This window comes from Dermacentor albipictus, chromosome 1, assembly GCF_038994185.2.
Source record: "Dermacentor albipictus isolate Rhodes 1998 colony chromosome 1, USDA_Dalb.pri_finalv2, whole genome shotgun sequence".
NCBI classification, from domain to species: domain Eukaryota; kingdom Metazoa; phylum Arthropoda; class Arachnida; order Ixodida; family Ixodidae; genus Dermacentor; species Dermacentor albipictus.
In genome coordinates, this window is record NC_091821.1 from 500,338,960 (window position 1) to 500,458,340 (window position 119,381).

At 48.1% G+C, this 119,381-nt stretch overlaps 2 protein-coding genes and 1 long non-coding RNA gene across 3 annotated transcripts; 1 reads left to right on the forward strand and 2 right to left on the reverse strand.

The window, feature by feature from the left end:
* Positions 1-54,202: 54,202 nt before the first annotated feature.
* Positions 54,203-63,678, reverse strand: LOC135909366 (10 kDa heat shock protein, mitochondrial). Its single transcript, XM_065441318.1, has 4 exons — positions 63,528-63,678; positions 63,109-63,270; positions 60,554-60,643; positions 54,203-54,418 (listed from the first exon to the last, which is right to left on the reverse strand). The coding sequence occupies exons 1-4, from the start codon at positions 63,528-63,530 to the stop codon at positions 54,368-54,370; spliced, it is 306 nt and encodes a 101-aa protein (XP_065297390.1). The 5' UTR covers positions 63,531-63,678; the 3' UTR covers positions 54,203-54,367.
* A 312-nt stretch (positions 63,679-63,990) lies between these two features.
* Positions 63,991-103,475, forward strand: LOC135909365 (heat shock protein 60A-like). Its single transcript, XM_065441317.2, has 7 exons — positions 63,991-64,149; positions 73,594-73,771; positions 73,996-74,427; positions 86,096-86,358; positions 89,516-89,879; positions 93,892-94,227; positions 103,171-103,475. The coding sequence occupies exons 2-7, from the start codon at positions 73,607-73,609 to the stop codon at positions 103,330-103,332; spliced, it is 1,722 nt and encodes a 573-aa protein (XP_065297389.1). The 5' UTR covers positions 63,991-64,149; positions 73,594-73,606; the 3' UTR covers positions 103,333-103,475.
* Positions 103,476-109,466: 5,991 nt separating this feature from the next.
* LOC135909386 (uncharacterized) lies at positions 109,467-110,956 on the reverse strand. Its single transcript, XR_010566709.2, has 2 exons — positions 110,841-110,956; positions 109,467-110,776 (listed from the first exon to the last, which is right to left on the reverse strand). It is a non-coding gene; the product is annotated as an uncharacterized lncRNA (long non-coding RNA).
* Positions 110,957-119,381: the final 8,425 nt, after the last annotated feature.

Consider the following 119,381-nt stretch of genomic DNA (forward strand, 5'->3'; position numbering starts at 1 on the left):
TCTCTTTCGGGAATTTTTAAAAGACCAGAAATTCATCAAACACACATGTTTCTTTGCCACAACATTACCATGGTGTCCCCCCTCCCTGCCCAACCCCCTCTAGGTCAGCTAGTTTTCCTATCGGTTGCGTTCGCTGTTCTCCCAAGGCAACGGAATAATTTTTTTTTGTCAAAACACATTCATAAAGCTCAGGATCGCTTGCATGCGTAATTTATTGCAAATGTTATAATTAGTCCCCATTATTTGAACTTTACTAAATATTGCCCATAAGGCGCGTTTTATTTTCGGCAAATATAAAGGAAATGTCTTGTTGAGTACACCGAGGACATCGCTAAAACCAATGGGAACGTGTTATAACGTTTGGAAATAGGGATAGAAAGAGGGCGGCTCAGTAATTAATTGCAACACTTCTAACTGGACATGGAACGTAAAAATGCTGGACATTGCAGTTACCATGTCCCTACTCCCAAAAACAGGTGTATTGTTTAGCTCATCGAGGACATCGGAGAAACAAACCACGAATTTCGTATGATACACGAAAACATATGGGAAAATGGGGGCTTAGTAGTTATCTGCAACGCTTGCATTTAAAGCAGGAAAGTGAAAGTTTCGCAACGCATTGCATTTAAAATTCCCTCTATTTTAACTGAATTTCAATCGTCGATTTCTCGTGCTGTTGTTTTAGGAGTCTGGGAAACATTTCTATACCGGCAGTAGGAAACCCTGAAGCGCTTCAATGAGTAACTTTCTACAATGGCTGTAATGAACCTACACAGAATAAACATATATCGCTCGTAACTCAGCACATTGCTTCGTATTTCAAATAAATATAAACACCATGCACCACATATCTTACCGAGGACATAGGGGGAAAACAACTAAATGCCGTGTATAACGCATAAAAATTGGGAGAAAGTGACCATTCAGTAACTGTTTTCAGAACATAAATAACCTACACAGTGCAAGTTTTCGGAACACGTCGCCAAAAAGTGGTCTTTATTGTTTCAATATACGAAATATCTGCTGTTTTTTTTCTCCTCCCGGCAAAAAAGTAATAGTGCGGCTCTTATTTATAAACATCCTGAAAATGAAATCGTCAGTAAACAGTAACGCAAGCCTTTAGAAAAAAAAATGGCCAGGCTTAGCTTGGTTAAGCCAAGAATGCGTTGCATATTGCGCGAGTTGGGGCCCAGCTTTTCCTCCGGCTGTCGTGACGTCACGTCACGTGGTTGCGCTAAAGGTCAATGGTAGCTGTCCGGCCGCGCCCAAGGGGTGAACTGAGTGATTGCAATATGCAACGCATAAAAAATTCAATGCAATGTGCTATTGGTATTGAAGTAACTCTGCACGTTCTGCCAAGGTCATTCTCACGAGCATACCTACGATATGTCATGATTACACAATGAAATTGAACAGTTATACCTGTAAAAAGTTTGGTTATATTTTAATAGTGATAAGATACTCAGACTCTAACGCTAGGCAGGCTACCTCTGGACAGAAATGAGATACAGCGTTTGATAATTTAACGAATTTAACGATTTCATGCCTTAAGGCACGCCAGTCGCTGGGCTCGGCTGATTATAGTACTTTATCGGAACTTCCACCTCGCCCAAAGATTAAAGGTAGCAAGTTGATACTGTTTTTGAACACGGATATGGCGGTCAAAAAAAAATGGAGGACGCTTAAGCTTCGCCTTCAAGAGTGGAACGCGACAGCGTTCCCGTCGACCCGCCAAGGTGTGTAAGACAATGGGCTACGGCGCAGCGATCACTTACGAGGCGCCCCGCATCGGACGCGGTGAGCGTCGAGCAACGCAGCGTTCGGCGCGGCAACGATACGTGCGCCTGAGCAAACGGAGCGAACCTAAGAACTCGGTGTTTTAGAGGGGGAAACGATGCACGCCAGCCAAACGTCGTGATCGGCACGGGCAGAAAGATAGACAGATAGTGGTGTGGTGTAAAGAAAGGAGGACGCTTGATTCTGCAACCCGTGAGGGAGCAAGGCGAAGCGTCGTCGGAGGAGAGGGCGTCCGGGCCGCGACGCGCCTCGCACCGGTTCCCGCACAGCCCCAATGCGCGCGTGGCGAGCCACCTGTCGGGGCAGCGCCGTACATTGAGAGGAGGGGGTCTTCTGTGTTTGCCGCAAGATGGCTCTGCGTGTGCGGAAAGCGCAGATGAAATGTAGTGGAAACGCACTTCGCTACTCGTGTAACTGCGACTTCTGTAAGTTACGTGTTCATAATTACCGATATACACCGCAGTATAACTTTCCACGGCTCGTTTCTAACGCAACACCGCATTCACTAGAAGCGCTTTTGTACCGCTTTGAAGCATCGAACTCGTGGCTGAGTGCTAACGTCTCCGTCTCACACTCCGGAGACCCTGTGCGATTCCCACCCAGCCCATCTTGCAAGTTGTTTTTTATTCATGAAGTGCCTGCCGGGATTTAGCGCTCACGGCCAACGCCGCCGACGCCGACGACACCGGCTTTTCTGCGACACGAGCTCCTTAACGCTGTCGCGTTAAAAACTGGGCATGATGCAAGTTGCGCAAGCTGATATTTGTCAGGGTGGGAACTGCCCTGCGCCAAAGGTCCTCCGTAACGCTAGCGTGTATGGCGTATATGACACGTCCTGTGCTACAGGGCGTGACGAGAAGGCACAAAAGACAATCCTTGCTGTCAAGGCAGGGGAAGCGTAGTAAAGAAAAGCATTACCTATGTGGTCACTCTATTAAGAAAGCAAATTTAGCTTCAGATGTAGTTTTGTTGGACTTTCCAGCGTGCAGCCGAAAGTGCCCGCTTTCAAAAGTGAGGGGGGGCTTTGCCTCCCCCCCAATTCTGACAGCGTGGGGGGGGGGGTGCTAGTAGATACGCCTATGTACGGTGACATGGAGGTATTCCAAACGGTAATCTGTCTTGCATGCCATTTATGCACGCTTGCTCATACTAACTTTCGGGCCACTCCCACTTCGCCTCTCTATCACGCGACGTCACGAAAACTCCCCAGTTAAAGATGACATGTAAATAGTGAATATGCATGATCCGGCCGAACAGTAGAAGAAAATCTATTTTCTATTCTACCTTTGTCGTCATTAGACCTCAGCTCTTGGTACAAATTTCTCTTGGAGGTGGGGGGGAGGGGAGTGGCGGCACCTACTCCATCTGTCTCTCACACGGTCTCACAAAGCTGCTAAACTCACTACGTCAAAGTGACATGTACGCACTAAACACGCATTTTACAGCGAAGCTGGGGCGCGATCGGAGATATTTTCTTCGATACGCGTTCTGTTCGGTTGCTGCAACGTCACATAGTGGCAGTATGCAAAATTTGGGACAACGGGGCGGAGAGAGCAGCCAATCAGGAAGCGGTGACCTCTCCGGAAGTTTACTTCCATCGTTTGTCGTCTGCTTGCAGACAGTATACTACAAAACGAAATGTTTCTCCTCTTCCAAATGAATGAAATCTTTATCTAAAAAAAATGTATTTTTTCTTCCCAAGCCCAAACACATTTTCAAATAGTACGCGTGACTACTGCAATTTATAACTATTAGTTTCTTTGCGTCATCCCTATTTGGTGTCGCGCACAGCGAGAAAAAAGAAAAAGAAACGACGGGAAGAGTGGCGCACTTTTCAAGAGGCAGCTACAACATTCCAGTGGCCCGCTGGCACCGATGATGGCGTCGATTTCGCTGTACAACCAACGAATTATATTTTTTCGAGAAACAAAAACGACGCCGGAATTCACTGTCTTCCATTTCTTCAAACGCGTTTCGCACCGCCACCCACTCTCCTTCCTCTACAAACGCCAGCGCAACAACCTAAGTTCCCAACGGAAGCGCCATTTTCTCGAATTAAACTATGGATTGGATCCGAACGTGCCATGTCGCAGCTGCCGGTTTGATCCAATCCAATCCACCAGAAGCGCCATGCGAAGCCGTATGATCACTTCGAACTTCCCAGCTCCCACGGAGGAAGGAAACTAAGGAGAGGTCCTACCCCCTCCGCGCGCTAGGAGAAAAGTGCGGCGGAAATGAATGAATGAATGAATGAATGAATGAATGAATGAATGAATGAATGAATGAATGAATGAATGAATGAATGAATGAATTTCCATTAATATGCAAGTTTATGGAGGATATAAGGAAAAAAGTTACAAAAGAGCAACTTGACTAGTCCTTAATCCTTCTCGTGACAGCAGCAGCAGTAAACAAACACATGGCAAAAAAAAAAAGAGAGGGTAAGAAAAAAAAACAGTAAACGTTCTCATACAAGTGTACATACAGCAGATAGCAATAGAAAAAATACATAACTCAATAAAAAGAAGCCTACTTATACAGACATTAAAGGCTAATAGGCACCAAAGTAATTTATTAACTTGTTTTTACTGCAAGAAAAGACATCAATACCATCGTTCATTAACTTATTTAATAAATGCGGTAAAGTATATGAGAGCTTTTGTTTCGCATAGTTGGTACGCGGGTATGGCACAAACCAATATTCCGGAAATCTTGTAGCATAATAGCTTCTATTTCGTGTCAAGTTGGCTATAGACCTGACGTGGTTAATGTTTTTCTGGCATTCCTTACCATATGTTAACGCTAAGCGAAAATTCAAGAGATCAGGAGCTTTAAGTATCTTTAAGTCTTTAAATAATGAATTAGTTGGAAAGTCAAATGGCACTTTGCACACAACACGAATGGCTCTTTTTTGTAGACGAAAGATACGATTAATGTTAGTGGCAGATGTTGTGCCCCAAACCAGGCAGCCATAATTTAGGTGGCAAACAAATAAAGAGTTATAGAGCAGAAGTTTTACCTTCTGTGGAATCTGTTTAATAGTAAAAAGAAGACCTGAAACTTGAGAAAGCTTGTTTGTTAAAAAATTAGTATGACAGTTCCAAGACATGTCATGATCAAAGAAAACACCTAAGGTTTTAATGGAATTCACGAGCATGATTTTTGAAGAGCCAAGTTTAATGTCATCCTTCAGGAGACCATTCTTATTCTTGGCTTGAAACAAAATTGCTTTAGTTTTTTCTGTGTTGATTTTCAACCCATTTTCGAGAGACCAAGTATATAATTTCTTAAGCACACAATTCGCAACTGTAAGCAGTGTTATAGCATTATTTGAAGAAAACTACGCGGTTGCATCATCAGCATATAAAATAAACTTGGTGGCGAAATCTACATTAACAATATCATTAATAAAGATATTAAAAAGAAGAGGGCCTAAAATGCTACCCTGCGGAACGCCAATATGAACTGGTTTAACTTGGGATGAAATGTTATTAATTTGCACAAATTGGCATCTATGACGCAGATATGACCTAATCAGGTCTAAAGCGATGCCACGAATACCATAGCGATTCATTTTATGTAACAGAAGGTCGTGGTTAATACAGTCAAAGGCCTTGCTAAAGTCTATAAAAATGCCTAGAGTAAGAAGGCCTTTATCAAAATTATCCAAAATGAATTCTTTTTGCTGAAGCAGGGCAAGTTGAGTAGACCTATTTTTACCAAAGGCAAACTGACAATCGGTTAAAAACTTTTTGCTTTCGAGGAAATCAGAAATGCGTTGAAAAATAATTTTTTCTAAACCTTTTGAAAATACGGGGAGGATAGAAATCGGTCTATAATTTGTCAACAATTTCTTATCTCCTTTCTTGAACAAAGCCAAAACTTTTGCAGTTTGCATCTGACGTGGAAATACACCGGAAGAAAGGCAGACATTGTAGACGTGCATTAATACAGGCGCAATCAAATCTAAAACGTATTTCACAGGCTTAATCTGAATATCATTGACATCACCAACGCTGCTGTTATTGAGTTCACAGAACTTGCATATTATTTCTGAAACGTTTGTTGGGTGCAAAAAAATTGAATCGGAGCAATCAACGGATAAGTAACGACTAGCATTCATGTTGATAGGTGCACTTGCAACGCTGGTAAAGTAATTGTTAAACGTGTCAGGCAAAAACACGTCTGGAACTACATTACCATTTTCCAAAATACCTGTTGGAGGCTGATAATCAGGCACACGATTCAACAAAACGTTGGCCCGCTTCCACAATTTCCGGCTGTCATTCCAGCAGGATTGAAAGTATTCGAAATGATAGCGGTCTTTAGCGCGCCGCAGCTGGTTTGTTAATTGGTTCCGAAAAGATTTAAAAACCTGCAGGTCATGTGGATTCCGGGTTTTAATGAACTTATTATATAATTTTATTTTAACCTTAATTTTACGCAGCAATTCTGTCGTGATCCATGGTTTGCGGATTTTCGAAGAACGCGAAGGTTTGGTACGAAGTGGGAAATGTTTTTTGTAGCAAGTTTGAAAAGTGTGCAAGAATATTTCATAGACAGCATCTGGGTTATCTGCAGCAAAAACATCCCCCCAGTTAATCAGCCGTATTTCATTTCGGAACTGTGCAAGGTGGTGCATTGTAATTGGTTGATAAGTGAAGTTACATTTGTTTTCTCTTTTATTATTACGGATGATACTTAGGAAGATGGGCATGTGGTCGCTTAAACCATACATGAAAACACCGGCTTTTATGTCAGCTTGGGGAAAGTTTGTCAGAAAAAGGTCAATACAGGTAGATGTGTTAGCTGTGACCCTAGTTGGAATTGAGATAGTATTATGACAGCCATATGCTTGCAACAAAAGCAAAAAGTCTCGACTCGCTGCGGTATCAGTCAACACGTCAATGTTGAAATCGCCACCGAAAACAACTGTACATTGTAGATCATGTGCATATGAAAATAATTTCTCCAGAAACGCCAAGAATCGCTCGACATTCCCATTGGGTGGACGGTAGAATACAGAAAAAATAGTTCGTGCATGCATCACAGATAAGACTTCACAGTCTTCCGTCAAGAGGCAAAATTCATCAATGCAATTTACTGAAAGATTACCTTGCACAAGCATGCTAACACCACCTCCCCGCGAAATGGTTCTGGACCTAGTAAAACATTGATAGCTCGGAAGGCACCATGGGGTAGAGTGTTGGTCATACCACGTCTCAGAGAGCATTATGAAATCAAACTGAAATTTGAGGTTTTCAAAGAAAAAATCAAGTTCATCTTTTTTATTTCTAGCAGACTGGCAGTTTAGGTGAAAACATGTAGTCGCCCGATTATGACAATTTCCAATATAATTAACAAAATCTGATGGAGGTAACAAGCCTGCGAAAGACATGGCAGTAGAAAGACAATTATCTATCAAACACGTTTTATGATTTCAGTTCATCAAGGTCGGCAGCACAGGTGATCGTGTGGGCATGACTGCCTTCTTTTTTCCTTACAAACACTTTTCCGCGACGGTGCCAAGCGAAACTGAAACCATTGGCACTTGCCCAGTCTTTAGCGGTCTTCAAAAGTGCCCTGTTATGGGCAGTAAGGTTCTCCAACATGAAAACACCTTTTTCTACTGTTGACAGTACTTTACGTTTGTTCAGCCATTGATCCCTTACTGATTGTTGTGCAAAGCGTATGATAACACCGGGAATCTTATCAGGGTGAGAAGGAAGCCTGTGCACGGCAAGAGCAGATTGACTGGTCAGGGGATCGAGTTCTAACTTTGACGCAAGCACGTTTATTTTGTTGATTAGGGACTCATCTTCATGCATTTTGAGGCCATGAATTTCAATGTTCAGTTTCCTGCTTTGGTATTCCAGATCATTCAACGCAACAGACAACTTTCGCACCTCGTCGTTGGCACCGGAGTTTTCAAGGTTGGAAAGCCTGGAATTCATGCTCTTAATATCAGCATCATGCTTGGAGACTTGAGCAAGTATTTCGTCATATTTGTTCGACATTAACTGCAATGATGCGTCAATGCCGTCCACCGTTTTCTTTAGGGTTAATAATTCATCAAGCTTGCGGTTGATGTCAAGAAGCAGAGAAGCTACAGAGGGTTCCATATTACTATTCATGCAAGGCGCACTTGTTTTGCTCTTGCGGCAATGTTGACACCTCCAGGCTTTCTTATACTCTTCCCCCTTTGATTTGAAAGTCGTTTCGGCGATTCCCGAGCATTCACCAAGATGGTAAATATTACTGCAGACGCAACATGTCATGAAGTGAGCATCAGCTTCAATGTCAACATCACAGTTTGCGCAAGTTTCTTCTTCTAAGGTACTCATAACTGAGACAGTTAACAGGCAGGCATGGTGACATGGACGAAAAGCAACGCAACCAAGATTTTCAATGTGGTGCAAAGAACTAGGCAGCAGCAGCAGCAGCAGCGAGAATACGAAAATATATCGGATAATACAGCTAGAAAAGGAAAAACTACACAAACCTGTAAAAAATTGCAGGACAGTTTAAGACAGCGTGTTGGCTGCGCTGCCGCTGCTGCCACAAGACGAGGAAGCGCTTGGCGACCACTTCTTAAGTAGCGGATGGTGGCGCTTCAGCTGCTTGGTGAAGACAACTGTCACAAGTAGCTTGATCTTGACGATTAAATTCCAGACAGGCACTGACGTTGATCCGAGCAAAGCCACGTTCCCAGCACAAGAGCAGCAGCAACTGTAAAAAATTGCAGGACAGTTTAAGACAGCGTGTTGGCTGCGCTGCCGCTGCTGCCACAAGACGAGGAAGCGCTTGGCGACCACTTCTTATGTAGCGGATGGTGGCGCTTCAGCTGCTTGGGCCGTGACGCAGGACTTGGTGAAGACAACTGTCACAAGTAGCTTGATCTTGACGATTAGATTCCAGACAGGCGCTGACGTTGATCCGAGCAAAGCCACGTTCCCAGCACAAGAACAGTAGCAACTGTAAAAAATTGCAGGACAGTTTAAGACAGCGTGTTGGCTGCGCTGCCGCTGCTGCCACAAGACGTGGTAGGCTCTCATTTTTTGCTGCTTTTTTATTTTTTTATTTTTTTGCTGTATGGCCACGCCTTTTGGGCCACAATGGCGGCGTTGTTTGAGCGCTCACACGTGTTGCTCTGGTAGGTTTCGTGCCGTGGCAAAGGCGCTGTGTGGGCGGGTTTGCGTTAGTCACCGTGTCTTGTTGCGCTGTGTTACCTGCACCGTGCTCTGCCGGATGTTGCGCGAGCGCGAGCGCTCCGCGCGCGAAACCACGCGCAGCGCGGCGTGGTTTCGCGAAAGATGTAAACAAGAGAGGAGGGTGGCACAAAAGGCGGAGCATCGCCATGAGCAACGCCAACTTCCGGCTTCACTTTTGCTTCACAAAGAGTTACGTCAGGGCCTCTCCTTAATTTCCTTCCTCCGTGTCCACTGCAGACGCCTTGTCACAGCCTTGAGCTCGTGCGGACGGGCAGTCTGCGCGTGTTTCACCCTCGCTGGCGTTCTCCCTTGTCCAAAATAATGATACCACGAGAAAGCGGTATCCACCTACAGCAATAAGATTTATCGCGCCAGTTCCTTAATACTGAAAGAAGGGTAAACTGCACGAAAGGAAGAAACGCATACAGCGAAGCACAGAAGCTGCGTTTCTATATGTCGGGTGTTTCTTCCTGTCGTCTTAACGTATCGCGCAGTTTAGGCTCACGAGCCTGAAGATCTGGCCAAAGTATGTGATCGTAGCATGATCTTCATCCCCACCGAAGCTTCTCACCACGCCAAAGAAGCGCTACAAAAAGAAAGGTGAGGTCAGTCTTTGTACACACAAGCCACAAAAAAAGAAAAAAGAAGTCGGATTCTTCCTTCTGTGAAGATGCTTAATCAGCGAAGCTGAAACGTGCGGCCCCTGTGTTTATCACTTGGTTAATCCCGAGGGTTCATTAAAGTATTTCTCCGTTATGAGGGTACACACACAATGGGCTGCGACGGAGAGAACGACGTCACTGACTGTGTGTCCGCAGTTGTCGCTGGCGTTCGATGTCTCGAGTTTGCTCGGCGGCGTGGTTAGCAGCCTTCGCCCGCGATTTGCCGCTTGTGATTCTTCGAAATTAAATTTCTTCAAAGTTAAATCTTTCCGTTACGTAAGACCATGAGTGGCTCAAAGCCCCGTAAACGCGGCCTCCCCATTACGACGACAGAAGTGAAATTCTACGCTGGAAAAATTCTACGGCCACGCAGCCAGCTGTGGAAGACTACGACGAACGCGGGAGCAGTGGCACGAGTGCATGCCGTTGATTTGGCAGAGAGTTCCCGGTTGGCACGAGGAATCGCTCTGTTTCACGTCGAGCGAGGCGTCGCATTGCTGGAAGCACAGAAAAAGTGGTGCGCCGAACTGTCGACATCGTTCCGATAGCGGCCTATGCAGCCAGGTACGCAGCACGTCGGCATCGTCTGCGCCTTGGGTGCCTGCTTGCCAACATTTGAAAGTACTACTATAGATAGTGGCTGCCTTTGGAGGCGTGCAGCGTGGTAGGCTACTGCTCGGTGCCGCAGTGACGGACGTACGCAACGGAGCCCGGTGTGAGCCTTATTCACACGTAGCCGCAGGGCAAGGAGATGCGTGAAGCCTGGCTGGCGAAAGTAAGAACCTGCAGACAGCCATCGGCTACAACTCGGGTATGTAACAAGCACAGATGCGAGGAATGATGATGAAAACGTTTTATTTAAAGAAAAAAAAAGGAGAGGGGAGTTAGGAGAAGGGTGGTCGGATTCCTATTCCGGAATTCCGTTTGCTAAGGCCGCCGCCCTAGCTCTTTCCACGAGGGCTCGCTGGTCCTTGAGGGTTGAGCTGGACAGGGCTGCCTCCCATCCTTCCCACGTTGGCTGTTTTATAGTTTCTAAGGCACTATTAGCCTGGCAGGCCCATACCATATGGTACAAATCTGCTTTCTGCCCGCAGAATTTACACTCGGCCGAAAAAGATTGTGGCTCAATAGCATGTAGCTTCACTGGGTTATTAAATGACAGGGTTTGTAACCTTCGTAAATGGCATTCTTCTGATTTGTCTAATCCCTTAGCTGGGCCCGGGTATTTTCGTCGCGATAAGCGCAAGTGTTGTAATACGTCTGCATAAGTTATTGATGGCACTGGGAAGTCCGAGTCTTCGGGGAGGGAGGAGGAGGGACCCCGGGGGAGAAAAGCTCGGACGGCAGCGTGTGCACGCTCGTTTCCCTCTACACACCCTCGTGACCTGGCACCCAAATCAGCTCTTTGCGCGAAGCGAAGACCCCAGATTGTTTGAGGATCCTGCAAGCTAGCGGTGCAATTCGGCCCCGCGTGTAATTTCTATATGCAGTTTGCGAGTCTGTAATGATGTATTCTGAACTAGGATGCGAAGCTGCCATGGCGATCGCCGCCTCTTCCAATTCTGCAATTTCCCCGTGCCGAACAGAAAGTCCATTGACCGTCTGCCCTTGATGCACCACCGATATTGTGGAGACTCCTCCCACCGGACCCAGATGCGGGGAACATATCTGCTACGGCGCCGGGACTGCGCGATGTTCGGTGAGTAGCAGAAAACGCGCACTGAGACGCTCGCCCGCGCCCGCTGCCCGGCTAATGTCATGAAGGTTTGGTCTATGAACTTGTTGATGCTAGGATAGGATAGGAATAACTTTAATGAAGTGCCGGCAAACGACGATTTAACGTGTCGTGACGCTGGCCAAGCGTCGACCCGGGGTTATGCCCTACTCTGCACTAGCCCAGTTGGGCCCGTTTGTAGTGGGTCATGAGGCTTGTGCTTCTCGAGCGCACCCCGGGCCTGCTGGACGGCCCATAGTTGTGATTCCTTGTCTGCAGACTGCAGTGCACCTTGTAGTTCTGGCGGGTAAGTCCTGGAGGTAGCTGCCGTCGGGAACCTGGCACAGTCCCACATGATATGCCATTGGTCCGCCGGACCCGCTGCACAAACACCGCACAGCCCACTCGGATAGAGCTCTGGGTGAAGCACGTGCAGCATTGCGGGGGCGAGGAGTCACGCGGTCTGTGTTTGTCTTAGGATTACGGCCTCCTCCCGACTGAGTGCCGGGTGGGGAGGCGGCATTGTCCGTCGAGCTATGCGGTAACACTTAGTTACTTCAGCATAACTAGTCACTCTGTCCTTGGTTTCGAACCACCACACGGAACGGTCACTCTCGGGGGCACGGAAAGTAAGCGCTCGTGCCTCCGAATGAGCCGTCTCGTTGTGGTTCGGTGAGGATGCGCACTCGCCGGCGTGCGCCGGGAACCACTTGATACGGACGGTGCTGCCGCGGTCTTGAAGTTGGAGCTTGTCGATGATGGCGGCCGCCGGCGCGCATATTCGCCCCTTGGAAAAGTTGCGCACGGCATTCCTCGAGTCGCTGAGCACGGTGCGACACTCGGCCTCGGTGATCGCCAGAGCGATGGCAACCTCCTCAGCGTCTGTGGCGTTCGTGCACCGCACGCTCGCCGCCGTTGTCTTGGTGCCGGTAGCCGCCGCAACGACCACCGCCGCGAAGCCTTCCCGCTTGTATTCCGCGGCGTCCACATACCGGGCGTGCGGGTCTTGGGCGTGTTGTTCAGTGAGGGCCTTGGCCCGCGCCTGCCGCCGTTCTTGGTTGTATTCTGGGTGCATGTTCTTTGGGATGGGGTCCACGTAAATGCTGGCCCGCGCCTCATCTGTGATCTCGCACGGTTGCCGGCTGGGAGATTGGGGGCTGTAACCCAGGGACGTCAGTATACTGCGGCCCGTCTTGGTGGTAGAGAGGCGCTCGAATTGCGCGCTGAGCTGCGCCTCGGCTATTTCTTCTAGGGTATTATGCACGCCGAGCTGCAAGAGCCGAGCCGTACTCGTGTTCTCCATTAAACCCAGCGCCGCCTTGTAAGCCCGTCTGATCAGCGTGTTGATCTTGGTCCTGTCAGTGACGTGCCAGTTAAGGTAGGCCGCAACGTAGGCGATGTGACTAATCACGAACGACTGGACAAGGCGCACGAGACTGTCCTCACGCATGCCCGCCCGTCGTGCAGAGACTCGAAGTATGAGCCGGATGGCGTCCATTGCCTTGGTGGTAAGCTTGTTGATGGTCTCGTCGTTGCGGCCGCTCTTGTTGAGCAGCAGGCCCAGGACCCTGATCTTGGGAACTTCGGGGATGCGTTGCCCCGATGCAGTCACAATTTTGATGTGATCACACTCGCGAAGAGGAGCGCGCTTCCGTCCCGGTCGAAGCGGTGTGAGGACGAACAGCTCGGATTTGGCGGGCGAGCACATGAGGCCTGTGCCATCAAGGTGCTGCTCGATGGCGGTAACCGCCGCTTGCAGCTGTTGCTCGATGCTGGCGTCGGTGCCGCCGGCCGCCCACAGGGTAATGTCGTCGGCGTAGATCGTATGCCGGACGCCGGTCCCCGCTACTGCCCTCGCTACCCCGATCATGACGAGGTTAAAGAGCAACGGCGATATAACCGAACCCTGTGGAGTACCCGTACTGCCGAGCTTGTGTTCGGGGAGCTTGAGGTCTCCGGCGTGCAGTTCCACCGTGCGGTTGGTCAAGAAGTCTTGAATGTAGTTGTAGCTCGTTACCCCCATGTTGAGCCTTGATACTTGTCCTAATATGGCTGAGTGTTTGACTTTGTCGAATGCACTTTGTAAATCGAGACCCAGAATTACTTTGCTGTCTTGTGTCTTGTTGTCGACGATTTCTTGCTTGAGCTGTAACATGGCATCTTGTGTGCTGAGTCTGCGCCGGAAGCCGATCATCGTGTCAGGATAGAGGCCTTCCTTCTCTAGGTATTCCTGCCAACGGTTGGCGACCACGTGCTCCAGCACCTTGCCCACGCAGGACGTCAGCGAGATGGGACGCAGGTTGCCGATGTCCAGTGGTTTGCCCGGTTTCGGAAATCAGGATCGTTCTAGCCGTTTTCCACTGTCGGGGGAGCTTGCCCGAATGCCAGCATTCATTGAAGTAGTCCGTTAGGGCCTCTATCGAAGCGTCGTCCAGGTTGCGTAGCATCTTGTTTGTAACGAGATCTGGGCCGGCTGCTGAGCGGGTGTTGAGCTCGTGCAGCGCAACCCGTACCTCTGATATGGTAATGTCTCGGTCTAGCCACGAGTTGGGCAGCCCCCCGTACGGCGGGTGGGTTTCTGTTGGCGTGTCTGGCAGATACTTGGCTTCCAGGCTCCTGATAACAGCGTCTTTTCCTTGTTGTTGTGTGATGGTGTGCATGAGGCGGGCCAGGCGGTCTCGCTGGGTTGATTTGGTCTTTGTTTCGTCTAGGAGGTGCCGAAATAGATTCCATGTACAACTGCGGTGCAATTCCCTGTCAGCTCGGTTGCAGATCTCGTTCCACTGTTGACGGCACAGGAGCATGCAATGTTGTTCAATGGCCCTGTTTAAGTCAGCCACCTTCTTCCTCAATTTGCGATTCAGCCGGTGCTGCTTCCAACGCGCCTGTATCGAACGTTTGGCCTCTATCAGATGGGCCAGGCGGCTGTCCATGATGACGTCTTCGTCTGTTTCTATGGTCTTTGTGGCTGAGCGCACTGCATCGCGGAGTTCCGCAGTCCAGATTTCGATCTCTGTGATGTCTTGTGCTGTGGTGAGGCGCCCTTTACGGAATTCCTCCCAGTCCGTCCACTTATGTATAATGGTATTGCTCCGTAATTGGTTCGGTATCGTAATTTCGAGGATGTAGTGGTCACTGCCCAGGTCGACGCCCGTGTTGTGCCATGTTACTTTGCCCGTGTGGTCATTTTTTATGAACGTAAGGTCTGGTGTGGTGTCTCGTGCTACGGAGTTGCCGATGCGCGTAGGATGCGCGGGGTCCGTGATTAGGACACATTTGTGGTCCAGGGTATCCTGTAATAAGTCCCGTCCCTTGGCCGTGTCCTTCACATAACCCCACGCTCGATTGGCGGCGTTGAAGTCCCCTCCGATCAGCAACGTGTTGTCTCTGGCTTGGGTGCTGGCTGTGTGTAGTAGGGTCTTGAATTTCTGTGTTTGGTGCTTGGGGTTACTGTAGATGTTGGCGATGAACAGGCTACATTTCCGTTGTTTGCTTGGGATGATTTCGGTGAAGGCGTATTCCACCCTGCTGCGGCCTTGTTTGAGTTGGTGCTCGATGAACGTGAGCCCTTTGCGGACGAACGTGCAGACGCCCCGTCCCTCCGCTTGGCTGACGTGAGCGCGATACCCAGGGAGGGTGGGGGTCACCGTCGCCGTTTCTTGCAGCAGGATAATGTCGGGTTTCTTGTTTACTGTGGTAATATGTTGTTGCAGCACGGCTTTCTTGTTGTTGTAACTGTGGCAGTTCCACTGCCAGACCGTAAGGCCCGGTAGTGATGCTATTGTGGATTTGAGTTGGGACATAGTTGTGGCGAGGGTGGGGCTTGCGTCTGTTCTTGGAGGTATGGGTGTTTGGCGAATTCCGCTGAAAAGATGGGGCTGCGGACTATGGGCTTGAGGGTGTGTTCAATGAATTCGAAACGCTCTTGTATGGTGCGGAAGGACGTGGTGATCAGTTCCTCCAGCCGTGCCAGTCGTTGGTCGGTCACGGCAGCGGTGCTGGCGTAGGTGTTGGCGAGCGCTTCAATTTTGGCTTCGAGCTGAGTTTCCAATAGGGTCAGGTCCTTGTAATGTCGTGATGAAGTGCGTGTTCGTTTCTTGGTGGTTGGGTCAGTGGTGTTCTCCTCCTGAGGCGCGTCTTGGGTTTTGTCCTTTGATTCTGTGACTTGGTGCGATAGCGTGTCGGAGTTCTGCTCGGGGACAACGGTGGGTGTTGGTTCAGTGCGTGCTCGTTTCTTGGGGGTTGGATCAGTGGTATTCTCCTCCTGGGGCTCGTCTTGAGTTGTGTCCATTGATTGTATGCCTTGGTGTGATGGCATGTCGGTGGCGGGTGTAGGTGTCTCGGGTGACTGAGCTGGTTCTGTCCTTTGATGGGCTTGCTGTGCTTGAAGCTCTTTCTTGACATCGGCTAGCTCTTCGGCAAGCCGGCGCGTGGTTTCTACCAGGGTCGCATTGGTTGCGCGGAGTTGTTCGAGTTCCTTGTAGTAGGGGCTGGTAGTCCACGCCTGCCAGGTGCTCGGAGTGCTTCGGCCACTAGTGGCGCTGTTGGAGCTGGCGCTGCTGCCTTTAACTTCGCCCTTGGCTACGTCGGCCCAGCTGACTTTGTCACGGGAGCGCGATCGCGTTGCGCCGCAACTGTTCCTGTCCGATGAGTCACGACCGCGGGATGCGCTGCGCCAGGCATGACGGGAAGCGTAACGTGATGCGTGGCGCGACGCGCTGCGGGACCCGCCACGGGAAGCGCTGCGCGAGCGGGAGCGTCCTAGGCGTGGAAAGGCGCTTGATTCGAGTGCTTGCTTTCGCTGTTCTTCGGCGTTACGGCGTTCCCATCGCCGTCGCCGCACGACGTACGGAACTTTGTATTTGGCTCTGCAGAGTCGGTCTCCAGTGGAGTGTTCTTCGCCACAGAGCTTGCACTTGGGGACACACTTGTGGCCCTCTCTGGGATTAGAAACACCACATGAAAAACAAACACGTACGTTTGGTGTGGGGCACACGTCGCGCCTGTGGCCGACCTTGCCGCATACTTTGCACACTTCTATTTGCTTCCTGTAGAGACTGCACGGATAGAGCGTGGATCCATAACGCACATACTTGGGAACCTTGATACCGTTGAACACAACGATTATTGTCGTCGTGTGCCCGATACGCTTCGCTCCCACGGCGAGGGGGTTGTACTTGGTAACAATCTGCTGCATTATTTCGGCTTCGCTGTCCTCGAGCGCTATGACCCTGATCACGCCCTTGACTGTGTCATGGGCGGTCGTTCCGTAAGCGCTCACTTCGTATATTTTGCCTTGCACGTTGATAGCTTGTATTCGAGCATACTTGTTCGCTCGCTCCTCACAAGGAGTGCTGAGCACCATAATGTTCTGATGGATATTGGGACACGCCATATCCTCAGCTCGATCTGCCTTCTCAATTCCCGCTGCCGCCATGATGGCAGTAGCCACGCATGCAGCTCCCGCCTTGGAAATATCGAGTCCTCCGCGGGGCCGCACGACGATCTTAATTTCTTCCGCAGGTATTGCGGGCATGCGAGCCGCCCGAATAACTGCGGTCCTGACGTTCTTGTTGAATTTAGTCTTCTGCTGAGAGCTCGGAGTATCGGTACGAGAATTCGACTCACCCTGCGTTGCATGCAGGCGTGTTCGGCTCGTGTGCCCACCGTTGTGTAGCCATACGGGCGTGCGATGAAATTCCTCGGGCATAATTTCTTCTCCCGCTACTTGCACGCACATTTGGGAAACCTGGGAACCGTGCGTCAAAGCGGTGGGGGAAACCTCCATGTTGTCTTGGCAGTAGCACGGCTGGCTAGACCCAGCAAGCCTTGGCTTCGCTTAGGCCTAGCAATGCCTGTTGGCGGTGAACCAGGTAAAGTCCGATAAATCGATGAAAAACGCACATTTGATGGAAAGTCCGGTATCGGAGGATAGCGGATACCTTTACGATCACACTGGTAATAAAATCTTCGGGATCCAAACTAATTAGCACTGAGAAAGCGGGCATTAACGACGGAGCCGATATGAGCACTTCTTTGTCAGCAATGGCTCATACCCTCTTCCTTGTTGATGCTAGATACTGGCAAGTTCACTGGAACGGAAAGGAAGCGGTAAGACGCACATTGAAGAAAGGCACGGCTTATGGTCATGTTTGTGTTATGAATTAATGCACTGAATGTTATGAATAATGCACGGAATGCACGGAAGGATTTTAAATCCTTTTCTTGTTTTTGTCCAAACCGCTTCCTTAAAATATACATGCCATGATTGGCATTCGTGTGTAACATTTTCTCACAAGATATATATCAGCACATCCGTGACATTGATGAAATGGCATGAAATGCATCACATGAGTGACATTGCATGCATATCATGACGGAATTGTCATGAATGACGTAAATGACATGAGGTGATAGCGTCGTCATTTAACTGGATATGTGTCAGGATGTGTGGCTAGACATGCGTGCATGAAATGACAAGAATGATAGGGAAAGACATGCACATGCATGTGTTGTCATTAACGTCAAGTCGTGCAATTCATGGCATTCATAACATTTATGTCATGACATTTGTATCACGTCACCCATGTCAGGTCATATCCTGACATGGGTGACGAAAGCCTGCACATCATATCCTGATATATATAACAATCATGATATTATTGTGGCCCATATGATAACAATCATATCCTGATATATATATATATATATATATATATATATATATATATATATATATAATGAAGAAAAAGAGTACGGTGTACCAGCACTTTGACAAAGGCTGGTCCACCAGCCGCAACGTCAGTCAAATATACTGTGCGTATTCAACGTACGTCGTACTATTTCTCATTTTTTATTTACATACATATATATATATGTATATATATATATATATATATATATATATAATGAAGAAAAAGAGTACGGTGTACCAGCACTTTGACAAAGGCTGGTCCACCAGCCGCAACGTCAGTCAAATATACTGTGCGTATTCAACGTACGTCGTACTATTTCTCATTTTTTATTTACATACATATATATATATATATATATATATATATATATATATATATATATATATATATATACAGACGGACGGACGGACCGACCGACCGACCGACCGACCGACCGACAGACAGACAGACAGACAGACAGACAGACAGACAGACTGACAGACAGACAGACAGACAGACGGACGGACGGACGGACGGACGGACGGACGGATTCAAAACGCCTTCAGTTCGGAGAGAATGATTTCCAATAATACTTCATTTGACGTAACATTGCGTTCGTATGTTGTTTTAATGCACGAAGTAGTTATTCCGTGGAAAGCGTCACACGTTTAAAACGACTGCGCTGCGAGGCGCGCGGATCGATCAATCTACGCTGGATTCAATCCGCGTTGCGTAGTTGGGCGAAGAGCGCGGCCCGCATTTCGGATGCGTGCAAGCACGCGTGCCCTCTGCGTCGGCGCCGTTGTATGTCCACGGCGGAACTCCGACCACCACCGAACACCGCGAGCCAGAGAGAGAGTTATCCCCTGCACGGCAGTTCCCTTGCGACAAATACGGAAGGACTTGCTGTACCCCGTAAGTCTAACGGGGCCCTTTCTGTAACTATAGAAAGATAATTTACTAACACAGATCAACTCATTTTCGCCTTTCGTGTCCGTTGCGGAAGTTGTATTCGCATTCTGTGCACTTAATGCACCTTCTTTTGCTGGATATCGATCACTTTAGTACAGCGGCTCACAGAAGTTTTCGGAACACGTAGAGGGAACCTCAGCGCGGCATCGGCGGCGCCTGGCGAGGAGCGAGCGATCCCCTGAATTGTAGGGTGCGCGCACAGGCAGCGGGGGGGTTCACTTTTAATGTTTAACGTTCTTTTTTATTTGCATTCTTGGTATGCAAAAAGTGGAAGCACGTAGTGTAAAGGTGGTCTGTATGCCAACTGCATACAAGGAAAGTACAGAGACAATTTGTGGAGTAAGCGTGACAGAACCAATGGCGTGCATGAGATTCAAATCCCGCTCCGTGGAGTCTCACAGCCAGCGGATATATCAAAGGTAAACATTCGGCATACATTTGCCTGGTTGGACCCAAATGAATTAAAGAGCAAAATCCAGCGATGTATCTTTCTTTGCTCTCTTAAAATTCAGTGCTAAGGTCACTCGGCCAATGCACCAACTTGGCTTCTTCCGGTAAAAATTGTGTGGTTCCTTGCATGCCACTCAGAACTTGCAAAAGTGCAACTTACATTTTGAAGTGTGCTATAATTGGTCTCATTCGTATTATTGCGATCGCAATCGTACTGACACCTCGGGAGGCATTCTGTAAGAGTCCACCTGGTGGGCACGTCCATTTCGTCTGCTGCTGAAGTGCAGATTGGCTGTGGCGCCTCGCTGCCGCGAATGCTCAGCCCAGCACAGCCAATCAGAACTTCAACAGCAGTCTAATTGTACCTGTCAACTAGGTGGTGGGCTCTTACAGAATACCTCCCCTGCAGTCCGCTTCAGGCGGTAGTAGAGAACGAAGAACTCGCGTTCCGCGGGCTTCACAGCACGGCCGCGCTTGAAAGCACACAGCGCTCGCGTTCCAGCGTGGACGTGACGTATGTTTTCTGACGCGCATAACAATATATTGCTGCGAGGCGCTGCAGGAGCGAACGATTTTTCTACGTATTTTAGATTGAGAAATTCAATTAGTTCAGTCGTTAATTACATGGAAGGCCTGGGCATACGTGGTACGAAAATCTTGTCGAGACGACGTCCGAGAGACGGCTCCTTGTCGAGACGGCTCCTTAACGCTGTCGCGTCCTTACGCTCGAGGCGTCTTCGCTCGGGCTCACACGGCACGCCACGCCATATTACCGGCTCACTGAGTCTCACGCCGCGCAGTAGATCCGGTCCGACAGCCGACATCGGGACGTTCTATTTTCTCCTGGCTCCGTTGTCCTCCTATGGACACCATGTCGCCGCGTCGGCTTGTCTGAAAAGCTGCTGCCGCGCTACACAGGGTCCTAGACGATATTGCGTCAGCTTGGAGATGTGAACTTTGAGATCGCCCCGCTAGACTCGCGTGTCCCCACGGATGTTCTCCATGTGTCCCGGCTGAAGCCTTACTTTCCGGCGAGTTCAAGCCGAGACGTGGCCTTTACAAACTAGGGTTATGTTACGGTTCAACCAATAGTGGCGCAAGTCAGAAGACGACGCTTTGACGTCTGGAGGTGGAATCTGTCTCGACAGCCATCTTGTTTATGCATCGTTGTCTATCTTCCAAATATTGTAAATACATATTTATATGCGACTTCCGCAACGTAACAACATTCAATCGAAGCTTCCCGTCGTCGTCACGCCGCCGTAATCCTGCTATCGTCATTCAATTGTGATCACTCCACCGTTGCCATTGTTAAGAATGGCGAGCTGCAAGGCAAAATTGCCACCCGATTACGACAAGGGGGGGGCAAGACGCGCATTCGCACCCTCTCCGTCACTGCAGCTAGGAGGCGTTTGAAGAAGCGGCCTTTGTGCTGAAATCCGCCGCCTTCCACCAGCCCCATCGTCATTGTGACGGAACGAGTTCGGTGTGTGAACAATGGTTCCAGAGTTCCCCAACGCGGAGCTGATTTGACACGCATGGACAAGCTGCCGTGTTAACGACGTATTTTGGTGCTTCTCACGCTTCGGCGTGACGCAAAACAACGAGCTACCCTCGATCGGCACCGATACTTCCCGGAACGGCACCCCTCCAACGCCGTCGTTTGGACATCGGAATGTGTGTGCCTTTGTGTCTGTAAACTGATCTGGAGAGCAGCGGCGAGTTGGTGATGAGTAAACGAACGGTCGCCGCCTCGTATGGCCGGCGGATCGAGTGTATAAAAACTGTGGTTGTGCGAATGCTGAACACACTTCTCTTGAGCAGTCATGTTAGACTGAGTCACTTCTCTCATGCAGTCATGTTGGACTGATACTCTTTTTCTCAAGCAGTCATGTTAGACTGATTTAATTTCTGTAAATAAACCCTTTTCCTCGTTCTCGATGAGAAACAGTTCTTCACTTCATCAACGATCTCAGCGTAAATAAGTTGGACGACGGCATGGGCCAGCTACCTTCGAATTCATGCCGTACTCCAATCTTGGCAAAGGACCACGGACGATGGCCATGATTGAGCCCCCAATCCTGACACCATGCCATCGTCGTCATTGCGTCATCGTCAGCACGTCGCAGTCACGCATTCGTTGCTATATCGTCACACAGACGTCCTCAGGCCATCGTCGTCATACACTCGTCGTCATGCCACTGCATGTCTTCATGCCGTCGCAGTAGTGCTGCCTCCGTTATTCCAACAGCGTCATTTCATCGTCGCCAGTGAGTTATCTCCATACAGTCGTCGACATGCCGTCATGGTCAAGGCCGATCCCGACGAGCAAGTGTCATAAAAAAGTGGGCGGATTTCGGAGTCTGTGTATATACCATATAGCCGAATCAATGGAAATCTTAGAATAACCACTACATTTACAGTAAAGGTCAGGGATACCGTGTGTTGCTACATTGCTTGAATGCTAATCGCATTGACGTGGACAGTCATGACAAGATGGCTTCTGGCAGAATTTCACCAGTTATTATTCTACCAGTGAAATAAAAAAATAAACTTATCCAATTGCTCTCCTGCGATGACAACGACGAATAATCACGCATCGGCAAAACGAGGAATAAGAATACAATGAAGGCAGGCAGGCAATGAACTTTATTTAGGTCCTGAGGAGCGACTTACGAGGGAGGAGCCGCTGCTGGCCGCTCCCACGACGAGATGGGCAAGCCGTGCCTGACCGCCACGCCGCGGGCCCTCTGGACGGCCCGTAGCTGAGCGGCGAGGTCGGAGCTCTTGAGCGCCTCCTCCCACTCTCCTTCCGTGGTGAGATGATCGTGGTCCCGTAACGAGGGACACCGCCAGAGCATGTGTCCTAAGGCGCAGAAGGGATCTCCGCAATCCGGACAATCTGGCTCGAACGAGTCCGCGTACCTGCTGACCCTGACTAGGCTGGGATAGGAACGGGTCTGCAGCATGCAAAGGGTGAAAGACTGATGCCTGGAGAGCTTGGCGTGAGGCGGTGGTAGACCCTCCTGCCGAGCTGACAGTGCTTCGTAATCTCGTTGGACGTGTGGAGAAAGTCCTTGTGGAGCCCTGCGCCCTCGAGCGGCGTTTCCCCGGCGCGGTGGGTGAGTTCGCGCGCACGGGCGTGGCCAGCTCGTTGGCGTTGGGAACGACAGGGGAGACCCGAGGGCCCATGTGGGCCGGGAACCAAGTGATGACATGGGGGGTGAGGCGCCTGCCTCAAAGCAGGGCGGCCACCTCCCTCGAGACCGAACCCGTGGCCAACGTTACTAGACTAGCTTCAGTTGTAAAACTCTCCGCCCGCGCGCTTACAGCCGGTGTCCCCACTTCTGTGACAGCCGCCAGATGGCAGCGCCGTTCCATCGGGCTCCACTGCAGACGCCTCGCCGCAGCCTTCAGCCCGTGCGGACGGGCCGTTTGCGCGTGTTTCACGCTCGCTGGCGTTCTCCCTTGTCCGAATTAATGATACCATGAGAAAGCGGTATCCACCTACAGCAATAAGATTTATCGGGCCAGTTGGTTCATACTGTAATAAGGGTAAACTGCACGAAAGAAAGAAACGCATAGAGCGAAGCGCGGAGGCTGTGTTTTTTCCTGCCGTCTTAACGTTTCGCGCAGTTTAGCCTCAGAAGCCTGAACATTTGGCCAAAGTATGTGATTAGGATGATCTTCATCCCCACCGAGGCTTCTCGCCACGCCAAAGAAGCGCAACAAAAAGAAAGATGAGGTCAGTCTTTGAACACACAAGCGACACACACACACACAAAAATATCATCTGCTCTTCCACTCCGTGAAGATGGTTAACCAGCGAAGCTGAAACGTGCGGCCCGTGTTTATCACTGGGTTAATCTAGAGGATTCATTAAAGTATTTCTGAATTATGCGGTAACACACACAATCGGCTGCGACGGAGAGAACGACGTCACTGACGATATGCCCGTAGTCCGCCGTTGTCGCTTGCGTTCGATGTCTCGAGTTTGCTCGGAGGCGTGATTAGCTGCTTTCGCCCGATTTGCGATTATTCAAAATTAAGTTTCTTCAGAAATTAAATCTATCCGTTACGTAAGACAATGAGTGGCTCATACTGCCTTAAGCAATGGCCCCTCCCACCGTAAACACGGCCTCCCCATTACGATGACAGAAGTGAAATTCTACGCTGGAATGATGAACGGCAACGCAGCCAGCTGTGGAAGACGACGATGAACGTATGAGCAGTGGCACGAGCGCGTGTGCCGGTCGGCACAAGGAATAGCCGAATTCATGGCCGTGGTGCTAGCATTACGCAAATTAGGACCATCAATTACGTCAGCCGTGATAGTTACTGATTCTTTATCGTTGTGCTGATCCCTTACTGGTTCTAGTGATTCTCGCGTGATGAGGACATTTCAATCATTGGTACCTGGTTACTTGAGAAGCGTGCGTTTGATTTGGGTGCCCGGCCATAAAGGACTAATCATTAATGAAATTGCAGACTCTCTAGCCAAGGCATCGATAAGTGGCCTGATTCTTCCTTGCTGCCCTTTGACTGCTTATGTAACTGCAGCTAGATTTCGCAGGAGTATCATTATACAGTCAGTATCAGGCTCCGAAATTACTAACTCTGTGGAGTACGGACATCTCCTGCACCCTTGGAACAGAGATTTTTGCCGAACACGGAAAATTGAAGTGTCCATCACGAAGCTGCGCTGCCGTATACCTGCATTGAACTTCTACATCCACAGGTCTGGTCTGGTCCCCTCACCACTATGCTCATTCTGTGGCGAAGCGGAGACAATCGACCATTTCTTGTTGTCTTGCAGACGTTTTTCTATTATAAGAAAACGACTACTCGAAATCCCGCTTCGCTCTATTGGTCTGGCTTTATCAGTGCCTGTGATCCTATCTTTTGGAGCCTCCATTGTTGGGTTCAGCAACAGAAATGTTTGCTTGGCGATCCAAAATTACCTCATTGAAACTAATCGATTTCCATGTTAGATTGATCGTTCTCCCTCCCAACCATAGCTTTCTTTTATTTCTTATCTTTTATTAATTATTATTATTATTATTATCTTATACCCGGTTTTCATCTGATTATTTCTTTTTTTCTCCAAACACAAAACGTTTACTTTTAAACTCACACGCCCAAATTGTTAACTCCCTTGTGATCATTATTATTTTAGGCACCTAATTAAACCGCCCGATTCTTGGCCAATCCCCCACTGTGGGTATGTGCCACGGCCACTCAGAACAACAACAACAACAACAGAATCGCTCTGTTCCACGCCGAGCGAAGCGTCGCATTGCTGGCGGCACAGAAAAAGCAGCGCGCCGAACTGTCGACATCGTTCCGATAGCCGCCTATGCAGCCAGGTGCGCAGCACCTCGGCATCGTCTGCTTATATTCTCAACAAACTCGGCGAAAGCTACAGTTTCGCGGATTACATGCTTAGTCCGGCCCGCCCGCGTAGCCGGCTAGTGAGGAAGTGAAGCCGGGCGCGACTGCAGCGCCACGAAGGCGCGGGCGGGTGGCGGTTCCGCGCAACGGCGCCGAGTTTTAAAACTGAAGCTAGTCTAGTAACGTTGCCCGTGGCCAAGGCACTGACCGCCGACCGAGAATCCGTGTAGACCTGCGGTCTGCTCCCGTCCCGGATGGCGAGGGCCACCGCAACCTGTTCTGAAGGATTATCGCTTTTTTTCCAGTGAAGTTGTTAAGAGCTAGTTCCCCCAGCATCATGTGCCTGTGTGGACACAAAATTCCACGTACGTGGGCCGATCCCGAAGATAGTGCAATGCGGGCCTACCCGCGACGGAGCTGAAGCAGGCGCTAAGCACTCCCCATAGGTGGGCCGATCCCGAAAATAGTGCAATGCCGGGCGGACCTGCGGCGGACGTGCAGTTCGCCAGTAATGGGCCCACATACACAGCTTCGCTGACCATCATTTTTCGCAGAGTGAAGGGGCACTGAGTTTTTTTCTTAATAGGTTGTCGAAAAAACAATAAAAAGCTTTTATGTGGGTAATAAGTGTAAATGGAAGAACAAGAATGCTTCCGCATCAAATGGCTCTGCGATACCAACAAGCTTGTCATTTTTTTGCTATGGCTTTCCATGTTGCGAAAACTTTATTGAGCCCCTGTGCAATGTGTCCTACACGAGTGTCTTATCGGTTGAGCCCCAGACGTACGACATGTGCGTTCGATAACTTTCCTTACACATCCGCTCGGGCAAGTACTAGGCCGGCTTCACCTTCCACTATTACGGTTGGGACCTTATCATGTTCAAAGTGCACAGATAGCAGCACCCGCAACTTGAAGCCCTCCGAAGATAAGCGACCTCTTAATGGGCAAGGCCGGATATTATACCGCCGAAGGCGCACGCCATCTCTTTGCGGACGCCGGTTCGCTCTGTGCCTTGAGAAGAATGCCTTAGTCGGACCTGAATATTACTCTACCGATATTACTGACCTTGCAATAAACAATCCATACCTTAAATACCGAGATAGTCTACGTCTAAAGATTATGGATAGGCTCGAAAAAACAGGTGTACGTTAGTCGAAGCGCAGTTGGAATATTTGATAGTGCACTAGATCAGCTGATGCTCGGGGGTCGATCAGCTGGCGGAGTTCCGCCTGGTTTCTTTGCACGAACTGAAGTTACAGCGTTTTATTCTAAATGCGACTGCACCTCGGTGGCCAACACTGTATCTCGCAATTCAAATAATAACATTCAAACAATCAGCAATTTATTTACTGTGCCCAGGAACGGAGATCTCTAATTACTCCTGTCTTGCGCTAACTGATCCCACTTCTGCCTGCAAATTTCCCAATTTTCTAACACAGCGATCACTTTGTCTGGCCAATAAGGTATTCAACTGAAACCATCGATTCTGTGTTGAATGCCTTATTGGTCAAGTAAGGTCAGGTGCACGGAGCAGGGGAGCTGAGAAAGAACGGCCAAGTAAGCCTGTGGTGGTTTGCTATTTGCACAACCTCTCCCACCGCTTGAAGAAAGTGCATCGTTCCCATAGTCTTCTCCGCCCCTGAGAAACTGGCGCGTATGTGCCGTGCAGTGAACTGTGTACGTACTTCGCAAAAGTGCGCAAAAAAGCATGTTGCGCCCCTTGTAAGCTGCCAGAAGGAGGTGGTATACCGCATTCCGCCATCTTGTGGCAAATGTTACGTCGGCCAGACTGGTCGCTGTCTTAATGACCGTTTGCGGGAGCATCGAGCAAATGTGCAGGCTTTCGTAGCGGGGCGTTACTCGGCTGACCATTGGAAAAGGTGCTCGTGTACTCCAGTGTACAGAGATACTTGTATACTAGGAAGTTTAAAGGCTCCAAAAGAGAGGGGGTTGTTTGAGGCCTTTCATATAAAAAAAGAAAGTTGCATTAGCACCGCGCCACTTATCAAGAAAAGAAGATATGTATATATATTTGCAGAGCATCGAAGTCCGCGGATGTGAAAAGCGTAGACTGTGTTAGAGCGTGGTTAAAAATGTGTCTTCAATCTTGCGCAGATGGGGACTTTCAGTAGTGAAGTGAGACATGATGATCTGCTTTTGTGCTGACAAAGTGTGCTGTGCCAATGTTGTTTCTAATGTTTCTGCGCAGCAACTGCTGCTCCTGTAATTTTTCCGCGCTAAAGCTCTGTTGAAGTTCGGCGACGGTCCTGTGTGCATTCTTTCTGTGTCCCGTCCTCAAAACGCGCCGTTATAACCATCTTCCATGAAGGTCCAATGGTTATTTTCTCTACGCACTAGAGGGCCTGCCCAGCTTTTTTTTTTTGTGCGTAGCATTCTTCGGCTAGATGCCCAGGGTCATTTTCTGGGCAGTTCCGTTTGTTCATCCGTTTCGTGTCCAAGTAAACCCGTAGCGCCATTTATAGCTTTCAATGTCTGTGAACGCACAAACTTCTGTAGGATTACTAGCACCTACTCGAGGGCTCACGAGCCTTCGACACGATATTTCGTCAGCCAGCTTAGGAGTGATAGCTAGTACATATTGCTCCGACTTTTGCGACAAGTGCACACCTCAAACGCCTATCGACGACCCTATTTCTTTTCCATCAGGCGGGGCTACAACAAAATTCGTCTAAGTGCCACTTCGGTCGTCGTGAAATTTCTGTGCTCGGACGTCTCGTCAATTATTCTGGTGTACGCCCTGATCACGATAAAATACGGACAGTGAAAGGCTTTCCCGTGCCAACATGTGCCAAGGATGTTCGCAGCTTCTCGGGCCTTTGCTCCTAACTTCCGTCGGTTTGTCCGAAATTTTGCGAACGTTGCCCGCCCTCTCAATCAGCTCCTCAAGAAAGACGCTGCATTCATTTGGGGCCCTTAGCAAACTGGTGCTTTCACCGAGCTGAATGGGCTGCTTACGTCCCCGCCCATTCTCGCTCACTTTGATGCGTCAGCTCCAACAGAAGTCCGTACCGTTGCCAGTGGCCACGGTATTTGAGCTATCTTGGCACAGAAACAAGGACGAGAACGTGTTATTGCCTACGCCAGCCGCCTTCTTTCCTCTGCTGAGCGCAATTATTCTATCACCGAACGCGAGTGTCTGGCTCTCGATTGGACAGCGGGTAAATTCCGCCCAATTTGTACGGCCGCCAATTCAGTCATCACTGATCACCACGTTCTGTGTTGGCTTTCGTCCCTCAAAGATCCTTCAGGACGCCTTGGCCGCTGGGCTCTGCGCCTTCAAGAATACGACTATCCCGTTGTAAACAAGACCGGCCGGTTACATCAAGATGCGGACTGCTTGTGGCGCCATCCTCTCGGCCCTCCTGGCGTTTCTGCGGCCGGCATACCTGTCACCGTTCTCTCTCGGGCTGCTTTTCGCGACATTGGAGCCGAACAACGTCGGGACCCCTCCTGGCAACGCCTTATTCAACGGCTCACTATGACGACGCCCGATCCTTCCCTTCGCATGTTTGAACTTAAAGATGGTGTATTGTACCGCTCTAGCATGCGGACGGCCCTGACCGACTCTTCGTTGTGCCTGAGCATCTGCGTCAGACTGTTCTCGCCCAGCTTCATGATGTACCGACTGCAGGTCACCTTGGCGTGTCACGGACTTATGACCGCGTTCGTCGGCGCTTTTTTTGGCCTGGTCTTTCGAACGTACAATTCAATTCTGCACTGTGCGCCACGTGTATGGTATCGCTATATTTATGTTGTTTTTCGTGTTGTCATTATTGCGCACAACTTTATCTGCTGTATCGCGGGGTTATAAGGAAGCCCGAAGGCATCTGCATGTTACTTTGACAAAGGCTGGTCTACCAGCCTAAACGTTAGTGCAATATACTGTGCTTATTCAACGTACGTCGTACTCTTTTTTTTCTTAATTTTACTACCGGGGGCAGCGTGATTTCCTCAAGCCATATATATATATATATATATATATATATATATATATATATATATATATATATATATATATATATATATATATATATATATATATATATATATATATATACGCCGCCGCGGTAGCTCAATTGGTAGAGCATCGCACGCGACATGCGAAGGTTGTGGGTTCGGTTCCCACCTGCGGCAAGTTGTTTTTTCATCCACTTTAATTTCCATTAATTTATCATTACTTTATTTCATTTATTGAGCACATGCAATTTCCCCTATGTTGTACTTGGTGTCAGTGTTTGTTGGCTTCTCATTATATGACTATATATATATATATATATATATATATATATATATATATATATATATATATATATATATATATATATATATATATATATTTGTGTGTGTGTTTGTGTGTGATACGAAGAGAACGCACAATGCTTTGTCCGCATCGGCTCCCGTTTTTTGGGAAGTTTCTGACTGGATTTGTTGCTTGTGGGTGCCCAATTTCATCGCCAAAGGATTCGTGAAGTTGTGAGCTCCAACTGGATACCAGACTGTTGCCAGTGAGTGGACTTTTTCAAATTTTACGGTTCTTTTCGCTTCGACCGCGTCGCCGGTGGACCACAAGAGTTCGTGGCAGGAAACCGCTCCCGGCCATTTGGCCGCTCGGCGAGACCTCTTCTTATGGAATATACAGTGCAAGGGGAGGAGCTACCCCCCGACGATTTTCTCGAGGATTTCGGTTGGCAATTAGGCAATTAGCTGGCCGAAGACACCATTTGACGAAATCGTCGAAAGACAGGCCCGGCAATGGAGCCAGGCCTAACGCGGTGGCCGGGCACAACGATCGTGGCAGGACTGGAGCTGGTGTCAAGAGCCGCATTATTCGTCGTGGAAGAATGCCACCGCTTCCCGGGTAGGACATCAACATTATGATCAGAGTGAGGGGTGGTCTGAATATATCCAAGATAGGCCCGACTGTAGTGGCCGATGCAATCAACACCGCTGCTTGTATCGAGGATTTGAAGCGTGAAGCGGACGCGATCTGTCCTATCAACAGAATATTGTTTGTTCCCCGAGGAGGAGAACGCAACCAAATATGTTAGAATCAAGAATATTTTGGTGGCGGATCGTCTGCACGAGGTAGCGGCATACCACACGACACCACATGCTACGTGCAAAGGTGTAATACGAGACGTTGCCCGTCGTGACGGGCCAGAGGTGTTGCAGCGCAAGATTGCTAATGCAAGAAATCCCCTGTCGCTGGCAGCCAAGAGGATCAAGGACAGCGACGCCGTCATAATTGCCTTTGACGGATACCGGGTACCCAACTACGTCAGGTATGACAATGCACTGGTCATATGTGCTTTATATCGTAAGCAGATCGACATCTGCTACGTTTCCGGAAGGCTTGGCCATCGTGCCGACGTATGTCCGACGCCCAGCCAAGCCTTATGTGGAAGATGTGGAGCCTCGAATCCAGACGAGCAGCATCAGTGCATCCCTAAATGCAGGTTGTGCGGCGAGAGCCATCTCACGACAGGAAAGGAATGCAGACAACGCTTTAAAATCCCACACGTCGTTCGACGTCGTCGAAGAGAACAAGCCAGAGCCGAAAGGAGCCGGATGAGAAGTCCTACCCCGGATTACCGCGGAGCCGAGCTCCAGTTCCCGGAGCTCGACCAGCATCGGTCCCAGCAAACATGCCCCGAGGGAGGACGCCATCGCTCCCGATCGCGGTCTAGGAGTCGCCACCGTTCCAAGAGTTTATCTCGGAGCCGTTCCCGTGGTCGCTCCAGGGGACGATCTGCTTCTATGGTTCGCTTCGAGCCCAGAAGCCGGTTCAGGTCAAGATCCAGAGCCCGGGGACATCATCATTAGCAGCAGGTGGCCCACAAAGAGGGCCGCCCCACTTGGGCAGATCGGGTCCGTGGAAGACCATCGGAGGTGATGTCGAGGTCGCTGCCAGAGCATGATGATAGTTTGGAAAAAATCACGAGATTAGAGCAAGAGAACGCGGCCATGAGAGAGAACATTAATAGGCTAATGGCTAAGATAGCAGGGATTGAGGGCGCTAGGAACTCGCAAAGCACCGTTACCGTCAACGCGGAAATTCTGGAAGTCCCGATGGCTGAGGGTAGCGACAGGTCACGGCCGCCGAAGAAGAGGGCAATAGCTTTTGATCAGGAGAACGCGTCACGTAAAGCTAAATCAGAGGTGCGCGAGATGTTAACTGCTCCCAGCGAAAGTGCGAAACAGTTAGGTGATAGGATAACTGAGATGCAAATAAGATGACGACCTTAGAAGCAAACGTCAACCAGCGGTTGGCCAAAATGGAATCCTTTCTCGAGTTTGTTGTGGGCCCGGTAGCGCCACCGAACCCATCGATACGTCTTTCTGACCCAACAGCTAGCAACGTAGCCCCGATTCTAGCCCTACCTAGGGTCGGTGTCCAGCTCGTAAGAGATGGCTCCGCCCCTTGAGACATTCCGAATTTGGCAATGGAACTGTAGGGGCTTCTCCAGGAAGAAAGCTCCCCTACAGCAATATCTACAAAATCGTGAAAAGATGCCCCAGGTTATCTTATTACTGGAAAGCTTCTCGCCTGACATCTCGATGACTGGGTTTTGCTCGGTCGCCGTGCAGTCGGGGAGGAGGGGGGTATGTACTCTCGTTAGTAAGAAACTCACTCATGTGACACATGATCTCAAATTGGCTGGTAGTAATATTGAGTATGTTACGGTAGAGATCATACCTGGTCGGATCAACCGAGGCAGCATATATGTTCTTAACATATATAGTAGTCCCAACGAGAAAAGGCAACGATTTAAGACTCTGCTCCGAAAGGCCGTAGACATGGCAGGCTCAAGCCCGCTTATTGAAGCAGGGGACTTTAATGCCCCGCTTCATGTCTGGGTTTATAAATATGATACCAGTAAGGGTAAGCATCTCTGGGAGAATGCCATGGATCTGGACCTGACACTGATCACTGACACTAACTTTCCAACCCGAATCGGGATATCCACGTGCAAAGACTCTACCCCCGATCTCATCTTCGTCAAGAACGTGACTGAGGCCAAATGGAATAACTTGGCTGAGAACCTTGGTAGTGACCACTATATCTGTGAGGCCCAGCTTCCTATCGTGGGTAAAAAACGGCGCGAATTCTCGTACACGGACTGGGATAAATTCCGCAAGCTTTGGGAGGAGAGGCCTCCTTCAGTTTCCCGACCTACCATAGAGCAATGGATGGTTCAGGTCCAAGAGGGCGTTCGGCGTGCAACCTCTAAGGTCTGCACCAACCTTCCTGTTGAGAAAATGGATAGCAGATTAGCCCATCTGTTAGAGGCCAAACAGTCCATTCTCAACAGATGGAAGTGTCAGCGACGTAATCGTAGGCTACGCAAAAAGATATCTGAGACTAACAAACACATCGAGGAGCATTGTGTAACCCTCTCTAAACAGCAGTGGGACGAGGTTTGCAGTTCGATAGACGGCCAAATGCGCAATGGTAGCTCCATCAACCTGGAGCTTGCTTAAGCATCTGCTTAACGAGACCAATATACTAAGTCTAGTCAGAGGCATGTCATTGGTAGAACCATACATGAGGCTGCACGAATGACCTCTGAGCCCGAATTAATCCGCATGCTTGCTAACGAATATCTCCCAGTCGGCTCAGGGCGGTCTTCTGTACATCTAGATTATCAGGACCAGGCCAATTCCTATCTGGATGCAGAGTTTGGCGTTGAGGAGATTCGTAGGGTTCTACATGAACTGAATGGTAGATCCGCACCAGGGCCGGATGGCATCTCCAACAAGGCGTTGCGAAATCTGGATGACAAATGAATCGCATACTTCACAGAGGACATTAACGAAATTTGGAGGAATGGAACCGTCCCACTACCTTGGAAGACTGCTCTCGCAGTACTCATCCCCAAACCTGGCAAAACACCTAGTGATGACAACTTGAGTCCCATCTCGCTTACATCATGTGTGGGTAAGGTAGCGAAGCACGCAATCCTAAATCGACTCTCCCGGTTCCTGGAGAATAACGACATTTACCCCCTTAGTATTATAGGATTCAGACCAGACCTATCCACGCAGGATACCATGAAACTGATTAAGCATCAAATCATAGGCAACGACTCTAGTGACACTCGGGCCGTTTTGGGACTTGATCTTGAGAAGGCATTCTACATTCTTATGTAGACAGCGTTCTACATTCACATATCCTAGCCTCAATATCTCGGCTCAATCTGGGTGAGAGATTTTACAATGTTAGATCGTTCCTCTCGTATAGGAAGGGTACCCTCCGGGTGGCCGATCTCGAATTACAACTGCTGGAACTTGGCGAGATGGGCACCCCACAGGGGTCAGTCATTTCGCCCTGGTTATTCAATATAGCCATGGTCGACCTAAGCAAAAAGCTTCTCGAGAATGAAGGCATTAAACACACTATGTATGCTGACAACATAACTATACGGTGCACAGGAGGCAATGACGGTCAGGTTGAGGGAGCCTTATAGGAGGCCATAGACACTATCGAAACCTATCTCGAACCCACCGGCCTCAGATGCTCCCCCTTGAAGTCGGAACTCTTGCTGTATGGTCCCAAAAAACGCGGTCCAATGCCCAAGGGGTGGACATCGTTGGAAGACAGAGACATTAACCTATATACGAGAAACGGTTGCCGTATACCCAGAGTCGATTCAGTCAAGGTCTTGGGCATGAGCGTTGAGTCAGGGGTACAAATGGCAAGAATATACGCAAGCTAATTGCTAAAACTGTTCGTTTAGTTCGGAGGGTATCAAAACGGCATCATGGACTCAAGGAGGATAACCTCATTCGACTAATGCATGCCTTCGTTCAGTGCCACTTTACATAAGTGACAGCCGTGCATCGATGGAAACGGGCAGAGAACGATAAATTAATTGCACAGCTTAGGAAGATTACTAAGCGGGTTCTCAGGTTACCTATATACACTTGTACAGAGCGCTTAATGCAGCTTGGCATTCATAACACTCTTGAAGAGATTGCAGAGGCTAAGGAGCGCGCACAGCTAACTCGCCTCACTACAACGAAGGCATGGAGATCCATATTGCATGAACTAGGATATCACCCAGATAGAGTGGCGGAGGAGTTCTCTGACGTTCCTCCGTCGATTCGTGAGAACATTACGGTCGCGCCAGCACCTAGGAACATGCACCCCGATCATAATTGCGGTAGAAGGAGGGCAAGGGCGGCCAACCTCCTTAGGCAAATACACAGTGATCAGCGACATGTCAGCTTTGTGGATGTCGCTTCTTGTAAGGGACGCCGGGTGTTCACCACCGTCACTGTCGATGCATGGTCAGCAAGGAATCACCAATGCTGCCTCGGTTCGGACGAGGGGCTCCGGAATAGCTGAACAAATGGCTATTGCCCTAGCCCTGCTGGATAGCTCACGGAATGTCATCTATAGTGATTCAAGATCTGCAGTCAGAGCATGTGAAAAAAGGAACCGTTTCCAAACAGGCCCCAGACTTCTTGTGAGCAAGACAATCACGCACCACTTCATTTATTGGTTTCCCGCACATCAGGGTCAGATAAAGGGTGCTCCTCCGAACCTCAACGAGACGGCTCACGGGGCTGCGCGTGAACTTGCCACCGCGCTACCTTCGACCAATCGCAAGCCGACTCCCCAGGGAACAGGGACACGTCCTCCACCTACAACGAGATTACTAAACACTACTATCTCACCCGTAGAACCTACTTTGTTCCTCATCCGCGGCTCAACAGAGCTCAAGCATTAACACTCCATCTACTACAAACGAGTACGTACCTATCCCATCCGTCGCTCTTACATAAAATCTCTCCGGATACTTACACCAATGCTACGTGCCACGATTGTGGAGAAATAGCCACGTTAGACCACATGCTTCGTGAAGGGCGTTGGCCAACGTAGGCCGAAGCATGTGGTCTAACGTGGCTCACCAGGTCTCACACGGTCGATGAACTCGTCGCAAACCTCATAGAGAACTACCTGCCTGTCCTTCGCAACGGAGATCCGTCGACCCAACTCCCGGACCACCGAGGCCCTCCACTCCCCGAGCTGGACGAAGACTTCTCCATTGCCGAGGTCAGACAGGCCATCTTCGCGCTCAACCGCAAGTCTGCGCCTGGTCCGGACGGAGTCACCAACAGAATGTTGGGAAACCTCGACGACACGTCGATTGTCTTTCTGACCGACAAGATAAATGCATCCTGGAAGAGCGGCATCGTACCTGCAGAATGGAAGACGGCCTGCACGGTACTCATTCCCAAGCCTGCCAAGGCCCCGAACATCGAGAACTTGAGGCCGATTTCTCTGACCTCCTGCGTCGGCAAGGTCATGGAGCACGTCTTCCTCAACAGGCTTAACGGGTACCTCGAAGACAACGAGGTTTACACATACAACATGATCGGCTTCAGCGCCGGACTCTCAACGCAGGATGCCATGAAACTAATCAAGCATCAGATTGTGGATGGCCGTTCCAGAGACGTCCAGGCTCTGCTCGGTCTGGACGTCGAGAAGGCTTTCGACAACGTGCTCCACACCTTCGTCGTCAAGACCATTTCAGACCTGAGTCTCGGTTCCAGATTCCACAGCTACGTCAGCTCTTTTCAAACTGACAGGAAGGCCAAGCTTCGCATTGGAGACTTCCGCTGAGGAGTGCCCGTCGGAGGGCGGGGCACTCCTCAGGGCGCCGTCATCTCCCCAACACTGTTTAACATTTATATGATTGGTCTTTCCGAGAGGTTGGCGCACGTCGAGGACGTCAAGCACACTATCTACGCCGATGACATCACCATATGGTGCTCCAGCGGCTGCGAGGGCAGAATCGAAGAATCCATGGAGGAGGCGATCGACGTGATCGAGGAGTATCTCCGCCCCACTGGACTTCGATGCTCCCCCGCCAAGTCAGAGCTCCTTCTTTACAGAAAAGAGAAGGATGGCAGACCCAAAGATTGGAAGCCAGTCTCCGAAAGCAGCATCACGCTTCGCACTTGTGACGAGGGGGATTACGTCGACCGGGTCGACGAGGGGGATAACGTCGACCCAGGGTCGACGTTATTCGGGTCCTGGGCATATTTGTTGAATTCAACGGCGGGAACGGAACTGCTCTGCGCAAGATCATCGCAACGACGGACAACGCTTTCCGCCTCGTACGCAGAATCGCAAATCGATATCGAGGCATGAAAGAAAACGATCTTCTCAGGCTGATCAATGCCTTCGTACTCTGCCACCTCATGTACACGATTTCTATGCACAACTGGCTCAGAGCGGAGCGAGACAAGCTCAACGTTCTCATCCGTAAAATAGTCAAGGGCACTCGGGCTACCCATCAGGGCCCATACCGAGGATCTCTTGAGGCTGGGGGTACATAACACTGCCGAGGAGATTGCCGAAGCCCAAGAACGCACGCAACTCAGTCGCCTGACCACCACAGCGGCAGGTAAACGCATCCTCGAAGAGCTGGGTTACCACCCTGCGGAATTCCCGAGGGTCAGTACCCCGATCTCTAGGTGCATTCGAGACAAGTTCGTAGTGGCCCCTGTGCCCCGAAACGTCCATACCGTCCTCAACGAGGGCAGACGCAAGGCCAGAGCAGCGGCCAACCTCAAACAGATCAAGCGACACGACATTAGCGCAAGCTTCGTCGACGCTGCGGAGTACAGTGACAGGAAGACCTTTGCCGTCGTTGTGGTCGGCTCGAGCGGCATGATTTCCAATAGCGCCTCGGTTCGCACTTCAGACCCCGGAGTCGCCGAGCAAGTCGTCATCGCCCTCGCCCTGCTAGATGGTCGTGGGTCCGAAATGTATAGTGATTCCAAAACGGCAGTTAGGGCTTTTCAGAAGGGTTGCATCGCCAAGGAAGCTGTTCATCTTCTTAGCGCCTCGAGTCCATTTGCTCTCCCAAACCATTCAATTCACTGGTTTCCCGATCACGTAGGGTCGGTCGAGGATGCTCCCCAGAACCTAAATGAGTCTGCTCACGAGGTTGCGCGTGACCTCACCGACCGCGCTTCCTCTATAAGAAGCACTGACTCCCCTCCTCTCCAGGGTCACAGGGACGCTCCCGCTACTCACAACGAGATTATTAAATATTTCTATATGTCCAGAAGGGTCTTTCCACCCCCTCACCCCAAGTTGAATAGGGCGCAAGCCGTTTCGCTTAGGCTTCTACAGACCAGCACATATCCGTGTCTGTCCGCTCTCCACGAGGCTTACCCCGACGTGTATCGCGACGACGCCTGCCTGTCCTGCGGGCAGACCTCCACTCTAGCTCACATGCACTGGGAGTGCGGGTCGACATACCCCAAGTCCATCAAAGAGGAGTGGAACTCGCTTCTGCGTAGCCCCGCTCTAGAAAAGCAAATCCTAGCCGTCCGGCGTTCCCGCTACCGGGCCGGTGGGCTAGACCGACGTGGGACTAGCCGGGTGCGCGACGAGTTCGCCTACTCGCCGCACCTGCAATAAAGTTTATTCACTCACTCACTCACTCACTCACTCACTCACTCACTCACTCACTCACTCACTCACTCACTCACTCACCACATGCTCTGGCAGTGTGCCCGGTCACGCTCTATCATCGATAACAGCTCGGCCAGATGGGAGGCGGTTCTCCGCAGCCCTCTTCTGGCTGACCAACTCTGGGCTGTCCAGCAGGCCCACGATGCGGCCGAGAGTCTCGGCCTTCCGTTTCCCCCGTGAGAGCGGCCGACTTCGTGAAGGCTCACGATCTGCAGGACTTCATTACCATATATATATATATATATATATATATATATATATATATATATATATATATATATATGTGTGTGTGTGTGTGTGTGTGTGTGTGTGATGACCCATGCATGGGGACAACGGTTCGTGTACTCAAAATGTTTTACCGGTTCTCTTAGGCGAAGCCTCCGAGAACCCAATTCAGGACAAAGCCGTTCGTTTCTACCACACACACAAACATTTAATGCAACAAAAAAAGCTTAAAAGAAATAGAAGAAAATAGAAAACATAAAAGAAACGCTCAAATAGACATCATCGCAGAAAGAAATACGCTTGGGGCAAGTATGGAGCTAACTAGTGCGCGAGTCCGGGCTTGCCACGGCAGCAGGGACACACAACAGTCTCGACGCGGCGACAAGCTGACGAAAGGAGTGGCGCCGGTCTCACCCAAGGTCGTGGTGTAAGTTGGTTGACCGGGCGACCGGAGCTGGCCAGCTCTGTCTCGGAGAAGTAAAGCAGGCGGCTTGGTGGCGCGAGCAGACGGCGGCGGTGTTCTGGCCGGGCAGCTGGGTGTAGAGCTCGGGCCCGTAGCCCGACTGCTCTTGTCCTGCCCATGGGCGCAGAAGCTTGAACGCCGGCCTCGGGCAGCAGGCGGCACGACAGACGGGGCGGCGTTCTGGCCGGGCAGCTGGCGTAGAACTCGGGCCCGTAGCCCGACTGTTCTCGTCGTACCCACGAGCACAGAAGCTCACCGGCCTTGACGAGCTGGCGGCACGCTCGGGTGACGCACAGGAACAGGTTGGCAGGAGGCCCCGGTCGGGTGAAGTTCTGGTGGCTCGGGTCCGGAACCCGACGGCCCGTCTTCAACGCCCGCTCCGGTGGTTGACCTCCTCCTGGCGTTTAGAAAAAGTTTATTTCGACAAGAGACGATACGAACACTGAGTCATAATCACGGCACAATTCCACGCGGACGATAACATGTAAGAAACGAAACACAGCGCGTTGTCAACGCGTGTAGTGTCCGAGTCCTCACGCACCAACATATAAGCACGTATTGGCCTCGAGCTCCACCACTGGAAAAGCTGGCGCCACCGTCGGCGTGACGTGCTAGGAGGGATCACGTGGACATAGCGGCCGCGTCGGCTGCTTCGGGCGCGCCGAAGCGAGCTGAAAACGAGTTTAAATTCCCTCGTACGCTGCGGTTTTCATTTAGTGGCGAAATTTTCCCGCTTCGAGTGTCTCCTTTACAACGCTTGAAAGCACTACAATATGTAGTGGCTGCCTTTGAAGGCACGCGACATGGTAGGCTACTGCTCGGTGCCGCAGGGCCGGACGCACGTAACGGAGGCCGGTGTCAGCCTTATTCACACATAACCGCAGGACAAGAAGCTGTGTGAAGCTTGGCTCGCGAAACATAAAACCGGCAAACAGTCATCGGCTACAACTCGGGTATGCAGCAAGCACAGAGGCGAGGAAGATTTCTGCTACGGCGCCCGGTCTGCGATGTTCTGAAAACGCGCACTGAGACGCACGCCCGAGTCCGTTGCCCGACTAATGTCATGACGGTTTGGTCTATGAACTTGTCGATACTATAGATACTGGCAAGTTCAGTGGAGTGGAAAGGCAGCGGTAAGAAGCACATTTAAAGAAAGCATGGCATATGGTCATGTTTGTGTTATGAATTAATGCACTGGATTACAAAAAAGGAGCAGCGGGAAATTGCGCGCTGAGAATTAACGCCGATAAACATACAGTGCGACGCAACTCGAGAAATAGTATGGAAAGGTCAAAGAATTTTGAAGAAAAAAAAGATTGAATCGTCGCGACGGCACATCACAGTCCCCGTAGGTGTCGAAGTCCCTACAATGAAATTATTTTTGAACAGCTCTGATAGCGCCCACGCAACAATGGTTGCTTGTATGCTGTCAAATGCTCATTTTCTGCGGCCTAAAGCTCATGGCACGGTGCGAAAACACGCGCGCGGGGAAAGCGAAACAGTGCGCGGACAAGCATGCAGACGCGCAGTCGATCGCTGCGAATCTACGCGATCGCTGCATTGAGGCTTCGTTCTATTACGCTCCATTTAGTTATACAAACACTATAAGAACATATTTCACATAGTTTGCTCTCAGCGTTTGCCTACCTTTCAAGCAATTAAGTAGCCGGTTCGGCAGACTCCATCGCGGCGACCGCGCGCAGTGGCGTTCACTGTACGTATTCGGTAAAGAGATAGCGACTGTAAACGATTGTGTGCTTTCAGTTGGCCCAAGATTATTATTTAGACTAGTAAGAAACTTCTCTCGTTTCGAAAGTACTTACAGAAATGTCCGGGAAAGCTCGCGCGTGGTGTTTTCAGTGAGCGCTGACAGCAAAACCTATGAGGAGCGCGCCACGTGATCCCTCATACTACGCCAGCGAGGCGCTTCCGATAGAGGGCGACTCCGTAACTCCTCGCCGCCAATACCCACGGAAAGGCACACGCTTCCTGGAACTTTCCTGGCGTCTCCCCTGCGTCTCCCGCTTCTGCCAGCGCGCCACGCCTTTTCTTCTCTCTGGCCGATTAGGCATTCTCCGATTGGCTCCCTGATGCCCCGTGGTCTTTCTTGATCGGTGGGCTTTTCTTCTTTTAGCTGCTTTTCATGCGCCGCGCGTTCACGTGCCGGACGCTCTTCGGCGTCTTTGTTTTCCTTCTTCCAGCACGGAATCCGCCTCGGCGCGCGTGCACTCCTTGTCGTCTGCTCCCGACCGTCCCGATCACCGTAGTGTTCCTGTATATGCTCCCGCAGGGAGCATATACAGGAACACTAGATCACCGCACCATGTCGCGCACCACACATCACAATATATATATATATATATATATATATATATATATATATATATATATATATATATCTGTGTGTGTGTGTGTGTGTTTTAAGACGTGGCATTATACACTGAAAAGCATCTGACCGCATAGTCAATATCGTCACTGATATAAGGCACGGATACCTGCTATTCCGTGGATTATCCTATTATGGTGGTGGTGGTGGTGGTGGTAAACTTCATTGAAAGGGGGAAGGGTAAAGGGGGACGTGGCTGAGGGATCGGGCTCAAGTAAGGTCCTGGGCCTGCTTGGCCTTCTCCGCCCAGTCCAACAGTTCAAGTTGTCGGTCGACGTTCCCGGAACTGAGCCAGGCTGTCCAGTCAGTCTCGTTGTTGACGGGGGGATGAGAAAACGGGAGCGAGGTGCATTCCCACATTATGTGTGTGTGCTCCTGTTTGTGAACAGAGCCTACATTTGTCGCTTTCCTTGCCCCCTGTGATTTTTTAAATGTATTTTGGGTGTGGGTGTATGTTTGTCTGGAGTCCCCTAAACGCGACCGCTTGCGTTTTATCGAGTTGCTTGGCTGGTGGTGGGACCGCGCGACGTCTCAAGCGATACCTATGGGCTATTTCGTGATAAGCCCCGCAGGGTTCCTCGTGTCTCTCCTCCTCGTTCACGCCGTCCGCATCCGCGGACGAGGCTCGGCGCGCGAGATCTCGAGCCAAACTTCTCGAGTGAGATCTCGAGGCTTGCCGCGTGCTCTTTAGCCAGCCAAGTCGCCGGCGAAAACATGCACGCGCAACTGGCATGCATCATGTCGAGTTACTGCGACTGAGCTTCGTCGCCGGCAGAGTTTCCGGACACGGAGGGCAGCGCACGTGCATCCGTGCTCCGCTGTTACGGCAGTGCCAGCCGCTGCGATCTGAGGTCGCGCTCTATCGCCGATAAGGTCTTCGAGATCGCGAACATATTGACCGCTTGTCCCCAAGCAATGCCCACCGCACTGCTTCTAGGCATAGCCAGCGCCGTTCTGTCGGCAACCACTGATGAGGTTTCGTGCACGTCATTGAAGAAACCTGCCAGTCTGCATGATACACACGGTAACTTTATTCATGGCGGGTGTTTGCGGCATCGAACGCGCGCGGTTCATGCTCGAAACGTCGTGCGGCGCCCGAAATGTCGATTACTACCTGCAGGGAAGTGCGAACAATCGCGCAAGTCAGCAAAGTCGGTCGGCGACTGTGACATTTTATGGCGATAGCAATTACAGGCACACCACAGTTTGTGGGCACACTCCAGACGAATTTCCGCCGTTACTTGTGCTGGCAACACTGGCCCAATAAACAAAGATGGCTGCGACATCAACGTTCACGGCGGCTCCTTCGCTAAGTGCCGCGCTCACGCGTGTCCTGTTCGTGGCGCCGAATCGAGACGTTTCGTCGAAGCCGATTAGCTTATTTTGATCGGTCGCAAGGATTTCGGTGACGAAGCCGCGGAACTCGTTGCGTTGTGCGTGCCAAGGTCCGGCCTGCCCAGCGAGTCGCATCAGTTTAAAGACGAGTCTTTCAAGCGAGCCGGAGGTCTAAAAGAAAAGGAGGTGTTACTGCATATATCGGGCCTCCGAAAAGTGTAAGCACTTGTTCGCGCGATCGCTCCAGCGGTACAGCTATGGGTACGATACTCGACTGCTTTCGATCTTCAAATGCAACTCCGCGCTGAGACTTGTGTGGTAATATATCACATGTAGCATCTCACAATATATAGGCAGTAACGTCTATCCTGCTTTCAGAATATAAATACGGTACTCTGCAATGAGACTAAAAACTGTAACGTTACCTGGTCGGTGTCTTGGGATAAAAACAAATGAGTGTACATTCTGTTAGTGAGTCAGGGCCATACCTTTCTTTTTATAGTTAGCCGATATGTGCAATAAGGTGTTCCGCGTTCGATGACTGGTGCTTGTTCGTGCTTGCACTGCGCAGTGTTTGAGGCAGGGCTTGCGAACGCAGCTGACTCCCGCCGCACGTAGAAATTCCCAGAGTGAGTAACAACCAATAGGACCAAGTCGAGTTTCTTCCAACAGGTTTCCAAAATTTAGCGAAGATTTTCTTTTGGACAAAATCACTTGTATTAGCGTAAATTAATTATTTGGAAACGAACTGAAATAGTTGTAATGGAAGTTATGTGTGTACACGGTGTCGGAAAGCAAACCAGCAGCGCTGCGCACAAGTCGAACGCTCCTCCAACGGTGGAACGAGCGCTGTTTGCTGTTGTTGCTTCTGAATTTCTAGCGAGAAAATAAACTGACAACTCAACTTGTTGAATGAGAAAACAGCATCTTCTGCTCGCACCGCTAAACTAAAGCATGCTACGAAAACGATATGTTGCCACACGGCATAACATGCATCATGATTAACTTCAGACCATCCGGGGCAGTTATCATTCCTGCTACCGTGCCTGCAGACAAAAGTACATTATCGAGAATATTCCTGCTGCCTGAAGCATTAGTAACACTAATGCTGGGGCAGAAAGCTATAAACGAACAAAACCAAATGAAGCTTAAGCGTGCATCACTATAATTTATTAAAATGCTTGCATGCAACGCACACTCTGCAATTGCCAGCAAGATATTGAAAGCAATGTTTTGCTCGCCGGGAAGAAAAAGGTCCCGAGTGAAGTACCGTATATACTAGAATCTAGGCCGTTCCCGATTCTATAAGCCGACCCCGAATGTCCGAAGCCAGAAGAAACAAGAACTTCCCTCGAATGTACACCGAACAACAACAAAAAAAAATTGAGGACAGCGTTCACAAAATGAAAACAGCATTTATTCAACGTGAACATGCCGAGCTCACCCTATAGGTCATCATCGCTGCTAGCCTAGACCACACGCGCGCAAGCTCGCGTCCGCAAGCGCAAACAGTGCGGCACGGCTCGCATGCGCCGAAATGCGGCGCCATCTCGATGAACAGCTCTCTCTATTATCGCGCGCTTACTTTCCTCGAAGAGAGAATAGCCTAGAGGAATTCGAAATCCCAAAGGTAACGCCGGAAGAAGTAAAGAAAGCCTTGGGAGATATGCAAAGGGGGAAGGCTGCTGCGGAGGATCAGGTAACAGCAGATTTGTTGAAGGATGGTGGGCAGATTGTTCTAGAGAAACTGGCCACCCTGTGTACGCAATGCCTCATGACTTCGAGCGTACCGGAATCTTGGAAGAACGCTCACATAATCCTAATTCATAAGAAAGGGGACCCCAAAGACTTGAAAAATTATAGACCGATCACCTTATTGTCAGTTGCCTACAAACTATTTACTATGGTAATCGCAAATAGAATCAGGAACACCTTAGACTTCTGTCAAGCAAAGGACCAGGCAGGATTCCGTAAACGCTACTCAACAATAGATCATATTCACACTATCAATCAGGTGATAGAGAAATGTGCGGAATATAACCAACCCTTATATATAGCTTTCATTGATTACGAGAAAACGTTTGATTCTGTAGAAACCTCAGCAGTCATGGAGGCATTACGGAATCAGGGTGTAGACGAGCCGTATGTAAAAATACTGAAAGATATCTATAGCGGCTCCACAGCCACCGTAGTCCTCCATAAAGAAAGCAACAAAATCTCAATAAAGAAAGGCGTCAGGCAGGGAGATAGGATCTCTCCAATGCTATTCACCGCGTGTTTGCAGGAGCTATTCACAAACCTAGATTGGGAAGAATTGGGGGTAAGAGTAAATGGAGAATACCTTAGTAACTTGCGATTCGCTGATGATATTGCCTTGCTTAGTAACTCAGGGGACCAATTGCAATGCATGCTCACTGACCTGGAGAGGCAAAGCAGAAGAGTGGGTCTAAACATTAATCTGCAGAAAACTAAAGTAATGCTTAACAGTCTCGGAAGAGAACAGCAATTTACAATAAGCAGCGAGGCACTGGAAGTCGTAAGGGAATACATCTACTTAGGGCAGGTAGTGACGGCGGATCCGGATCATGAGACGGAAATAATCAGAAGAATAAACATGGGCTGGGGTGCGTTTGGCAGGCATTCTCAGATCATGAACAGCAGGTTGCCATTATCCCTCAAGAGAAAAGTGTATAATAGCTGTGTCTTACCAGTACTCACGTACGGGGCAGAAACTTGGAGGCTTACGAAAAGGGTTCTACTCAAATTGAGGACGACGCAACGAGCTATGGAAAGAAGAATGATCGGTGTAACGTTAAGGGATAAGAAAAGAGCAGATTCGGTCATGGAACAAACGCGAGTTAATGACATCTTAGTTGAAATCAAGAAAAAGAAATAAGCATGGGCAGGACATGCAATTAGGAGGGAAGATAACCGATGGTCATTAAGAGTTACGGACTGGATTCCAAGGGAAGGGAAGCGTAGCAGGGGGCGGCAGAAAGTTAGGTGGGCGGATGAGATTAAGAAGTTTGCAGGGACGACATGGCCACAATTAGTGTATGACCGGGGTAGTTGGAGAAGTATGGGAGAGGCCTTTGCCCTGCAGTGGGCGTAGCCAGGCTGATGATGATAAATCCAGAAGGCTGCGCCCTTTCGCCCCTCCTCTCCCCTTGCCCTCCCACGTAACTGCCTCACTTCCGACTATCCTCGCACGCGCCCAACGGCCCGGCGCCAGCTTAGCCCGCTGCATGAAGTTCCACATTTCGTTGGCACTTCCGAATGTCTAAAGACAACAGGTCAGCGCGCAGACCCAAGGACATCAGAAGGCGCATGTACACGAACGCGGCACTCTGTATGTGTGTGCTCCACGAGTCTCCGGACGTCGTTGCGCCTTGATTGTGCTACACTTGCCTCTTCGCGGTAGAGAAAGCTGACAAATGGATGTTCTTCCTCATTGTCGTTGCAGTCTCATTCTGCAACTTCACTAACTAGCCCAGCTTTCCATCCCACTTTCAGTGCTTTTTCTTTGTGTCACCGTTGTACAAACGTACTAACGGCAGAAAAATTACTGTTCGTGTTTATGTATTGTCTCAGTAATCGCCGATGGGAAAACCGCGCGAACATTCTTCATGTCTAGGCATGATACGCTTTTTTTCTGGAAAGCATGAGCATTGCAGTTCGTGATTATTGCACATTTGGGAGTGCCCAGTAGGTATGACTTAGTGCCTCAAGTGACGTAATTTTACTGCTAAGCATTGCATTCGTGGTCAAATAAAAGTCGTGTTGCGGGCTTATTTCACCTGGTTTTTGATTGAAGAATAGGCCTTTCTGCGAATGTTTTGTATGTGCTGCTGCAAAAGTTGACACCTTCTTCTCCCTCTTCCGTTGCTCAATTTGTGACTAAGTGCAAAATAATGTGTATTTCCGTTTTTAGTGCAATGTTATTTTTGTTCTACCACGGATTTTTAATTTTGTTCAGTATAGTAATGAACATGTCAGACATTTCATGTGCTTTTGTGCAGGTTTATGACTGCTTTTTCTTGCTATGGCTGTCAGTAAAACAATCTTAGCATATTATTCTATTTTTTAGGTATTTTGCAAGGCATTGTTTTTGCCATTACAAGTGAATTTTCCCTTTCTTTAGTTGCCATGACTATGTCATACACGTCGTCCAGTTTTGTGCACCATCTCCGCGACTATATCAGAAGCTCTCAGTGCGCATATCAGACGCTCTTCTACACTTTGGTCTTTAGGGCATTATATAAAAATCTGTTGTGTACATGAAACGGCCTTTGCGTTTTCGTTTTTTTTTTTAGTTAACTGTCAGTGAACTTTTGTGTTCTTTGGTAGTCATGTACAGGCTCGTAGGGCGAACACGGCTCACCGTGGCCGCGCTCCGCGGGGCGCCAGTGCGTCCGGCGCATCGAAGCGGCGCACCTCGGGGGAGGCGCTTGGCGTCGTCTGCTACGGCGCTGGAGCGCGCCGCTCTGGCTTTGGTGCGAGCACATGTCACCAAGCGCAGGCGATCCAAGCGCCTCACACACTGAAGCATTCTCCGGCTGGTTTTCTCTACAGCTTGCGAACAGCCTGCTTAGGCAATGTGCACGAGCAGAAACGAGCTTCGCACCACATAAATCACTTAGCACTTTTTAAATAAGTGATGAGGGTAAAAATACAGTCATTTCTCGCGCTCTTTATTGGACTGGGGCAATTTTATTTTACTCTCAGACCACTTGGTGCAGTGCATACCGAGAAACCTATTAGGCGCGCTCTTCTCCGTTGCAGTCATCTCGTGATGAGCCTAGCGCGCCGCGTCGCGCATGTCTTCATCCTAGAACGAATTCGCTTGACTTAAGAAAACGACCGAAACCCTCAATAAATTTCACAGAAAGTTAGAGAACGATTGTTCAATCATGCATCATCATGTCTGCCATCGATTTTACCATTAAGGAGGGCAATAATATTACTTCGTCAGCAACTAACTGACATCCGCTGCTTCGCGACTCTCTTATTGACGCGTTAATGTCGCTGGTAGGGGTGAATGGATCGCTTTACGTGATGTAGGAAAGTGCTCTCTACGGCATAGCAACTGATTTGGCGGCAATATTACTCCCCCTTTTCATCTCTCTACATCCTATAAAAAAATTATATTCATTTTTGTTGTCATTGTTTGGGTAAAATCACCGAAGCGGTGCCGGTTCTTTGAAGGTTACCTGACGCGAGATGCCGCATTTTCATTTAGAGGAATCGTCGGTCAATTATTTGATTACATTTATTAGGTGGAGTAAAACATGTGGCGCCGACGTTTTTTTGTGCGTATCCTTTGAGAAACAGCATGCAACATGCGAATGCTGTTTCTGTCAAATTTTAATAGATGGTATGAGTAAAAAATATACAATCGACGCGTCAGTTTTCTAGCATACATTAAGTTGTCTTCTTTGAGAAACATGCAAGACAAGGAAGCTAAAGAGGAAAGAAACGAGTGACATTGTTACGTAGCAGAAGTCGCATACAAATATCTATTCACATTTACGAGAGAGACAACGATGCATAAACAAGATGGCTGTCGAGAGCGAACCCTGTACATGTCATGCATTTCTCACTTTTGTTGATTTTCTGAGCGTGTACCTACCAAGTTATGTCAAAATATTTATTTCTGGAAACGGAAGCCAATAAAACGAGGCCAAAGATCTGTTGTGTTTGAAGTGCAATGTATATATGTTCCGGCATACGCTGGCATACTCAAAGTATGGACAAGACTGCGTGTGTGTTAACGCGTACAGAACCCACGGCGCACCACGCGCCAGTTCACAAACAATGCCTGGAGTAGCATGCGCGTGCGATAAGAAAAAATATATATATATTGGCCTCGAGCTCCACCACTGGAAAAGCTGGCGCCACCGTCGGCGTGACCTTAAAGCCCCTCAATTTTCCAAAAGTAGCGCCATTCTTAGATCTTTCCGCCACCCCGCTCACCCAGGCGCTTCCTCCTCCACTCCTCCTGTCGCCCCAGCCTCCTCCGCTCCCCCATTGGCCAATCTGTGTCACGTGAAAGCGGGCCCCGCGCTTTTGTATATTTTTTTCTTTCCGGCGCAGAGCAGGCGCCGCGCTTTTGTATATCTTTTCTTTCCAGCGCGTTGCGACCCCCAATCTTGGGCCTGCGACCCCCATTTTTGGGCCTGCGCGACGAAGTACGGCAGGCGGTTTGAAGGAGCGCGGTAGTTTTATACAATGTGTTAGGGCCGAGTGCTTAATTGCGATGCCGTGCTGCTGCGCCTACGGTTGCCACAACAGACCCAGTGACGGCAAAAAGCTTTTTGTTTTACCATCCGCCGGGCGCAACGCAAAACGAAGAAAAGTGTGGATTCACAAAATCGGGCGGGCTGACTTCGAGCAAGTGGCAAAGAACGCGCGGCTTTGTGAAGTGACACGGCTCCTCCAACCTCCTCTTTTGACGCCCGTGTCAAAACGGGCCCGTGTCCAGTGCATTGGGGGTGCGTTAAAGAACCCCAACTGCAAAAAAAATTAATCCAGAGCCCCCATTATGGCGTGCCTTATGAGATCGTGGTGTTGGGATGTAAAACCCAAGAATCAACTTTTCTTCTGTCTTGTGTGCCTTGACTGTTCCAGTTAACGCAACACTGCTTCCTTGTGAAAACTTACAACGCAAAAGAATACAGACGCACGTAGTATACAGAGATAAAATTAGCACTTCAACAAAAGTGTTGTTGGTGCCAATGAGGGAGGGGGATAATTATTTTCTGAACCTCTTTCCAGTTGTCCCATCAAGTTCCTTCTTTCTTTTCTATCAAATTCTAACCATTTGCACTGTAATAAATAAATAACGATTTCATATGCTGGTACGTTGTGAAAATTATCTATACCGCCTATGTGTGAAAACGTTGCTCATGGCCACCACAACCTGTGCATGAGCTACGTACATCTGTAAAAGGCGCGGAACAGAAACGGCCCTGCTGCCAGGCATTGCTGACCGCAGACAGTCGGAATCTCTCACGCGCCGGCCGAACAAAAGCATCCTGCAGGTACGTAAATTAACCTACGAAACCACGTGCACATACTTTCGTGCTGTCAAAACCTGAAACTCTGGTAATTACTCGCGTGTCTGAGCACACCGCGTGCTTGTGTCGTGTTTCAGCAACACGAACTTTCAACGTGCGCGCGCTTTACGCCTTAAATACGCCTTGAATAATGGTGCTTTTCTCTATTTCTTCCGCAAATCCGACACGACATTCTTAAGGCCAGTTACCGACTGACAAAGCAAGATCTAGATTGAAAAAACTGCTCCGCAGGACTCGAACGAACTTTTCCGCGGATTTCCTCCCGTAGCGTGTTAGCCGTCGTCTGCTACGGCAGGCCCACCACCAGCGGCGCCACCGTCGAGGCCGCGCCGAGCGGAGGAGGAGGGAAGTGAATGGCGCTACTTTGGGAGATTGAGGGGCTTTACGTGACCTACTAGGAGGGATCACGTGGACATAGCGGCCGCGTCGGCTGCTTCGGGCGCGCCGAAGCAAGCTGAAAACGAGAGTTTCAATTCCCTCGTACGCTGCGGTCCTCATTTAGTGTCGAAATTTTCCCGCTTTGAGTGTCTCCTTTATACAACGCTTAAAAGCACTACAATAGGTAGTGGCTAACTTTGAAGGCGCGCAATATGGTAGGCTGCTGCTCGGTGCCACAATGCCGGATGTACGCAACGGAGCCCGCAGTCAGCCTTATTCACACGTAGCCGCAGGACAAGCTGCGTGAAGTTTGGCTCGCGAAACATAAAACCGGCAAACATCGGCTACAACTCGGGTATGCAGCAAGCACAGACGCGAGGAAGATTTCTGCTACGGCGCGCGGTCTGCGCTCGCCCGAGTCCGCTGCCCGACTAATGTCATGACGGTTTGGTCTATGAACTTGTCGATGCTATAGATACTGGCAAGTTGAGTGGAGTGGAAAGGCAGCGGTAAGAAGCACATTTTAACAAAGCATGGCATATGGTCATGTTTGTGTTATGAATTAATGCATGCACTGGATTACAAAAAAGGAGCAGTAGGAAATTGGACGCAGAGAACACCGATAAACATACAGTGCGACGCAACTCGAGAAATAATATTGAAAGCTCAAAGAATTTCGAAGAAAAAAATAAGATTGAATCGTCGCGACGGCACATCACAGTCCCCGTAGGCGTCGAAGTCTCTACAATGAAGTTATTTTTTAACAGCTCTGATAACACCCACGCAACAATGGTTGATTGTATATTGGCGGCGAGGAGTTACGGAGTCGCCATCTAGCGGAAGCGCCTCGCTGGCGTAGTATGAGGGATCATGCGGCGCGCTCCTCATAGGTTTTGCTGTCAGCGCTCACTGAAAACACCACGCGCGAGCTCTCCCGGACATTTCTGTAAGTACTTTCGAAACGAGAGAAGTTTCTTACTGTCTAAATAATAATCTTGGGCAAACTGAAAGCACACAATCGTTTACAGACGCTATCTCTTTACCGAATACGTACAGTGAACGCCACTACGCGCGGTCGCCGCGATGGTGTCTCCCAAACCGGCTTCTTGCGTGAAAGGTAGGTAAACGCTGAGAGCAAGCTATGTGAAATATGTTCTTATAGTGTTTGTATAACTAAATAGAGCGTAATAGAACGAAGGCTCAATGCAGCGATCGCGCAGATTCCCAGCGACCGGCGCGTCTGGATACTTGTCCGCGCACTGTTTCGCTTTCTCCGCGCGCGCGTTTTCGCATCGTGCCATGAGCTTTAGGCCGCAGAATATGAGCATTTGACAGTATACAAGCAACCATTCTTGCGTGTGTGCTATCAGAGCTGTTCAAAAATAACTTCATTGTAGAGACTTCGACGCCTACGGGGACTGTGATGTGCCGTCGCGACGATTCAATCTTTTTTTTCTTCTAAATTCTTTGATCTTTCAATATTATTTCTCGAGTTGCGTCGCACTGTATGTTTATCGGTGTTCTCAGCGTGCAATTTCCCGCTGCTCCTTTTTTGTAATCCAGTGCATGCAATTATTCATAACACAAACATGACCATATGCCATGCTTTTTTAAAATGTGCTTCTTACCGCTGCCTTTCCACTCCACTCAACTTGCCAGTATCTATAGCATCGACAAGTTCATAGACCAAACCGTCATGACATTAGTCGGGCAGCGGACTCGGGCGAGCGTCTCAGTACGCGTTTTCAGAGCATCGCAGACCGGGCGCTGTAGCAGAAATCTTCCTCGCGTACGTGCTTGCTGCGTATACCCGAGTTGTAGCCGATGTTTGCCGATTTTATGTTTCGCAAGTCAAACTTCACGCAGCTTGTCCTGCGGCTACGTGTGAATAAGGCTGACTGCGGGCTCCGTTGCGTACATCCGGCATTGTGGCACCGAGCAGTAGCCTACCATGTTGCGCGCCTTCAAAGGCAGCCACTACCTATTGTAGTGCTTTTAAGCGTTGTAAAGGAGACACTCGAAGCGGGAAAATTTCGCTACTAAATGAGGACCGCAGCGTACGAGGGAATTTAAACTCTCGTTTTCAGCTCGCTTCGGCGCTCCCGAAGCAGCCGACGCGGCCGCTATGTCCACGTGATCCCTCCTAGCACGTCACGCCAGTGGCGCTAGCTTTTCCAGTGGTGGAGCTCGAGGCCAATTGTCAAATGCTCATATTCTGCGGCCTAAAGCTCATGGCACGGTGCGAAAACGCGCGCGCGGAGAAAGCGAAACAGTGCGCGGACAAGCACCCATGGACGCGCCGGTCGCTGGGAATCTGCGATCGCTGCATTGAGACTTCATTCTATTACGCTCTATTTAGTTATACAAACACTATAAGAACATATTTCACATAGCTTGCTCTCACCGTGTACCTACCTTTCACGCAAGAAGCCGGTTCGGGAGACTCCATCGCGGCGACCGCGCGCAGTGGCGTTCACTGTACGTATTCGGTGAAGAGGTAGCGTCTGTAAACGATTGTGTGCTTTCAGTTTGCCCAAGATTATTATTTAGACAATAAAAAACTTCTCTCGTTTCGAAAGTACTTACAGAAACGTCCGGGAGGGCTCGCGCGTGGTGTTTTCAGTGAGCGCTGACAGCAAAACCTATGAGGAGCGCGCCGCCTGATCCCTCATACTACGCCAGCGAGGCGCTTCCGCTAGATGGCGACTCCGTAACTCCTCGCCGCCAATATGCGCCGCTGACAGGCAAAAAGAAAGCAAAAGTGAAGGTGCGCGTGGCATGGGGGGGAGAGGGAGCGGAGCGTGTCGTCATAATGAAAACAAAAAGAAAAAAAACGAAGTGCTAGGGTGAGCAGGCGCCGCACAGCTGCTGTTCCTGTTGCCACGACAACGTAAACAATCGTGTGCACCGTCACTTTGCCAAAGTTTGGTATCCAGATAATCTGGATACCAAGCCACGCAGGGATCAGGGGCAACGAAGGGGCAGACAGCCTAGCTCGAGGGATGACCAGCCGAGCAGGAACGTCAACCGCCCCAGAGGAGCCACAGATGAACCGCGCGAACAGCTATTCAGAGCTGTTAAACCTCTATAAGGGGTTAAGATATCAATATCCCCCACCACATAAAGCATTAACAAAGGAGGAGGCGCGCAGTATGGCGGAGACTGCAAACGGCTCCTTCCCAAACTTACACATACTAAGTAGGATGTTCCCCTAAGCAAGCACATGCAGTTTTTGGTAGACGCGGATGCAGTTTTCTGCAAAACCACACGATATGCATGCAAATGGTGCTTTTGGCAGAACGCGCGTGTGGATTTCTACCAAACGACGCAACCTGTCCGTGGCGTGGAGCTAAACCAACATTATACCACATTACATGGGAGTGTACAAGAAACCAGGCATTCCACAAACACAAAACACCAAGTGCGGAGCAATGGGAGAGCTGGCTCACCAGCCGCGAGCTAGAGACTCAAAGAGCTCTTAATAGCGCACGCGTGCGAGGCGGCCCGGCTCAGTGGAGCCGTGGACTAGGGGCCCATCCATGGCTGAAGAGGACTCAAGCTTCAAGAATGAAGACTTCGGCCTCGACCCGCTAAGACCTTAAAAGGGTCAATAAAGTTTTCCATTCCATTCCATTGCCAAAGTTTTGCCTCCAGCTGGGGCCGCAACTGGAAGGGGACCGTATCGCTAGCGTCGAAAGAGCCTCCGCTTGAAAACAGCCAAGCGGAGATTCACCCCTGCGCTACCGTCGCCTAAACTCTGTGGAAGGAGCGGGGAGGCAGGCGAGTCCGCTAGCGTGGCCGCGCGTGCCTTATCTTTGAGGCAATCTGCAGTGTATAAAAAGGCCTGTGCCCTCGTGTGCGCTGTGTTGGGGGTCGCATAAACGCAAGTTTCGAAGAGGTGTTGCAGCCCGAGGCCGCAGGAAGCACGCGCTCGCCGCGGCAGCCACTCCATCGCGCTAGCGTTCCAGCATTGCGAGGGCATTGGCCAATGTCTGTTTGCCTGTGGATGCGACGCACCATGCTTGTAAATTCACATGGTTAGCGAATATTTACTGCAATTTCCACAGCATATAAAACTACAAACCTTACTTCGTACAGCTGTCTAATGAATTGCTATCATAACTAATGTTTCACCTTTAGGGCAAGAAAATGAATTTTTTTACAATGTATATTTTGAAGCACCTGCTAACAAGAATTTGCACTACACAACCGATACCAGTTCGATACTGCATTTTAGATTTCATTATACCAGTAGAATACTCCTTTGAAATAAAACATGGCCAGTTGAATATTATATCAACTTCGTTAATAGAGGATAGGCTGCACTTTTGCTAGCTCACATTCGCTAATAAAAATAGCAATAAGTGCCCCTTTCGTACATTCGCACTGTCAGTTAAATTCGGCAGAGACAACTGCTTATGTGTAGGAATGTGGTAGAATTAGTCCCTTTGGTGAAATGTTTCTTTCCGCGCTCGCTCTCGCCTGCTTTCCAACTGCGCCCCAGTAAGGCCAAATCAAAAGGCGCCAAGCTTCTCAACGTACTTGTGTGATGTGTGAAACGACTCTCGCTCCAGGCACACCTTCAGTCGACCAGAACTGTGGAGCCACAGTAGTGTGAGGAAGGAGCGCTCGTCTGGCAGTCTGGATTCGATTACCACCCAGACAGAAGTTTAACAAATTTTCTTTTCAAAGGCATTCATTTACTTTGTTCACAGAAACCTCTCTGAGAAATGCGTCAATCCAAGTATTTTGCGATGTGTTTTTACTCTTTGTGGTGTTGGTCATTTTTGGTACCATCTCTCGGTCAGGCCGATGGATATTCAAGTAACGGGGCATATAATGCTTTCGCATTAAAACACTTCAAAACCCCAAGTAATGTAGAGGAATCGGCCATTACATCTGTATTGTGACTCAATGTTAACCAAAAAAGATGCTCAACTCTTTACTACTACTGTACATGGTGGTGGCGATTTATTATGTATATAAAAAAAATAATAATAAAGAGGCAGTCTGGTCCGAGCTGCACACCGGGTGTGCTCACTGCCACATGAACAGCAACATGCTATGTGAAAACACTATGGACAGGGGCGGATGAAGAGAGCTGGCGTCCATGTTCAGTCACTCCACTTGCCCAAGACATCGCTGTCCCGAAAGATGTAGAACTCCTAGAAGAAAGAAAACGAAGCTTGTCAGAGCTCTGGTCACACCAGTCAAGAACCCGAGCCAGCAATCCTCAATGGCATGCAATTTATGGATTATACAGTTTGTCAGAAAGCTCTTTTCATTGCCTGTAATTAAAATCCAATGTTTTTTTTTAATTTCTGGAAAATTTTGCACACTGTTTCAAGAACAATATTTCTGCATTTCTTTTCCCTAGGGAAACATGTTCCTTGCGTGGCTTATTTTTTCTACAGTTTTTTTTTTAAATATTGGTGTGCAAGCTCTCTCCCGGTTTGGTGACATGAATGTCTGATTTGGAAACTTCTGGAGTAATTCCGGTAAGGAAGATGTGATGTTCTTTTGATCAGTGTAAAATAAGTGGATCAGTGGAAATAAGTGGATCAGTGTAAATAAGTGGAAATACACAGCTGTTACAAGTACCAGCCACGCAACTCAGTGAACATTCCTAAATGAGGTAACAACTGTCACATAATGACCCCAGCAAAAGGTATGCTCAGAAATTAAATATAAGAAAAGCCATCCCAGATAATCAGTGTGTATCACCTACATGTGAATGTCAGAAAGCGAACCAAACCAACCTATTGTACAGCTGTAATTTGACCTCAGTTAATCTAACTTCTTCCTTAATTCAAATGCACTAAAGAGTACTGGGATAGAAACCATATTTTAATACAGAAAGAAATTTAATTCATTTAAAATGCAAGCCACTTAATTCAATCCCCACTGACCTCCCCCAAGCGCCTCCTCAATCATGCAGTGGGTACTACAGTGAAGTCCACTTATAACGATACCACATCTAACCACATCGGTTACGATGAGTTGACTTCATAGGATCAATTGATGCATAGAGCTATGAAAAAAAAAAAAGATACGTTATTCATTGCATATCGGATACAATGATCAAAATTCTGCCTTCTGGGCGGCGTTTTCCATGCAAAATTATCGTAAAATTTGCGTTGCCAAGTTCCCCTGAACTGAGACAAAGTGAAAAGTTTGGGTACGCGAGTTTGTATCTGCCGCCATTACCGTGCTGTGCGTCTCACCAGGGCGCTGATTACGAAAGTCGCGGAGAGCATCGCAAGTTGGTGCAGTGTGCCAAAAGATGGCACCAGCTGCTTTGTGTTCGCGTCGCCGGTGAGCATAAGGAAAGAGAGAAGTGAACCATGCCTGCACTCCCTTTCTACAATCTCGCTCTCTTCCTTGGCAAGCGCGGAAGCAGCTGTGGGTGTATGGCAAGGTGCAAAGCTGTATCGCTTCAGACGAAGCTGCAAATTGCAATACTCGAAGCACGAGCTCGCGCAGTCGTTGACATTGTCGATTCTGAAAACCGCGAGCGTGACGATCATGAAGGCTAGAACCAGTGACCATGCCAATCAACGGAAGCGGCGGGCTTTGCACGCCAGGGCGAAACTCCCATGTCTGAAACCAACACTGTGGCAGCTGCTGACATTAGTTTTCAGGGTGTCCACCAAGTTGACATTTCCAATTTCACCGAGTTTTCCAGGTTTTCCCCGAGTGCCTTTGCAAAATTTCCTGAGTAATACAGAACTATGTTTTATGTCAAGATGGGCTGAAGCCATATCGCCTGATGCCGCCACTCTCTTGTAAGCATATGAAAAAAAAAAAACTTAATTAATCCAATTTGAATACAAAGCAGTAATGTTTATGTTATTCAAAAAGAGAATAGAAGGGAGGTGTTAGTAAAATGCACAGCAAGTTAGGTGTCTTCGAAAAAAATTTCAAATTGAGCCGGCCATTCTCAAATACGAATAAAAAGGAGATGCATACAGAAGCAAATATTTTCGAATATGAGCTATTTCTATCAAATTATAGCTAGCTCAGTGGTATGAGGCCCAAACTTTGCCACAATTGACATTCTCTCTCAAGAGGTCCTAAATCAACCTCAACTGTCCCGACTTACTCTCAGCCCGTTACAATGCCTCACTGTGTTTCACTGCATTAAAGAGCTTATTTTGGTTTGGATGAAGGACACCTGCATCTCGGCATCAGCCAACACTGTTTTTTGAGTTCAAGCTTCTTCAAAACGGTGGCAGCGCACTTCCTTTCCCGTTCATTCCTCAACATATACATCCGTTCTGTTCTCGTCCTCATTCCACCGCTTGTTCGGCCCATGGACCATTTGAAGCATCTTCTTGGTCAGTTGTACAGTCGATGTCCGATTTTTCGAACTGCCTAGGGGCAGCGAAAGCGCCTGAAAAATCGGCCAGTTGGGAAAAATTAATGCATGTCTTTTACTGCCCTTAAGGGCTCAAACGGCCACAAGCATATTAAAAAAAGCTCTGAAGGCCTGTCGGTACACGTATTAGGCATATCGGTGCTCGTACTGGGACAGGAAATACCGGGTGCACCCGTGCATAAAGAAGGAATACATGCTGTGCCCCGTGGCAATAGCACCTTCCCAAGCCTGTTATGCTTCACTGCAATACTTTTGCGGATGGTTCATCGAGTATAATTTCTGTACAGACGCAAAGCTGACTTTCGGAAACCGGCTTTATGCAGCGTACCATGCTTTCCAAGCTAAGCCAATCTCGCGAGGACCACAAAGGCGGAGTCGGTGCCATTGCTGACAGCTGCGAATTCTTTCAATGAAAACACTGCACCCAACGGCAAGAAGCTTAATAGCGAACCTCGAAGCAGCTAGGTCTAGCGTTGCTGCTGTGGTGGCTACCAGCGGATCTGCATGCGAAAGCTCCGGTTCGAGGAGGCGAGGTAATCAAGATGGCAGCGGTAGTGGATTTGATTAATGCTGTTTCAGACCTGCAGTCACGGCAAAAAGTCTGGAAAATTTGACAGCGAAGGGTTCTTGCGTCCAACATTTCAGACGTTCCGATACATTGACTCTATGGGGTATGTGGTGGTGCCGCGAAGCCATCCAATTTATCGGGCGTCCGGAAAGTCGGTCGCAGACTGTACACTGGCAACACCTCCAACCCAAGACGCTTCATTATGATTCCTGTCTGTTACTCAAGCCAGCATTACCGCGACTTACATTCCCTTTCAACGAAACTGCTGCTTATTTCCTGGATAGAAGCATCAATTCCCTGAGTTTTCCCCGAGTATTTCTAGGCTATTCAAAATCCCTGAGAATCCCGGTTTGTAGACACCTTGAAAACCCTAACGCTTTTTGCGTCTTACACATGCACAGTGGCGTCGATATTTCTTTGGGGCTCCTATTTTAAAACTATTACTGTACTCTAGGAGCACATCGCTACTAGCGATAAAATATGTGGCGCATGGATGGAGGAGTTTGTGAGTGCAGACAGATAGCACTGCCTCGTTCTGCAAAGAATCTCTGGCAGGGTAATCATTGTCACGACAGACGGCAGCATTGTGCGACGGAGGCGATGACAGCAGAAGCAGTGACGACGAGATTGACAGTAGCCTTTTTTTGACACAGACCCCAATGTTCATGTCAAGCGCACTGTCGTCGATAGATCCGCCCATTGATTGCATGCACGCTAAATTATAGCTGCCAGTGTTCACGCAGCCGGTGGACGCGATGCACACCACGGTTGTGAACCTGAAACTTCTGCGAAAGCAAGTGCAGATATCTGGCTATTTCAGTGTGCCTAACGCTTGACACGCTGTTTAGAGGTTAACTAAATGCTTCATTTTCCACACCCACTTTTCTCGAACGTCTATTTTTTATTGTAAGTGCCAAATTTGGTTTCGGAGCTACGGGGGCATATTCGGTAGCTTTCTTTTCTTTTTTTACAACAGTCTAGATATTGCAATAATCGGTTATAACAATAAGATTTTTTAGTTCTTGAGATTATAAGTTGACTGCACTGTATAAAGTTTGAAAACAAAAAATTCAGCAGACGATGATACTGCTTCCTTAGATGTGGCGCTGTTTTATCTAAATTTATTTTTATCATTTAGCAGGCAACCCTCCTTCAGCGAGTGAAGCAATCTATTGCCGCTTGTATTGTGTCATGTAATGCTGAGCCAGTGCTTGCTCTTCGCCTCTTTCTCGATAAGTCCGAGCAAGAAACAACACTGTAGACTACTTCAAGCAATAAAACAAGATTTGAATCCGTTCACTTTGCTTCTGTGTTTTAATTCGAATTTTTTGATAATTTCACCAAATCTTGCCATGCTGCCAGGGTCTAATTAAAGGGAGTTCACTGTAATGAGTGGAAATCTGAATTCTACACATTGCTCACATAAAATGTCACTTGAATGCCAAGTGTGTGCTGCTGCCATGACACTGCAATAGGACCTCGTTGGTACATTCCCGGTACGTACGATTTCCCAGCGCCAATGTTCGCAATCAAGAAAGCGAAAAATGACCCAACATAGCTGCGCTCATTTTTAACAGTTCATATGTTCCGGAAAACACGATTTTTCGGCACCAACATTGAAATCCACCAAACTGAAATCGTACAATATGTTTTCCGGCTGCTAGATCTCATGTAAACAACAAAATGGGCGAGGCGCATGATCCGAGAACAGTATATAGCTGCCCGCCGCAGCAGCTTCCCCACAATACTCACTTGCCCGTCTTGCGTGAAAATGACGGCACGCATTTCTTATTCTGGTAGCAGCAAGTCTCCACCCGGGTGGTCGCATGCTGCATTCACAGCTACCGCCACTGAACTTATTGCGATAAGCATCTTCACATATCTGTTTTACAGTGCACGGTGCGTAGCGCCATTGGTATTGCACGGCACGCTATCAGTAGGCAATAATCCAAATGTGCCACCGTTCCCCTCTGCAGCCCCTTCCGCAGGCGGTGTGATGTGGGTGTCGGGTTTCACTCAGGTGGGATCCGGCATCGCCCAGCAGCTCGATTTCGTTTTGGTTTCCCTTCGCCCACTTAAAACACCACGCAATAGGAAAACAACAAAATGCGTCTCGGGCTGCCGGAGCACTACCAGCACGATCCCAAGGCACTTCGCATTCTCTAGATGTCAACAATAGTTGAGTCTCACATTTTTTTAGATGCTTCGGATCGCATGTTTCCCGGCTAGCGTGTTCTTTCTCGCAATATTTTCCAAAATGTGTGAACGAAGTTCTACTTTATGTGCAGAGATGCTTGACACCCATGCTGCCTGACATATGACTTTCCCCCAGTTTTGTTGTAGTCATGCAGCTATAATGAAAGATGGCAAGGACGTAACAATGCCAAACCATGAGATGGCTTAGGCCTGAAAACATGCACGACAAACACTCCTGGTACCCAAAGCTGAACACCAATTTGACAAGGCATTAGTACACCTTGTACTTCAGCTAACTGGCACTACTATATTAATTAAACAAGCCATAAATCCCTTCTACAAGTTTGTCATTTCATCTGCTTTCGTAAGCACAGCTTGCATGGTTGGCCTCTTCTTTCAGTGCACTTATGGTTACAAAGTTGGGTCGGCAGAGCAAGGACAGAGTTTGCTAACCGCACAACCGTTTTGGGTCAACACACAGTACCTCTTGCTTTGACAAACAGTACTGACTTGCCTTGTATGAACTTCGATGACATGGAACAGAAAAACTGCAGTTTTCGGGCTACGCAGAACCCCCATGACATATATGCCTTGGTCCTGAACACTGTTTTGTTCTATGACAGCACTTGTACAGATGTTCAATAAACGTGCTGGCTACAGAGCTCCGTGTGTGTAAATGTGTAGGTGGGGAGAGAGTAATCTCTGGGACAAGCGAGAAGCACATAGCTGTTGGAGAACAGATGCAGCCATTAGCGTAAGCAATGCATGCATACAGCCATTGCAAGTCGTTATCCTGCATGCACTGAACAATATGAGGCCCTCTGGACGGTTCCTGTTTTGGAAGCTCCCAAAGTACCACAGAGAATGTTCATATACAATTTGTTTTTCCTTGTGCTATATGAATAAACTTCAATGTTTTACACTAGAAGCCATGCTTCTGGAGCAACACAGCTGAAGCTGTCAGCATAGCTCTGTGGTAGTGTATTCAACTGGAATGCAGCAGAACTAGGATTGGATCCTGTCAGAGTGCATTTTCTTTTCTTCTTATCTCTTCAACATGTGGCACATGTTAGTCTCATTCATATTGCTGTACATAATTTTGAGACAGTGAAAAGCCCATCACACGTATCGCTCTGAAACAGGCAGAAGACTGCTTACCTTGTTTTCAATTTCCACCTTAGTGCCACCATACTCAGGCAAAAGGACCTTGTCGCCTTCCTTAACAGCCATTGGGACGGTCTGGCCAGACTGCAACATGCACAATAAAGGATGACCCAGTTACCAATGGTGTAGAGTTCATTGCTGTTGATTATGTCAGGGTGCTAGGTACAAGTTGACACTTTCACAGCGTTGCTCCAAAGTACACAAAAATCAACCCTTACTACGAACAAGCATAAGGCACTTCTCCGAATGCAAGGAATTCGAATGCCTACAAGGAACCCAAGATACCACTGCTTATAGTACCACAAATTGAAAGTAAGCTCTGCCACTCAAAAGGCAAGACAGGATCAGTGCTTGCAAAATTGGCAGTTCACAATGTACATAACAATGGATCCCTCCACAACAATCTAACTCAGCAGCCCTATGACCTAACCAAACACGTTTTCACCAGCCTTTCTTGGTTTTCCGCTGCTTCCACAGCAGTGAGGCACTACTGCAACAATATGTTCTCACATTTCCTCTTGCACAACAGCATCGCTGAAATTTTGCTCTGTTTATCCTCAGCAGTTTCTGCACAGCAAAACATCACATTACAATTACTTTTTCATCTAGTTACTTCATCACATGCTGACACCTGTTGCTGTTAGTCCTATTTAAAGACAGAAACAATGCACTGAAGTATTCACTATTTTCCCGTTAAACACGCCACATTTAGTGCGTTGTGGTGATGAAGGACACCATGTAAAATTTCAAAGTTTTGCCAGGGCTGCAAAATCGTGAACATATTTCTTTAAATTATACTGGTTTCCCGTACAGTACAACCTCTGCAATTGATGCACTCCAGCTCGAAGCACACACTGTCACACTGGGAATGTGACCACAATTAGATTGAGTCTCGATCATGTGTCTGCGACATCTTCCATTGTATGGCGTGTTGTCTGTGGTGCCATTTTAGGTGGAATATTTAAAGGTGCGATGCATGCGTGTCCACACGCCTAGAACAGAAGCAGCGCTGATATCTTTCTCTTCTGGCTTTGATCTTGAACAGCCTCTACATGTTTCAATGAACTGTTAACGTTATGCTTAACATTCTTCGTTCCATCGCTCTTTGTGCGGTCCTTAACTTGTTTTCGAGCTACATCCGTCTCCAACTTTCTGCTCCATATGTCAGCACCGGTAGAATACCCTGATAGTACACCTTTCCTTTTAACGCTAATGGTAAGCTTCCAGTCAGGATCTGACAATGTCTGCCGAATGCACTGGAACCCATTTTTATTCTATGAATATCCTTCTCATGACCATGGTTCCTTGCGATCAATTGACCTAGGTAAATGCACTGCTTCACAGACTCTAGAGGCTGACTGGCAATCCTGGACTCTTGTTCCCTTGCGCAGCTATTGATCATTATCTTTGTATTCGGCATATGAATCTTCAAGCCCACTCTTACACTCCGTCTGATAAGGTCCTCAATCATTTGTTGCAATTCGTCCTTCAGTGTTGAACAAGACAGTGTCACCTGCATACCGCAGGTTGCTGATATTCGCTGTTGATCCTTACTCCTAAGCCTACCCAGTTTAATAGCTTGAATACTTCTTCCAAGCATGCAGTGAATAGCATTGCAGATTGGGTCTCTTTGTCTGACCCCTTTCTTCATAGATATCTTCCTACTTTTCTTGGGTAGAATTAAGGTTGCTGTGAACTCTCTGTAGATATTTTCAAAGATATTTACATAAGCGGTCTGTAGTCCTTGATTACGTGATGCCTCTATGACTGTTGGTATCTCTACTGAATCAAATGCCTTTTCATAATCTATTAAAGCTATATAGAGAGGCCGAGTGTACTCTGCAGATTTCTCGATTACCCGATTGATGACATGGATGTGATCCATTGTAGAGTATCCCTTCCTGAAACCTGCCTGTTCCCTTGGTTGACTGAAGTCCTGTGTTGCCCATATTCTATTGGAGATTATCTTGAAGAGTATTCTATATAATTTTGCAAGTAAGCTAATGGGCCTATAATTTTTCAATCCTTTATTGTCTCCCTTTTTGCGGGGTAGTATAATATTGGCATTCTTCCTGTTTTTCTGGGACCCTTGAAGTCGACAAGCAGTTCGTACAAGGGGCCGCTAATTTTTCAAGCATTAGTCTCCACTATCTGTTAGGTCTACCATGTTGGGTCTAAATACAGATGTTGCCTGTGCTTGGGCTTCTTGGTATATCTCCCACGATTGTCAAACGAACACTCTCATTACACGATCTTTTCCACAGCAATTGTAAGGCACGCAAAAAGCCTGTACAGACCACGGCAATTGACCTACACTGGCAGGTTTTGAGTCCTCCGTCACGTGAGCGATGTCCTACGCCGTGCTCCCTGCGGCCGAAACAAAGTTTACTGCAACAGCCCGGGACACTCTGATGTGGTTTAACACCACAAACACGACTTCTGTACTCCACGAGCGTCTTTCGCCCGGTAGGCATGCGCAGCTCGTGGCACGTGCCGGGCCCGTGCCGCCCGTAGCACGAGCCACGGGCATGCACTCGCGCTCTACTCACGTCTGTGCGGCCACCGGGTCCGACAGCGACGACCGTCGCGCTGTGCACTTTGGCCTGCGCCTTCTCCGGGATCATGATGCCGCCCTTGGTCTTGGCCTCCGGCACGAACCGTTCCACCAGGATGCGGTCAAGCAGCGGGATCAGGCGCTTGCCCACACCGGCCTGAGCGTGCGGACAGACAAAACGGTCAGTGCTTGACACAGTGTACTACCGAACGCTCGCGCCTGCATTGCACGGCGGTCGGCCAGCGCTCCGGCAACGACCCGGCTTGGATGCAGCGGCTACCAACTGCCAGCAAGCAGCACGCGGCGGGCGAAGAGCAAAAAAGAAACGCTGTCCGGCGTAGAACGACGCGTTACGATAATGTCACTGTTGTCGCTACCGAAAATATGGTGCGGGAGCTTTGATGCCCAACTCACCATTATGAAAGTTTGCGCACGAGTTCGACCAGCGAAGCTTCTAGAAACCGTAAACCTAACGGCGGCAGCCCGGCGTGTGCTGACGAAAGGGCGGCACGGGCGAGCACATGGTTTTCAAGGACGCAACGGCGCATGCGCGCAGCAGCAGACAGCCTGAAAAATTTTCACTAAATCAAAAAATACCCTTTAACAGATATTAAAAATATCAATTATAAAAATAAATTGCCGTAGAAATTACCTATATGCAAGAATTTTTGAAAATAAGGAAATATATTTATCTGTAGTAACTTCTAGAACGTTGGGGCCCCAGAAAAGCATAGTTTGTTACACTAATTTGAATGTCTAAAATTTAGGCTTTAAAAATTATCTGTTTTTTGACATCAGACTGCTAATTATTACATCCGGCATTAAAATCACCTGATAGTCGTTTACTTTTTGTAACATTTAAAACTTATGCATGACGCAGACAGAGTATGCTGCTTTGGGGCCGCTTTTAACAGCTTTTCTACCGCACGCCGTATCCAACAGTGGCCAAAGAGCACCGGAGCCGGCGTGGAGCATCGCGAGTAGGGGCCGATTGCAGACCAAAGTCTTTAGCATTCCTCGCAACGTTTTGCAAACAGTAAGTAAATAGAAAATGTCGATCGTTCTATGCATTCTTTCACGTGTCTAGCGATTGACGAAGGCTGTTTTCTGCAGCTCCTAGCGGTGCGCGTGCTTTAACTAGCCCTAAATCCACGTGTAGTAGGCGCCGGCGTGCTAGTCCCTGCAGCCGGGTCACGGCGCCGAAAGTAATCGATGTTAGTAGCTTACGAGAGCCCTGGTTGTTACTGAAGCGCGCGTGGGCATCGCTCCCGTGTCCAGCACAAACGCGCCCGTGCGGTTTCGCGAGGCAACGCGATGTTGCGGCGCGTGTCGGGCACGGGGATTTGCTCGCGCGATACGGCGCTGCGGTGGTCACCGGTCCCTTCTTCCTTGCCTAGAGCGCCGGCAAGTTGCCGCCCAAGAGCTTCGGTCTGGTGCTTGCATAGCGCTCAACTTTTCACCCGCCATGGTTGCTCAGTGGCTATGGTGTTGGGCTGCTAAGCACGAGGTCGCGGAATCGAAACCCGGCCACGGCGGCCGCATTTCGATGGGGGCGAAATGCGAAAACACCCGTGCACTTAGAATTTGGTGCACGTTGAAGAACCCCAGGTGGTCGAAATTTCCGCAGTCCCCTACTACGGCCTTGTCTCGTAATCGGAAGGTGGTTTTGGCATGCAAAACCCCGGAATTTTTTTTTGCTTAACTTTTTGTGGGCAATGCCGAAACGTAGCGGTCCGTACTCGCTTCACGACTAGTAACCGCTTTGCACAGCGTATTCGACTCCAATTTAGGTCGAAGTGCGCGACTCGGAGATAGCGTGCAGGTAGGTGCCTTGCCGTCGCCTGCGATAGAGAAGGGGGGGGGGGGGGGGGTAGGAGGGGGAAGCTTTTGATCACCGCAGCTGTAACGACTGCGGAGTACCCTCTGCTTAACGAGTACGCCTACGTCACTTGGTGCTACTGTGCTCTCGGACTTGGTAGTTGACTTTTGAGGAATGATACATCGGAAATCTCAGTGGTTGCTGCATGTGCCTGCCTGTATCGCATGATTTCATTCTCTCAGAATATGCCGTGCAGGTTACGTTTATTGGAATAAATTTATGCTAAGTAGAGATTAGCATTTACCTGTAGGACAAACGAGGCACATGCAAAATAATTTTCATTGGCCAGTTTTTGAAGCGGTTACCTCTGAATATAGAAATTTCATCACTTCTCAGTGGCTCCGAGCTGATGCTCTAGCGCCAGCGCCAAGCAACACTGCATGGCTGTAATCTTTGGTGCTTGCAGATTGGCTGAGATTATATGGAGCCTCCCATTGTGACCATGAATCGTCTAAGGACTTGTCCACTAAAGTGGCTTAGCGGTCGTGGTACTCTGCTGCTGCTTAGTGTGAAGTTACAGGTTCGATTCAAATTCCAGTGGGCGCTGTAAGCAACAATGCCTGTGAGATTTCAGTACAGTCTAAAAAATCCCTGTGCGGTCTTCAGCATCACCATGCTAAAGAACCTTGGGCAGGCAGAATTAGCTCGAAACTCACTGCTACATTATCTCTCATTGGCCAGGTTGCTCTTGAACATTAGTTTCCATCAGCCAGTTGAAAAACACTTCTTCATAATTGCATTTGAGTAGCTGGACGTTGGCAGCCAGCCACTTTGAGGGAATGAGTGGCTATGACATTGCACAGCGGAGCTCGAAACTACAGGCTTGATCCTGGCAACATTTCGACACAAGTGAAAGGCAAAAATTCTTGTGTAGTTAGCTTTAGGTGCACATTGCAAAAGAAGCAGTTAATCTGCAATTCCCTACTACATGCTGTAGTAGGCGCATGCTTATTGTGAGCCACGCTGCCTCATAATCAGTCTCTGGCTTAACCATGAATAAAACCCAGAATTTTATTTTTATTTGAAGTAATTTTTATCGAGCTGCGAATAGGAATGTATGGTTGATGAGCCTTGCACAAGAGTGTTTGTTTGGATTCTTGATTCAGGTGTACTTCCCTTGTTCTGCTTCAGGGAATTGTTTTGTTGAATATACAAAATGTGCATACATTCCCTTTCATGTGGCAAAACGCTCTGAATTTTCTAAAATTGGTCCAGGCAAACTGCAGTCATTTTGTTGTCTTGCTGTTTGCAGCTCATAAAGGCACGTGTTGGCAAGCAAGTTTAATTAGCCAGTAGATGCTAACTTGTGTCAGGAGACCTGCAGCAGCCCATATTTGCAAAACATTCCTCTAAAATGTTTCATCCAAAGCAACCATCCTTGACTCCCATATTGTGTAAAATTTTAATGAAGTTACCATGTTGTTAAAAAAAAAAAACTTGTGAGATTGATTGTTACTGAAGAAATTTGCATTAATATTTTAGTTGGTTTAATTTTGGATACAAGCTTAGTGGAGCTTCATCTGTTCTAATGGTAGGGAGTGTGTTTGGCTGCAGCGGTGTGGTATGCTTGATACTCGAGTTCTTGCAGTTAGTGTGAGTGCTGCATGCGCATTTCATCATCTGTACACACTCATCATCACCACCACGCAGGGCCGTGATAGTGGGTGGCTCACTTGCTAAAATGAAAGGAAGAATTGCGGCCTAACCGTTGTCTCACAATAGTAATTCACAGAAATGTCAATAAATTTATTGGCCCACCATGTTTTCTGTGCATTCTAGGACTATAGGTTGTAACGACACTTTCAATTTTCTTTTTGTTTTTATATATTGTGATGATCGGTCGTTCTTGGTATAACAGCCATACACAAAAGAATGCGAGATGAATTGACACAAAGTATGGCCCCTGAAGATACTGAATTAATTATTGGTGCATGGTATATTAGTTATATATGTAATATATGATTGTTAAATTAATTATTGATTTCCTTAAATTTCTTACTGACTCATAGGTAGAGTATTGCACAAAGAAGAAAAGATAGAAGAGTATACAAGAACTTGCAATTCAAGAGAGCCAGGTCATCGCTTATAATATTGCTACGCGGAGTATTTACTCAACAGTCAACGGCTATCACTTGGCTAGTCAAGACTACACAGGGCACACAGGTTTTAGCAGGTCTTTCAGTCCGACAGGAGAGACTGACCCAGCCCCACTACAGCATCTTTGTCTTCGCCACTGTTCGTGACATTATCCACGGCCGATGAGGCCCCCCTCCCAGTGCTGGTTGTAGTCAAAATGGGTTATTACAGTTGTAACGCTTGAGGCGGGAAATGTGTACGATGTCACTTTGTGGTGTGGCCATCCATGAAGTGGATGCCATGGAAGTTATCTCATAGGTGGCAGGAACCACCTGGTGCAGCATGCAGTAGGGCTCGACATACTGCAACATTAACTTTTCATAGAGGCCGACATAATGAGATGGGAGCCAGAGAAGGATGAGAGAGCCCAGTGGAAAAAAAGCAGTATCTCGGTGTCAACGAAGTACATGAAATCCAATGTTGCACAATAGTTTGCAATAGTTGCATTTGGGTGAATAATTGTCAGTTTTGGCTTAGGCAGGGCAATGAAGCAAGAAGCAGATGATGGTTCATTTATAAGACAGTCACACAGTTCTATATGCACATTCTTGTACTTTTTGTCAAGGGGTTTTTGGTGCCTGTCTGTGCACTGATAGCTTGTACTTAAAGTTGGGCAGCTCGGTCATCGATGCTTAGGCCAGAAAATGGTGCAAGGGATAGGGTGAACTATAAGGGACAGCGTATTGTCAGTTTAGTGTCTTACTACATTCCCGATTCTCTCGAGTGATGCCTGCTTGGTAAACTAAATGGTACCTGCTGTGGTAGATTAGTGGCTACAGTGTTGCATTGCTGAGCTCGAGGTTTCATGTTTGATTCCGCCTATGGGGGTGAAATATAAAACTCTCATTATTTCTCAGATGAAAAATAAAACAAAATGGGTGAGGGAGAAAGGCGGGAGCCCGCACGGCGGTGCAAAAGTTCAAAGGATGGTGCTACTTTGAGCATTTCGGGACTTTAGCCCTGTCTAGCCTTTGCAAGTAAAATTACTTCCCTGCGTTCTCCCTTACTGGAGCTGGATGATGATCGCTTGAGGAGTATGTCACAGGCCCTGCTTTCTTCTTTTCCTCTCTTTCACGTTTTTGCTGAGTGGCACACTTCCGGTGACAGTCTTGTGCGCAAGCTGTCGCATTTGTCTTGTTTTGCGAGCTCTACACGAGAACACTCAGTTAGCGGTGTAACTCAGCGCCAAAATCATGAGCACTGAGGCAGATGCGAGAGTGCGAAAGAGTATGATCGCAGCGCTGGAACACAGTAGAAAATGACAGTTTTATTCTCTGTGTGTGCAACTGCATGACGTGGGAACATGCAGATGAAACGGAAGTACATATCTCTTGCTTCAGTACAAAGTAAAATACATGCAGACATTCAGTTAGTATGTTTTATTATTTCTCTAAACTTTAGTTTTGTCTATTGAAGCAACAAAATAAACAAATAACTGAAGTTGTCTTGAATAATTCTTGAGGTTGCGTGCCACTGTGAGTGACGTGACAACATTGCTATGTAGCTAGGTGAACTTGTGCGATTGGTGCCGACTCTCCTGCTTGGAGTGCAGCGCCTGCAAGGAAATGGGCATATGCCGTTTGTTTTAAAGTTTAAGCTCTTTCTGTCGTAGGGATTGAGTACCTGGCAGACACAATCATTTGCGTGCATTGTATGCACTGCGCTTGTCAGCTCAAAATGACCAGACCGGGTGAGGGGCCACTTAAAGAACTCAAGTGGTAAAAACTAGTAGTTCCTGCTATGGTGCACCTCATAATTAGATTGGGGTTTTGGTATAAACGACCTAGAAATCAATGACCTAATTAAAATCTCTGCTTCCTTAGTAGCTAGAATATTAACTGAACCGAATGGTTGAACGGATGTTCTTAAATTGGTCTTGCTGGCTCTACATCTGAGCACAAGTTATTGAGTTTTTCACACAGAACTCTTGGTAGCATTTCAGCTTGAAATTTCCACTAGTATTTGACTAATGAGTGGAATGACCCAATTGCTGATGCAATGTTGCAGATAGCTTGCATATATTGCTCTTAATATGGGATGTAGACGTGCACCTTGATTCAAAGGGCTCCGCACTTTTTGTAGTAGCCAATGGTGTTCAGTTTTTAGTTTCCTTTGCTTAGACTGCCAGCATTGAACTGGGCTCACCATTCTCTCATTGTGGTATAATCAAGTAGTTTAATACTTAATGTGCAAAAAGAAACCTATGTTAAAGTGTGGTCTCTATGATAGAATCATAAGCTGGGGCAAGTGGAATAATGCCTCCACCAGACGGGAAGATTTAGTGTCATTTTGATGGAGTGCACTTCGACATTAGTGTGAAATACAGGCTGTCACACGGGAAAGTTTAGTGACACTTTCCAAAGAACACACTTTAACAGGGTGTCTACCAACCGGGAAAACCGGGAAAACCGGGAATTCTCAGGGAATTTGAACAGTCTGGAAAAACTCAGGGAAAACTCAGGGAATTTGTGCTTCTATCAGGGAAAATTAGCTGTAACTTTATTGAAAGGGAACGAAAGTCGTGTTAATGCTGGCTCCAGTAACAGAGGAATCGCAACGAATCGTCATTGACGCCGTGTCATCGGCACGATGTATTGCCAGAGTAGTTAACGACCGATTTTCTAGACGCCCGATTTTTCGGACACGCCCGATAATTTGTACGGTTTTGCGGCACCAACACGTACTCCATATAGTCAACGTATATTGCCCTGACTGCAGGTCTGAAATGGCATTAATCAAAGCCGCCACCGCCGCTATTTTGATTATCTCGCCGCCTCGAACCGGCACTCTCGCAGGCAGATCCGCTGGCAGCCGTAACCACCACCGCGGCAACGTTAGGCCTAGCTGCTATTTTTTTTTTTTTTAGCTATTAAGCTTCTTTCCGTGCGGTGCCGTGTTTTTCATTGAAAGAATTCGCCGCTATCACCAATGGCACCGACTCCGCCTTTGTAATCCTCGCGATTGGCCTTGAAGCTCGCAGAGCACAGCGCGTTGCGTAATGCCAGTCTCCGAAAGTTAGCTTCGCCTTAGTACACTATTGTTAGGCGGTGAAGCATAACAAGCGTGGGAAGGGGGCAATTGTCACGGGACACAGTATGTATTCCTTAATTACACATGCGTGCACCCCGTCTCCTGTCACAGTACAAGCCCTGATATGCCTAATAAGCGTACTGGCAGGCCTTCAGAGCTTTTTCAGACGTGCCTGTAGTAATTTTAGCCCTTAAAGGCAGTTAAAGACATGCATTAATTTTTTTCAGACTGCCCGTTTTTTTTTTTCAATTTTTTTTGCGGCCCCTCGGAATTCCGAAAAATCAAATGTTGACTGTACAACTGACCAAGAGGATGCTTCAGATGATCCATGTGGTGAAAGCGTGGTAGAAGGAGGATGAGAACAGAAAGGACCGACGCACTGAGGAATTAACGGGAAAAGAAGGGTGCCGCCGCCTTTTTGAAGGAGCTTGAGCTAAAAAAACTAAGTGTTGGCTGACGCTGAGACACAAGTGTCCCTCATCCAAACTAAAATAAATTGTTTAAGCAGTGAAACCCAACACTGAGATGTTGTGTACGGGCTGAGAGTATGTCAGGACAGTTGAGGTTGACTTCCCAGCTGCTGAGAGAGAACCTTAGTTGTGACAAAGTTCAGGACCTCATACAGATGAGCTTGCTATCAGTTGATAGAAATAGCTGATGTTAGAAAATATTTACTTATGTATGCATCTCCTTTTCATTCGTATTTGAAAATGTTCGACTCAATTTAGAATGGGCTTTACCATTTCTTTCGCTGTGCATTTTACTAAAACCTTCCTTCTGTTTTCTTTTTAAATAAAATAGATATTACTCCTTACTATTCAAACTGGATTAAGTAATTTTTTGTTTCAGTATGCTTACTAGAGAGTGACAGTATCGGGAAACGTGGTGTCAGCCTGTCTTGACATAAAACAAAGTTCTGGCTCATTCAGGGAATTTCGCAAAGGTGCTCAGGGAAAACCTGGAAAACTCAGGTAATTTGGAAATGTCAACTTGGTAGACACCCTGTTTAACTCTTTAAAGCAGTGAAACGCAACACTGAGACGTTTTGTGCAGGTTGAGAGTATGTCAGGACAGTTGAGGTTGACACACCAGCAGTTGAATCTCACTTGATACAAAGTTCGGCCCTCATACCAATGAGCTTGCTATCAGTTGATAGAAGTAACTCATATCCCCTTCTGTCACGGTGTCCACATTTGTGGACATGGCCTATTTTTGACATTTCTGTGCTGCGGTAGCACGGAACACAGCACAAACATTAAGCTTAAGGTAAGTTGAACATTCTGATAACCTAAATGACTTCCATTTTATTTCCGAGTGTTATGTATCATTGCAGAGTACCGCTTTAGTGAAGACACTACCGTGTTTTACGTGTTTTACATGCGGCATCTTGACAGCAACCACAAAATATGTAATTTTCCTTTCTTGAAATGCATGAGGCCAATGAATAACTTCGGCATGTAATTCGAGTTGGCGAGTTAATTCTTTTTATGCAGATATGTAGCACGATTTACCTTACTATATTAAAATATTTATTTACTCTGTAATTATGATGACTCATCATAATGCTCAGTCATTCTACCACCTTGATTTGCTTTCATTTGAATCTCAAGCACCGTCTATGTTCCACACACATATCGATAGTCGATCATAATTCGTGACTGAAGGAGATATTCGAAAATGTATTTGTTTCTGTATGTTTCTCCATTTTATTTGTATTTGAGAATGTTTGACTCAATTTGCAGTGAGTTTTACCATTTTTTTTTTTTCAGAGATATTTTATTCACTGTGCATATTACTAACCCCTCCTTTCCAATTTTTTTTTTTTTTGTATAAAATAAACACTACTGCTGTTATTCTTCTGAGCACAAGACTGAGTTCTATAATGGCACCCTTGCTCCAATGTGGGATGAGATTATAAAATGAGAACGCATGTTCTTCGCTTTAGATGCAGCTAAACACCAACAAGCTGTAATTAATCTGATTCCCCTCAAAATGGTGAATGCTGATGCCCTTCTCAAGTGTTGACTCAGGATGTCAAAATGCCGTTGATATACCAGTGAATGTTAAGCGTGGTCATTATGCTATGTGTGCTCAGCACTATGATGTGGCCAGCGCAAGAGAGGACATAGAACACAAGAAAGGTGACAAGGACAAGCGCTGACTTCCAACTGGCGTTTATTACACAAATGCATGAATATATAACCTTGCGCTCTTGATCACAACCAGATATAAATGTACGAGTCAACATGAGCACCACAAATCGACAAGAGCGCGCCAAGGCCTAAGGCGGCCCCCCGCGTACAAACCACGAGTAAGCAAATACTTTATCAGTCAGCGCTATGGACGATTTACCGAAGCAGTTGCCTCCTGTGATGTGTCCCCTCTTGTGCTGGTTACATCATCATGGAATACCAACTAGCCTGCTCTCACTCCTTGCTCAGCACTGTCAGATTATCATATGTAGAACCATTTTTATTGCTTCCTATGCATTGTACAGATTGCACTCATGTGGAGAGATCGCTGGTTGCAGGCAACTACCGAGGCAGCATGATCCCCCCCAAAACTCGTCAGCGGTAGTGGGAAAAAAAAGGGGGGGCTGGGGCAGTTATTTGCATGGGGCAACGTGTTGCCAAAGGCACCAGTGCAAACACGGAAGTGCAACCCAGGAATAGGTAAAGCTATCTTGTCATGTTTGGTAGGCACACATTAGTCTTGTTTGCTGCAAAAGCAATTGATTGAAGTGTAAATGCATTCCAGCAAATGGTTCCTGCCTGCAGTGTGACTGAATTTGAGACAATAGTATCCTAAGCTTTTGGTGCAAAATTTATCAACAGTGAATCTTGTGTTCTCCACTATGACTTAACTTTTGGGTACCTGACATCGCAAATACCTTATGCTGCAGTTTATAGAGCATCTAAATAAAAGAAAAACAATGCTCTCCTGATGCGAAAAACAGATGGCGATGAGATGGGCTAATATTTGGCTAAACTGAAGCCTGGAAGACGTGAACTGGGTACAAGCTTTGGTCAACCCTTGAAATGGCTTTTTGCTTGCACCACCCAGCATCAATGTTAAAACTGCTTTTCTGTCGTGTAGCTGAAATAATGTGACTTGACTATGGCTGTGACTTGGTTACGATTAGGGGAAAAGGGGGGCTGCTTGGGCTGGTCACTGAAGCATTACTTCAGGCTAGGAAAACATTCTTAGTGTACAGAAAAACGTAGAAGGAAGGTGACAGGACAGAGTGCATTCCTGTCCTGTCTCCTTCCTTCAAACTTTTTTGCACACTAGGAAAGGTTTTTCTTGTCTGAAGTATGACAAGGCCTTGACGGTTAAAGGTGCTGCTGTTTATCACTGCACTGTGCAGCCTTAGTTGTTGCAACTCTTTGATAGTTATCTTGGGATGACCGTATCCTGGGATTTCTTCCTTTACAGCACAGACAGCATCATGTACCGCCTTTGCCGTGTCGTGCCACCCATGCGTGGGGCCCTAGGCCAGAGCCTGCGCCGCCATTACGCCAAGGACATCCGTTTCGGCCCCGATGTGCGCGCCCTCATGCTCCAGGGTGTGGACGTGCTCGCTGACGCAGTCGCTGTCACCATGGGACCCAAGGTAGGAGAAGGAGGGGAGACGAAATGGCTAAAGATGTAATATATCCCATCAGGCAAACTCGGTGGAGTGGCCATTTTAAGTAAGAATACAGGATGACAGCATGGCATGGAAAGGGTTAAAGAACCTCAGTACAATTTAATCCTGTTTCTTCACTATGGCATCTCTTGCAGCCTGTATTGCTTTCGTATGTTTGAGCTTGCTAATCAATCAAATCGATAATGCAGGGACGCAACGTGATCTTGGAGCAGTCGTGGGGTAGCCCCAAGATCACGAAGGATGGTGTGACGGTGGCCAAGGGTATTGAGCTCAAGGACCGCTTCCAGAATGTTGGGGCCAAGCTGGTGCAGGACGTGGCCAACAACACCAACGAGGAGGCTGGCGATGGCACCACCACGGCCACGGTGCTGGCGAGGGCAATTGCGCGAGAGGGCTTCGAGCGCATCTCCAAGGGGGCCAACCCCATTGAGATCCGCAAGGGCGTCATGCTGGCTGTTGAGCGGGTGGTCGAGGAGCTCAAGAAGCTCTCCAAGCCGGTGACCACGCCCGAGGAGATCGCTCAGGTTGCCACCATTTCGGCCAATGGGGACCGTTCCATTGGCGACCTCATCTCGGATGCCATGAAGCGTGTCGGTCGGGACGGTGTAATAACTGTCAAGGTAGGCTTATATCAGATCTTGGCCTAGTGAGGTGTTTACTGAAGGACACATGCCCTGCAGACGGCGACAAAAACAATTACATGAGTAACTCAATTACATAGACGACACACCAATGTTGTCATTGTTGTCCCTGCCTGTGGTTCGTCTCTTTAGCCATGAACATGTCCGTTGAGTACCTTGGTTCTCCACAAGTAGATTGATACCTATAAAGAAAGGGGTCAGGCAAGGAGACACAATCTCTCCAATGCTATTTACTGCATGCTTGGAAGGAGTATTCAAGCTATTAAACTGAGAATGTTTAGGAGTGAGGATCAACGGCGAATATCTTGGCAACCTTCTGTTTGCATATGCCGTATTCGACGCAGTCGCTTCAGGACAATTCGTCCCCAGTGTTCAGCAACACTGGGGACTAATTGCAAATGTTTGAGGATCCTCACAGAGAAAGTGTAAGAGCGGGCTTGCAGATTAATATGCAGAAGACAAAGATAATGATAAATAGCCTAGCAAGGAAACAAGAGTTCAGGGTCAATTACTCTCAGGAGACCCTGATCGAGAGAAGGAAACTTGCAGAAGAATAAAAATGGATTGGTGAGCTTACTGCAGGCATTGTCAAATACTGAATGGGAGCTTACCACTACAGTCGCCTGCAGATTTTCCAGACCTTGTGGAGAGCGAAAAATAGTAAAAAAGTCGAACAGTCTGAAAAACTCGTTCAGCCAAAAAAATAAGACCTATTAGACTTAGAGCGGCTTAAGGGGAGACACGGGTCTGGGAGGCCAAAAAAATTCTAAAAAATCGATTTTTTGAAGTATTTTTTTTCATAATTAATAAGGCCTAAAGAAACTGTTCCTAAAATAATGTAGCAATGTAATGCGCATTAGTCGAGTTATTCGGCCTCAAAGTCAGTTTCATGGCCATTTTCGCTCGCGAAACCACCTCAAAAACGGTCATATTCAACGCCGCAACGCCCGAGAACCACGCCAAGTAGCGCGGCCATTTTGGTCTCATTTGAAAGACGCATTCTTCTATTGTCTGTTCCTAGCGGAAGAGCGCTTTCCGTCTGGCAACGGCACAGCTATCGCGCATAAAAAAAAAACTCATACTCGCACATTATTGGTGCGTTTCTATCACGTGGGGCAGTTCCTGATTCCCTATTGGATGCCAATGGATTCGTCTGCTAGACAGCGGCGCGCAGTCCGCCATCTTGCCAAGAGGCCTAAGCGACGGCTGTGCGATCGGTGCGATGGCAGGCGGTCATCGGAAGTTCCGGACGGTTCATGCGTTCGGGAAGAAGCGAAAACGGCGTCCGAGGGCACGCAGCATATCACCAGTGAGACCTTCTGTCGCCGAGAACACGGAAGAAGCGGGCTGTGCCGGCGCTATCACGAACGCGACACCCGCGATCGCGGACGCGATAGCGGCGACCCAAGATCACACGCGAGCTGTGCGCGTCGACACTCCCTTGGTTTCTGCCGCTGAAAAAGTGGCCATCGAGTGTCGTGCGACTGATATACGGCAAGACCTTTCGTCGACGTCAGCCACACGACGCAAGCGGTCTTTTATTCGAGACTCTGAAGGAGCCGCGACGACTGGAACGCCGTTCACCGTCGTAAGCTTAGCGTTGGTGAATGAACTGCTTCAGTGCATGAATTGCCGTGTGTGTGGCGGGCCTGGCAGCATCTCCAAAGAAGACCGAGAATATGGCATCGCCGCGAAACTTGTGCTGACCTGTGATGAGTGCGGAGAACTGAAGACTGTATGGAGCTCGCCAAGAGCAGGGGGGGACGCGGCGCGCGGCCCTTTCGAAGTCAACGTGCTCGCGGTTCGCGCGGCAATGAGCACAGGGAACGGACAAACTGCGCTAAACGATATATTTTCCACTCTGAATATTTCGCGGAGAGGCATGCATACGAAGACCTACCAAGATTATGTTAAATTGAAGATGAACCCTGCCTCGCAGAAGGCTGCCGCGTTCGTTATTGACGACTGCGCGAGCACGGTGAAAACACTGTATGCCGATCTGGACTACGGAAATCCTGGAAACATCGCTGTTTCCTTTGATGGGACTTGGTTCACCAGGGGCCACTCATCTCATATTTGTGTAGGGACAGTGATCGAGCTATTTACGGGATACGTGCTTGACTTCGTCGTCCTATCGAACTTCTGTTTGGGGTGCCAGCTAGGGTCGAAGGAGGACGATCCAAGGTATGCCGAGTGGCTAGCTGACCACAGATGCCAAAAGAACACCTCCAGTAAGCCAGGCCAAATGGAGGTGGAAGCGGCACAAATTTTATTTGGCCGCTCATTAGAAAGGCATGGGCTCCGCTACACAACCATGTTACAGTAAAAGCTCGTTAATTCGAACCTCAAGGGGAAGCCGCTTCAGTTCGAATTAACGAAAGTTCGAACTAACGAAAGTGAAGGAGGGCAACAGTACACTGCGATTCGGAAGCAGTAGGGCATGTCAGAAATTTGGCGTGTCAGAAAGTGGCACACGCCATCTTCAAGTTGAAGCTCTGGGTCCGACTGTGCCACACCACCGATGTCCACCGAAACGAACGTTAGCCGAGGCTTAACACCATCACAATGAATCGCGACGGCCGATACCTCCTAAGCTGACAACAGAGGTGCACAACCGATGAAGACTGCCGAGACAGACGCTGAACATGTGAAGGTGGCGAAGGCCCTGATTCGTTGGCTCTTGATTGCAAGCGCAGCTGCGACGTACTTGATTCGCTGTGTTTTGGAGCTTGCCGTGCCATCTCCGCACATTAGCAGCTGTACAAGATTTACAAAGACTCCGAGATTCGCAACGGGCAAGAAGTCTCGGAGGTTACGTAGAACGGAGAAGCGGCAGCCGCCGCTGCCTTCTGGCTGACCCCGCGTCGGTTAGATTTTTTTCCGATTTTGCCTTCTCTCGCCGTTCTCTCCGTTTCGGAGGCAATACTGCCTTGTGTGTAGGCAGTAGGCGCGTTTCTCTGGCCGTGTGCCAGGCGAGCGTAGTTCGAATTATCCGTGAGGAAACCTTCTCGCGTTCGAATTAACGGACTTTTTTATACATAGACTTCTGTGGAGCTTGGCCGGACCAAATCGTACAGTTCGAATTATCCATAAATTCGAATTATTGAAGTTCGAATTAACGAGCTTTCACTGTATGTGATGGAGACAGCCGGGCCTTCAATAGCCTGCAAGAGGCACAGGTATATGGCTTTGTGCCAATAGAAAAAGAGGACTGTGTCAACCATGTGCATAAGCGCATGGGCACAGCTCTTCGAAACCTCCTGCAGAAACAAAGAGCTGACGGAAAGCCAAGCCTTGGCGGTAAAGGAAAACTCACAGGCGAGCTGGTCACGAAGCTCACTACATATTATGGTTGGGCTTTGAAAACTCAAGGAAACATCGAAGCCATGCATAATGCTGTTTGGGCAACTCTTTATCACGTAGCATCTACTGATGCAAGCCCAAATCACTCGCATTGCCCAAGTGGTGAAGAATCTTGGTGCAAGTACAACAGGGCTGTTGCCAAGAAAGAGACTCCTCCAAAGCACCGCTACAACCTGCCGGAGCATGTTGTTGATGCCTTGCGGCCTGTGTATACGCGACTCTCCGACAAGAAATTGCTGAAGCGTTGTCAGCGAGGCAAAACCCGAACGAGAGCCTGCACTCTGTCATTTGGTCGCTCGTGTCAAAGAGCAAACATGCCTCCCTTTTCACTGTGGAAGCTGCTGTGGCCGAAGCAGTCGCAAGGTTTAATGCAGGCAAAGGGAGAGCAGATGCAGCGATACTAAATGAACTGCACCTGCAGCAGAATGCCGTAGCCTCTGAAAGATGTTCAGAAAAGGACAGTCGCCGACTAGTGGCATCCGATAAGAAGCATGCACATGCTGAAAACTTCAGGCGTGCAATGAAAAGAAAGCGCACCAAGGAAAATGATCATGACTACGTTCCTGGTGGCTTCTAGCATCGTCACCACACTGATTAATACCTTCTCCTATTGAATAAAAATGCTCACCATGTTCCTAAACTTCTTTTCTCGTTTTCTCAAAACAACATTTTTTATCACATCCTAGGCTATTGCCCACAGTATCTTTTGATGTAGCAGTTGGATTTTGATAATTCTTGCAGCATTTGAAAGCTTATACATTCATTAGTGCAATAAAACCAAGAAATTTTGATACTTTTATTTAGAACAATGATTTAATCAACTGTAAAATTACGCAATAGTTTCAGATTTCTGATGAGTATACTTGATAAGGCCATAACTTTTGAACCAATGAAGCTAAAAATAAAATTATGGTTTCCCTGCACTCCCTGGTCTCTATAGAGCGCTGTCATACCAAATTAATAGCAATCTTTTATGGGAAAGCTGTCAAAAGACTGGGCAGAATGTAAGTTTATGAAACAGTCAATATTTTGAAATGTGGGAGTGATAGCCCAAATCTAATTGCATATTTGTTTTCAGCTGTGAAAAATACATATTCTATAAAAATTTCAGCTGGAAATACTGAAAATTAAAAAAAAATATTTTCAAACCAGTGTCTCCCCTTAAAAATCTGATAATCGCCTGCCTCATACTACGCTTGAAGGTGATCAGATTTGCTTAGATCTGTGGAAGAGCAACGTCGTTTCGTATAGTCTGACAAGAGCATCACCGCTTTGGCGATCTGCGATCTCCGTTGCCAGAGATCACCATGGAGATCGAAGGAACGAGTCAAGTTTCTTCACACCACTTGGCTCTCGCAAAGGCCCATGCAGTGGTGCCCATCATAAATATGAAACTGCACACAAAGATGCGACATAGTCTCCGAGGCATACCTGCTTTGTGGACACACCACATCCAAATAGTAACCAAAATTTTAAAATAAATAAATGAATAAAAATGGATCCTTCATTACGTGATTATGACGATAGTGCTGACAGAAAAAAAGAAACAAGCAACTGTGCCGTCCCCTAGAGCATTTTGTCATCCAAGGAATTGGGCAAAGCCTCTGTGATTGGAAGATGTTGCACGCTCGTTATTAAAAACGTGTCCCAATCTTGGAGGCTACAAAGCGACTGGAAGCCAAGCCAGCGGAAAATCCAACATGGTGGCTCCCAATATAGGGTAGCGTGGCTTGGAATGAGTGATTTAGTCCAGAAAATTGAACTTGGAGGTCTAAATTCATCCGAAAAATCTCGTGAATATGCATTAGCTCTATGGGAACTCTAATGGCGCATTTATGAGGTCTGGAATATCCAGCCAGTCCAAATTTTTGTGGAGTCCGAAAAATCTGTCGGTGACTATTACTTAAAGGAAAGGTGTGCAATCAATGCATTCTACCGGTGCTAACATGCGGGGCAGAAACTTGGATGTTGACAAAGAAGCTCGAGAACAAGTTAATGACCGTGCAGAGAGCAATGGAAAGAAAAATGTGAGGCTTAACGCCTAGAGGAAGAGAGCGGTGTGGATCAGAGAGCAAATGGGGATAGCCAATAGTCCAATTGACATTAACAGAAAAAAAAAATGCATGCATGCATACATAGAGCTGGGCAGGCCATGTGATGTGTAGGATGGATAATCAGCGGACCATTTTAGTTGCAGAATAGGCACCAAGAGAAGGGAAGCACAGTCAAGTACGACAGAAAGCTAGGTGGGGTGATGAAATTAGGAATTCAGAAATGCAAGTTGGAATCGGTTGGCGCAGGACAGGGGTAATTGTAGACTGTAGGGAGAGGCCTTGGTCCTGCAGTGGGCAAAAATATGGGCTGCTTATGATGATGATGTCCTTTAGCAGGCTTGCATGAAGGAGACATGGTTTTCTATACTGGTGGAACAAAGAATCCTGTTTCGTTTCAACTGGGGGCTTCCCTTTGCGAAGGCAGTAATTGTTAGGGAAGCAACAGATGAGTCCCCTTGTCCAAACAGTAGCTCCAGTGACATTCCTTATTCGAGCACTCACTTCAACCCTCTAGGTTCTTGTGAATTTCTCTCTTGTATGTTTTTCTTCATGTTATTTCATTTTTTTTTCCCTGCAGTGCCCACAGAGGGAACTTTATTCTTCCTTCATTGTCGCATAAAGAGAACAGTTTGTTGCTGTGCGTGCGCTACAGTTGAGATCAGTTTGAACTGTTCTATGTTATTTCTATCGGGTTGAACTGTTCTATGAAGTGTTCTATATACAGTCGAAACCCGCAATAACGAAATCGCCGGGGAAAGCACAACATTTCGCTTTGGCGAGAATTTTGTTAGCGCGTGAATGAGGCAGAAGACGGAAGGAAATTGCCTTGCAAAAAAAATTTATTGCCAAAAGTCAGTCAGCTTACTTTGCCGAGCCTTGCCTTGCAGCAATTTTACTGCTCTCGACTCACACTGCAAGAAGTGGTCCATTGCCACGTCGTCATGCTCACCGAAAAATGATCGAATTACATCAAAGGCATTCAACACATCCCGCGGATTCGCAGTCCTCTCTTGATTTGCTGTCTGGTAGTTGTCGGCGTCGTCGGCACCTTGGCAAACGCTACTTATGATGACCTCATCAGTCCTCTCTTCATGGACGACAACACCTTCATCCACACGAACGAACTCATCGATGCTGAGGCCATCCGGAACACCATCTGTCACGGCAGAAAGTTCATCCCATGCGTGGGCCAGCGATGGTGGCACTGTGCCGTCAGCACTGTCAATTAGTGCACCTTCAGGCGAATCTTCTTGCGATGCCACTGGATCAGCGCATGATGCTTGCCAAGTGGCAATGAAGCCGGCATGATTAAAACAATTAGCTATCACGGCTGGCGACGTCGCAACCCATGCGGCGGCCATCATCTCAAGTGCCATGAACATGTCCACTACGGTGGTACACTTCAACTGGAGGTTCAGCAGCAGACGCTGAATCAGCCTCTCCTTGTAGGCGCACTTGACGCTACGAATGACTCCTTGATCAAGCTGCTGCAGCACGGAAGTGCAGTTTGGTGGAAAAAAAAAACAAGCGCACGTTTCCCAGTTCCACGTCATCCACATGATGGGCACTGCAATTGTCAAAAAAAAGGCAGACCGATCTGCCTGCCTTCCGCATGTCCGTATCGAAGGCCTCGAGCCAGCTGCCAAATATGGCCCGGGTCATCCATGCCTTCAGGTTCGCGGTGTACTGTACGGCCAGCCGACGATTTCCCTTGAAGCAGCGGGGCTTCTTACTTCTGCCGATTACAAGCAGTGGCCGTTTATCTGTGCCGTACATGTTGGTGCACAACAAAATTGTTACACGCCGCTTGCTGTGTTTCCCCCTGCGGCATTTCTGGCCTTTTAAGTCCAGGGTCTTCGATGGCAGCATCTCGTAGAATAAGGCCGCCTCATCTGCGTTGTAAATTTCCGAGGGCTTGTACTGGTCCAATACTTCTTTGTTGGTCAGCAGCCACGACGATGTTGTCAAAGGGTCGACGGCTGCTGCCTCCCCGGAAATGACTTTGGCCACTATGTCGTGGCGGGCTTTGAAACGGCTCAACCAGCCGGGGCTAGCCTTAATATTAGCGTGCCCGAGAATGCATGCAAAGTCCAGCGCTTTCTGCTGAAGAACTCTGCCAGACAGCGGCACTTTGTTGGCACGCTGTTCACAAAACCACGCAAACACCGCCTTGTCAATGTCTGGAAAAGCCGCAGCGCTCACCGTTTTGTTTTTCGCACTCACACCATTTCCGAGCGTGCCGAGAATGGAGGCCTTGTTTTTCAGAATCGTCGATATCGAACTGCACGCAATTCCAAATTCTTCGGCGATATCCATTTTCTTCCTGCCCTTTTCATCTTGGGCAATAATTGCAGCCTTATCCTGCAGTGTCATAAATTTTCTCTTTTTGGCTGGTCCGATTGGTTTGAATGGTCCGATTGGCACAGACACACAATTGACGCACTCTAGCACCAACGACACTGAGCACACGACCATGTGCGGCGGTACACAAAGCCCACTGATACTAAAGCGTCATCCAGGTTATCGGAGCCTTCACGTGTATAGTAGGTGTCGATTTGGCTGCCACGCACGCAGGCGTTTCGCTCCGCATTTAGCACAAGCTTTAATGGCACAGGATTATATAAAATGTGCTCACTGCGAGATCGCCTACGGTTCTTGTCTTTTTTTATTTGTATCATTTAAATGCTAATTGCATTTTTGGCCCGGACATTGCGCAGTCACCTGTTGCGACGGGCGAACGACCACCATCATCATCATCATCGCTGTCGTCTGTCACGAGAGGTGGTGCGAGGCTTTTTTTATTGTAAACAATGATGGCGGCGGCCACACAAGTGTGCTGTGGCGGTAGTTAATGCAATTTAAGCGCACAACGAATTCATTTGAGCAGTTTCCGGACACAAGCTAGGCTTACGTGAGTAGATTATTTGCGGACTGTCGTTTCAGAAAATTGCGTTGATGAGGGATTGCTATAGAAAAAAGTTCCGTTGTCGCGAGATAGGAAATGCATTGACTCCTATGGCTGTTCGCCGGGGATCCGAAAATATTTCGTTGCGGCGAGAATTTCGTTCCCTCGGGATTTCGTTACCGCGGGTTTCGACTGTAAATTTTATTGCGCACATGGCTGTGTAGTTCTGTGGGCCGCTAAGCCGTATCCCTATTTCGATGTTTAGTGTTGTGCGCCCTATTGGCCTTATATTTGGGAAAGGACAATAATGGAAAAATTTAGACTCCCCCTTCAACATCTTTATATCGCAGTTCGAGTGTAACTACACATTAGAAAAAAGCCAGGAGATTCTGCATTGACTCAAGGGCCACATCACATCATGACATTCTTCAGAGGGTCATCATTATCAGCCCATTTTACGTCCACTGTAGGATGGAGGCCTCTCCCTGCGATCTCCAATTACCCCTGTCCTGCGCCAACCTGTTCTAACTAGCGCCTTCGAATTTCTTCATTTCATCACCCCACCTAGTCTTCTGTCGTCCTCGACTGCACTTCCCATCTCTTGGCACCCATTCTTTAACTCTCATAATGCATCGGTTATCCAACCCACGCATTACACGATTTGCCCAGTTCCGTTTCTTTCTCTCAGTCAATTAGAATATCGGCTATCCCCATTTGCTCTCTGATCCACACTGTTCCCTTCCTGTCTCTTAACATTACGCCTAACATTCTTCGTTCCATTGCTTTCTGCACAGCCGTTAACTTGTTTTCGAGCTTTTTTTTTAATAGTGGTAAGCTTTCAGTCAGGATCGGGCAATGTCTGCCGTATGCACTCCAACCGATTTTTATTCTTCTGTAAATTTACTTCGCATGATTAGGGTTCCCCTGTGAGTAATTGACCTAGGTAAACATACTCCTTCAGGCTAGAGGCTGACTTGCACTCTTAAACTCTTGTTCCCTTGCCAGGCTATTCAGCATTATCTTAGTCTTATGCATATTAATCTTCAACCCCACTTTTACACATTCTCTGTCGAGGTCCTCAGTCATTTGTTGCAATTCGTCCCGTGTTGCTGAACAGGACTATGTCATCTGCATACCGAAGGTTGCTGACATATTTGCTGTTGATCCTCACTCCTAAGCCTTCCCAGTCAATTGCTTGAATACTAATTCCAAGCATGCAGTGACTAGCATAGGAGAGGAGATTGTCTCCTTGTGTGTCCTATATAGGTATCTTACTACTTGTGTATAATTAAGGTTGCTGTGGAATCTCTGTAGATATTTTTCAAGATATTTACGTAAGCAGTCTGTACTCCTTGATTATGTAATGCCTCTATGACTGCTGGTATATCTACCAAATCAAATGCCTTTTCATAATGTATAAAAGCCGTATAGAGAGGCCGAGTGTACTCTGCAGATTTCTCAATTACCTGATTGATTGTAGAGTGTCTCTTGCTGAAGCCAGCCTGTTCGCTTGGTTGGCTGAAGTCCTGTGTTCCTCTTAATATATTGGAAATTATCTTGGTGAGTGTTTTATACAATACTCAAAGTACGGTAATGGGCCTATAATTTTTCAATTCTTTAATGTCTCCCTTTTTGTGGATTAGTACTATGTTGGCATACAGAGTCCATTATGGAAGTAATGCACATGATTTTATTATGACGTGACTATCTATGGTAGTGCAGTAAAACCAATCGGGAAATGTGGCGAGGGTTCTGCCCTGCCAATGCAGCCGTTTGCCAGTTTACTCTGAGCTTTGTGAGCGGATAACACGGTGCGATGGAGAATTCGCTTGAACAGCGATATGCTATCAAGTTTGGCATGAATCTTGGAAAGAATGCAACCGATACACTCCAGATGCTTCAAGAGGCCTTCAAGGATGACTGCATATCAAGGTCACTGTCCGGGAGTTGGCACAAGGCATTCAAGGAGGGCTGGGAGGAGGTCGCCAACAAACCTCGTTCTGGACGCCCAGCAACGACCAGAACCAACGAAAACGTGGATTGTGCGTGCGAAGTTTTGCGTTTCGACCGTCTATTGAGCATCCAGCAAATTGCTGACACCTTACACACGTTCACATTTGCGGTACATAGGATAGTGACCGAGGATCTGAAAATGTGCAAGGTCTGCACGAAGCTTGTGCCGAAAGTGTTGGCGGAAGTTCACAAAGAACATTGAGTTTTGCACTGTGAGGTATGGTTGGATTTGATTCAAGATGAGCCGGACTTTCTTAACTATCGTAACCGGAGACAAATCCTGGATGTTTGAGTACGACCTAGAGTCGAAAAGGCAGAGCATCAAGTGGCACACACAATCATCCCCTCACCCCAGGAAAGTGCGAATGAGCAAGTCTCGCATGAAAACGATGCTCATTGTCTTCTGTCACGCCTGAGGAATAGTCCATTGTGAGTTTGTACCGCAAGAAGAAACTGTCAACTCAGCCTTTTACCTGGAGGTGCTCAAGCGATTGAAATGCCGGGTCACGCACGTGAAGGCTGACATCAAAGACACGGTCAAGCTTAGCCATGTCAATGCCCCCAGCCACACGTCATTCATCGTTACCAACTTGCTGGCCTGGAGAAACACCCGGTGGTCCCCGTCCCCCTTACAGTCCTGACCTTTTTTTTTTTGTTTGTTTGTTTCCTCGATTGATCAGAGTGCTGAAAGGAAAGCATTGGGAGATCGTGGAAAACATACAAAAGCACGTTACAAAGTTCCTGAGAGACATTCTTATCGAGGTCTTTCAGGGTGCCTTCCAGACATCGCAGACATGTCTCCGCAAGTGTATTAATGCAGGGGAAGAGCTTTTTGAAGAATTTTGACCATTTGTACAGGTCCGGTCAATAAATCTATTTTTCCCAGAAAATGTGCATTACTTTTATAATGGACTCTGTACTTTCAGTTCTCTGAAACTCTTGAAGTGGTGAAACATTTCGTGTAAAGGGCCACAAAAAGCTTTAAAGAGAGGGGGTAGACTGTCTGATGAAACTAAGCCTGACAGGTGAGCAGTGAATGACTATCTGGAATGTCGATGACTATACCTAAGCTGTCGTAACAAAACTGTATTATTTGAAATGCTGCTTCGAAGTTTTTTTGTAGTCTTGACTCCAGCACATTCATTTCAGATTGGAATATTTAAAGTGCAAAGGTGTCAGAGTTCATTTTAAACGAAGTGTATTGGGGGCAATTTGCATGAGACTGCTTGGTGCAACATTTCCAACGTGCCTTTGTCTTTGTAATTGAACGTGGAACTCAACAGTCCAACACTTGGTGTGCAAAATGATGCAGGACGGCAAGACACTGAATGACGAGCTGGAGGTGATTGAGGGGATGAAGTTTGACCGTGGCTACATCTCTCCCTACTTCATCAACACGAGCAAGGGAGCCAAGGTCGAGTTCCAGGATGCGCTGCTGCTGCTGAGCGAGAAGAAGATCTCAAGCGTTCAGGCCATCATTCCTGCCCTGGAACTGGCCAATTCTCAGCGCCGGCCCTTGGTCATTGTGGCCGAGGATGTGGACGGCGAGGCACTCAGCACCCTTGTGCTCAACAGGTGAGTTGCTCAGGCTTTGGTGGAGTTGCTTTGGTAGAGTGCCTTTGCTGTCAGACTTACAGCTGTGTTGCAGCTGGGATCTGCTGCAACAGCATTTAAGTGGTACGTGGGTCTTTAGGGGGGACATGGGTTTTAGAGACCAAAAAACCTCGAAAAAAATCTATATTTTGAAAACAGTATTTTCGGAATTTCCAACTATTATTCTACCATTTTGCAAAATTTTGCACATTCTAAATCAATGTTTTAGCCGTAACAAATTTTTGGCACCAGTGTGGGCTAAATAGGAGCCAAAGTTTCCGTAAAAAAAAAAGCTTATTCCACTGTGCTTGACGGCCCCCGCAATCGTTTGGTTGCGCCAACCCATCTATCATTTGAAAGAGCAGTCTCTCATCTTCATTTTCCCACCACCACCGGTTCCTTCCGCGCATTGGCAGTGAAGAAATTCCGCCTCAGAAAGAAGACCCAATGCATGCTGTAATTGGTCGTCAACAAAGGCACGTGACCCTCAGCGGGCCACGCCAATGGCTAGACTGGCATCGTCTGCATCATTCCGCAACCGTTCTGCACACGCCATGCGTGCCAACGAGGTTTCCCACGCTGACAGCAATGCCGACCTCGGCTCCGAAGTTCGCTACAAAGTACAAATATAGGGGAAAAAAGAGGAGGAAGTCGGCATACAACATCGAGAAACGACACTCCGCTTCCCGATGACATTGATAAGGTACATTTATAGTCCTACGTTATCGCCGCATGGGCGAGCGTTGCTCGACGCGGGGCACATCAGAGTCCGTTGGTTGCGTCCGGTTATGCTGGCTGCACCAGTGTGTCGAACTATCGGTCTAACAACAGGCACTGTTGTTCTTGCCGTGACATAACATGCGCGCGCTCACTCTACGTCGAACTATATTTAGCTTGCAGTCGAGCGGCATCGGAGATCCCAGTGGCGTGTTAGGCCTAGTCCCCCGAAGGGCTCCTGACAATGGCCGCGTTTCATCGACGTTTTGGCACAACGCTACTATCTTGTAGCCGGAATTTTTTTCGGCGTATTGACAGTGAAGCTCAAGGAAAACCTTAAGCATTAGCGCCAACTCCTGCTACTGACCGAAAATCTGAACTACTACATTGCGTTGACGACACTGCTGCTGGGACAAACGAGATGCTGGCTACATCTGCTGAGCATGCACCTGCTGAAAACTTGCAGCGGCTGCTCAGAAGGCATCACTGTAGTGACACTAGCCTAACAGACTACATTCCTGGAGGCTACTACAGTGAAACCTCGTTAAACCGTAGTTGGCTGGAGCTCGGAAAAAAGTACACATAGTCGAACCTCGATATATTGAACAGCGCGGTGATCGCAAAATAGTTCGACATAGCCAGAATTCGATATATAAAATCACGTAGAAAACGCGTCAAAAACTAGCACTAATCAATCAATGAACCAATCGTGGCGCAATAGATACTCACATGAAGTTTCAAACAAAGTATTTATTTAGTTCACTAAAAGTACTGAAGCAGCGTAGCCTGCTTCATATTGGCAACTGCGTGTTTGACCACGGCGTCCTCAACATAGTCCAAACGGTCCACAAGAGACAGTCCAGTCCCTTCTATTGCGCCGCAGTAGCGGCGTACAACGGCCAAAGCAGCTACGGCCTCAGTTGCAGTAGGGAGTGGGGCAACATCAGCGCTTGCTGGATCAGCCTCGGCAGCGTCTTCGTTTGGCCGCTGAGAAGTCACTTCTGCAGCGATCTGCATGTCTGTTAACTCCGCCACTGTTCTGGTGCTGTCGTCACCGCAACGAAGTCCTCAATGCACATGCTGTGTGGCTCAGCACCAACAAAGCGCTCGAACTGGCTCCAGGTTTCTCCAAGCTGGCATTCTTCCTCTGTGCCATCCAACGTCAAATCTTCGGTTGCTTCCTCGGAAGCTTCTTAAATGCGGGTCACGAAACCCGCATGCCGAAAGCAGTGAACTTCTCGGCGCCGAGAATGAACACAAAGGTCTTGGCCTTCTGCTGTAGCATTGGTCCCGATATAGGAATATTCCGGCCCCTTAGGTCGATAAGCCATTTGTACAGCGCCTTCTCGATGTCTTCAAAGGCAGCTTTGCGCACCCGCCGCGCGCCTGAGTGCTGGTTCTGTTCCGCCTTGGCCTTTACGTCACTCTTATTTTTCAGCAGAGTGCTCAAAGTACTACTCCAAGGCATGTTGAAAGCTTCGGCGACGCTCGCTTTCTTTTCTCCATTTTCAACGCGCTGTATCACTTCCAATTTCGCAGCAAATGTCAGGGTCGTATGCTTCTTCACGTTTGCAGCCATCACACCAACCACGACAGGCCTACGCCACACACACGACTGGAGTAGCACAAACGGCAGCACCGAGACGCACGTGTTGATGTTGTCAAACTAGCCAACCTGGCCAAGCCACGGCCACGCCAAGCCGCCGCGTGCGTATGCCGCTACGTTCAAATGGCGCCCTCGGCGCAACAGATGTGAGCAGCTGTCGTATGCAGCAGTCTGAAACGCCCATCGCGCTGCCGCTATCTTCGAGAGTGTTGCGGGAAAGCTCACCTCCTGTCAACACAGCCCACTTGGTCTGGAGCGGCGGAGTTCGATATATCCATATAAAACATTTAAAATGCATGCGATTTTCCACGTGATATAGAAAGTGTTCGATATACGCAATAATTCTGTGTATCCGTGTTCGATATATCGAGGTTTGACTGTACTAAGCGGTAGTACTGTTTAAGTGGCACTGCGGTATCCAACGCAATGTTTGCATAGACTGTCGCAAGGGCGTTCACAAAGAAGTGGGTCCTCGTAGAGAAACTGGCTCGCGACCTTGTTGAGTATGAAGATGTCATCGTCGCTGCAAGACTGCCACGGCCTCAAGTTAAAAATGGATTTCTTACTGCCAGCCTGCAAATCAAGCTCATCTGCATGTGTTTGAGTGAGAATTGAGACATAGTCCTTCTCTGGCCGTTAAGTCTATAGCCGCCCATCTGCCACTGTTTATTAATTAGTACATCACTTGGCGTGTACCTGATCCAAGTTTCCCGCCAACTTTGTTTTAACAAGGCTTTACTGTATATCTGTGTTGTTCAGATTACTTTTGACAGTGGCCACGTATAAAACTATAGTCGAATGCTTCTTCACCTGCAGGCTGAAAGTGGGCCTCCAGGTTGCAGCAGTGAAGGCTCCAGGTTTTGGGGACAACCGCAAGGCAACGCTACAGGACATGGCGGTGGCAACGGGTGGCATCGTGTTTGGCGACGAGGCCAACCTGATCAAGCTGGAGGACGTGCAGGCGTCTGACCTCGGCCAGGTCGGGGAGGTGATCATCACCAAGGATGACACGCTCCTACTCAAGGGCAAGGGCAAGAAAGAGGATGTTGACCGCCGGGTGGGACAGATTCGTGACGAGATCGAGCTCAGCAACTCTGAGTATGAGAAGGAGAAGCTGGGCGAGCGCCTCGCTCGGCTGGCTAGCGGCGTGGCAGTGCTGCGTGTTGGCGGCTCTAGCGAGGTACGTGGAGGGTTTGTGCAATCGTATCTGAGCTAGGAACTCAGTGGGCATTGGTGCAGAAGTGATATCTCTGGAAATTTGTTGCAAGTACAGTGCAGTCCACTTATATAATGATATCAATGAGAACAAAAAATCCAGTCGTGATAACTGATCACCGGTATATCTGGACTGCCGCTAAACAAAAAAAAAAAACTACTACAGTGAAACCTCGTTAAACCGTAGTCGGCCGGAGCTCGTAAAAAGTATGTACTAAACGGTAGTACTGTTTAAGCGAAATAGCATGAGATCGCCCACTTACCTGTCGAAAACGGAACTCGGAGAGAGTGCGATGAAAGGGGGAAAACATGCAGTATTTATTCACTTTGCGGGACGTAAGTGTTATTTTCGTTTGATGTCGCGGCGGCCTAGCACGACGACAGCGGCCTCAAACTTACTGAAGCTGCGTGCCAGCTTCTCAGCCAGCCCCTCTCCTCTCGGCAAACACTCGCACGGCAGATTCCTCATTGGCGTTACGTATTCTCCATGCACGCGCGCAGTAGTGCTGCAAAAGTCCCGGGGCGCCCTTTTCATTGCCGGGTGCCGGAGTTCGGAAAACTTTTCGTTTGGAATAGTTACGTTATGGTGCCCCTGTTCTCCTTGCGACGATCGCATTCATGAGGCTGACGTAACGCGCAGCTTCTGCCACTGTCGGGCCTGGATAGCCCATGCTGTCGCTTTCCGTGTCGTCCTCATCACTGTCGCTAGTTGACACTTCGGCAACAACAGCGGCAACGATGGTGAAAAGTCGAACCTCGTAGCCGACATCTCTTCGCGGTCGCAGCAGCGCTGCCGAGCAACTTCGCATTCCAAATGCCACACACTGTAGTCAACAGCAGATCCATGTCGCGGGCCAGCGCCGACTTCTTCGTGTCACGTTCGGTAGCACGGACGATGTCTACCTTTTCTTCTATGCTGAGCACCCGGCGTCTTTTTTACCTTAGCTTCGGCAGGACGCGAGTCCTCACTTGCACGACGCCACAACGCTCTCTGGCACGGCGTCCATGCGGTGTCGAAATGATGTTGGTGTTGATGCGGCTTCACGTGCAAACGCACAGGGTGCTTGGAGGCCATTGTACGGATCTCTGAGGCTTGTTGTTCTGCCGGGCCACCCGATGGAGACGACGCACTGCCGTGTTTGCGCGACAAAAAGTGGAAACGCTACGTTTTAACCGATGCGTACGCAATAAGCCGGTACGGTTTATGCGGATACAAAATACATTATGTTCAATGGCCGCTGAGTCGGGGAATTGACTTTACTACTTTTAAACCGAAACTACTGTTTAAGCGGGTACGGTTTAACGAGGTTTTACTGTACTGCACATACCTTCAAATCTATGAAATCAAGTATGACACTTGCACTAAAAATAGATGTACAATGTAGGCAGTGAAAAATTTAACGTTTATATCTCCTAACAGCGTGTCAAGCATTAGGCGCGCTGAAATAGCCGGAAGTCCGCACTTGCTTTTGCAGGAGTTTCGGTTCACAAATGCAGTGTGCATCGCATCCAGTTGCTGTGCGAACACTGGCAGCAATAACTTAGTTTGCATGAAATCAATGAGCGACTCAATCAGCGTTGGTGTCAAAGAGGGGCCACTGTCAATTTCGTCATCACTGCTGCTGCTGTTGTCGCCTTCGTCGCACAACACTGCCTTCTGTTGCGACAACGATCGCCCAGTCAGATGTCTCTTGGTAGAATGAGTCAGCACTATCTGCACTCGGAAACTCTTCCATCGAAGCACCACCTATTTTACCATCAGTGGCGTTGAGCTCCCAGAGCTCGGTAATGTTAGCGACGACCAGCGTGTTGGTTTCACTATCATGGGGGGTTTTGCCTTGGCGCACAAAGGCTGCCTTAATTAGTTGATTGGCATGGCCCCTGGATGCAGCCATCATGATCGCGGCACTCCGGTGCGAGCTTGTACTTTGAGTCCAGCAAAATTTGCAGCTTTGTCTCACCATATCACTGGGAGGGCCCACTAAGTGGGCTCTCCTGGTGAGATGGTAAGACAAAGGTGGTGAGAATGGTGAGAGATGGTGAGCAGCAGCAGGGGAGCCCACTAAGTGGGCTCTCCCACTGCTTTCACGGTGCATTTATGCGCTTGCTGAGAGAGTGCAGAATGGGCAGGTGCCGGTTTCTTTTTCGCTTTCCTTTTTCCTATCTCTCTTTACCCGTGAAGCGTAGTTTCGTCGCATAATGAAGCATAATCGCGGGCGATGTGGTGATGATGATTTATGGGCGTCCTCTTTGAAACGGAGTGGGTACAAATCATCTAGCCTGCTTGAGTTGCTCAGATATGCTATCAATGCTTTTCCTTCTAGCATTCGTGTATAAATCTTTGTACGTGGTAACACTGCCTATGCCTGGGATGGTTTTGGTCGGGTCAGTCTCTTCCCTGCTTTTCCGCCAGTACTATAAACGTCTGTTGCATGTATCCACTACTCACCGGTTAATACTTCCATCTAAATCCAAGCACTTCTTGAAGTAGTACATTACGTACTGCTATCGCTGGGTGTGCTGAGTGGTCTCCGAATTTTTACTGCAGCGTACACATGCCTCATCTACCGTAAAAACTGGACTATAGGTCGAACCGGAATATAGGTTGATCCCCCAACTAACGAATTCTAAAAATGAAAAAAAATCTCATTTAATGTCAAAAGTACCGAAAGACATGACACCCTTACCTTGAAACAAATGCGACTAAGCGGGTTGCACAATGGTGACAGGATTTATTTAAATGCTGCTCATATGTGCATCTGGCCAAGTTTTTAGCGGTATCGCGTGACCATCGACCCGCGTGCTTGTCAACACCTTATTAAGCCGACTCATAGTTATAACCGATACATTGTTATATATAATATTGTTATAAGTGGATTGCACTGTACAGCTGTATTTACAAAAACCTCAGTGACTAATCTGTCACTGACCAGTCGCTTCTAGTCTTTCTAACCTCAGTGGCTGGAAGGCATTTTCAGTAAAGCAATAAACAAGTAAATGTAGCATCCACCTCTGAACAATGCTGCCTTGTCTCTTGCAGAGTTCTTTCTTGCCATTTTTGTCAACTTGCCATGGCATGATTTGAACAGCCACCATGTTTCTACGAGGATAACTCATTTTGTTGGGCTTTGGCCACTAGGGCCTTTAGTGAACAATCGACAGCATTGCATTTATAATTTATTATTCTATGACAATCTAGTGCACATTAGAATTGAGTAACTGCTGTACCTTGGAAGCTATGGCATCGTAATAACGGCATGAAACTGGCTTTCACTTGTGGGGCTCTCCTCCGTACTCTTGGGACAAAGGAACGACAACACAGTAGTGCAAACAATCACAAGGGCATTTATTGCACCTTTCATAGATCAATGCCTGCTAGCCGAGTTGCTATCCCCAAAACATGCCGATGGGCGCGCGACAAAGCTAGGAAGTCCGACTCACCGCGACCAGATAGCGAGCGAATATGTTCGCCCCATGCTGGGTCCCAACGCCTGGTCGTGTGCGCGTACGATCACGCGAATGGTGGCGCGTTCGAAGGCAGGCCACGCGAGGCGGTCTCGCAGAAGCTTGGATCGGTGCCCGCGCGGGACGTCCGCGCCGCTTGACGATTTAGAACCCAAGAGCGAGCGCCTTGTCTTGCCCACACCCAAGTAACCCTGCAGCAGCGCAACACTCGCGCCATCTCTCGCACTGCGCTTGTACCACTCCAACCACCACGCGTGGCGAAGCCGCACTGCAGGAGCTATGTGGGAAAACAAAATATCGGGGGGGGGGGGGGGACGCGTGAGAGTCGCGCATCCCCACACACTTTCTAGACTAAGATCAACTCTTTTCTGCCAAATCGATTGATTGTTTTGTAAGAATGCTGCTGCACCAGTCTAATCTGATTCGGTGCTGTTCTTTAGGCTGTGGTGAGGGCGCATTTATTTCTTCACAGGCACATTGCACGAGTTTGTTTCTTGTCCCTGCCGACACAGGTGGAGGTGAATGAGAAGAAGGACCGCGTGAACGATGCACTGAACGCAACACGGGCTGCTGTGGAGGAAGGTATCGTGCCAGGTGGCGGCACTGCCCTGCTGCGCTGCCTGCCGGCACTGGAGAGCATCAAGACGGACAACGAGGACCAGCGTACAGGCGTGGGCATTGTGCGCAAGTCTCTCAAGCAGCCCTGCATGCAGATCGCCCAGAATGCTGGCGTCGATGCGGCTGTTGTTGTCCAGAAGGTGGTAGAAGGCAAGGACGACTTTGGATACGACGCCATGCGCAACGAGTACGTCCAGATGATCGAGGCCGGCATCATTGACCCGACCAAGGTGAGTGCCCTTTGCAGCCAGTTCTTTTTTTTTTTTTTTTTTTTTTTGAGAGCCTGCGATAGATAGGCTTGCACGAGTCCTTCGCTACAAGACTGTATGTGTACAGTCGAACGCCGTTCATACGTTTTCACCAGACCGGGGGAAAAAACGTAACAGCCGGAAAAACGCAACAGTGAGGAAAGCTCTGAAAATGTATGAGAAAAAGGGCAGCTTCAACGATAGACAATTTATTTCCACAGAGTGCGCTCTAGAATGATGGCTTGCCGTTTCTTTCGCTCGCTAGAAATCGCCACACGTTTCTCTATAGCCTGGAAGGCCGCATTGCTGTCAGCATCGCTGTGAGGTGCGACGTACCTGCGGAGGAGGTCCAGAGCCGCGACGGCTTCTCCAAAGCTAGGGTTTGGCAACTCCCCGGCATCATGCGGCTCGTGCTCCTCGTCGTCACCGCGCCACGGCAATGGCAACGGACGAAGATATCCGCGGGAAATTTTGCCCTCTTTGGCATAATCATGCTAACTTGCTAACGATTGTTTAGTATTGCTGCGGAACGCGCGCGTCCGAGCAGCCCGGTTGCGCGCGGCGCGGTGTGGGAGAAATGTAAACAAGAGAGGAGAGCTGGCCCGATAGGCGGAGCAACGCCACGAGCAACGCCAACTTCCGGTTTCACTTTTGCTTCACAAAGAGTGACGGGAGGGCCTCTCCCAAGTTTCCTTCCTCCGTGAATCGACCCGTCCGACAACCATGTGGTGACCGTAATCACAGTGATGATAGTGAGAGCATTTTTCACGAATGGCCACTTAGTGGCGGCCTCTCGAACTGGCGTGCGGCAAGCCCAGCCAAAACTCGTCAATAGCCAAAATGGCGGTTGGAGCGCGTTGCCTACTTCAGCCCAGGCGGTTTCGGGGAGCTAAGTTGCGACATATCATGCGGGAACGTTTTCACAGCTACTATGTAACAGCGGGGTTCCTTATATATTGGATCCTATGGAAGCTATGCCGGGACCGGATGAAAACGACGTAGCAGCCGGCAAAATGCAGCAGTGAGGAACGTAACAACGGGGTTCTACTGTATTTGTTTGTCCCAGTTGCACCAAGGAGCTGAAAAGCTCCTGTAGACGAAAGCACAACACGCGCAGGGCATTTATTGCTCCTTGTAAACAATCATGTAAGCATGTATGAATAGTGATTTGGGATGAATATTTTCTAATCGAATGCAATAGATCCTTGGCGACAAGAACTTTTAAGGGGGGGGCGTGCCACTTCAGAACCAAAAATTTGCCAATAAAACCCGATTTTCGTTGGCCTTATATCTACATTCCCGACTTCATTCTGCACCTATTTACAAATTTTCGCAGCCGTATACCATCAACTTCCATCGTAATCAGTTTAAAAAACGAAAACCGAGTGCCCGGCTCTTTAAATTGAGTACAGACAACCCAGGATTTCGTATCTTCATTACGTGAGAGCTATGTGCTCGATCAGCGCCATTTTAGTCTCATTTGAAAGGGCGCACTTTGAGCTTTTTCTTTTTTTGCGGTAAGCAACCCCAAGCATCTTCTTTGGATGAAAGACAAGGCCTTAGAGACAAAGAGCAGTGGCCACTGCTATTGGCTAGCGGACGCACGTGACCAAAATGGCGCTACCCGGTTGGCTAGAAGTAGCTGACGTGAGGTATGCATACTGCCCGGCACCATATTGAAAGGCTTGCGTGTACTACGCACTATGTCTCAGCAGAGAATTGTGTTGCCATGCCTGGAAACGTGAAAAAGTGTTGTACCCTGCATGCTTTCGGTCGGAAAAAATTGAAAGGTCACCGGAGGAAGCCTGAGCAGTTATCATATCCCTCGGTTGGTTCTGAGTAACGAAGCGTCGATGCGCCACGACCATGCGATATCTGTGAGACTGATCGTGTTGCCTCCGGCAGCGGTGACAGTGGTAATAGCACTGAAGCATTGACTGAAACTAACTCCGGTCGTCCAAGAATTGACACTGAAGTGTTGACGGACGCCGAAGTGAAGCAAAAATGTGCCCATGAAAAAGTGATGCTCGAGCGGTTTTCGTCGACGCCTACTGATCGCGTTCCTTACGGCAGCGATGACAGCGCGGCACTAAAGCGAACTCTGGTCGTCTAAGAATTGACGCCAAAGTGTTGGTGGATGTCGAAGTGAAAAAAAAGTAAGTGAAAAAGCTACACTCGAGCGGCTTTCGTCGGCCCCGGCAACAGCGCAGAAAATAGAGCCCTTCGAGACTTGCAGCGAGGCATCAGCACTCGCATCGGAGCACTCGCTACAGCTCGCTACTTCGATCAGGTGCTGGCGACAACATGAAGGAACCGCACCGTTCGAACTGGATGTTATGAGCGTCCCCTTTGGAACGAGGCGGTGGGTTACGCCACCAAGCTCTTGCTACTGTACTGCCTAATGTCATACCTAGGCTAAAATTCCAAAATTGTGATGCTGAATTGTGATTGTGATTCCAGAATTGTGAGCGCCACCTGCAGGGAAAGCTTAGAACCTCGCACCATGCCTTTGGTTGGAAAATAAGGCCTAGGCTAGCGTGCAGTCCATGCTCTGTGTATCGATACAAACTTGTTTCTGCCTCATTTTAGTGCTTTATTGAATTGCTTTCAATCGGTGCATGAGTAATGATTGAAGAATACACGGGACTTCTCGAAGTGCTCTGCAACGAATGATGACGTTTGGCGGTATCTGTCCTCGAACACTTCGACCACTCGTCACGCTGGGCACAGCATGACGAAGACTGTGGTAAATCAACGTATAAACTTCACCACTGCTGATCTAGAAGGTGGATTGACTGGTACGAGCGATGTGCAAGCAGTCCATGAAGACAGGCAGCGAGTACATTGTGTCCGCGTGGTATATGACCGGATCCTGTGTTGGCAGCTCCTATACAGTTTAACATGACACACACCTGCCACCCTCCCAATTCGCCCAGGAGATGACAGATTTTTAACTGAACTTTCCGATTGTACGATCACTGTCTTATATCTCCTGAAAAGTGGTCTCTGTTTGCGCAATAATGGTTTTTGCGAAACCAGCACTGCAACATCTAAAGCCACATCGTAATTGTCGGCATCACCAACAACGGCTCCACTAGCACCATCAGTATCATTGACTAAGCAGCCCACTTTGGTGCCTAGTAAGCCGACCAAAGCCAGAGCCAATGTAGCTCTTGCATTTCATGCCGGCCTTCCTCCATGGTGAATCTTGTTGCTGCTGCTTGCACGGCGTTGCTGCTTGTGTGTATGATTAGTGTTGGCTAGATCGTGTGTATGCGGTGCACCGTGTAAAGTTACAATCCTTGTGTGCTTGATGCCATGGCACTAGCAAAGCCCAAGAAAAGGTATTTGCAGAAGTTTTTGCGATCTTATACTTCTGAATTTCCGTGCTTTTTGACATCAAGAAAAGGAGAACCTTATGCATTTTGTGCAACGTGTGGATGTGACGTCGCCACACGGTGGCAAAGGCGACTTGAAACTGCATGTTTCCACGGCGCACCACTGAGCAGCAAAACGACATAGTGAACTTTCTCCGGAAGAACTGCGATGACAGTGTCATACGTGTGGAGTGCCTGTTTACGGGATTCCTCGTCGAACACAACCTGCCCCTTAGTGTCACTGACCACGTTGCGCCTCTTCTACGGAAAATGTTTCCGAAATGCGATGAGGCCAAGCATTATGGATGTCAGCACAACTCTGAAACGCAACTCGGAAGAATGCAGAGGTGGCCAGCCTGAAATTTATTTTACAGGCATCACTCTCGAGCCATCGTTTTTATATGCAGTTTCCCTCAGCTGCTGCCCCGAGATTCCACTGAATCTACTGAAGATGCTTTAGATGCTCTTGAAGCCTAGTTTGCCACACTACAGGCGTACAGTCTTCAAGAGCACATTCTGAATGAAGAAAGGTGAGACGTGCAGTGGTCTATGGTTGGAAAAAAAGAAAAACGCTGATGGAAAACATGTTTCACCGAGTTGCTAAGGGGATGCTATGTTTACTCGTGATACCATATAGCAAGGCAGAGTGTGAGAGGATTTTTGCACGGCGCAAAAAACTAGGACTGAATTCCGCTCATCAATGTGCAACACAACCCTCCAACACCTGCTGCTAGTGAAGGGCCGTCAGTCTGAACCATGTTTTGAGCAAAGCTGCTCGGACAAATTTTTGAAGTGAGCAAAACCTGCTACTGCGAGGGCCCTGCAAAAGGACTCGAACACTGCCTGAAAGTTTGACACCCCCCCCCCCCACCCCACCCCCTGGCGCGAATAAAGTTTTCCGATTTTTTATCTCGCCAGATTGGCAGGTATGATAACATGATATGTTATATACAGCGAAGCAGCAATGTTTAGATACTTTTAAGAATTGTTAAAATAATGTCAAAATTTTTTTAAGCTCAATCATTAACTACTGTATTAAAATAGCAAATTTTTGCTGCCTCTAAGTTGCAGGTTATGATAACTTTTCAGTAAGCAGAAATGCTAGTGGACTACATTATTGTTACAGTAATGTAATGTGCTTCCGTTACAAGCAAATGCAGTTGACTGTACGATTTAGTGCGTTGGCTTCATAAAATAACTCGCGTGCTGCATTTACATTAGAAAATGTTACGAGTGTGGCTGCGTGCAACTCAAAGCAGCGCAGTGCTAAATCACTGGCTCAAAAAAAAAAAAAGCAGAGGGCGGAGAAAGAAAAAGAGGGGTTGGGCTCACACTGTCCTGTTAGTGTGTCTACCAAGGAAACGTATGAAACATGGCCAACGATGGTACATACGTTAAAACACGCAGAATATGAGTGGTGGATAACCAGCTAGCCGAAGAGACAACGAACCACCTTCAAGTCGGCACGACGATGTGTTGTAGACCTTATGCGAGTGCCTACAGTAACGAAGCAGTCAAACTATAGTGACAGGGTCAGAACTATTTAGAGCTGAGCGAACTTGAATCAACACCCCGATGGTCTCCTACACTCCTTTCACAGTCCCTATGCATGGTGACGTAACATCGTGACCCACAGGGCAGCAATACACATTTTTTTCACAGCATGTTTGCCTATTAAGTTTGTGGTCCTCTTGCCTTTTCACGCAGCCTCGCCCGGAGTATTGCTGCACATGAACACTGTCGGCACATACTCCTGATGATTTACGAGGGAGGTTACGACACGATGGTCACTCGGAGTTTTTTTTTTTTTTTTTTTTTAAGGAAATTTGCCGGTGATGAAGTGTGCCCAGCAGATTCAAGAATGCTCTGCTGGCTGCCCCAATGAGCCGACCGGGTTTGCATGCCTCGCTGCAGATATCCACATGAGCCTTCTTCGCATATGTTTTTGCAGATGGAAATCGGAAGGAGCTCGGCTTTTTGTTTCCATAGTGGTAACTCTTGCACCCAAAGTCGACACAATTAACCCGTATACTAAAAAAAAATACAAGTGCAACCACTAGTTTTTTCGTAGCAACACCGACCGGAGTGTCTGCGTTGCCCCGTGTTGTTTTCCAACCAAGTCTAGCTACGATAACCACCGCAAGGGGGACTCGCATCGCGCCAGTTTAGTGCATGCGTAGAAAGGTTTTTGGAATCGGTAAATTCGCATGGCACCTCAAAACCAGTGTCGTATATTTCATAAAGGAACAACTTGATTGTGGCAAGGAAGGGTCCTGCTCAAAGAGTCGCAACAATATAAATAAAATTATGCAGGGCAAAGTTACGCACAGGCTTCGGAACATCCAAAAGTACTTGCATTAAGTCGCACGGGAACTTGTAGTATTTCACAGTCTGGTCCTTTTCGGCACTTTGGTCGCAGAGTGGCACTCAACAGTTTCGCGGCATCGCGCCACATGAACGAGGCTGGCTACGGCACGCACGCACACCGAAGAGCCTAAACAAAGCGGAGCAAGCACAGGCAATGTTGCTCACACACCCACGCAAAAAAGCACGAGGTGAATGCATATCGCACGAGGCAGGCACATTCTGATGTGAACCAACTTGCTCAGACACACGCACGTGACAAGCACAAGATGAATGCATATCACATGAGGCAAACACGTTCTGATGCAAACCAACTTGCTCACACACGTGAAGAAGCACGAGATGAATGCACAGAGCACGAGGCAAACACGTTCTGATGCAAGAACCAACGCCCTCTTAGCCCCAGCTCGACATTGCGAAAGTATCCCTGAGCAGTGGTGCCTTCACCAAAACAAAAGCGGTCACAACTGTAAACTCGGCTGAGACGCGCCCAGCTATTGTCTGTGCTGCAATGTAGCTGGCCACACCTTGCTTTTGCATCGAGCTGCCGTGCACAGAGGCTGTCAGCTGATGCAAGACAGGTATTTCATGATTGCTGGGATAGACCATTGTCCCATATAGAAGCTGTTGATAGTGACTCAGAGCAACAAACATGTGTTACAGCAACAATGAAGTCACCTGATTGCATGCTGCTATTTAACACATCAGAAACGTATTCCGAATGTGCAGGGCACACAACACAGCAAACGTGCAAATGTAGCTTTAACTTAGCATCTTGGCTTCGCTTAGTTTGTCTTATCGTTTGGCTGTGGTGAGTGGCTACTGTAGTACTGGATTTACTAGGACATTGCAATTGCAGTAGTGTGATTCACTACTTATGGTTTCGGGGAGGTACTGGCAACATATCAGACACTGGCAGTAGTTGCTAATCTCGGTGGCACTGCGAGGTGTCTGAAATTTTGTTGGCCCTGATAGGTTCGAACAGACTTGCAACAATATTCAAGTGCCACGAAAATGTGATTCTTATAACCGCTAATTGTTATAACCAGGTTTAATTGGGGGTGGCCGAGCCATGAGAAAACTATAACGGCGGAGAGGCCAGTGCCCCTCCCTACCACCTTCCACCATTTGGCTGTGGCTGCTGATTGCGTTGACTTGTTTAACTGCTTACCTTTGCTTCCTGCATGCTCTGATCGCGTGCAACAAGCCGCGGCTGTCGGCGTTCAAAAATGGCACGACTACAACAACTGCAAAGAGGGGTCACGGGCAGCAAGTGATGTGCGAGCTCCGCTAAGGTATCGCTTTGGTGGCCTCAAAGGGGCCTTTCTAAAAATGCGAGCAGGTTGCCGCGGCAGCCTCTCGGCTTTGAAAATCCAGAAGAAACGCTGGAGCGAGATCGCCACATGCATTTCACAACATACTTCTCACTAGCTTGCATGAGAAAACCACATGTCTGTCAGCTTTGCTTAATTTATGCAAAGCTTCCCAACATCCTTCTCAAAGCCATCCAGGTGATCTGTGTAGTACAGCAGATGGTCCCTCACAAAAAATAAACCTCGGAGGGACTGAATCATCTGCAGGGCCTACTGCAAGGATGACGTCGAGGCTGCCTGCCCTGCCACGTTATCGCTGCTGTCGTCACTCACTATTCGATGCAAGCCCGTTTGCACCGATTGCCTCAATGTTTAGAAGTACTTTGTTTCCGAATCTATAGCATTGCGCTTTCTTTTCACTGGCAACGTCATGCGTTCTTAATGATCGGTGGGCAGATCGCCCATCTTCTGTTTTGGTGGCGAGTCAAACGAGGCTTAAAAACCCATATGGCCAGGAATGACTTCGACGCAACCAGCAAAGGCTAGCACGACAGACTTCATCCGTTGGCAGAAGTGCGCAGAATGAGGGGCCTGGAAGCAGCGCAGCACTGTCAGTGCAGTTGGCATGCTCCATTCATGTTTCATAGGGTGGCGCAGCGTAGAGCTATGGGCTCAGCCCATTCGTGTTCCCGGGTTGGAAGGGCGGCAGAGAGGCGCGTGAGACTGGCAATGCCGAGAAGACTGGAAAACAAGCGCGTGGCAGCTGTTGGGGTAGCTGGTCATTGGGGTGTGGCTAGAATTTGTATATTTTTTTTCTTTTCAAGGATTTCACATTTAATTATCTTTTGGCACGGACACCCAGCAGGCAGGCTTTATCGTTACAACTGATAATCTGGCCTGGGGTCATTGTAGTGAGTGGGTTATTTCACCATAGCAAACATACTAAAGTTGATGGTGCAGCAGCTTTCCATTGTTATAACCGATATATTGTTAAAATCGGTATCTTTATAAGTTTGTTTGACTGTAGAGTCAAAGCTTGATAAATAGGAAACACTGATGCAGTGAAGTAAACCCCAAGTGTTTCTTGCTACTATCGGCTTGTAATAGTTATAAGTTTTGACGGTACCTTGTCTATAGGGAGAGTTGCAGTGCCATAAAGCTGTCCAAATTATCGGTCAGCAATTCTGTGGGGTGCATCTTCCCCTCCTTCGTATTGAGTTGGGCATGGATTGTCTCCTAAAAGCAGTCTAGGACTATCACCTTGGCAAGAATTTGTGTGCACATTACTGGCAAATGTTTACTGCAACAGATGCTGCCTGTGTGAGAGCCTCTTGCAGCATGTAATGTGCCAGGTATTGCTGTAACTGGCTTGCACATTAATGGCAGCTGCCACTATTTGCTGTAGATGTGTGTTCTTGACTGGCACGGCGTTTACATCAAGAATTAAATGGCACGGCGTTTACATCAATTCATTAAATGTTCAGTGAACAACAAAATTTTACTCAAGATTGCATCTGAGAAAAAGCTTAATATCTCCGCAGCCTCCACTAGTATGTGCAAACATTGCGACGCACATTTTTGCTGGATACCATTACAGGCTGCTCTTCAATTCTGTGTTTTCTCAGATCTCATGGCCCATAAACTTCTGTGGTTGACTGTACAAGGCACTGCTGCTGTCAGTTTGCGATGTGACTGTGCTTATGCTACAGCCAAAGTAGTCAATGCCCTGATTGACTACTACAGCATCTGCATTGGGTTATTGCTAGCAAGACATTGGTGTGAGCCAAAAGGCATGAGAAGAAATGGTGATGAAATGTCACGTGTGTTTCGGACATTGCTTATATTATAGCACTGATTGCTCTCCTGTGCAGGTTGTGCGGACAGCATTGCTGGATGCATCTGGCGTGGCTTCACTCCTGACCACAGCTGAGGCTGTAGTTGTAGAGCTTCCGAAGGAGGACAAGGCTGACCCCATGGGTGGCATGGGAGGCGGCATGGGTGGAATGGGAGGCATGGGTGGCATGGGCATGTAAAGAGAAAGCGACGACCAACACCTTGCCCAGCTGCTAGAGGAAGTGCAGCACCGCAATCGGCTCGTGACATGTCTGCAATGACAGCAGGATCTGGTCGACACATCCGGTGGAGCATCTCGGCTGAGATTGGTCGGGGCTTTCGAGCAGCAGTGCTCAGAGTGCAGTAGTAGTGTATCATAGGGACTTGCTGCAGGGTACTAACGAGAGCTGGAGGTTTGGCCTACCTTTCGTTGCACTCTGCCCAAATGTTTTTACAGCGAGAATATGTTGAATTAAACGTATCGTGTAGTGAATGAGCAGTGACGAGTGCAAGAGCTTGTAAGCAACTCAGAATTGCATGTAGCCTTGGATTCTGCTGTCGGATGTGTGCAGCATATCAAGAGACTGATTATGGCGTTTCACAGTGCATCCTCGGTTGACTGCTGTAAATCGACATCGAGAGGACACCACGTGTAGAGACTGGGAAACAGGTGGCTCATGCTTGGGGCCAGCCTTTTCCTTCCATTGTGCATAGTATGTCAGTTCGCATCTTCTTGGCTCCTCACTGTGGTGCCAGATGCCATCCATTGTTTCGCTCCGTCATTGTTCATAGAGAAAATGTGTAATAATAAATATGCGTCTCCTTTTTCATGTTCACATAAAAAATGCTTGACTGATAATTGTGTGCTCCTGTGTCCATTGTACACGGGATAGATGACACTTTTTAAAATGATTACATAATGTTACCTTGCATGCATGTCAACACCACGACAGCACAATGGTGCTACGGTGACTATGCAAACTCTCATCGAGCGTCTGTATAATTGCTATCACAATAGTGCTGAAATGCAAAAAACACCCATTTACATAGATTAAGGTGCATGTTAAAGAACCTCGGGAGGTCCAAATTTGTGGAGTTCCCCACTACAGCGTGCCTCATAATCATATCTAGGTTTTGGCACATAAAACCCCATAATTTTAAATGTTTTATTACAATAGAGCATTTCCTTCTGTGAAGACAAACAGCAGCCACCTAATGAAGTTATCAGTACATTATACATGTATTGTGATAGCAAACGCATTCAAATCTTCATATAATGAAGTTGTACTTGCGTGGAAAAACGTAGTGAAGCCTGGTAATTTTGTTTATTTTGAGGTTTTAAAGCTTTAACAGTAAAAATAATTTCTCAAACTTCCAGAATATTGCTGGTGGGTAGTATTTTGTCAGTAATCGCTTGTATAGCAAATTAGTAGATAGCTGTATAAAGTAAGGATAGTAGCTTTATCGGCCATATAAGCTTCTGAACATTCGCTTACTAAATTAACGATATAGAATACGTAAGCGTGACTCAACGAGGACGTAGAAAGAAACAGACGCATAAAGATTAAGTTTCGTTTACGCATTCTATCATGGATCCAAACCAACTAGCCCGTCAACGTATTTGAACTAAACTAGCACGGTGTCATGCGTGCACAGGTAAACATGAACACGCATCTCTCGATGACAGCGGAAACTCTCTGAAAATGCTGGAGTTGGGAATCGTGGCAGCAGCCGCGAGCCCATTGACCTGTGTGCTGTCAGGATTGGGGGCTCAATCCCTTCGTCCGTGGTCCTTTGCCAAGATTGGAGTACGGCATGAATTCGAAGGTAGCTGGCCCATGCCGTCGTCCAACTTATTTACGCTGAGATCGTTGATGAAGTGAAGAACTGCTTCTCATCGAGAACGAGGAAAAAGGGGTTTATTTACAGAAAAATTAACTCAGTCTAACATGACTGCTTGAGAAAAAGAGTAACAGTCCAACATGACTGCTCAAGAGAAGTGAACCAGTCTAACATGACTGCTCAGGAGAAGTGCGTCCAACAATCGCACAACCACAGTTTTTATACACTCGATCCGCTGGTCCTACGACGCGGCGGCTGTTCGTTTACACACCACCAACTCGCAGCTGCTCTGAAGACCAGTTTACAGACACAAAGGCACACACATTCCGAAGCCCAAGCGACGGCGTTGAAGGTGGTGCCGTTCCGGAAAATCGACGTTGTCGATCGCGCGTCGCTCATTGTTCCGAGCCACTCCAAACCGTGAGAAGCACAAAAACAAGACGTTCCCGCGGTAGCTTCTTCAGGCGTGTCAAATCAGCTCCGCATTGGGGAACTCTAGAATCATTGTCCACACACCGAATTCGTCCCGTCACCATGTCGAAGCGGGCTGGAGGAAGGCGGCGGGTTCCAGCGCAAAGGTCGCTTCTTTGAACGCCTCGCAGCTGCAGCACGGAGAGGTGGAGAGCGGGAGGTGCGCGTCTTGCACCCCTTGTCGTAATCGGGTGGCAAGGTGACAATCTTGTTGTGCAACCCGCCGTTCTTTACAGTGCCATATGTCGCTTCAACGCGTACGAAACTTCGAAAGATCAGCGCATACGAAGCGACCGGCACTACGTGCACTCTGCAGATACCGCAGATCGCTTTGAAGACGAGGCCAGCGCATGCGCGCACTTTGGCCACGTCGCAGACCACTTACACACACAAGCGCTGGCAACGCATCCCTACGGTGTACACGATTCGCATAGCCAATGCCGTAATGACGCCACGGTTGTGTTCACTCTGTACGGAGCAGCGGGTGAGGAGGAAATTGAGGCACCGTAGCAGCCGCTGGAGAACACCCCTCCTCCTCTGTCTCACTCCCCTGCCTCGTGCACCAAAGGAGAGGTCACGCATCCAGCCACGTTCCGCGCTCGCGCACATGAGATTGAACCCCGTTCGCTGGCACACCCTCGCACACTTTCACTCATATGGAACCTCGTGGAGCCGTCGACGGCACAAATCCACCTGGAGTGTCCATAAAATTGATATCGCAATAACAAATCTCATGAAGGTCGAGCCATAATGGCGTAATTATGAGCATCTGCGCTTGCAGTACAGATCGTGCCCGGAGCGATGCATCGGCATAGCTCACGACATCCAAGACTAGTGGGTTGCACTGTGCGGAACGGTAAATCTTGGGTGTCATGGCTATCCGTGCTTAGTGCCCGCAGCCATCGTGAGATGGCACAGGCACTGTGACACCAATTCATGGCACGGCTCTAGGTTTTTTAGCCAGGCAATCGGGAAGGAAGATTAACTATTGGCTGCAGTCACATAATTAAGCAGGGGACAGAATTGGGCCACAAGGCATTAGGAAAATGCACACAAAGGACAAGAATAGAGAAGCTAAAATTGTATAAACATGCTGGGTGGTCGCAAGCAGGAAAAACTGCTGGAAATTCAAACGTAGCTGAATGACGAAGCGATCAGCATGTATGCCTTGACTGAAACAACTACGAGATTTGGAGCAACCACCTGTTATTAACAGTTTTTTATGGGAGAGTTGCAACAGAATGGCTGGGTCAAGGAAAGGCAGATGTGTAGGCATGCTAATTAGGCAAGGTCTGAAGTGGCAAAGAGTAAAAGAAACGAGAGCATTTGTGGATTAGTGGTACATCATCATCATCAGCCTGGTTACGCCCACTGCACGGCAAAGGCCTCTCCCCTACTTCTCCAACTACCCCGGTCATGTACTAATTGTGGCCATGTTGTCCCTGCAAACTTCTTAATCTCATCCGCCCACCTTTCTGCCGCCCTCTGCTACGCTTCCCTTCCCTTGGAATTCATTCCGTAACTCTTAATGACCATCGGTTATGTTCGCTCCTCATTGCGTGTCCTGCCCATGCCCATTCCTTTTTCTTGATTTCAACTAATATATCATTAACTCGCGTTTGTTCCCTCACCCAATCTGCTATTTTCTTATCCCTTAACGTTACACCTATCATTCTTCTTTCCATAGCTCGTTGCGTCGTCCTCAATTTGAGTAGAACCCTTTTCGTAAGCCTCCACGTTTCTGCCCCATACGTGAGTACTGCTAAGACAGCTGTTTTATACTTTTCTCTTTAGGGATAATGGGAACCTGCTGTTCATGATCTGAGAATGCCTGCCAAACACACCCCAGCCCATTCTTATTCTTCTGATTATTTCCGTCTCATGATCCGGATCCGCAGTAACTACCTGTCCTAAGTAGACCACTTGCAGTGCCTCACTACCTATCGTAAACTGCTAGTTTTCTGCAGATTAATTTTTAGACCCACTCTTTGACTTTGCCTCTCCAGGTCAGTGAGCATGCATTGCATTTGGTCCCCTGGGTTACTAAGCAAGACAATATCATCAGCGAACCGCAAGGTACTAAGGTATTCTCCATTAACTCTTATCACTAATTCTTCCCAAGTGGTACATGGCAAGGCAAAAAGACGTTGCTGGGAGTGCTTGCCTATGGGCAGGGAATAGCAGAGATAACAATTAAGTGATTGTACTGGAAACAATATCAATGCGTTAATAATTGATGAGAAATCTGGCTAGGCGATATTAGTGGGAAATATGAATGTGCCCATGGATGATTTAGACAGATATACTGATAACAACAGTTCTGTAGTGCTTGATCTGTGATGAACCTTATAGCAGTTAACAGGGAGAATAAGTGTCATGGGCAGGTAACGTGGCAATGCAGAAACGGGCAGTCATGTAAATACTACGTCCTAGTCTTAGAATGGTCTACGAAGAACTAGACCAAATGATAATAGATGAACATGGAAAAAACAGCGTGGTTAGTGATCAGTGACATTTAACATGTAAGTTTGAGAGAGATGCAAATGCAAAACATGAATGAATAGCGTCGGAATTTCTAAAAATGAATCGAGAGTAAATAACAGATTGCGAAAGACAGAAGAAAATGGAGGCTTTTCCTACAGCAGTCTGAGAATATAAGGAACTTGTAGACATTATGCAGCAAGAAATAAGACAAGCATGGGAAAAAAGTTGGATTGGAAAGAGGTAACCGCGAAAGTGGTGGAACAAGGAAATAAAGCAAGCTATATGAGAGCTGTTAAGAACGGCCCGCTGAGGTGCAAGTTTTGCCAGCCAGTTGCGACAGCGGCGTCAACTTTTCCTGGAACGCCACCGCAACCCATTAGCCAGGGCGTCACTAAGCCTACTGTGTCCACATTACAAAGCGCCACGTCCGCCACTCTGCGTCGCGGGATTGCCGAGATGAGTACGACGAACCAGGCTTTATGACTGAACACGCCACCGCCGATCTGGTCTGCTGAGAGTGGGGGAGTTCCAGAGGGAACGTATTTGGCGGCAACGTCCCACGCGGAGAACCGTGGAACCGAATGGAGAACCGGCGGCCGCGTGGGGGGGGGGGGGGGGGAGGGAGGGTCAGCTCGGGGAATAAAAGGCACCTTTCCTGACGTAAGCCCCGAGTTCTGCGAAGACCGTCTGACGTCGGTGGGGTCCGTGAACCTGTGCGGAAGTGTGTGTGTCACTCCCGCAGAGAGGCGACTCGTTTACGTTGACTGGTCGAACGTTTCCCTCACCTTGGGATCGAGGGAGGTCCGAGTGTTTATAAACCGCTGTTGTGCGGCTGCTCAATGTACTTTCTCTCGCAGTCATGCTAGACTGATGAACTGCAACGTCCTTATGTAGATACTGTAAATAAATCCATATTCCACGTTCTCAATGAGAAGCAGTCCTCCCTTCAACAACGTCCTCAGCTTGGATAAGTTGGACGACGGCATGGGCCAGCTACCATCTAATTCATGCCCGACTCCAATCTTGACAACTGGTTACGAACGGTGGGATTGACCTCCCGATCCTCACAGAGCGTAAGCAGTCATCTAGGGATTACCCAAGTAACCACGGATATCCGGGCGACGTCCGACGGACGTCCTTTCTGGATATTCGGGATGTCCGTGGGACGTCCATGAATATCCGACGTACGTCCGAGGGACGTCCCTGGGGAATCCAAAGGTAATCGCTTTGGCGTCCGTAGTACGTCCGACGCGGACATCCATCATGGACATTCAGGGGACGTTCAGGATATATATATATATATATATATATATATATATATATATATATATATATGTGTGTGTGTGTGTGTGTGTGTGTGTGTGTGTGTGTGTGTGTGTGTGTGTGTCTTCCCGGGGATATTCCAGATATACACATGCCTTGAAGCGACAATAGTGGCCGGGACACATTCAAGCACCGGACCATTATATATATTACATTGGTCTAATGCTTGAATGCATTCTTGTTCTAAATAAACGAGAAATGAACTTACACCAACTTCCAAATACAATTAAACGTTTATTGTGACCTTATACATATACATAAAAAGACCAATAAGCAGATATATGCGTACTGTTCAAAGAACAAATAAATACACGGATAAAGAAGAAAACTTGCAATTTCAATAGCACAACAACAAGGTAGAGAACAGCAGAACAAAAAATACTTATTGCCCACCCTGCTTTGACATTTGAGTTTGCAGCATGGAATAAAAAGAAAGAGCAAAAACACATCAATTAGCATTATTAAGCAGCGAAAGCAACAGAAATGACATGAAGGAATTAATCTTGACTACATCACTTCACTAGCACTCTGCGACACGAGCACAAAAAATGACATTAACTGGCTAATGCCTTAAACTTTAATGTCATTCGCGGGGTGCCACACGGACATGCTTAATGGTATTGCAGCTTAAATGTTATTCGCGACGTAGTGCGTTCTCGTAAGTCAACTTGCCGTCAAATGCGTACTCTCGTTCCCAATGTCTCCACATTCTGACGTGGCTAAACGAACTATTCGTGAAGAACAATCAATATATTCTTCACTTTCTTTAAACAATAGCTCTTTCTCGTGGCGTAGTGCGTTCTTACAATTATTAAAACTCACTTGGCCATCGAATGCATACTCTCGTTTACAATGTCCCCGCCGTGGCCGTAGTGACCATATTCTCACGATATTAAACAAACTTGTAGTTAAAAACAACTAATATATTCTTCACTTTTTTTAAAAGGAGCTTTTTATTTTCGTAGAGATCAGCAGGCGATCTTGCCGCTACTGACGGCTACAGCTCTGATCATGAGCGCATTAGCCAGGAGAAGCTGTTTGCCAGGAGAATCAAAGGGCGCCGACGAAGAGTCCGCGGTAGCTAAAGCAAATGTAGACCGGGGTCCTGCTTACCAGAAAACCCGCATTGACTTGTGCGTACACCTCTCCTAAGGGATCCTGTTCCGTTCTCACAGCGAAGTGAACCATCCGAAGCGTCACGTAGAGTATATCCATCAGGGAAGCAAGGCACATTGTCCTTAGTGCGCGTAGTGTCACAACCACCGTCCTGAACTTCCGATGTCGCCTCGGTGCAGCGACCAGCATCACAAGGCGTACAAATGTTTGCAGGGACAGCCCGAACGCACATGTTAATGCATGCGTGCGGGGTATGCGCGCCACTGCACAGTTCTAGACTTGCGAATTCTCGAGCTGTTGACTGCTGGCTGCCGGTGCGAGATCCGAAGTCCTCGAATATCGTCTTTGTTTCCAGCGACGCTCTTTTTCGCGCGTGCGGCTTCTCCCGCAGTCTAGACATCCTGGCACCTGTGAAGAAAACACATTTCAATACCCAAACGAATTAAAAAAGAAATCGATGTAGCTGTCATACCTTGGTAGTTGAGTAGGAGACTTCGGCAGGCACGGAAGGTGACAAACGCTGCTCCGCTGCCCTTACAACGATCGCAGAATGAAAAAAATGGCGTGGCGACGATGGCTAGAGCTTGGATTGGATTGGATGACTGCAGCGTTCTGCTTTGCCAAGGTTGTAACACTTCCACGTGCATCTACGCAAACATAAATAGGTTTTTAAAATATTCTATTATTACACAGTGAAATATTTACTTATTCTGGGAATATTCGGTATCTGATTTTCGAGTTTTTAGTTTCTGCTAAAGCTGTCGGCGCCAGAAAAACATAGCCTTTGAGATTACTGTCAATGCATGGCGGCTCTGACGCAGTATAGCTTTCGTAATCGCTTTCAACGCACGCAGCCACCAAAAGCGTAGCCTTTGAGATTTGTTTTTGTTACCTATAATGATATTATTGTATGCACAATTGAACACTGCAGACAACTTCCTGTTTTAAGAAACCAGCCAAAAACAGGCGCACACAGGAAACATACGAGAAGACAGGAAAGAGGCTGGAAGAGGCCTGTCTTGTGTATGTTTCCTGTGTCCCTCTTTTTTTTTGCTGTTTTTTTCTTAATACAATGCACCAACTAGCCCAACAACGTGTTTTACTTCCTGTTTCAATGATAAACCTGAACCTACATGTTCGGAGGTCAGGACCAAAACTCTATGATCAGGAACTTTTCATAATGAGGGATAACTTGAGTGCTTGGCTCTAGGTCGAATAAGTGGCTTCAAATGGGCGCTTATATATTCTGCTAGTCATCCACAAGCATTTTTTTTAAAGCAAACTACAAATTGTTTGTATGACCCACCGATAGAAAAAAAATCGTATTTTAATACTGCGATGTTAAAGTGGGCAGAATTGATATCAAGTTGGAAATATATTTATTTTGCTTTGAAAAAAGAATGAACTGTGTCCGATAGAGAACAAAAATAAACAAATACAATATGAACAAACTAAAATTTCCGGCAATATATTTATGCTAGTTTATATATAACTCACTAGTGTATATCCTGGGCATGCCTATTTATGGACAGCCAGCGGACGTTCAAAATGGGATGTCCCATGGACATCCCGGTGGGATGTCCTTCGGACATCCAAACAGGATATGGACTTTTCCTGTACGTCCCACGGACGTCCGTGTTGGATATCCGGATGGATGGACGTTGGGACTTATGGTGGACGTCCCACGGATATCCGTGGTTACTTGGGTACCGAGACGCCAGAAATTTGGGATTACATGAAGAGGTAATTCTTAGATGTAACAAATACTGAGAAAAGGAAAGGGTGGCGAGTGAGCTCGTGCAAGAGAAAAAGGCGGAAGTAAACGTTGGGTGCATAGCATTCGCAAAAGAGAGAAAGGTGCCCAAAAAGATTTTGGAACCATGAGAGCACTCGGAGCTCCAACTAAATATTTGCAAACGTCTATAAGGGACGAAGACGGCAACAATGCGCTGTCGTACACCAGGAGCGTTATTAGGGGTAACTTCGGCACAAGAGAAAGCATAGTTCAGGCTCAAACAGATCTAGCAACAACAGAGAAGCCCGATAGATTTATTGGAAAAAAAACAGATGTCCCTAATAACACTGCAGCAGGACCTGATAAAATCCCAAGACAGTTAATCAAAACAATAATGCGGAAATTCCTCTGGGCATAGGCCCCGGCTCTGGGGCCTGAGCCGCTCCAATGTTTTCCGCCCCCCCTCTCTGCAGGCAATACCGAGGCCTGCCCCCCCCCCCCCCCAAAAAAAAATGTTATTTCCAGAGTTGTGTTATCCACATCATTTCAGGTTTCTTTTAGGTTGCTTCTACCTTTTCTCTTATATTATTGTCATTAAAACCTATACTACATCATTTTGGGTGCGGGCGTGCACAACTTTTAATTGGTACTTTCGCTTTACTTCTACAAATCCTGACAATAGGAGGACAAGCTCATTAGAACCACCAGCGGCGGCTACCCGAGCCGTACTTTCTCACTTCAACATTTAAAAAATAAGTTCCACGGTGAACAGCAGGCAGAGAAACTATATTTCATTATACACACAGGACAAAGTTCACTACTCGCAATCGGAATGATTAGTTGCCATGCGCGGCGGCGCTTATAAACGGACTCGCAGTTAAAAAAGAAACGGGCGGCACAGTTCCGCCAGAAAGGCAACGCAGTATTAGTGATAGCGAAGTATAAGACGATTACGCAAAGTAAGAGTCTTAGCGTACAAATCCATGTAAAGGCCGCACCCCCAATTTGACGGTGTTGCGATCGGCCTGCAGGGGTACTGACCTGCGAACCTTTCGCGGCCCGCTGCAGTAGTTTCGATCGCTCTGCAGGGGTGGCGTCCTTCAGAGAACCGGCGATGCGAGCAACGTTAACCGACCATGCACTTCTTTCGGAGAACTGGAGACCACAGCAAAGTTAATCCACCATGCGCCTCCTTCGTCGAGTCGACGGCGCCTGCAAGTCAAGCCACATTTGGTGGATTGTCTATTGTTACTTGGTTCGCTGTCGCCTTCAGGGTCTATTTGCAGCTAGATAGCTTCTCGGAAAAGGGTGTTTTGCGGTGCGTTCTCGCGGGCCCCTGAATTCGTCAGTCTGCTGACAGTCGTGGCGGCTACCGGTGAAGTCGGCTCTGGAATTAGGAGGCGCCGGCTGGGGTCAAGCGTGGCAACCTGGCTACGAGGACCCGCTCAACTCGATGGGTTCTGGGAAACCAAAGTGTGTATGTGAGTGTGTGAGCCCTCCCCCTCAAAGGCGGGTCGACTATGTCTTCAACGACTATGGACGGTCCGATTGGACGAAGGTTGGACAGCAGTTTTCCCTCACCTAGGATCTAGGGAGGACAGAGTATTTTTAAGCAGCTGTGCGCTCGACAAGCGGTGCTTGGATCTTTGTGCTCGTGCGCTGTGTGCTGTGCGCTTCGTGGTGTGAGCTTCGTGCTCCTTTTTGCAGTCATACTAGGCTGTTGACATGTAACTCCTGTTTTAATGTAAATATAGTAATTAAACCCTATAGTCCTAGTTCTCGATGAGAGCAAATTCCTCCCTACAACCACGTCCCAAGCGTGGGTGAGTTGGATGACGGCATGGGCCAGCTACCACATAGTTCATGCCCGACTACAAACCGTACAACGGCCAATATTAACAACAACAAAAACTCAACCGAGAAGAACCGTTTTCGATGTGCTCATTCCGATCGCGCTCAAAAGCGTACTTTCGCGCGTCCCTAATAGATGGTGAGGGAAGGCGATAGCGGATAAATAGCGGAGGTTTATGGTGGATGTCATACTCGCAGTTGGAAGAACTAGAACAAATGGCTCGGTCCCATGTGGGGCTCGCCAAAATCCGCCTTTTCACGGCGCGACGGCGCATGCGCCCTGCCCTAGCGGATTAGTCGCGAAACGTTCTCGAAGAGACGCGCGGCCAGATATCGGAGGAAAGTACCCCGAAAAAAAAAAAAAAGCGCACGGACGCTCACTGCAGCGAACACTTGTGCCGTGCACCGCGTTGAAGCTCTACTGGCAGTTCGATGCCGGTGCAGTGCCGAGAACGTGCGTAAGGCTGCAACTCCAGTTTAAAACTGAAGGGCCAGGGCTTCGTCAGGACTGCGCCGTGAACCACGTAGTTGCCGCCTTGCATTGACGGCTGTCAAATTTATCGATAAACCTCCACGTTACACTTGGGCGGCACTTCACAAACACGTTGCTGACGCATTCTTCTTGCAGCGTCAGCCCACTCTTGCTGGTGGTGGCAGCCGCGTGTCTGACTTCACGTACTCGTTTAAGGCGTGGTAACACTGGGTCGATACGAGACCGGCAAGACGCTGACGCCGGCGATTGGCCGACTATTCAGCACTGTGCCACTGAGATCATTTGATCATAATAGGCTGGCAATGACGCAACCGACGTGTGCGAGTTGTCGTATAGCGCGACGGGCTTTCTTGTCGACGACGGCGCCGATAAAATGAGCGTGCCGATCGTGATCGCTCGACCGAACCCGACGCGATCAGCCGTCGAACCGACAGCGCGATAGCTGCAGCTCATTCACTTGTAAATATAATTATTCGCGCTCAAAATGCGTCGACATGACTTCGAAGTTGAAATGCGCAAGCTTCAGTCCTCTGAAGCCATGCACGTGTAGTTTGAGCCAATGTTAATCCTGGCTAAGGTTGGGTTACGCCTGACCCCGTCGAGTTCGTGCACGCGCTACCGATGGACCTGAACTTACATATTAAGCAGTCAGGACGAAGGAAACCGCTCTTATAGTTGAGTTGTGGCCATATAGCGATTTGATAACTAGTCTTCACTTCGCGCGGCACGTACAATAAGCGGCAAGCGGTGAAACAGCGCTGTGCAAACATCTTGTGCTTTGGTCACCGTTCCCGGACGCTGCCGGTCGCATTTCCGTAGATGGTGGGTCTGTGTGTGTTGTTATGCTGACACATTTCTTAATTCCACAAAAGCACTGTTTACTCCTGCGTCCATTGGGAAAGAAGGTACAGGGCCTTCGGTACAGCAGCATAAACTCGTTCAGTAACCAACGGTGTCGGCGATGGCATCCGCGTTTTCTCGAGAGAACTACACGGCCTGTGAGTGGGGGTTCATGCCGAGCACAGTTTTCTCTAATAATACTTTATGGCACGCGCAAACTGTAAGTATGATGAAATTAAAGAAAAGCGAGAATCAGTACAGTAATAGCCCGTAATATATATGTGTCTGGATCGCAGTGGTAGTTGTTTAAGTGGCTCGGTCGCTCATACTGACTCGTCTCAGGGAGGAACAACGCGGCTCATATGTGCAGATATGTATGTTTCGTTACGTTTTGAGATTATTTCACATCAGCGATGGGCCGTTTCTACAATATCTGAAGCTAACAGCGACCTGAAGCTGCATATGTAGATGTAAACAAATGCACCGCTTTGGCAAATCCGACGTGGAAGGCTGCGCTCGAAGGCTTCTTGAATATGCAAAATGTTTAGTGAATGTATTAAAGGAATACAAAAAGCGATGTGCAAGCACAGACATCAGCGACAACGAACTCCAAGGCAGCTGCGACGGAAGGCAGCCGCGTCGGCAGACGGAACTCGGCGTGCCTTTATTGGCCGCGCTGTTACCACAACAGCGCACTCGGGCCTATTCACCCAGTACAGTCGATGGGTGAACGAGATGCTGCCCCGGAGAAAGCATTAATAATTAATCGCGATCCATGAAACGCACAACCGCCACACACTCAACATGGGCGCACGTAAGTACACAAATCAACCGGCGAAATCCCCGGCACCCTTCCAAAACGTTTCCAGCGGCGGGCGTCAGAGGGCAGCACTAGAACATGAAAGAGCATAGAGTTAGTAGAACAATAGTAACTCTATGGTTTACAGTCGCGCTTCATTGCCATCTTTGCTCGAGAAGCGACGCTTGTTGGCGGCATTCCTTCCGTTCCTATTCTGTGCGGTTTTGATCTTGCGAACGCCTTGAAGGATGTTTTGTGGCAAGTGCGACGTCGCTTCACGTAATTTTCTGTTACCATGACCTGCTGCGCGTTCGGATGCCAATATAGTTTTAGCAAGGGCAAGAATATGTTCGCGATACCGTCCGGTAAGCGCAACGGGTTAAGAAGAAAGACATGGCTTCACCAAATCGGAAGGGAGAACTTCCGACCAACTTCTTCCGCGCGACTATGTGATGTAAGTTGTGGCTCTCTCAGAATATTGTATGTGCCAGGCTTGCGTATTGTGCGGCGGGCAATAACGTAGTAGATATTGCACAGTTCACTGTGCATGTTGTCATTTGTACGCACGCTTTAGCATGATTTTTACGCAACGTCTGCTTTGCTTATATGCGCACTACGTGGTCGTGTTAGTCATATTTGGTGCGCTTAATCGTTTTGAACGCCAACCGGCGTGAGTTTGTGGGCACGCGAGGTTGCGTGCGATAACGTGATTACGAAATTTTTAAGATTCAGCGCAGTCCTTTTGATAAAATTTCAGTCTCGATCATGAAAGTGCCCCAGGAGAGCAACTCTCTGCCTTTTGTGGTTACTTACTAGCCTTCTTTAGATAGACTAGCTTTGTTTGCCACCTTTGTTCGTGTTCCTCGTTGGCGGTCGCCCGGTGGATTTGCGATACAGAGGCACCGATGAAAAGCGTGCGTGCTCTCCCGAAACCATGTTACGCGGTGCGTTCGTCGTCGAGCGACCGCATCATAGGTAATTGAGACGTATGTGCTAATTCGCGTGAGCTTTAAAGTGTGCGAAGCTTAAGATGCGGCGGTGGAGCACTCGCAAAGAAAACGTGCGGTTGCCCGCCCGTTCGCTGGCTGGATTAGTCGTCGTTCGTGCTTAGTCGTTTGCTCGTTCGTTCGCGCGCTCGTTTAGTCGTTTGCGCGCTCGTTTAGTTCGCGTGCTCATATAGTCGTTCGCTTGCTCGTCTATTCTACTATTAGTTTCTACAGTCACTATGCCTTATTGAGACGCGCTTGCTGTAGGACTCTTAGGCTGGTGCGTTTATTTACGCAATGAGACAATAAATGGTGCACACGGACTTGTGACTGCAAAGGCAAATCTGTAATGCATCTATGCTGAAAATAAACTGCTAACTTGGAACTCGAATGCCGTTTCATATAATATTAACCTATGGATAAAACATCATTTCACTTGTCGCAATTTCGGCCGCGTCATGGCGGGGGGATTTTTCGCGCGATCATGACTTCATTAATAAAGTCATGTCTCGCAAATGTTACTTCGAAGGGAGTGCAACCGTCCTCAATGCCTGCACCTCAGTGCAACTTGGTTCGCGACACGTACGTCACTTAGTAAACCGACGAACCAACGCACGATGAAGTGTTATTCGTGATAAGTCATTAACCTGAAAAAATTACTGAAGGCCACAGTGGTCATGTTTGAGATTTAGCCAAGCATTGTTATCGCGCTCCCGCTTCGCGCACGAATGCTAAAAACTCATTTTATTTTCTTGTGTACGCACAGTCCCGACTCGATGATCGGCACGCGGTATTTCTGTCGGCGTTGAGACACGAGAAACATAACAGCACCAGCGCCCACCTCTGAGGCTTTGCGCGCGCTTAGATTGGCAAGCACGCACGTTGGCGGCACTGTAGCTTGTAACACACTTTCGAACCTCCAGAGCAGTGATCTCCGTCAGCCTTTGTACGTCATAGCTGATACGCGCCGCGAATTCACATGGTAAGGGCGGCGCGGATTCTTTAGGCTGAGGGCTTGCTGGAAGCCAAGAGGTTGTCATTCGATGGTAAACGTGTTATTTACAATCATTCGCAACAAGATCTTGCGACACGCCCTTGACAAATGCTGCGTACCTAATTGTAGGGCACGCGATACATTCGCAGTCGTCAACGCACAGCGTTAACACTCCTTTAGGTACTTTTTTAAGAAATAGTTATCAAAAAATGAAACAAAAGCTGCCGTTACCGAATTTGTATAAGCATCCGACTAGAAATTCTATGCTGTACACGAAGTTACGCGGAGCTGGAAAGCCAACGTGAACGCCTAAAGAGCACTGCCTTGCTATGCGTGCATTCACTCTGCGAAAGGTCGTCTGCTGCGCTCGAGCATCGTAGGCGGCGCCATGGTCGAGGAGGGAGCGTGAAAGAGAGGAGAAACGAGGAGGAGTGAAGGCGGAGGAGGAGAGTGGCACTACTTTACGAAGTTTCAGGGGTTTTAATTGCAGTGATATATCCTCACCTCCTTCCTGCGATCGGACATTTTCAGAGCATAGTTAGTATCCGAAACTTTAAGCTTGTTCTTTCTTGAAGGTTTGAGGATCATTAGCTGGTCTCCGGGGTTAAACGTACGAAGCCTCGAATTCTTGTCGTAATAGAATTTGGTGTTCTTATGAGCTACTCCCATGTTCTTTTCGAATAGTTATTGGGTTGCGCTTAGCCGTTCCAGCAGATTTAGCACGTATTCAACCACTGTAGGACTCTCTCCTCTTTCCTCCCACATCTCTCTTAACATTCTTAGTGGAGAACGGAGTGTCCTCCCATACACTAGTTCTGCTGGCGAGAACCCTGTCGCTTCATGTGGAACCGTTCGCAAAGCAAACAAAGTGGCCGGCCGGCAGTTCTCCCAGTCATCCTTGTGCTCGTAACAGAGCGCACGCAAAACTCGCTTAAGCACTGAATGCCACCTCTCTACACTGTTTGATTGAGGGTGATAGACGGAACTGAGTATCAACTTTACCCCTCACTTTTGCAAGAATGTGGAAGTCAGTGCCCTGGTGAATACTGACCCTTGATCCGCCTGAATTTCGGCTGGAAACCCAACTCGTGCAAATACTGTCAAAAGCGCGTCTGCTTCTTCGGTGGAGCTGAGCTCTTTCAGAGGGATTGCTTCTGGAAACTTTGTAGCCGGACACAGCATGGAAAACAAGTGCCTGTAACCCGATTTTGTTTTTGGTGGAGGCCCTACCGTGTCTATCACAAGTCGTCTGAAAGGTTATGTTATTAAGGGCACTACCTTTAGTGGAGAGAGAAACTTTATTGTAATTCTTTTA

Excerpts from the sequence above, each read along its gene's own strand:
- LOC135909366 (XM_065441318.1), bottom strand. Across the intron at positions 60,644-63,108 it reads GACCCGGTGGCCGCACAGAC|TCTGGCCAGACCGTCCCAAT; the intron begins GTGAGTAGAGCG and ends TGCATGTTGCAG. Across the intron at positions 54,419-60,553 it reads AGGTGGAAATTGAAAACAAG|GAGTTCTACATCTTTCGGGA; the intron begins GTAAGCAGTCTT and ends TCTTTCTTCTAG.
- LOC135909365 (XM_065441317.2), top strand. The coding sequence starts at position 73,607 with ATGTACCGCCTTTGCCGTGTCGTGCCACCCATGCGTGGGGCCCTAGGC. Across the intron at positions 73,772-73,995 it reads CTGTCACCATGGGACCCAAG|GGACGCAACGTGATCTTGGA; the intron begins GTAGGAGAAGGA and ends TCGATAATGCAG. Across the intron at positions 74,428-86,095 it reads ACGGTGTAATAACTGTCAAG|GACGGCAAGACACTGAATGA; the intron begins GTAGGCTTATAT and ends AAAATGATGCAG.